Source organism: Martes martes (genome assembly GCF_963455335.1).
Source record: "Martes martes genome assembly, chromosome: 18".
NCBI classification, from domain to species: Eukaryota; Metazoa; Chordata; class Mammalia; order Carnivora; family Mustelidae; genus Martes; species Martes martes.
This window is the reverse complement of record NC_137906.1, coordinates 9,191,174-9,335,352: the sequence shown is the minus strand read 5'-3', so window position 1 is coordinate 9,335,352 and position 144,179 is coordinate 9,191,174. Positions and strand designations below refer to the sequence as shown.

Here is a 144,179-nt window from a genome sequence, read left to right as displayed (position 1 = left end):
CTTTGTCTCTTTCTCCCTTCCTTCCTCCTTTTACCCGTTCTTTTCTCTCAGGACCTCCTAATGCTCTCAACTCATTCAGTATCATGTTCCTTGCTAGGAAAAGATGCCCTCATTTGCTCAGCATCCCTGAGCTGTTTTCTTTTTGATATTTCCATTTCCCTAACAATCCTTTGGTTATATTCTGACCTCTCGGGGCCAGAAGCATGAGGTTGGAATTTGTCTGGTTTCCTTTGCAGTTTTCAGACTGCTATTCTTAGTTTTTCTTCAAAAATCTTCTCTTTACATCATGGGAAAGAAGGGCCAGTGATGTAGAAAAGCTCTTCCGAATATAAAAGATAAATATATAACTGTGGTTATTAAACAATTTGGCAGGTCCTGACATAGGAGCTAGATTAAAGAATGAGAGCCCAAACATAGAGGCAACTTTATACAGGGAAAAATAAAGCCTTCAACAAATGGTGTTGAGGGAAACTTGCTAGTAATTGGGAGTATGGAAGGCACAGATTTTTTAAAAAAGATTTTATTTATTTGAGGGAGCGAGAGAGAGAACGAGATAGAGCATGAGCGGGGGGAGAAGCAGAGGGAGAGGGAGAAGCAGATTCCCCACTGATCAGGAAGCCTAACAGGGTTTGATCCCAGGACCCCAGGATCAGGATCTGAGCCAAGGGCAGACACTTAATAGACTGAGCCACTCAGGTGCCCTTGGAAGGCATGGAGATTTAAAATAAAGAATAAATGAAGGGCGCCTGAGTGGCTCAGTCGCTCAAACATTTATCTTCCACTCAGGTCATGATCTCAGGTCCTGGGTTTGAGCCCGCCTTGGGCTCCCTGGTCAGCTGGAGTCTGCTTCTCCTTCTACCTCTGCCCCTTCCCCTTCAAGCCCCTCCCCCGCCCACCCCATCCCAGCCTAGTGTGTGTGTGCATGTACGCTCTCTCTCTTAAATAAATAAATAAAATCTTAAAAAAATAAAAAAAGGATGAATGAATTTGAATACATAAAACATACAATCTTTGGTCATGCATGAAGTTCATTAATAAAGACAAATGGAGGGTATCTGGGTGGCTCCGAGGGTTAAGCCTCTGCCTTCAGCTCAGGTCATGATCCCAGGCTCCTGGGATCAAGCCCTGCATTGGGCTCTCTGCTCAGCAGGGATCCTGCTTCCTCCTCTCCCTCTGCCTGCTTCTCTGCCTACTTGTGATCTCCATCTGTCAAATAAATAAGCAAAATCTTAATAAAAAAAGAAAGACAAATGGTGGGGGGCACCTGGATAGCACAGTTGGTTAAGCGTCTGGCTCTTGGTTTCAGGTCAGGTCATGATCTCAGGGTCCTGGGACTGAGTCCCGAGTTGGGCTCTGTGCTCAGTGTGGAGTCTGCTTGAGGATTCTCTCTGTCCCTCTCCCTTTGCCCTCTCCCTGTTTTATTTCTCTCTCTCTCTCTCAAATAATTAAATAAATCTTTAAAAAAAGACAAATAGGAAAATACTTGCAAGACATTTGGAAAAGGGCCAATTGTCTTAATGTCCAAAAAACACATATATCAATAAGAAAGAGATAAATAACCTACCAGAAACAGAGGGAAGGATAAACATAGCTAGTCCACAGAAAAAGAAATACAAGTAAATAATGTGGGCAGGAATAATGATTGACTTCCCTTATAATTAAGAAATGCAAGTAAAAATTGTGGCATCATTTATTTTCCTCATCAGATTGGCAAAGATGGAAAAGTTTAATAACATCCAGGGTTGATGAGATTGTGGAGAAGTAAATGTTCATCACCCATTGTCAATGAGAATGGAAATTTGTGCAGACTTCTTGCAGGAAAATTTGGCAGTAGCTGACAAAATTCCAAATGCATATAACTTTTAGACCCAGCAATACTATGTATGGAATTTATCCTTGGATAAAACCTGCAAGAATGTTTAACAATGTTCATCCTAGATTTCTGGTCAATCTTAATGCTGGCAACATCCTAAAAGTCTACCAAGGGTCTCCATAAGTCATGGCAAATCCATGCACTGGAACACTATGCATAAAATATGCATTTTATGATTAGTTTGTCTGTAACATTTCTGGAACCTGCTTCACGGCCTCATCCCAACCTCTGATTCCTCAGATGTTCCGTTCTTGTTGGTTTCCATCCCTCCTCTCTGCTCAGCTTAGACTCCTGGTCACTCAACACAAACTTTTCCCACCAGAGTCCTCATTTCCTCTACTCTGGGATTCTCTATGTCAAATCCCAACATTAGATCAATCCACCTGTTTATTTTAAGCAGTTTTGCCCCAGATTGCACAAATAATTGTGTGGCTTGATTCTATCACTTGTTTGGTTTCAATCTCACTTGGGTGTTCAGTGTTGCTTGACAATCTTTCCATTCACCTTACAATTTTTTCTTTTTTCTAAAAGATTTTATTTATTTGAGAGAGAGAGAGGAGGAGAGAGCACAAATGGGGGGAGGGCAGAGAAAGAGAGCACAAGCAGGGGGAGAGGGTGAGGGAGAGGGAGAAGCAGGCTCCCTGCTGAGCGGGGAGCCCCGTGTGGGGCTTGATCCCAAGACCCAGAGCGGAAGGCAAATGCTTAACCAACTGAGCCACCCAGGTGCCCCTACAGTTTTTTCTTACATTATTCCTCACAATAGATATATCAGTTTTTTACTTCATTATTTAAGCCTATCATTGTCCTGTGCATTCTCAGCAGGTAATATCACTGGGGAAAGAGGCTAAGAATGAACTCTTCAAACACCTCTGTAGAATGATTTTAAAACCATCTACTTCAGGGGTCAGCCAGCTACAGCCCTTGTGTCAAATCTAGCACTGGGTGTGAGCTAAACATGGCTTTGACATTTTTACAGGATTGCAAAAATGAAGAATATATGAAAATGCATCCAGCAAAACTTAGGATAGTTATTTCTGGCCTTTCGTGGAAAAAGTTTGCTGAGCCCTAACCTAGACCATCACTCTTTGAATCTTTTTGAATCTTTTCTTCCCATTTCCTCTCCAAAGCTGCCCTGGAAACCTGTGATCCGATCCAATCTCCTGCCTCTGCCAGAATGCTCTCTTCTCTGTGTCTTCTCCATGGCAAGCTGATGGAAGGTTTTTGATATCACTAGGAATAGGTCAGTTTTCCCACATAGTCTGAGCCAATCAGGCAGTTTCATTTGGCCCTGGATGTCAAGGTTGTCTAATAACTCTCAGATGTGAGTGCATGTTAGCAGATAGAGGCTATCCAACACTATTCCCAAGGTGGACTGATTATATAATTTGTAATATAAAAAAATCTGTGATCCTCTGAGCCCAGCTGGACTTGGTCCTGAATGCGTCATAAGGTATGGACCCAACATTATCTCTTTCCAGATAACCAACAAGTTGTTTGCTTTTTAAATGTTCATTCTTATCGATATATGTGTCTTTGGTCATTTACTAAATTATTTCACCTTCTCTCTCATCCTCCAGATCTAATCAATCCTCAAACCGTGGCAATGTTACTTCCCCAGTAAGTTTCCTATCGAATCACTCCTGGCAATTTCTGGCTTCAGGGACTGTCCCAGGTCTGTACCATCCTCTCTCTCCTGGACTGCTTCTTAAGCTTCTTTTTACGCGACAGTCAGCCGTCTCGTTTCTCCACCTCCCTCCTCTCTTGCTCGGTCTTTCTCAAAGGGTTCTCAGCAGCATCTTCGCAAAACGTGTCCCTTCCCGCTTTGAAACCTTTCCATGGCTCCCCATTGCCTTTAGCTCATCAACTGAAATACTAAGTTTAATCGTCTGCTCCAGCGGCCCGGGTGGTGTGGGAATGCAGTCAACCCCTCCCCACTCACTGGGGACACTCACCTCACTTTTTAAAAACTCACCCTTCAAATCTGAGTTGAGGTGCCCCTCCTCCAGGAAGTCCCTCCTCCCAACTACTTGGGGGGAGGCCCCTCTTATGCTGTAAGGGCCTATTTAGCCAGAGCAGCCCCACCCCGGTTGAACTGCCATTTTGTTGTAAAACTTAAATTGATCTTGCCCCCCACCCCCTCCGCCAACTTAATTAAAAGCAAGAAGTCCGGGAAACCACTTCCAGGTAACCGCCCAAAAACAAGGGTGAGTCAGGTCAGGCGGAGACATTCAATTAGTGGGGTCACATACTGTCTCCTAGCTACCAAGGTGATAGGCTAGTTTCCATAGCTACTATGGGGTGAATTGTAATTCAATTAGCCACCTGTGTGTGGCCAGGGCCAACCACATGGCCTTTGCTCTATAAAAGTTAGTCTGGAAAGCAGGGAGGGGTCGTCCTCTCTGTAAGGGGCAGCGGGACTGCTCTGTTTGACCCTCCGTCTGATTCTTGATGCTTGGCGCGAAATAAAGCTTTGTCTGACCTTTGCTTTGTATCAGTCTCGCTCCTTTGACCATGGACCCATTATTGGGGGACCCAACATTGGGGACCCAACAATGCGAACCTATAGAATTCGGTGCTTCCCTCCGTCACCCTCAGCCCCCTGCGCCTCGCACAAAGTACAAGAAGCAAGGAATAAGCACGTGTTGGCCCACAAAGCCTGCTGAAAGAGGCTTCATGTCCAGTAGTATGTCTGGAGGGATCTTCTCACGAAGGGAAAGCAGATGCAAAGGCGCGGAGGCGCCAAAAGACCTGACAACCGTGAGGACCTGAGCCTCTAGGGCACGAGTTAGCCTGGGAAGAGACGCTCAGTCTCCCGGGACAGGCACAGTGGACCGGCGACCATAGAGACTCCCCGACCTCCGGGAGTCCTAGAGAGGAAGCGGAAGGGGGCTCTTTCCTCACGCACCTGTCTGACAGCGTCTGCGGCCCACATCCGGTCCTCTGAGCGTTGGGGCCTGGCAGGCGTTGCTGAGGGGCTGCGGGTGAGTGTTGGGTTGGGGCGACGCGGGGCGGCGGGCGAAGGCGGCCGCGGCGGCAGTGCAGGGTTTTGGGGCCGCTGCGGGCCGAGGCGGCCGCGGGGCAGCGTTTTGGGGCCGAGGCAGCGGGCGGCGCGGCTCCCCGGAGCAACCTCCCGCGGCACGGAGGCCTTGGTGGGGCGGGACGCAGGGGCACAGGTGGGAGCGGACTCGGACCCGCCCGGCCAGGGTTACCTCAGCGCCCGGGGCGTCCGCGAACTCGAGACCTGGAACCAGCGCGGCCCTCTCAGAAAATTGAAAGTAGCCATTTTAGATCAAGACGTGGGACACTCACGTAAAGAATGGCTTCTCTTTTAAGCCAGGGATGTGAAGTGCCAGGGATGAAGGGTGAATAAGGACTTTGCGCGCCTTCAGGGAGTCTGGTAATCGGAGACACGCTGGTAAACATTTACCCTGTAGCGCCCTAAATTCAACAGGGGAGTGAATGGGAGTGAATACATGCAGTAGCTGAGAAGTCGCGAGAGAAATCTCTCTTGGTGCAGCAGAGAAAAATGAACGGACTGAAAATGAAAAATGGGTTTAAGAAGGGTGTATGAGTGCAGAGCACCCAATAGAATATTAAGTAGAAGTTTCGGAAGTACCTCCTGCCAGTTTAATTATTCTCTGTGGGTTAAGAGTGATCTTTCCCTTCTTAAAAACCGAGCCCCTTCCCCACTTTCGACTCCCAAGTCTGTCTCCCCAGCCTGGGTACCGTGCACCCCCAACCTGAACCCGTCGTGAAATTGAATAGTGCTCAAACAGTCTAGTGTAAGCCCCTTCTTTTTTCATGAGTACTTGAACCGACATTAACCTTTCTCTCCTTTTGGCTCCCCCTGTGGTTTATCTGTACCCTAACTTTTGGGAGGCAGACCTTGGCCATCTAACCTCTTAAAGCTCCAGTTTCTTCATTTGAAGAGTTAGGGGGAGTAATACTCCCTGTACAGAATGGTTATTAAGTATTGAATGAGAGTGTGTGCTCACAGGCTTTCTAACTGGTAGAGTCTACAGGAGTTAAAAATCTTAATTTTTTTTTTATTTTTAATTTGACAGAGAGAAAGCACGGGTTGGAGGGGCAGAGGGAGAGGGAGAGAATCCTAAAGCAGATCGTGTGCTGATCGAGGAACACAAAGCAGGGCTGGATCCCAGGACCCTGAAATCATGACCTGAGGGAAATCGAGAGTCTGCCCTTAACTGACTGAGCCACTGAGGCATCCCAGAAGTTAACAATCTTTTGATTAATTATAATGATATATATGGGTCACTCTGTTGTTTTCTTTAGGCTGAGCACACGGTCACATCCAAACCTCTGGCAAGTCTGTTGGTTTTACCTCCAGAATATGCCTTGACTGTTTGCTTTGTCACCATCCTGAGCTTCTCCTGCTTGGACCATTGTAAGTGCTGCTTCCCTTCTTGTCCCCTCTAAACTATAGTCCGTTGACATACCACGGGCAAAATAACCTTTCCTTTTTTTTTTTTTTTTTAAAGATTTTATTTATTTATTTGACAGAGAGAGAGCGTGCACAAGTAGGCAGAGCAGCAGGCAGAGCAGCAGGCAGAGGGAGAGGGAGAAGTAGGCTCTCTACTGAGCAGGGAGCGTGACATGGGGCTCGATCCCAGGACCCTGAGATCATGACCTGAGCTGAAGGTAGCCACTTAATTGACTGAGCCACCCAGGTGCCCCACAAAATGACCTTTATAAAACATGTGGCTCCCTGCTAAAGTAAGATTAATTCATAATTTTTTGTGTGTCCTAGTTCCTGGATAATCTGGTTCTGCCTGCCTCTGCCGCCTCTTCTCATGCAGGGCTGTCACTCATTTAACTCTGCAGAAGCTATACTGCACTTTGGCTTGTTCTCAGATATACAGAGTAATTTCTGGCCTCAGTCCTTGTGCCTGGAAAAATCTGAATGACTGATTCATTCTCATCCTTTGGGTCTCAGCCTACATGTCATTTTTTCAGGAAATTGTTCTTCAAGTTGTTCATCCTCCATTAACAGAGCACCGTACATATTTCCTTTCTAGAACTTATCTCCATTTATACTTTTAATTTATTTGCTTGTATATATTTTTTTCTCTCTGCTGTGCTAGTATATGAGTATCAAAGCATAAGTGCTTTGTCTTGTTCTATATATTTATATATATATGTGTGTGTATATATATGTTTATTTATTTATTTATTTAAGATTTTATTTATTTATTTGAGAGAGAGCAAGAGAGGGAGAGAGAGCACAGAGGGAGATGGAGAAACAGACTCCCTGTTGAGCAGAGAGCCTTATGTAGGGCTTGATCCCAGGACTCCAAGATCATGACTGGAGCTGGAGGCAGATGCTCAACCGACTGAGCCACCCAGGCACCCCATCTGTATTATATTTCTAGTTTTTGCAGGTTTGGCATATATATTTACTGAAAATGTATTACACCTTTGGAAGAGTAGGTCTATGTGACTGATCTAATTATAACCTATTTTATATTCTCTGATTTTAGTGTTATTTCCCTAATGAGATCCTGCAGTGTTTGTGGGCATAAAGTAAAGTCTCTGCATTTTTCTGCACATACTAGGTAGTTAGCATATACTTGCTGAATTGAATTGATGTAATTTTCTGGATATATGTTCAGTTTTTTGAAAGTAATTGTCATGTTCTCCAGCAGAAGAGCCACTGATGGTAGGCACAGAACTGGGATGGACTGACTTTTCCTTTGTCTCACTTATGCTTCCATTATTGTTTGTCTGGCCTTCCCAGCAGACACTCAGTCTTCTGGGAGGGTGTGAAGATGCTTAAGGAGCGTCCAGGGATGGCAGAAGACCCTCAGCAGCCGATGGGTGTTCCTGTGGTAAAGCTGGAGAAAGAGTTGCCATGGGGCAGGGGAAGGGAGGACCCTAGTCCGGAGACTTTTCGTCTGAGGTTTCGGCAGTTCCGCTACCAGGAGGCAGCTGGTCCCCAGGAAGCCCTCAGGGAACTCCAGGAACTCTGTCGCCAGTGGTTGAGGCCTGAGCTGCACACCAAGGAGCAGATCTTGGAGCTGCTGGTGCTGGAGCAGTTCCTGACCATCCTGCCTCGGGAGTTCTATGCCTGGATTCGGGAGCATGGCCTGGAGAGTGGCAAGGCTCTTGTGGCCATGGTGGAAGACTTCACAGAGAGAACATTGGAGGCCAAGGCGGTGGGTGAGAAGGGGGAATCTGGGTCTTGTTTCATTGGTGTGGGAAGGGGAGATTTAAAGGGTTGAAAGGTTTGAGGAAGCAGTGGGAGTCGATGAGGTATACAGTCTCCTTCCTCTGCTCCCAGACTCCCTGAAGTACTTTCTGGAGGGCAGTGGAGTTTTCAGCAAGAAAATCCATTCTCAGGGAAGGTGCAGGGCTTGTAGAAGGGCTGTTAGCTTCCTTTTTTGGTCATCAGGACAGAGGCCTGGCCATACTTCCCTTGTGAGCCTTAGGCCTAAAGAACCTTACTTTTAAGGTTCCCCGACTCATTCCTCTTTGGGCAGAATGCATGTGAGAATGCAGAGAATTCCAGTAGGGTGAATATTCTTACTAAGAAGCATGGTCTGCACAGTGCAGTTTCCACATCTGGGATATCAACTTAAGTGGCTCACATCAGCAGTTCTGTGGTGGTGTTCTGGTGACACCAGGCAACTGCATCTTAGATGCTTCCTTGGGACTTTGGCCGGTGTCTGTGACTCTTTGGTATAATCACCTGATTATTGTCCAGAAAAGAAGAGAGCAGGACTTAACATTACTGTTTTGCTTGCAAGTAACTCTCTTTCTTAACTTTATCTTTCCTTTCCTGCTGTAGTTACCCCAGACTTCCTCCATAATCCTAAGAATTATTTTTTTACTCCCAGCCCAGAAGCTTAAAAGTAGACCCAAAGGGGCCTGTTTTTGTGAGTGTATCTCAATGTGAGTTGTCCTGATTTTTCTTGCTATTTTTAGAGCTAGTTTTTCTCACTAGGTAATTCACTGTGGAATCAGGGCTTGTATTTTTTACTTTTAGCATTTGTAATTGGGGGATTTTTTTTTCCTAGTAGGGAGTGTTTTGGGCTAAAGTTCTCAACCAAACAATATTTAGCCTCTCTGTGACATTATGCATGGTGGAATTCTGTCAGGCCAGAGGGACCCTTGCCGAATGGCATGGACATATAACAGTTGCTCATAGCCTGATAAAGAGACGTTAGTCTCTTTTTCACCTTCTTACTGACATCCTGTGGAAGAACCTAGCCAGCTTTTTCTTCCCCTCCCTTGCAGCTGGAATGGTTCTTTTCTTGGTTTTCTTTTTAGGTTTTAATTCAGATCCCTCCCCCAGGCCTCATTCTAATAGGTGTTGGGGACTGTCCTTAGGTTCCATGCCACGTGCAGGGAGAGCAGCAGGAGACAGCACTTGGCAGAGGCCCTTGGGAACCAGGTGTGCACCTGGGGCCGGTGGAGATCAAGCCCGAGTGGGGGATGCCCCATGGGGAAGGAGTTCAAGGCCTAGACCAAGGCACTGAGGAGCAACTCAGTCAGGACCCTGGAGCTGGGACACAAGCATTCCAGGAGCAGGGTAAGATGCAAACAGTAAAGTAAGGACATAGAAAACCGTGCTTTGTGACCCTATCCTTTACAAGCCCAGCAGTTGTTAAATGAAGTGACCTGTGGGCTGTAATTCTTATTTTTCCTGGTTACTTCCTTGACTTTAGTAGGAAACAGATGAAGTGAAATTGCTTTCTGTATCTTGATTCTCTGATTTCTGCAGGGGGTACCTGGGATTGTGTTCTCTTACCATTTCTTTTCTTCTCTTTTCCCTCACATCCCTTTCTAGAAACCTCCTAGAAATATGCAGGTGACATGTAGGGATGTTTTTTTAAGTGGGCAGACAGACCATATCCCTGAAAGTAATGTGTGACTTCATTGTGTTAGTGAATCTCAAAGGGGCTTATTGCCAGAGTGTGACCAGGGAGCTTGGCTGGCCTTCAAGGGGCAGGGCATATTGGGTTGGGATTATCTTCCCAGTGGAGAGCAGGATAGGCTGTACCCGCACCCCAGCTTTAAGGTTCCTAGGGTTCTGTGTGTCAGGCAGTGGACACCTTTGAACAAGTTAACTGCAAGACAGCGCTAATCTTTCTTACGCTTTTTTCCCTTTGCTTAGCTCTGCCAGTTCTTCAGGCTGGTCCTGGCCTCCCTTCAGTGAACACCAGAGACCAAGAGATGGCAGCTGGGTTCCTTACAGCTGGATCCCAGGTGAGCTGTACCTCTCCCCTTCTGGGGACCATGACGTTGCTTTGAATGAGGTTCACTTTCCCTAAGGTTTCTCTGCACAACAAAGTGCTATCCACAAGTTGAATTATTTCACCTTTCTTGTTCTGATGGTTGTGACAGGTTTGTTTTCTCTACTTTATCATCCTCAGTTGTTAACTTGAGGTGAGCCTTATGCCTTAGGGTCCAGGCATAAGGCTCAATACACTCGCTTTTACGGCTCTGTGACTTTTTTTTTTTTTCCGATTGACTCAGGATTACTCTTTTAATCGTGTGAGGAGGAAGACCTTATGGATAGAAACCACTAGGCTTTAGATGAGGGGATAAATAGCAGCTCTGAGGCTGGAATGGAAGCATTTGAAAAATGGAAATTGGGTTCTGTGGTTGTGAGGGTATAAGCTTAGTGGCTGCAGCAGTGTAATAAAGTGGCTCAGACGAGTCCATTACTTCCCTGTCATTAAACTGTTGAGAGGTAGGCCCTTCTGCTCTCAAGACCACTAGTGACCCAGTTCCTTTGGTCTTCTTGCTCCATTCTTCCCTAGAGTGTTGTCCCCTGTGTTCTCTCCTGCTTTTAGACTCTTCCTACCTTGGGATTATTTCTCTATCCATAGCAGTCTCCTGTTGTTTCAGGGGTTGGGGACATTTAAAGATATGGCCTTGGCTTTCCCCGAGGAGGAATGGAGGCATGTGACCCCAGCCCAGATAGACTGCTTTGGGGAGTATGTGGAACCCCGAGACTGTGGGGTCTCAACTCCAGGTAAGACTGTTTCCGTTCCAAAGGTAAGAAACTGAGGAATTTTGAAAGCTACAGGTCAGGGTTCTTACCCTTGCCCTGGATGTTAGAACCTGGTACTACTGACAGAAGATGAGTAAATGGGTCCAAGGAAAGAGTATGGACCCAGGTTTAAGGAGCTGGCGACGTGTTTTCCTGTCAGGACAGGAGCAGTCAAGGTGGCAAGAAATCACAAGGTAGTTATTCTGGCTGTGATGAGTGTGGCTGGTCATTAGGACTCCTGGAGCACCTACTGTGTGACTGAAGAGTACCCAGGCTCGAGAGCAAAAGAGCAGCAAAAGATGATCCTCTGATCTTGTTTACTCGGTAGAGATTTATTGAGTGCCCCCCTGGGTGTTGGCCCCACCTTAGCAGCTTTGATTTGGGGCTGGACTAACGGCATGGAAGCCTTTGGAGCATGAGATGTGTGTACAGAGGATGGCAGGAGCATGGACAGAAGGATGTTAGAAACCAGAGAGGTCCATGTGGGCCCGTGTCACAGAGCGAGCAGAGTATCACTCTACTTCTTTAGCACATGTGAACCCATCCTGGCTCCATCACTTACTCAGGTGACCTTTTCAGGCCTCTGGTTTTTAGTCGCAAAATGGGAACATTTATAGAAATCTCACGGTGTTGTGAGGATTAATATTTGGTGAATATAATAGTGTCAGATATTTTTATTAGTTGTACAAATTTTTTTTATGAGTCAGCATTTATTTATTGGCTCAAAAATGTTTATTTGGCATTTTATGTGGTCAACTTTCTGCCTTAAAGGTGCTTGCCTCTGTGATCTTAGCAGTTCAGGTGAGGAGCCCAGGTGTATGTAATAATGGTCATTATGGAGTAGCGTAAGGGGCACTAGAGGAGGGACTTAGGAGACTTGGGTCCAGGACAGGGTTGTCACGCCATGGTAGTGATGTGAGTGGCCAAAGGCTACCAACATACATTACAAAGAGATGTAAGACTTCTGGAACAGCAGAGGATGTGGAAACCTCCATACATGACTGTGCAGTGCAGGAGCTCGTGCAGTGACCCAGATGGTGGTACTAGTATTTCAGCACCTTGATCCCCCCCTTGGGATGAAATTCTACCAGTGATGCTGCCATGTGCTGGAGGTATTCTGTTCTCCTATTCCCAGAGGGTTTTTATGTGTCCTTGGCCATTCTGATTGTTCTAGAGAGTCTGGCTGTATGCTTGTCCTCTTCCCATTGTTTCAAACAACCGAAGCACTTCCTTAAGTGTTTATGCTGAGTCTGGGTGGGCCAAGGTCCATTTCCCACCCATACTGTCTACTGGCTGTCTCCACCTTCAGATCGTCCTGAGATTTAGTTGCATTTACCTATGGCTCCTGCATTGACAGCTATGTAGGATTGGGCCTGAGAAATCAGAATTCCATGCTAGGTAATACCTAGCACATACTCGCATCTCCTCAGGGGCCCAGGTAAGGCTCGTGCTTTGCATTTAGTTTCAGTTTTATTATTCATAACACCTCAAAACTGGAAACTACCCAAATGAACATCAGCCAAGTTAATAAAGAGATTTCAATATATTCTTGACAGTGTAAAAGCATATACTACACCAACAACAACAACAAAATAGTGTAATTATAGCTATGTTCCACAATGTGGGTGAATCCTAAAAGCATAATAATGAGCAGAAGCAGCTAGAACAATGTGTGGATCCAATGCATAAAGTTCAAGACCAGGCAAAAGCACTTTATGGTGATCAATGTCCGGATAGCATGTTTGTCTGGGGGGCAGAATATAGTCACTGGAGGGTATGGGAGAGGGCTTTCTGGATGCTGGTAATGTTTCTTGAATTGGATGCTTTTTAAATGGTTATATTCATTATGAAAATTTGAACTCTACAGTTACGCAGTTGTATTCCCTGGAAAGTTTATGAAAGAATCCATCTGAGGTGAGAGCGGTGTCCTTCATCTTTGTTTAGGTCCGGAGGCATGCGATATTTTTCTTTCTGTGTTTTAACAGCCTCACCTGAAAGGACCCTTTCCATTCCTAAGTTCTGCTTGTTGTCTCTTTCTCTTTCTCTCTCTCTCTCTTTTTTTTTTTTTTAAGATTTTATTTATTTATTTGACAGAGATCACAAGTAGGCAGAGAGGCAGGCAGAGAGAGAGGAGGAAGCAGGCTCCCTGCTGAGCAGAGAGCCCGATGTGGGACTCCATCCCAGGACCCTGAGATCATGACCTGAGCTGAAGGCAGAGGCTTTAACCCACTGAGCCACCCAGGCGCCCCTCTTTCTCTTTTTAAAAAAATTTTACTTTTAAGTAATCTCTACACCCAGCGTGGGGCTCGAACTTATAACCCTGAGATTAAGAGTTGCACGCTCCATGGACTGAGCCAGCCAGGCGCCCCTCTTTCTCTTTTTAAAAAAATTTTACTTTTAAGTAATCTCTACACCCAGCGTGGGGCTCGAACTTATAACCCTGAGATTAAGAGTTGCACGCTCCATGGACTGAGCCAGCCAGGCGCCCCTTGTCTCTTTTTTTTTTTTTTGCTGTCTTGGCTACTTTGCTCCCTAGAGCCTTCCCTTTTTTTTTTTTTTTCATCTTCCTTCTTTTCTATAAATAATTGTTCTGTTTGAATTTAGGGAGAGTTAGAGAGGGATCAGAGGAAGGACGCTGAGAAGGGTTGAGGCATTGCAGTAGCATTCACAGGCATTTCAGTTTGGTAGAAGTCAGTGACAGAGTGGGTTCATTCATTCATCCAGTAGCCGGTAAGCCTGTGCCAGGCTCCTAGGAGACCTAGATTAGTAAGATCTGGTTAGGCAGAGGGAGCAGTGTGAGCAGGGACTACTTGCTGAGCAAGTATAGGGAGGATATGTAGAACTCCAAGTAGTTCATCCCTGGAATAGGTTTATAATCTTTGGGGAAGGCAGGACACCTTGATGAATGTAAAGTAGCATTTTCAGTAAGATTGTGTATAAATAAGTGTAGGATGGGGCGCCTGGATGGCTCAGTGGGTTGGGGCCTCTGCCTTCGGCTCGGGTCATGATCTTGGGATCGAGACCCGCATCTGGCTCTCTGTTCAGTGGCGAGCCTGCTTCCTCCTCTCTCCCTCTCTGCCTGCCTCTCTGCCTACTTGTGATCTCTGTCTGTCAAATAAATAAATAAAATCTTTAAAAATAAATAAATAAGTGTAGGATAAGTAAAATGCTTGATCAGTATATATTATATATATATTGGTATAGTATATATTGATCAGTGTGTATTAGCTGAAGAGAGCAAGCAGGGCATGTTTCTTCAAGGAAATCACTGAATTAGATTTAGAAGGAAATGAAAGTCCGAGTTAGTAGAAAGTTAAGTGAGTGGATGTTAAAGTTTGGCAGAGTATTCTGTAAAAAGGTACAGAGATTGTCTTGTCTTGGGTTGCTATAGTAGAATATTACAGACTGTGTGGCTTAAACAACAGACATTTATTTCTCAGCGTTCTGGCAGTTCAAGATCAAGGTTCCTATAGATTAAGTGTCTGGAGGGTGCCCTCTTCCTCGCTTGCAGCCAGCTGCCACCTCACTGTCTTCACAGGGCAGACAGTTGAGGGATCCGTCTTGTGACTCTGCCTCTTCACAAGGGCACTAATCCCACGAGGAATCGTGCTTACATAACCTCTGTGTAAAGCACTCTGGTTTCTCTTCCTTTTCTTTGAAGGACACTAATCCCATGGAGGGCTCCACCCTCATGACTGTACCCTATTACTTCTCAAACACCCCGTCTCCCGATAGCATCACATTGGGGTACAGGGGTTCAATCTATGAATTTGGGGGGTTAGGGACACACTCAGAAACAGATGGAGAAAAGTAGAGCAAAGTCTGGTTTTAGAGTCAATGAAAAGAAACTATTGAGGTTTTCAGTCAGAGGGAAGAAGAAGGAATTGTGGGGGGGACACCCTTTAGAGCCAGATTCTAACGTATAAATGTACTTTCCTAGTTCCTATAGAATCAGCCTGTATCTCCTTTGTCCTGTAGGCATTGGGAGCAAGGAAAAGGAGGCTAAAACCCAGCAGTCAGACCTCAAAGGGGCGCTTGCTCGGGTGACATCAGAGAGGTTTGGGGACGCCACTCTTCAGAGCCCTGAGCTTGGAAGAACCTGTGAGCAGGAGCCCAGTAGTTCTGTGGGAAACATGCCGGGGCCGCTGCCGCCTCAGCATGGCGTCATACCCCTTCCGGATGACCTCAAGACCCACAGCTCCTTCTGGAAGCCTTTTCAGTGCCCTGAGTGTGGAAAAGGCTTCAGTCGGAGCTCAAATCTTGTCAGACACCAGCGAACTCATGAAGAAGAGAAATCCTATGGGTGTGTCGAATGTGGGAAGGGGTTCACCTTGAGAGAGTACCTCATGAAGCACCAGAGAACACACCTGGGAAAGAGACCCTATGTGTGCAGTGAGTGCTGGAAAACCTTCAGCCAGAGGCACCATCTCGAGGTCCACCAGAGGAGTCACACGGGGGAGAAGCCCTACAAGTGTGGTGACTGCTGGAAAAGCTTCACCCGGAGACAGCATCTGCAGGTGCATCGGAGAACTCACACGGGGGAAAAGCCCTACACCTGTGAGTGCGGCAAGAGCTTCAGCAGGAATGCAAACCTGGCTGTGCACCGGCGAGCCCACACAGGCGAGAAGCCATACGGGTGCCAGGTGTGTGGGAAGCGGTTCAGTAAAGGGGAAAGGTTGGTCAGACACCAGAGGATCCACACTGGGGAGAAGCCCTACCACTGTCCTGCCTGCGGGAGGAGCTTCAACCAGAGGTCCATCCTTAATCGGCACCAGAAGACTCAGCATCGCCAGGAGACCCTGGCGCAGTAAGTGTGCCATGCTGAAATGCACCTTTTTTTGCCAATAGAATGTCCTGGAAAGTGCAGAATCTTTCAGGACCGCAACTGGAGGAAGATCTCATTGGAAGATGCATTTGTCCTTATTCACTGAAGGGCTTTGAGGTGGGGGCTGAAGAGTGATGGGGTGCAGAAAGGTACTTTGACCCATTTTCTTTCCATTTGTTGTTAAACAACCAGGGAAAAGCCTGATTTATTTTGAGTTTCCAGAGAGCACAGCTCCTCATGTCTCTTATCCAAGTGATGTGAACAGTTTCTTACCGTCTTTTGGAGAAAGGATATCCTGAATTTCAGAGCCTCCGTTGGTGGGATGTTCATATTTGCCTCTTGAGCAAGTCTGGTAGTAAAGGCAAAATTTTGTCCCATGTTGACAACTTAAGCCTCTTTTTTATGCGGGCTGTTTCTACCTGCAAGATCATTAGCTCAGACTCTTCCTTCTTTTCCATTTAACAAATATTTATTGAACAGCTACTATGTGCCTGGTGCTGGGAACACAGTGGTGAACAAGACACATGAGACCTGAGCCTGCCGGAGCTTGTGATTTAGCGGTGGAAACATACAGAAACATTAATAACTCCAGGCCTTCTAAGTTATGTTTGTGCTAAGTGCTGTATGAGAAGATAGTCTTCTGGTGCTTAGTCGTTCTGCCCTGCTGCTCAGGTGCTGGATCTTTCCCTTCCCTGTTGGGATCTCTCAGGCAGCTTTGTTTATTTTACTTTATTTGTAGCCCCCTTTGTCTCTGTACCATTGTACTCTCATCTGTAGAGTTTCCCCATTATTTCTTGTACTATAACAACAGTTCACAGATCCATTAGGAAGTTAATATTTTGTTACTGATCACTGAATAAACATGGAAGTATTTTAAAAAACAGTTCTATATGAAGATATAATTAAATGAATCTGAACAATGAACTGGTATTAATTAATACCCTCCATTTAATGTCACTGTAGCATGTAAGATGATTTTTTTTCTATTCTTACTTTATTCATTCTACACATTTATTGAGGCCCAACAGGAACTTAGCTAGGTGTTTCCTGTATATCAGTGAATAAAATAGGGGGAAAGGATCCTTGACCTTGAGCTTATGTTTTAGTGAATATATTTGCTCTTCAGAACCACCTAAGGTGGAACCCACTGATACTCCTGTAAACACTGTGGACCTGGGATCTGCACCTTTGTCCTTGGTCCTATCAGTGTCTTGCCTTGAAATGCGTTCGCCACCTACCTCTTGTTACTAAATAGTCTTGGTACATCTAGATCCTTGTCATCTGAGAGGCTCTTGGTCACCAACTGGGGATGATGAGGCGGTAGTGATCTGTTTTGCATGAGTGCCAATTCAGGAAAAATAAAAGATGTTTGTAGGCACTTAAAATTACATAATAACGAGAAGATAAAGTATTTGTAACTGTTTATGCTTTCTTATTTTGCCATCACTAAAGGGTTTCATTTCTGTATAAAATTCCAGAATATTCTGCTTAAAATTCTGTGTAATGAGCATGGACCACACTACGGTATTGTAATGCTGTGCCATTGAATGCTGGCTGTTGAGTGAGTGAGTCTGAGTACTATAATTACAAGGTGTGATTTGTCTTGTGGTGCCTTTTATTTTTATCTATTTATTTATTTTTTAAAAAGGTTTTATTTATTTATTTGACAGAGAGACAGCGAGAGAGGGAACACAGGCAGGGGGAGTGGGAGTGGGAGAGGGAGAAGCAGGCAACCTACTGAGCAGGGAACCCAATGCACGGCTTGATCCCAGGACCTTGGGATCACGACCTGAGCCGAAGGCAGATGCTTAATGTCTGAGCGACCCAGGCGCCCCATATTGATTTATTTTTTTTAAAGTTTATTTGAGAGAGCTCAAGAGCATGAGCAGGGGGGAAGGTCAGAGGGAGAGGGAGAAGAAGAGTCCCTGCTGATCAGGGGTTGGGATTGGGGGAGCCTGATGCTGGTTGATCCCAGAACCCCGGGGACCATGACCTGAGCCAAAAGTAGATGCCTGAGAGAGCCATCCAGGTGTCCCTTATGGTGCCTTTTTTTTTTTTTTTTAAAGATTTTGTTTATTTGTCAGATAGCCACAAATAGAGGGAGCAGCAGGCAGAGGGAGAAGGACACTCCCCGCTGAACAAGGAACCCCATGTGGGGACCTGATCCCAGGACCATGGGACCACGACCTGAGCTGAAGGCAGCCACTTAACTGATGACTCCTTATCCTTTGGGTGGTGAGAAAACCAGGTAACTTTCTGCCAAGGTCTGTCCTGGGGAGTTACCACATTAAACATTTGCTTTTCAAAATGTATGCCAGGAATGTTACCTGCAGCCTGATTAACTGTACTTCAGTATTTCCAGTTCGTCTTTTATCCCATCCAGCCTAGGGGCAAGTAGAAGAACCCTTGTTTCTTTTCTCTCTTTTTTTAAAAGATTTTATTTGACGAGGGGAGAGAGCGCTCACAAGAGTGCACAAGCAGGGGGAGCAGGAAAAGGAAAAACAGGCTCCCTGCTGACCTGGGGCTTGATCCCAGGACCCTAGGATCATGACCTGAGCTGAAGGCAGCTGCTTAACTGACTGAGCCACCTGGGTGCCCCCAGAACCCTTGTTTCTTAACAAGTAAGTTGGTTTCAAGTTCACCATGCAACACAAGCTGACTTCATCCACTTCTGAGATGAGGAAAGTAACCATCAGGAACATGTTGCTCTAGAGTTTACTTGCTCTTTTAAACTTAGCTAGTTTTTTGACTGCTGCACTATTGACGTTTTGTTCCAGATAGGTCTTTGTTTTGGAGGCTGTCCTGGGTGTTTTGTGCATCATAGGATGTGGAGAGGCATCCTTGGCCTCAACCTACTAGATGCCAGTAGCACCCCCCAACTGTAACAACTAAGGAGGTTTCCCACCATTGCCAAATGTCTCCTGGGTGGCAAAATTGACCCTTGGCTGAGAATCACTGCTTATAGTATTCAGGATAATAGCTGAAATGAATTAGATGGTTTAGTTATTAAAAGGACTGGCCTCCCAGGGACTAGAGCAATTTCCTGCTAAGTTTAATGCCCCAGGCTAACTTTATAGAAAACAAAGAAGTTTTATGAGAGAGCACATAGATTAATTGTAGTATTGCCGTGCAGAGCCAAGAGCTATTGAAATAGAATCTCAGGATAGGGGGCTGGAAATCTAAAACCCAGGTGCAGGCAGCCTGGCTTGTTGCTTTGAGTTCCTTTTAGGCAGGCATTTCCCATGGAGCCTCTACATCACAAAGAACTTGCCTGGGGCCTAGATTCATCTTCTCTGTAAATGCATGTGTGTTGTGGGGCCACTTAAACGTAGTGCAGCCAGGGGCAACCTTTTTTTCTCCCTAAGGTCTTCAAGGCACACAGTGGACAGTAAATATTCGAATGCATGAAAGTCCTGGATCTCTGCCTTTTTTCAGTAGCTAGAAGGATCGTCAGGATGCCTGAGGAAGAAACAAGACCGCGTGTAGCCTCTAGTGGCCCTCCTGATACGGCAGTCATCGCTAGCTATTGTGCCACCAATTACAGTCCTATTAAAATCACTTAGAAATTCTACAAGCCAAAGAAATTTACTGGGGCTTCCTACAATTTTGTATTCCTGTCTTACTTTTTTCTCCCTTTATTATCTCAGTTTCTGAAGGACACACTTGTAAAGATTTATTGTGTCCAAACTGTCCCTAGTATTGACACATTTTTTTTTGACACATTTTAATAAATTTCAGTTAAAATTTGTTTCAACAGGGAGGACAGTGTTCTCCCTTGTGTTTGTTGCTGGGAATTTAAACTGCCGGGAGAGAGGGAGTGGAAAGGGTTGGGTAATGCAGGTGTTGTACCTTGAAAAGCAGGACTTGGGAGAAGCAATTTCAGTTTTCTGGAAGAGCAGTTAGGCTCCAGCAAAAGGGCTGCTGCACTGCTACATGCTCTTGCCATAGCACTGTCGTCTGAGAGGCCAGAGACCAGGAAATGGCAGCAAACCCAGGAGCTCGTCTTACTTGTTTTTCCTTCCTTAGTAAAAACTGTAATTTCTGAAGAAGGTAGTAGATTAACCTTCAGATAGATTGGGAAAAAGAGGTGGTACAATTTATACCTCCTTGACGCCCGTCTCAGGGAGCTGTTTGCTTGTTATTTCTGTCTCTGAAACAGTTGAGGAAAACCTGATCTGTATCATCTAGAAATATCCTTGATTCCTGCAAAAGGACTCAGCATGTTGTATGAACAGGAAAAGTAGAATGGTAAGTAGTGTATCATTGAGAGCCAATCTTCTCACAAGGTTTCTCCAGCCTTTATTTCAAAGTGTTGCTGCTGCCTGAATTGAGGCACTAATGGAAGGAATGGGAAATAAGTGACGGGAAAAAACCCAGCAGGTAAAACTGTGGGATTTGTGTGTAAATAGAACAATGGGTTAGCAGGAAGGGTTGAGAAATAGCCCTCGGTCTGTACAGAAATCTAATATGTAATAAAGATGGACTCTCGGATCACTGGGCAGATTTATTAAAATTTTATTTATTTGAGAGAGAGGAGTAGGGGGAGGGGCCGAGGGAGAGGGAGAGGGAGAAGCAGACTCCCCGCTGAGCAGGGAGCCTGATGTGGGGCTCAGTCCCAGGACTCCAAGATATGACCTGAGCTGATGACAGGTGCTCAGTGGATTGAGCCACCCAGAGATTTATTTTTTTTAAAAGTCGTATTGGAATAATTGGACAGTGATTTGGGGAAAGATAAAAAATAGACCCATTTCTCACATCACATTTCAAGAATCAACTCCAGATGAACCAGGAATCCAAATATGAAAATGAAAGTATGCAAGTACCAGAAAACAATGTGGATGTGAATTCCTCTAAAACACGGGTTCAGGGAAAGACTTTCAATCTAGGCCTGAAAATCCAGAGGCATTAAAGAAAAGACTGATGCATTCCTACATAGAAATTTTGAGAACTTCCGGATGGCAGAAACAATAAGCAAAGACACACGATAGGTTGGGAGAAAGTAATTGCAACATAACACAAAATTCTAATATTTCTAATATATGAGCTTAAAAAAAAAGGGCAAAAAAGAAACCCCAAACCAATCCCATTGAAAAACTGACAAACGACTTCACCTTTTCTAAGGTGAGAAAATGGCTATTAGCCATATTCAAAGATGCTGAACTTCACTTAAAAGAAATTCCAATTAAAACTACACCGAGAGATTTTTTTTTTCCCCATCCGATTGGCCAAAATTCCAGAGCTTGACAGTTCATGCTGTTGATAGTTTGTGGGGCAACAGGAATTCTCACGTGTTGCTAATGGCATGCAAAACGGTGCAACCTTGTGCGGAGGAGAATTCCGCAGTATCTAACAAAATTATGGATGGGTTTAAAGAGATGCCTCTAATAACATGAAAATACATACTCACATTATTCATTACAGCCTAATTACTAACCACAAAAATATTGGGAGCTGCATAAATACCCAAGATAAGTAATTTAAAAAACCGTGGCACATCCACACCTTGTAGTGCTGTGCAGCGTTAAAAAACATTGTTGTTTCAGTTTTCACAATTGCAATATGGATCTAGATTAGATAAAATTATTGTATTGATGTTAAAAGTACTAGCATTGATAACTATGTTGTGCTTATGTAAGAGAGTATCTCTGTTCTTAGGAAATACACAGTGAGGTATTTAAGGATAGAGGACCATCATGTACACAAATATATACATAACATCTACATACAGAGGGGAGGTGGAGGCAGGGCAGAGGAGGAGGGAAGAAAAAGTAAAAGTGTTGATGATAAATGAATCCGGGTAAAGGATATATGGGTATTTTGCATTATTGTTTTTGCAACTTTTTCTGTAAACTTTAAATTATTTTATTATAAGAATTTAAAATGAGGGATGCCTGTGTGGCTCAGTCAGATAAGCCGCTGCCTTCAGCTCAGGTCATGATCCCAGAGTCCTTGGATCGAGTCCCGCATTGCGCTCCTTGCTTGGCAGGGGGCCTGCTTCTGCCTCTACCTGCTTGTGCACGCACACGCACGCGCGCTCTCTCTCTCTCTCTGACAAATAAATAAATAAATACAATCTTAAAAAAAAAAAAATTTAAAATGAAAAAAGAAAAAAAAAAAAAAGCCCTGACAGGATTTACTAGTTATGAGTGTGGGAGGAAAAGCGTAGCAAGTCCTTGTCCAATGATTATGGCCCTGAGTTGGGAGCAGGAGGGTGACGCAGCGTATAGCTAATAGATGCACTTAATTAACCATACCTCATCTTGGGCAAGAGATGCAGGTTCATTCTTGTGCTTTTTTCACTGTGCCTGTGTTTGGCTAAGGCTCCTTCATGCAGTGACTTGAAGGAAGACATTTCGTGTGGCAGCTTCCTTTATGGAAAGTCCCATTTTCAGTGACTTCATTGCTGGGCTTGGTTTTGTGTAGGTGTACTCACATCATACTTTCACCTCACCCTTTAGGCTGGTCATTTGCTCAAGGCCTTGATGGCCTCTCCAGGTGCTTTCAGGCACATTTTACGTTCTGCCCCAAGTGAGGGACCATTTTCCCCAAACCTGCTGGTTTTAACCCATTGCTTCAGGGAGTGTCTTTGGTAATTAATGCATGTTCTGGTTAATACAAATGTACAGGTATCCCTGTGGACATTTAGTCTCACAGCGTTTTGGAATTATTTCACAATTTGTAACTTACTTGGTGCTTATGACAGACCTCTATATCAGGGCAAAGTTGATGGTCAAATAAATGAAATCTGGAGGGTTAACTGGTTTGAGCAGCAGTGAGTTAAAAGGCAAAAAAATGAGTCTAATTTTAGAATTGTTGGATATGAAATAACAGAAGGGTTGTTAGATGTTGAGGACTGGTCTTCAGAAAGCCTCACTTTTTGGTGTTTTGTGTTTTAGATTTAACTGATATGCTGGGAATTAGGCACCCCATTCACTTGACACCTTTAATGTGTGATAGAGTTTATGTACCACCTGCTGACTATAGGTTTACATGTGAAAGCTCCCCTAACACCAGGCTCTAGCAAACCTCGGAGTACCTCAGCTCCAGCCCACAACAGTGTCTTCACGCACTCTTAGATCAGCAGGAGCTGTTACACCTAGAGACCTGCAACGTTCCAGTGTCCTTATCATTCCCTAGCTTCTCTGCCCTCCCCTACTCCAAAAATGATCCCCACTGCCATCTGGTAAATACCAGCTGGCCCTCATCATACCTCTACATTGAAGTACTCTATACTTCAGAAAGCTCAGGGGAGCAATGGGAGAGGTAACTAGATAGTATGGGGTTGGACTCTAGAAGATCATTTGCTCAGAGAATAATGGCATCTGACTCAAAAGATCCAGTGTAGCAGATCTAGAAGCAAGTGATCCAGTGCCACTGTCTTTGGACCTTTCCCTTGCTTTCCATGATCCTGCAGAGACAATTACTGCCTCTGGGTGGTAGTCAACAGCTCAGTAAAACCAGCTCCGTCAGTTTGCTGAGCTGTATTCACGCCTTTGCTGGTGGTAGAGTTGGCAAGTCCCTGACAAACTTAATACTCAAGGTGAAGACTATCCTTATGGTATTCCAGATTGAGGTTTTGTCCTTCATGCTGTTTAATTAATTAAACAAGGAGGCCATTAAATAGGTAGTTCTAATGCCTTGGCAGCTACATAAGCAACCCCATACCTAAGTCTGTCAGTGCCTTAAAGAAATTGAAGCATAAGGGCAAACAATCACAAATAGCCATAGGCTTTCCCCTGTAAAGCCAATCAGATAGTTGCTCTGCTTTGCTTCCTACGTTTATAAATATCTGGCCGCTACCTCCTATGGGTGGAGGGCTGCTAGCCACTTCTGGTTTGCTACTGTCTGATGGGAATTGATTTTTGCTCAAACTCTAAACATTTTTAATATACCTCAGTTTATCTTTTTTTTTTAAAGATTTTATTTATTTATTTGACAGAGATCACAAGTAGGCAGAGAGAGAGAGAGAGGAAGGGAAGCAGGCTCCATGCCGAGCAGAGAGCCCGATGTGGGGCTCGATTCCAGGACCCTGGGATCATGACCTGTGCCGAAGGCAGAGGCTTAACCCACTGAGTCAACCAGGTGTCCCTCAGATTATCTTTTAATAATGCTTTTCAACAGAGATTCTCACAGTATTATCTGAAGGCCACTTAGCAACAAAATCACCTGAGGAACTTGTTTAAAATGTATTTGTAGAAGGAGTGTTTGTCTGTGGAGAATCTTAATTTTACGCAGTCCTTCAGGTGATAATCACATAAAATTCAGGAATGATAGCTCCTTTGTGGGAAACATGTGGCTTTGCCAGAGTACCTATTCAAACATTGGAACAGACCCTGAAGTTTACCCCTACCAGCCCAAAGCAGATATGGCCCTAGGACAGCAAAGCATGACTTACAGCAACGTGTTATTTTACTCCTTTCACATTGTAGCCGTAACATGTGAATCTCTTCAACAATACAGGATACTTACATCCTGATCTCTCCCTAGAAAAATACTTTGATTCTGATTTATTTTGGTCAGAAATCCATTCACTACTCTGTCTCAGGGCTCACCATAATGTCCAGCTTAATAAATGTGCTTAAGAAAGATTTCTTCAATGAATCCGTGGTGGCCATCCCTCCCCAATTTTCTTGGATGCCATGGCTTTACTCCACTTTTATGTCCCCATAACGGGCAAGGAGGATGAAGCACTTTTCTTTGGCCATCCCAAGGGTGCAGCTCATTGGAAAAATGCTTGAATCCTGATGTAGATGAGGTTGTGCTTATCCCTGACTAGGTGCTGGACTGGATGTGGAGAGCGCAGCAAAGCAGCTGTGACAGCTGTGTGGCTGCACAACAGTGGGAATGTGTTTCATGCCACTGGCGTTATCAACTTAGAGAATCATTGGTGATAGTGGTGAGATCTGTTTCAATGGCATAGCAGGGGGTGGGGAAGCCACATCCCAGGGGGCTTTGAATTCCACTGTGAGTTCTAATTTATAGATAGACCTACCCACCTGAAGATCAAATAAGCATCTCAAACTTACCACAAAACCGAACTCTCTTTTTTCTCTCCACCATCCAAACCTCTTTTATTTTCCTTCTTCTTATCTTAGTGGATAGACTTTGCATTCCCTGAGTTGCTCAGGCCATAAAGCCTAGAGCCCTCTCTCTCATTCCCTGAATCCAAACCATCAGTAAATTCTACCAGTTCTATTTCAACCCACACAGAGCTAAGCAGCTTCTTACTACCTCCAGCACTTTCAGGTTCAAGTCACCATCTTCTCTCTTGGACTGCTTTATCAGGGAGCTGATGCTTTTCTTTCCACTCTCTAGTTTCTTCATCATAAAAGAACTTTAGAAGATATAAATAAGATCATCTCACATCTCTGCTCAGAACTTTTCAAAGGCTTCTCTTCTCGGAGTAAAAGTCAAAAACCTTACTTAGCTAACAGTTCTTACTGGAGCATGTTCGCCAGCATGCCAGGAACGCTCTTTCTTAGGGGCTGTGCTCTTGTTCCCTGTGTCTGGAACCCATTCTCTGAAGACCTTTTACAACTTTATCTCTCTCTTCATGTGAGTTTCTGTTTTGAGAGACCTTCCCTAACTACCTGTGATATTTTTAAAACGTGTCTCAAAATTCTTTGACATTCTTCCCATCAAGAGTTAAAGTCTAATTCCTTTTCCCTTGAATATTGTCTGGCCATAGTGACTCACTTTGAACAAATAAAATATGAAGGCAGGGATACTGTTACTCTTCAGGCTGGGTCGTGAAAAGTACTTGGAATGCTTGCCCCTGGGACAGAGCCATCATGCTGTGAGGAAGCCCATGTCACCCAGACAGACCACAGGTAGATATTCCAACAACAACAGCCCCAACTGTGGTCCTCGTTGACTGCCAGCAATGACCATTAGATACATAATCCTTCAGGATAACTCCCAGCCAAACCTCTTTGTCTGCAACCACATGACAAACCCTGAAGGAGCATTGCCTTGCCCAACACAGTCACTCCAGAAAGATGAAAGATAAATGATTGCTGGGATGCTCGGGTGGCTCAGTCGGTTAAGCATCTGGCTTCGGCTCAGGTCATGATCCGGTAGTCCTGGGACTGAGTACTACATCAGGCTCCTTGCTCAGCGAGGAGCCTGTTCTCCCTCTCTCACTCTGCTTGTGCTCTCTCTCTCTCCCTGACAAATGAATAAATAAAAATCTTAAAAAAATTAAAAAATTTAAGTGATCGCTGTTATTTTTAAAAAATTGTTAACTAATATTTATAGAGTGTCTCCAGCTGTTACAGGTATTTTATATATAAGAATTTGCTTGAACTCTGTAATAGCCCTGGTTAGGTAAGCATTATTTATTTTTTATTGTTTTATTATTACCTTTATTTTCACTCCTCACCCAACACAGAGCTTGACCTCGTGACTCTGAGATTAGGAGTCCCATGCTCCACCAACTGAGTTAGCCAGACGCCCCAATGATTGCTATTATTTTATGCCACTAAGTTTGGGTGGTTTGTTTTTCCACAACAGACCTTTGAAGCATGACTCTGCCACAGTTCCACAGTTACATTCCTTACCAATTACTACTCCCTGACCTAGATATATTTTTCTTTATAGCACTTATAGCACTTAGAGCTTTCTGACTATATATATATATATATAGAGAGAGAGAGAGAGAGAGAGAGTCTTTTTTTTCCCCCTCTTCTCCTCCCCATGTCTTGAAACATCAGCTCCATGAAATTAGAAACTTTGTTTTTTTGCTGATATATACCCAGTGCCCAGAATATAGTACCTGGTACGGAATTGTCACTTGAGTTCAAACTGTATGTGTTAACCAGATGTAGCCGTGGTCTGCTGGTGTGGAAAGGTGGTGTGGAATGAGAAGGTATTGGGATGAAAGGATTACATATGACTTGGAAAATGCTGGTGTGGAATGAGAAGGTATTGGGATGAAAGGATTATATGTGACTTGGAAAATGCCGTATAGGTGATATTTACTATTCTCATTATTCTTTATTATTATTATTATTATTCTCATTATTCTTGAAGATACTTCCACTTTATTACTAATGGTACTTAATAGTGCTATTTTAAAATGTGGATAATGAAACTATTTTTCTTCCTTTCTTGAATACATTTTTTAAAAAATTAAAATTAAAATTAATGTCCTGGTACATTCATGGGATCGGGTTTATGCAGCCAAGTCTGGGAGGGTGGTTGACGTCAACTTTTCTTCATATCTTTTTTATAGGTTTGAGGTGAGATTTTGTTGTTTATTGTTGTGGTTTTATGGTCAGAGTCCCAGGAAAGCCTATATCTTGCCCTGCCAATCATCCTAACTCCTGAGGTTCCCCAAGGAAACAATATGCTCAAAGAATAATAGCAAACTTTGAGCCAGAGTGCCACTTTGTGAGTGTCTGAGTTACAACCAGTAACCTCCATTGTGGACTCACTGGTCAAAGGTGAACTGGAAAATAGTCTGGGCCTACCCTCTTCCCACTCTGAGCCCCAAATCTGAATTCAGGATCTGCGTGCCTTAGCCCTGTTGTATTATAGAGAGAGGTGGCTGGGCCCAAAATGGGAATGCCAAGGAGACCATGAATAGAAGAGGACTAACCAGGGGCAGGCTGGAAGGAAGGGGGCTTCATCCCTGGATGAAGGGCACACTAACCTTCATAAAATATGCACCATTGAACTCTTTAGGTTCTGACCAGCTGGATTGGTAGCTTTTTCCTTGGAAGGGGAGATATAAAAGGTATTGGTTAAGAATAAATCATGGGGAGAGAGGACATAAGTGGTTTTTTTGTTTTGTTTTGTTTTGTTTTTGCAGTGTGTGCTGCCATTGTCATGGTCATCATTAGCATCTATTAACAGCGTACTTTTATTGAGTCCTTATTTTAAACCTGGCACTGTGATGGAGTCTTCTGAGGATGCTTTTCTTATGATGAACAGGACCTTTTATGAAATTTAAAAAGGACCCAACCATCCTGCTTGGAGTGGAGTTGTGGTGAACATGAATCATGAGGAGCCAGGTATGAAAAGTGTTGAACAGAATTAGAATTATATGGCATTCCAGGGGAGAGAAAATTCTCTCACCTGGGGAGACGTGAAGTGGCTTCATTAAGGGCATGGTATTTTATCTGAGCTGCCTGCATTCCTGATGCAAGTACCTAGAGTTTGGAACCCCACCTGGCAGCATCCAAGGCCAGGAGTGGGATGGCTTTGAGGACAATCAAGTCTGTCCCCAGAGCTAGATTCAACCCAGGATGTGGGGATGGTGGTTGAAGAAGAGGGTGTAGCAGAGGAGTTTAGAAATTGGGATGCATGAGGGTTAAGGATTTGAGGAACTGGGGGTGCATGGGGCTCTCAGAGGTCATCCCTTTGTCACAGGCTATCAACACAGGCCATAGATTCCTATGAGTTCACCTTTTCCTCTTGTACCTTCTCTAGAAGGTCTGCAGATAAAGCTAATTTGCATCTGCTTTTGCGATTCTGTCTTTAGGTGAGAGTTTATGCCCCTCAGCAGTCTGTGCAAGGGCCCAAGAAGGGACTTGCAAATTATTTATGGAGTAATGAGAAAACTTCCTGGCCATGGTAACCCAAGACAATGAGGTCTGTGTTCTTTAAGCCTTCTGTATGTAGAGCCTTCCCCTGGGTCATCCCATTCCCAGCACAAAGACCCTGAAAGGGGTCTTTGCTATCATAGCCCACAGGATAAAGCCTTCACTCCAAATAGTTTTCTTAGTGCTCCCTTCATGTCCTTGTTCCTCAGGCAGTAGATGAAGGGATTCAGCATGGGTGTGACCACCATATACATCACTGAAGCCAATGATTCCTTATCAGCTGAGTGGGAGGATGAGGGATTCAGGTAGACCCCTGTAATGGTTCCATAGAAGAGGAGGACTACAGTGAGGTGAGAGCCACAGGTGGAAAAGGCCTTTTGTTTGCCTCGGGCAGATGGGACCTTGAGCACAGCAGACACAATGTGGGTGTAGGACACAAGAATGCCAAGAAAGGGGATGAGGACAATCAAGCCCCCCACCAGCAGAATCATGAGCTGGTTGAGCTGGGTGTTAGAACAGGAGAGCTGGAGCAGGGGAATGAGGTCACAAAAGAAGTAAGGGATGGCGTTGCTGGCACAGAACTCCAGCCGAGCCATGAGGACAGTATGTAGCAGGGAGTGGAGGCTGGCAATGAGCCAGGAGCTCCCTAGCATCAGGGCACAGATTTGCAGGCTCATCATGGTGGAGTAGTGCAGGGGGTGACAGATGGCCACGTAGCGGTCATAAGCCATTGCCGTCAGGAGAAAGTTGTCCATGTTGGCAAGCAAAATGCAGAAGTAGATCTGAGTTAGGCAGCCGCCATAGGAAATGGACCGAGTCTGCGTCTGAATGTTCACAAGCATCTTGGGGACTGTGGCAGAGATGAAGCAGAAATCCACCAGGGAAAGGTTGCTGAGGAAGAAGTACATGGGCGTGTGGAGGTGGGAGTCTGAGCCAATGGCCAGGATGATGAGCAAGTTCCCAGCTGCCCCGACCAGGTACATGACAAGGAAGAGCCCAAAGATCAGCTCCTGCCTTTCAGGCTGGCTGGAGAGCCCTAGGAGGATGAACTCAGAGATGCCTGTGTGGTTTTCTCCCTTCATGATTGGCTGGTCCTGCTGGGAGATCCAGACCAGGCACAGGCTATAGGGAATAGGGGGTTGGACCCATGCCTCCCTTCTTCCCTCATACAGCCCCTCAACTCACATCTGGCTAACTCACATCTCTCTGTTCATTTGGTATGAACCCCAAAGAACGCCCTCCACCTACCAAAGGAAAAGCTTCAACCAGGGAGTCTTTAGGCCCCAACAGACCCTGAAGTCAGGGTTTTAATTATTTCACTGCCAAAATACTGCTGATCCTGAACTGGCAAAGCCCCATATGCTATCCCTCTAAGGAGAATCCTTGTGACATATGACCATGTACTCAGTGGTGCTAACAAACAAGGAGTACTTATGGTGTTTTGCCCACCCCCCCGCCCCCTGCGCAGACTCTATCGTACTCTCATTCTTTGATTTGAACAACTCATGTCTCACTATTAAGTAAAGAACTATAGAAATACAATTTCTTCTTACTCCCAGTAAGATTGCCATCTGAAGTCCCCCCCCCCTTTTTTTTTTGAAGTCCCTTTCTCTACAGAATTCTGGAACCACAGTGGCACATATATAGAACCAGAGGGTCTTATTTGTACATACCCTTCTTCCCCTCAAATACTTTGTCTTCCTTTGTTTTCCCCAGTCACATACAGCCCAGGGCTTAGCCCCGGCTGCCACTTGTCATAGGCTCTGGGTCATTTTGGTCCTGGTGATGATGATGTGAATGAAGTACGTCAGGACAAACCTGGACAGAAGAGCCTGCTGACTGGGACAGCACAGCCAGCCCTTCCGTCTGGGCTTATCCAGGAGGGGGATTTGCCCCTGGAGAGTAAGAGTTGCCCCTGCAGATAACAAAGAGAAACTACAAGTGTAAAATCGCTCAAAGGAATGGAGAGGGCAAAAAAGAAACAATAGGAACACATTAAACTGGAGTTCATAATAGTTCATTGTGAGCTCAGCTGAAGTTTCATTAGATATATCACTTATTTTCCACTGCTTCACAAGACATGGTAGATCACAAAGAAGGATGGGGGGAGAGGAAGAACTTGAGTCAGTGTGCTGACTGGGGATGGGGGAAGAGCTGATGGGGGAAATCAGTTTGGAAAAGCCATGGGGGCAGGGTTATGGCCCACCACAAACTGGGCAGGGAGTGACAAGGGGAAAACCGTTTTGGGATGTTGCCTTTCTCCACCCCACCATTTTGCTGAGGTGGAGCCTGCTTGGAGCTAAGGAACTTACCAGTGCAGGTGGGGAGGGTAAAGGAGGGATGGAGATTTTGACTCTGCTGTAGCGTTGTTTAGAGCTATTCCTTAGTGTGGAAGATAAATGTGCTCCTTCACTGCTTTGATTTTCTCCGAAAGACCGAAAAAGTGCTACCAGGTGAACTTAGCCTTGGGACATCTGTGTAAATGGGTCAGGCCTTCCTGGAGTGGCCAATGCTGGGGTAGGAGAAGGGGCATGTGGAGCAGGTGGAATGGGGCAGGGATATGGTGGGAGAGGATCACCTGTACTGGGAGAGAGACATTATGAGACTGGGAGCTGTGGTGTGTGTAGCAGCAAAAGCACTGTCCCTTCCTTGACTAGTACTCCTTTCAAACCAAAGTGACACCAGCCTCTTTTCCTTCCAATCCTCTACCTCTCCAGAGATGTGGGAGAAGAAAAATTTCTTGTTACTACTTCTCACTCATTAGGAAAGTACTCTTCCCAAGTATTCCCTGTTTGAAGAAAACCCAAGCTAAGATTGAGTCTAACTTAAAATGAAAAGGATTTTTCTCCTAGCTTCTGGATCATTCCTGTCAGCACACAGAAATCACTGAGTTTTAAAAATCCACCCTTGACCCACATTCCCCTCTGGTTGTTAGCTCACTTCTCTACTCTCCCTTTCCACAAAAGTCCTCAAACTGTGGGCAGTACACAAACCCCAGTTTCCTTCTTCCTGTTTTCTCTTGAAGCCCCCTTCTCAGGCTTCTCCCCAGTCCCTGAAACTTCTGTGGCCACCAATGCCGCATCTGAGGTTGGTTCTCAGGCTCCATCATACTAAAACCAACAAGGTGCAGTTAGTAGGGTTGGTCACTTCCACCTTTTGGAAACGCATTCCCAACTGGATTTTAAGCACAGTTTTCTTGTGGCACCTCTCCTGTCTTGCTGGTTTCTTGCTCTCAGTCCTCCTCATTCTTCTGACCTATCATATCATAAGCTCATGAGGGCAGGAGCTTTATTTTAATGTATTGCTATATCCCTAGTTTCTGGAATCATGCCTGGACTAAAGGAGACACTCAGTGTTTTTATGCTATTGTTGAGTGAAGGGATAATTGCTTTTCATATTCCCCTTTGTGGCCACACATCTTTGAGATTGGGTGAGACCTTAAAGATAGTCCTCCTTCACCTGATACCAACCTTGTGTCTCCCAAACATCACTCACATTTACTTATCATCTGTTTTATTGTTTCATTAACACTCTTATTTAACTCACTAATTTTGTTAATTGGAATGAATTTATTAAAAGTAAAAATTTGTACCCCACGATACTTAAGAAATTAAGAAATTAAGAATTTTAGCCAGATACCATTACCTGTAGGGAGTTCTGAGTCTGAAATCTACTTCTCCTTGGTTAAAAAAGGAGAGGGGTGCCTGGTTGACTCGGTTGGTTAAGCTGCTGCCTTTGGCTCAGGTCATGATCCCAGGGTCTTGGGATCAAGTCCCGCATCAGGCTCCTTGCTTGTCGGGGAGCCTGCTTCTCTCTCTGCCTCTGCCTACCACTCTGCCTGCTTGTGCGCTCTTTCTCTCTCTCTGACAAATAAATAAACAAATAAGTAAATAAAATCTCTAAATATCCTCACCAAAAAAAGAAAGAGAATGTAAAGTGCAAGGGAGGAGTTAGGGAAATAGCACCTGAGGATTTCTCTGAGAGGGGTCAGAAGAGTTGAGGGAGAACTCAAAATGCAATCGCTTTCTCACCATGTGATTTGATGCTACTTGTCTCCATCTTTGTAAACCACCTAATGTCATCACTCAGACCTCCATGGGTACGGGCTCCACGCTACATAACCCATACATACCTGGACCCAGGCACCTATTTGTTGGGGTCTGATCCTTGCGCAGCCAGCACACAGATTGGCCTTGTGTTCTGCTTCAGCGGCAGTCCTCCACCTTTCTCTGGTGATCACAACTCTGCCGTTTGTGTTGGCTTAAATATAGGACCTGTTTTGTGAGAGCCCAAGGGATGGAGAAAATGCTTGTCTTTGACTTTGGAGTCCTCATGTTTAGTTTTATTCAGTGACTGAGCCATAATGTGCTCTGCTTAAATAATTGAGAAGGGGAAACAAGTTAAAATATAGATATGGACTCTGAAAAACAACCTGAGGGTTTTGAAGGGTCTGGGGGGGGGTGGGAGGTTGGGGGAGCCAGGTGGTGGGTATTAGGGAGGGCACGTATTGCATGGAGCACTGGGTGTGGTGCAAAAACAATGAATACTGTTTCGCTGAAAATAAAAAAAAATATATAGATAATAAAGGAAAAACAAATGACCTAGAAGAAGAAAATTAATTTAAGCAGAAAATCTGATAATTGATTCTTTGAAAAAGAGTTAATAAGCAATTTTGATAAACAGATGAGAATGAAAATGAGATTGAGGCCAGGATTTGGAAAATTTAATAGCTAATACAAAAGATACAAATTTAAATTGACTATTATTTTCAACTAGAGGCTAATACATCTTATCAAATAAAATAGAGGACTACTCACAAATATGCTCAGTAGCCCCAAAGGTGCAAAAAGAATTAGAGAGCATGAATATAACACTCACAGAGAAAGAAATACAAACTTATAAAATAGTCTGACTCCAATGAAGAAAATATTTAAGCTTTCTAAGGACCAATTCAATAATAAAAAGTATAAAAACAAAGTTATGGTGTAATAATCTGTAAAGTAGATTAGTAATTTCTGTATACAGGGGTTGTTACAAACATTAAGTGAGGAAATACCCATTATGTGCATAAAACAGTGCCTTGCTAGCAGTTAGCACCCAGTTAACTTGGCTATTGTTATTCAGTCATTATTTGTCAATTCATTTTTAGAGGCAAATATGATTTCAAGCTCGAACTAAGCAAGATAATGAAAGGAATATTTTAGACCAATTTTGTTTGTAGACATAGATGCAAATGCCCCCAAGTAAAAAAAAAGGTGTGCAAGCCAAGGAAACTATGCATTAAAAGGATTCTCTATCAGATTCAAGGAAATCCATTAACCTAGTTTAACACAAAGAAACTACCAACTACTGTAATGAGATCCAGATAAATTTATCAAAACCTTATAGATTAAAACTCTGAAAACAGTGCTTTTTTCCTTAATATGATAAGTGGTGTATTTGAAAACAAGAGTCAACATCATGTTTATTGAAGACTTATACTTTTTCCCTAAAAAGAAGAACAAAATGTAGGTATTCTCTGTTTTCACTCCTTATTTAATATCTTGCTAGAAATGCTGGCCATGGCTATCTGAAAAGAAAAAAGAAATAAAAACATAACTTTTTGCAAAATATCTATTTATAGCTAAGCTATTAAAAGAAATGAAGTCACTGCTAAAAATAAAGTTAATGAGCAGAGTTTTAAACTGTAATATCACACAAAAATTAGTAAATTGCTTACTGATAGATCAACTGTAAATAACTATCAAAAAAAAGGAATTAAAATGGTGTTTTCATTTCCAATAATGATGAAATTGAATATTTGGATTTTAATTCAACTTGGAAAATGAAATATTTGTTCAAAGGAAATTATAATGGGTAAAGTAAAGGAATATATATAATAGAAGTATATTCTAATTGGAAGGTTTTAATTAATTCAGATGATCATACTTCCAAGTATATAGATATATTATCAATAATAAGTAAATATATACCCTACAGCAGGCACTGTACCAAGTACTTAAACATTAATTTTAAAATTTTCTCCCAGGATCTATATCTTTGCAATGATGATGTAGTGATGTAATAGAATATTATACAGATATTAAAAATGAAAAAAATGTTGATTTCTGGATATTTGTCTATGACATAGACTTTAAAAGCAGAACATAAGGTAGCAGATATATACAGATAATATCTATGTACGTCTGACAACAAAAATATGTTAATTTGGAGGGTAATGGGAACAGTTCAATGTTTAATTTCTGCTAGTTTTTTTCCCTGCTAAGTTGCTTCCATTAAACAAGAAATACGGAATTAGTTGGGGAGATGGAGAGAAGGGAGTTGAGGGAAATTGGAAGGGGAGGTGAACCATGAGAGACTATGGACTCTGAAAAACAACCTGAGGGTTTTGAAGGGGCGGGGGTGGGAGGTTGGGGGAACCAGGTGGTGGGTATTAAGGAGGGCACGGATTGCCTGGAGCACTGGGTGTGGTGCAAAAGCAATGAATACTGTTATGCTGAAAAGAAATAAAAAAAAAAAGAAATACGAATTAGGCTATTGTAGTCAGTCACTTGCTCTGCTTCTGAGCATGTCTGAGCAACAGCAAACATTTTCAGATGTCTCTGCCAAGGATAAGCATTAGAAGGTGTTGGAATTACTGGATAGGCCCTCATAGTCGGGAATGAAGGTGAGGCTGAGAGAAATTGTCCCGACATCTAGTCCTATGTGAGTTTAGGAAGTTTGTAAAGTGTTGGGGTTGGATCCCTGTGTGGTTTCCAAAGTCCCCTAAAGGTCTCTGATTCTGCTTGTCTTTGAGAAGTGGAGGAGTAGATGTCTTTAGGCTTACACATTTGGGGGTCATTGAGAGAGGAGTGTCTTCTTCTGTCCCTACCTTACCACTGACCTGTTCAGTTGTTCTGATTTCTGCCAAACCCACCCAAGGATGCTGCCTTCTCCTGAGTTACTCCTCCTTGCTAAGGAGGAGCAGATGGCTCACAAGCATCCTGGAGCTGGAGACTCAAGCCTGGGCCCCATTGGAAGCAAAATGCAGAGCAAGTGTGTGGATGGAAGGCAGGGTGAGCAAGGAGGCGGAGACCTGGGGTCATTCCCTGATTTTTGGGCCAAGGAGAGATGTGTGGGGCTCACACTTGAATTATTTTCAGGTCTGCTCTTGGCCTCTAGGGAGCCATACTCAGTGGGCATTGTTAAAAATAAATGTGCAGTAATTGTCTTGGGTCTGGCTGGGCCCAATTCTCCTGGACTCCAGACACATCATCCCCTTAGGGTTTTTCTACTGGAAAGTTATTACTTCCAGTGGTGTAATTTGTTACTTTTGTCTACAGGGAAAGTCTTAACATTTTCTTACTTTTTATCTTCCGTACAGGGAATTCATGTTGTTTGTTCAGTCAGATCGGAACTCAGCATTCATTAAAAAAATTGTGATGAAATGCACATAATATCAAATTTACCATCTTAACCATTGTTTAGTGTACATTTCAGTAGTGTTAAGTACATTCATATCATGTGTAACTACTCTCCAGAATTCTTTTCATCTTCCCAAACTGAAACCCTGTACCCACGAAACAATTCCCCATTCCTCCCTCTCCCAGCTCCCTGGCAACCACCACTGTACTTTCTGTTTCTATGAGTTAGCCTACTCTAGGTACCTCATATAAGTAGAATCATATAGTATGTGTCCTTTTGTGACGGGGTTATTTTACTTTGCATAATCTCCCCAAGGTTCATCAGTGTTGCCACTGTCAGGATTTCCTTCCTTTTTAAGGCTGAATAATATTCCACCACAGAGTTATAGTCCATTTTCTTTTTTTATCTGTTGATGAGACACTTGGGTTGCTTCTACCTTTTGTTTACTGTGAATAATACTGCTACGAGCATGGGTGTACACGTGTCTTCTTAAGATTCTGCTTTCAGTTGTTTTGGGTAGATTCCCAGAAATGGAATTTCTAGATCATGGGGTAGTTAAAGTCTTACTTTTTTTTTTTTTTTAAATCTCCAATGCTGTTCTCCACAGCAGATGCACCATTTCACATTCCCAGCAGTGCACAAAGATTCCCACTTTTTTTTTGGTCTTTTTAAAATTAACATATAATGCATTATTTGCTTCAGGGGTACAGGTCTGTGAATCATCAGTCTTACACATTTCACAGCACTCAGCAGAACACATACCCTCCCAATGTCCATAACCCAGCTACCCTATCCCTCCCCTTCACTCCCCAGCAACCCTCAGTTTATTTCCTGAGATTAAGTCTCTTACGGTTTGTCTCCCTCCCTGGTCCCATCTTGTTTCATTTTTCCCTCCCTTCCCTCATGAACCCCTGTCCTGCCTCTCAAATTCCTCATATCATAGAGATCATATGATAATCGTCTTTCTCTGATTGACTTATTTTGCTTAGCATAATACCCTCTAGTTCCATCATGTCGTTCTTTTTTGATGGCTGCGTAGTATTCCATTGAATATGTATACCACATCTTCTTTATCCATTTATCTATTGATGGACATGTAGGCTCTTTCCATAGTTTGGCTATTGTGGACATTGCTGCTATAAACATTCAGGTGCACGTGCCCCTTCGGATCACTACATATGTAAAAGGTTCCCACTTTCTTCTCATTGACACTTATTTTCTGTTTTTTTCTTACTAAAGTTTACTAGGAACAAAGAAGAATCTGTAGAGGGAACATCAATAAATATAAAATACATGTGAAACATTTAGGGAATCACAGACAACACTGTTAGCAACTAACTATATGTGAGCGTGGGAGGGGTGCTGTGACTTGGACCCTTCTATGAATTTATGGTCAAGGGGCTAAAATTTTGTCTTGCACCAGCAAAAGGTGGAATTGCTTTTGTCTTCTAAGAGCCTCCTTACCATGATAATTGAAACTTTTGTCATTTTGTATGACTGGGAGGGAGGTAGAGTGGATACTGTTATATATATACACACACGTGTGTGTGTATATATATCCACACACACACACACACACACACACACATATATATATAATAGTAGACAGTCTAATGGATATGAGGTTTTGATTTGCACTTCCTGAATATTAGTGCTATGAACATTTTTACGTGTGATTGTTGGTCATTTGTATATCTTTGGAGAAATGTCTATTCACATCCTTTGCCATTTTAAAAAAATTTTCAGTTCACCATCATATGGTACATCATATAGTACATTGTTGCTCTTTGATGTAGTGTTCAGCGATTCATTATTTATGTATAACACCTAGTGCTCATCACATCACTTGCCCTCTTTAATGCCCATCACTCAGTTACCCTATCCCTCAACCCCCCCTCCCTTCTATAACCCTCAGTTTGTTTCCCGGAGTTCAGTCTCTCATGGTTTCTCTCCCTCTTTGATTTCTTCCCATTCAGTTTTCCCTCCCTTCTTCTGTGTTCCTCCACACTATTCCTTATATTCCACATATGAGTGAAACCATATGATAATTGTCTTTCTTTTCTTGACTTATTTCACTTAACATAATCCCCTCCATTTCCATCCATGTCAAAGCAAATGGTGGGTATTCCTCCTTTCTGATGGCTGAGTAATATTTCATTGTATATATGTACTACATCTTCTCTATCCATTCATCTCTTGAAGGGCATCTCGGCTCCTTCTACAGTTTGGCTAATGTGGACATTGTTTCTATGAACGTTGGGGTATATGTACCCCTTCTTTTTACTACATCTGTATCTTTGGGGTAAATACCTAGTAGTGTAATCTCTGATCATAGGGTAATTCTATTTTTAACATCTTGAGGAACCTTCATACTGTTTTCCAGAATTCCTTTGCCAATTTTTTGATGAGGTCTTTTAAAATTATTAAGTTGTAGGAGTTCTTTATATATTTGGGATATTAAATCCTTATCAACTATATGATATATAAATATTTTGTCCCATTCCATAAGTTACTTTTCACTCTGTTCATTGTGTCATTTGATATACAAAAGTTTTAAATTTTGGTATTATCTCATCTATTTTTTCTTTTGTTCCATTTTTTTTTTCATTTCATTTTGTTCTTGGTGTCATATGCAAGAAATCACTGCCAAATCCAGTCATATGCAGGGAATCACCGTCAAATCCAATAGCATGAAGGTTTTACCCTATGTTTTTTTCTAAGAGTTTTATTTTTTAATTATTTTTAAAAATTTATTTATTTTAGACTGGAGGAGAGAGGCAGAAGAGGAAGGAGAGGGACGAGCAGATTCTGCCCTGAGTGCAGAGCCAAGCACAGCTCGATCCCACAACCCAGAGATCATGACCTGAGCTGAAATAAAGAGTTGGATGCTTAACCAACTGAGCCACCCAGGTGCCCCTAGTGTTAGTGTATTCTGAATTTGACTGTATACTTTCCTTTAACAGTGAGTTTTAACCTTCGTATGTTTTCCTGTTACTAACTGCATCCTTTCATTTTGGCTTAAAGAACTCTTTAGATTTCCCTAAGGAGGTCTAGTGGTGATGAATTCCCTCAGCTTTTATTTGGGAAAGTCTTCATGTTTTCCTGTTTTCTGAAGGACAGCTCTGCCAGGTGAGGCATTCTTTTTAAAGGTTTTATTTATTTATTTGAGAGAGAGCGAGAGAGAGCACGAGCAGGAGTGGGGGCAGAGGGAAAGGGAAAAGCAGACTTTCCACTGAGCAGGGAGCCTGATGTGGGGCTCGATCCCAGGAATCTGAGATCATGACCTGAGCTGAAGGCAGAGGCTTAACCTTGACTGAGCTACCCAGGCACCCTAACAATTTTCTTCTTTCAGCACTCTTTATATATTATCTCACTGTCTTTTGGCCTGCAAGATTTCTGCTGAGAAAGCAGCTGATAGTAGCATGGGGGTTCCTTTGTATGAGATGAGATTCTTTTCTCTTGCTGCTTTCAAAATTCTTTGCTTTTTTTGATTTCTGGCAATTTTATTATAATGTGTTTCAGTGAAGTCCTCTGGGTTGAATGTGTTGTGCCCTATGAGCTTCATGTATCTGGATGTCTACATTTTCCCCCAGATTTGGGAAGTTTTCAGCTATTGTTTCTTTAAATAAGCTTTCTTCCCCCTTTTCCCTCTTGTCTTTTGGGACTCCCTTTATGTGAGTATGGTTTTGCTTGGTAGTGTCTCATAATTTCTGTAGGCTTTCTTCACTCTTCTTCATTCTTTTTTCTTTTTAAATCTTTTTTTAAAAGGTTTTATTCATTTATCTGACAGACAGAGCTCACAAGTAGGCAGAGAGGCAGGCAGAGAGAGAGGAGGGAGCAGGCTCCCTGCCGAGCAGAGAGCCTAATGTGGGGCTCGATCCCAGGACCCTGGGATCATGATCTGAGCCGAAGGCAGAGGCTTTAACCCACTGAGCCACCCAGGTGCCCCTCTTTTTTCTTTTTTATCCTGAGTAATTTCAAATGGTTTGTTTTTGAGTTTTTTTAATATTTTATTTTATTTAAATTCAATTAAAAAACATGTAGTGTATTAATAGTTTCAGAGGTAGAGTTGAGTAATTCAATTGTGTATAATACTCAGTGCTCATTATATCATGTGCCCTCCTTAATGCCCATCACTCAGTTACCCTATCCCCCTACCCCTTTCCGCTATAACAACCCTCACAGATTTTTCCACTTGGTCATGTCTGCTCGCCTTTTCAGTTTTCATTTCAGTCATTGTATTCTTCACCTTGAGCATTTCCATTTGGTTCTTTTTTTTTTTTTAATGATTCATCTCTTGATTTGTCTCATTTGTTCATGTACTGTTTAAGAGGTTTCATCAAATTGTGATGCATCTGTGTTCTCTTGATGTTACTTGTGTTGTCTTATAGCTTGCTAGTAATTATTTTAAATTCTGTGTCTGGCAATTCATAGATATCAATTTCTTTGGGGTCAGTTACAGGGAAATTATTGTGTTCCTTTGGTGCTATCATGTTTCCTTGATTTTTTCTTTGCTTGTTTCTTGTAGCCGTGCACTGATATCTGTGCATTTGATAGAGTAGTCAACTGTAACAGATTTTAGAAACTGGTTTTGGTGGGGAATACCTTTACCTAAAGGTAGGTGTGAGGGTGTTTGCTGGGCAGGATGTGGCAATTCCAGCTCCAGAGAAGGCCCAGCAGCATAATCTTTGTGCAGCTCCATTAGCTGCGGTGAAGGTTTGTGAAGACAGAAAGGGGCTCTCAGTGGTCAAGACTGTAAATATCTACAGGAACTCTTGGGGTCTTCAGCTACCTGGAACCTCCTGATCTTTTTTTCTCCTAGGGTTTTTTTCTTCTAAGGGTTGTCATGGCTGGAAGGACCCCTCTTGGCACTGTATCCAGCTTGTGGGTGCCCTTGCAGTAGTGGTGATATTGTATCTAAAGTTCAGATGACCATGTGCGCATCATGGTGCAGGGGACTGGAATGCAGTAGGACAGTGGCTCCAGGGTCAGGGACACTGAAGAGTCCACAGTGGGGATGGCTCTGTTGCCCAGATGCTGGCACTTGCTGAGCAGAACAGAGCCAGAGTCTGGAGTGCAGGTGCTCACAGAGTGACAGTGGCTGTGGAATCCTGGCATTGGATAGCCTACAATGACAATGGCTCTGTTGCTGGAGATGTGAGTGCATACCAGTGGCCTCAGAGGCAGGGTCTAGAGCATGGGTGTGTGTGTGTAGCGATAGTGGCTCTGGGGTCTGGGGTGCTGGCTAGCCCATAGCAGTGGTGTCTCTGGTACCTGAGATAGGGATGTATATGGAGCAGCCATGGATCTGGGATTTGGAGTGAGAGCGCATGTAGAGTGGCTATGGAATCAGGGTCTGAAGTGTGGGCACAGGCAGAGCAGCCAGGGCTCTGGAGTCTGGGGCATCCATGAGGTTAAGGGAGGCTGGCAGCCCTGGTCCTAAGGTGGCGTAATAGTAGCTCCTTCTAGGGGATGTGCAGCAGCATATCCCTTTTTTTTTTGCGGGGGGGGGGGTCTTCTGTTTCCATGGCCATTAGTTACCACAGTGTCAAAAGCTTCCTGTGTCTCCTGCAAAGCAGGTCACTGGGGTCTGTGGCAATGAACACTATGGAATCCTCCCCTAAGAAAGCTGTGGGGAGTCTGCAGTTTTTGAATTACAGTCTCTTTTGTCTGATATTAGTATAGCCACCCCTGTTCTCTTTGGTTATCATTTTCATGGAATATCTTTTACATCCTTTAACTTTTAACCTTTGCATGTCATTAGATCCAAAGCGAATCTCTTGGGGGAGGGGCAGCTGGGTGGCACAGTTGGTTAAGTGTCTGACTCTTCATCTTACTTAGCTCAGGTGGTGATCTTAAGGTTGTGGGTTCAAGCCCCATATTGGTCTGCATGCTGGGTGTGGAGCCTACGTAAAAAAAGTGAATCTCTTGGGGCATCTGACTAGCTCAGTTGGTAGAGGATGTGATTCTTGATCTCAGAGTCATGAGTTTGAGACCCAAGTTGGTTGTAGAAGTTATTTTAAAAAATAAACTTAAAAAAGAGGCATGTGGGTGGCTCAATGGGTTGGGCCTTTGCCTTTGGCTCAGGTCAGGATCCCAGGGTCCTGGGATCGAGTCCCGAATCGGGCTCTCTGCTCAGCAGGGAGCCTGCTTCCCCCGCCCCCCTCTGCCGCCTCTCTGCCTGCCTCTCTGCCTACTTGTGATCTCTGTCAAATAAATAAATAAAATCTTAAAAAAAAACTTAAAAAAAAGAATCTTTTTTTAAAGAGAGGGTTAGTCTTTTTTTAATTTAAAAAATTTTAAAATTTATTTATTTATTTTTTAAATTTAAAAAAATTTTTTTTATTTTTTTAACCTCATTTCAGTGTACCAGAATTCATTGTTTATGTACCACACCCAGTGCTCCATGCAATACGTGCCCTCGATAATACCCACCACCAGGCTTACCCAACTTCCCACCCCCTGCCCCTTCAAAACCCTCAGATTGTTTTTCAGAGTCCATAGTCTCTCATGGTTCATCTCTCCTTCCAATTTGCCTCAACTCCCTTCTCCGGAGAGAGAGAATCTTAAGCAGGCTCCATGCTAAGCATGGAGCCCAATGCAGGGCTCGATCTCACAACCCTGAGATCATGTCCTGAGCCGAAATCAAGAGTTGGACAATTAACTGACTGAGCCACCCAGGCACCTCTAAAGTGAATCTTTTATAGACACAGTATAGTTGGATTCTATTTCTGACAATCTCTGCCTTTTGACTGGGTAGTTTAATTTATATTTTTATTTAAAGTAATTACTGATAGGGAAGGACTCACTATTATCATTTTGATATTTATTTTCTGCATGTCATATAGCCTTTTTGTCCCACTTTTCCTACCTTACTACCTTCCTTTGTATTTGGTTGGCTTTTTGTAGTGACATGTTTTGATTCCCTTTGCATTTGCTATTGTGTATATTCTATAGATATTTTCTTTGTGTTTACCCTGTGGATTATATAAGACACCCTGAAATTATAACAATCTGTTTTAAACTTAGCTTCAATCACATAGGAACTCTACTCCTTTACAGCTCTCCACTTGCCACCCCCATTTTATTTTATTGATGTCATAAATTATATCTTTAAATATTGTGTACCCATTTTTATGCTTTTGTCTTTTAAATACTATAATACAATAAAAAGTGGAGTTACAAGCCAAAATGACCATAATACATATTTTTATATTTGTTCATATATTTATCCTTACTGGAGAACTATATAGTTTGTATGGTTTTTAAGTTACTGAGATCTAAAAAAGAAAAGATAGAATCCATTTCTACTAGCCTATCAGAATTCTAAAGAAACATTACACAGTCCCTGTCTCCTTCTTAAGAAGTATTTGAAAAATTCTGGCTTCTGTCATTGCTAAAGTAATTTCATTAGCATTGCGATTTGTTGATTTAAGCCCCCCAGTCACCCAGATAATTTAATGGGTATGAACCTATTATGTTTCAGTCAACTTCCATAGGGCTTTTCCTTGGTGAATATAATTCCTGGTCATGCACGTAATACCCTTTAAGTTCTATTTTAATGTATATATTTTGAGAGAATTGAAACTGTCAAAGAAATCTTGACTTCAAGTGTCAGGCTAGAACTGTTTCATCATAGTGTGTTTCCCTGGTGAGCCGAGTTCATATTCTCAACCTGCTTGTACTAGTCTGGTTATAATCTGAACTTCCTAAGGTTCATTTGCCAAGTTGAGGTCATTGTTTAATATTCAACCAGGATTATGCCAGCAAAGCAGTGCTTGGGAAAACATCAGATGTGTGTTGTAATTGGTGACTTGATTTGAGTTGCAACATATTCTCTCTGGTTATTGATCTCAGCCACCACTTCTGCCTTCTATCTCTGTTTTCTAGGTCTGTAACCTTGGAAGTTTAAAACTTAGTTATAGAATCCTAGCACCTGGGCATTGAGTACATTTAGTATAACCTCCTTACATGTGGACAAGGAGTGGAGAGTGGAAGGGTCTTGCCCACAGTCAAATGAATGAATAACAGATTGGAGTGAGACCCTTGGGTCTAAACTCCTGCGACTTCTCCCCAACAATACTGTTCCAACTGTCCCTTCATTTCCTCCATAATGTCACATCTGGTCTGATCTGGCCATTTCCCGATTTCCACTCTCTGCCTGCTTCACCGCCTCTGTTTGTAGGTCACTTTGTGACCCAGAGAACTTCTGTGGCCCTTGACTACATTCTTGGAAGGAATGCTAAATCACAATTTACAAAGCTGATCTGGGTAAATTTGATGGGAGACCTGAGCCTTGTCCTCTTGGCATCATTGTCTTCTGACATCTGTTTTCTGCCTCCATAGGTAGCTCGCATTTGAAAAGAGCCATTCCAGGAGGTCAGACATGACTCTTTGGCTGATCTTGGAGTGCTCACTCAAGATGCAGCCCAGTTTCTTCCTTCCTATCCTTTTCTCATCCTTTAGATATGTCCTCTGTTCCAACACAGCAATTCTGTGTATTTTCTCCCTGTGAGGACTTTGCTTTCTAGGACTATGCTAGACTCCATGGAGAGAGCTACAAGCCCATGGGAGTGGCCAGTAGAGGCTCTGGAACTGGAGGTGAGGGCAGCATTAGCAGTTGGCCAGCTAGGAGAGAATGGCTGAGCACAAAAAGGCTCTCACTGTCATCCATGGATAAGCATGTCTTCCTAAGCTCTCTCACTGGGCATGGTACTTAATGATGGAGAAATAAAAACAATTTAACTTTTTTTCAAAGATTTTGTTTATTTATTAGAGAGAGGGGGGAAGACCACAAGCAGAGGGGAAGGGCAGAGGGAGAGGGAGAAGCAGACTCCTCACTGAGCAGGGAGCCTGACCCTGGGCTCAATCCCAAGACCCTGAGATCATGACCTGAGCTGAAGGCAGACACTCAACTGGCTGAGCCTCCCAGTCGCCCAAGACAATTTCACTTCTATCAAGATTTCCAACCTACCAGTTATTAATCTCATTCCTCTGAAAACTGTGGTATATGCTCCAGACAAAAAGGAAAAGGAAAAGGAAAACTAACACCCAATTTATTTATTTATTTATTTATTTATTATTATTATTATTATTATTATTATTTTTTTTTTGCATTTTTTTTTTAATTTTTTATTTATTTTCAGCGTAACAGTATTCATTGTTTTTTCACCACACCCAGTGCTCCATGCAATCTGTGCCCTCCCTAATACCCACCACCTGGTTCCCCCACCCTCCCACCCCGCCCCTTCAAAACCCTCAGGTTGTTTTTCAGAGTCCATAGTCTCTCATGGTTCACCTCCCCTTCCAATTTCCCTCAACTCCCTTCTCCTCTCCATCTACCCTTGTCCTCTATATTATTTGTCATGCTCCACCAATAAGTGAAACCATATGATACTTGACTTTCTCTGCTTGACTTATTTCACTCAACATAATCTCTTCCAGTCCTGTCCATGTTGCTACAAAAGTTGGGTATTCGTCCTTTCTGATGGAGGCATAATACTCCATAGTGTATATGGACCACATCTTCCTTATCCATTCATCCGTTGAAGGGCATCTTGGTTCTTTCCACAGTGTGGCGACCGTGGCCATTGCTGCTATAAACATTGGGGTACAGATGGCCCTTCTTTTCACTCCATCTGTATCTTTGGGGTAAATACCCAGCAGTGCAATTGCAGGGTCATAGGGAAGCTCTATTTTTAATTTCCTGAGGAATCTCCACACTGTTCTCCAAAGTGGCTGCACCAGTTTGCATTCCCACCAACAGTGGAAGAGGGTTCCCCTTTCTCCACATCCTCTCCAACAGCTAGTGACCTCATTTAACTTTCATTTTCATCTTAAAGGCCATGTCTCCAACTGCAGTCACATTTTGAATTGCTGGGAGTTAGGACATCAACATACTGATTTGGAGGGGGTACAGTTCAGTCTACACCAGGACCTGTGGAGAGAGCCTGTTGGCCAACATATGGGTGTCACCAGAAGGCTAGGGGACCCATAGCAGTGAACGTACACTCTCAGCAAAGCTGGGTGGAAGGTGGGGCTGGGTCCCAGGTGCTAGTGAGAGGGACCCAGGTCAAGCAGGGGTTACTTCCAGCTACCAGACCATCATGGACCCTCTGTAGAACCAGGGCAGAGAGCAAGTATCACCTATAAGGTCCAGGGAAGAGAGACATCTAAGGCCCACTTTCCCAGATCAGAAGTCACACCCCAAACATCCTGAGCTCATTCCGGGAAGAGCAAGGAAAGAGCAGAAAAGTGGGGGGTGATGATGATCTCATTTTGAAAAGTTAAAAAGCTCTATTTTCTTTGAGAATTTGTGTGTTTTCAGCAGCATTGTGTCTCTTATTTCTGCAAATGGTGCCATAACACGGGTGATTGTTCAGCACAGGTGAAAGAATCAGAGAGCTGAAAAGAGATTTGCTGTTTGAGTCTGAGGCTTTAATTTTACACACTTTTCATTTAATCCTCCTAACAGCCCTCTAAGCAAACTGAGGCACAGAAAGGTTAATGACTTGCTTATGGTGAGAGAGTAGAAAAGGCAGAGCCTTCCAGACCCGTGGCCGCACTCATTATGCTGACAAACTCTTTAGTCCCAGTGCTAGGCTGGAGTCCAAGGGCCCCTGGCAGACAGGGATGACTTTGAGGCTATCGTTGGCCTTGCTGATGTCTTCTCAGAGCCCAGCTGAGAACACACTAGGCCTTCAGTAAAAACGTCTTTTTTGTGTGTGTTTTGTGACTGTTTGTGAAACATATATTGGAAATAGCATGTGGACTTCTACCAGTATCATTCATGGCTTTGTTTGGACGTTTTCCAACGCGTGCTATCAGGAGGTTCATCTGAACCTCAAACATGCTTAGAAAGTTAGCAGGAAGGTTCTTGTCCTGACTTTTGTTTAGGCCCACAAACATTTCCTGAGCACCACTCTGGGTCACGCGAGAGATGCCTTTGGTGGGGAAAGTTCAGACCCATGAACAAACTGATTCAATATGGTGGAAGGTCAACCTCGGTGCTTTGAGAACACACAGAAGGCACACTTGACCCCAAAGAGGGCTAGGAGGAGCTGATACTTGGTTTGAGGCTTCTAAAAATTTATTTTAACAAATCAAATGTATAGGTGGACATACTTTAAAAAGTTGAACAGTACAGTGGTTATAACAAAGCTAGTGGTGCCTTGCTTCACCTGATCTCTGTTCCCATTTTTCCCTCCAGAGTCCATTTTCAACCAGTTTAGTAGTTTCTTCTGGCATTCACTACTGTGTCATTAAATGGCATGCTCCTACTGCTATTTATTGATTACTTGGAAGCTGAAAGTTTAGGTTGCTAATATCCTCTTGCCTCATACTCACTTCCCACCCTCCTAAAGCAGGGGTGGGATTTAATTCCTATTCAGAGCTGCATCAATATGATTTAATTCCTTTCTATTCACAGTTGAGCCACTCACATGTCTATGCTCCTGATTCTGTTCTCTTGACAACTTTTAATATTACTTGGAATCAATATTTCCTTTTTGTAAAATTTGATTTTTCTATGCCCCATCTTCCATTTTCCACCAGAAGCATCACTCCCCCCTGCATGGCCAGACCCTCCTGTGGCTCTCTCCCTGCTTTGGTCTAGTCTGCTTGCTCCCTGCAGCTTGTGCAGGGCCGCCATCCTGGGCCTTTCCCTCCCCTTTCTGTTCTTGTGGCTCCTCTTTCTTGGTTTTCTCCCTCATTTTGTAGCTTTCATTAGAATGATGCAGAAGAGTAAGTTTTTGTTTGTTCTTTTTCAAGAATGTGCATGTCTGAATATACCTATTTTCTACCCTCATGCTTGATTGATGGTTTGGACATGGAATTCTAGGCAGGCTAGAATTTTCTCTCTGAATTTCAAGACACAGAGTCATGTTTATTTGTTTGTTTCCTTCCTCTCCCATCCCTGACCACTTGCCTTGAAGACACAGGGTGTTGCTTTGAGAACTTGAATGCCCTCTGATGTCTGAGCCTTTGTATGTGACCTGTTTCTTGCACCATCCCAGCGACACCCCATTTCTGGAAGCTTGAGGGAATCTTCTTTTTGTCCCTGGTGTTCTGAACGCTCACGAAGGTGTGCCTTCATCCATTTTGCCAGGCAGAGGTGTCCAAGAGGCCTTTCTGCAATGATGCAAATGTTCTGTGTCTGTGTTATTCTATGGTTGCCTCCAGCCACATGAGGCGATTGCACACTTGAAGTGTGGCCAGGGGGCGCCTGGGTGGCTCAATGGGTTAAGCCTCTGCCTTTGGCTTAGGTCATGATCTCAGGGTCCTGGGATCTAGCCCCACATCGGGCTCTCCACTCAGCAGGGAGCCTGCTTCCTCCTCTCTCTCTGCCTGCTTTTCTGCCTACTTGTGATCTCTCTCTCTCTATCAAATAAATAAAATCTTAAAAAAAAAAGAAATGTGGTCAGTGTGGCTGAGGAACTGCATTTCTGATTTCACCTATTTTTAATAGATTTATATTACAATGTCACTAGCCACATGTCCCAGGGGCTACCGTATCAAGCCGTACTATATTGGCCTTTCAATCTAGAGACCCTTGTGCTTCAGTTCTGGGGACATGTCTTGAATTATTTTTTTCATTTTTTCCTATTCTCTGCTCTGAAACCCCAGGTTGGTTCATGATAGAACTCATGCAGTGATTCTTAAGTTTTCTTCTCTCCCATTTTCCTTCTCTTTGTCTTAGTTTTCTTTCCAAGTGAATACCCTAATTTTACCTTCCTACCTTTCTATGGAATGTTACGTGTTCTATTACACTTTTTATTTATAAGATTCTTTTAAACTGTCTTCTCTGATATCATCTGATTACAGCTTTCAGGCTACTGCAGCTGTTTTCAAAGCTCCCTTCCTTCCCTTCTTTGCTTCTTTTTCTTAGAGCTCCTTTTCCTTTTTGTGTTGATCTTTCCCTTGAATGCCAGCCTGTCCCTGCCTGTCTTGCTCATATCTGGGCGTGTATGGGATTTGGCTTCAGCGAAGAACCATCTGGCTGGAGACTCCCTAAATATCAGGATTAGTAGATCTGTAGGGCTACTCTGTTTCCCAAGAAGGGATTTTCTGGTCTTCTGCCTGGGAGGCAGAAGTGTGGCCTGCTTGCTGGGTGGCAGAGGGAGATGGAAATCTTCTGGATCCTCTTGCTTTCAGTCCCATGGTCTGTCCTCCTCTCTGCCTGGGGTCTCAAGTCCAGAGTTTATCAGCATGTGCAGAGAATAGTCTCTCGGTCTTCTGCAGGGCAGACTAGGGGTAGCCGTAATGAAGCACCACAAACTGGGCGGCTTAAAACAACAGACATGTATTCTCTCATAGTTCTGGAGGCCAAAAAGTCTGAGATCAGAGTGTGGGCATGGTTGATTCTTCTTGGAGCCTCTGGAGGAGAGTCTGCTCCATGGCCCTTCCTAGTTTCTGGTGGTTGCTGGCAGTCCTTGGTGTTCCTGAGCTCATGGTAGCATCATTCAATCTCTGCCTCCTTCTTCACACAGCTGCCTTCCCTCTCTGTGTCCCTGTGTCTCTTCTTAGAAGAATACCTGTCATTGCAGTGGGGCTACTCTATTCCACTGTGACCTCCTCTTAACTAAATACATTTGCGAAGACCCTACTTCCAAATAACGCCACATCCTCAGTTTGCTGGCAGACATGATGTTTCAGGGGATCACTGTCCAACTCAGTACAGCAGGGAATCTGGAAGTCTGTCTCTTTATTATACAGACTCTTTTCAGCCTCACTCACACTTCCTGATTTCAGAGGTACGGGGTACATTCAGTTCCTAAGTCTTCCTGGTTCTCTTTCTTTCTGGTCTCCCTAGTGCTGCAGGCCCCAGCTTTGTCTGCTATGCCAAGTGACCTCTCATGCCAGACATACAATGGTCTTAGCATAGACCGTGGGGCCACACCACCTGGGTTTACATCCTGGCCCTGTAGCTGTATGACCTTGCCCAAGTGACTTAACCTCTATGTGCCTATAAAAGGGGGTTGATGATATGAGTGACTACTGCTGGGGCACCTGGGTGTCTCAGTGGGTTGGTTAAGCCTCTGCCTTCAGCTTAGGTCATGATCTCACGGTCCTGGGATTGAGCCCCACATCATGCTGTCTGCTTGGCAGGGAGCCTGCTTCCCCCCGACCCCTCTGCCTGCCTCTCTGCCTACGTGTGATCTCTGTCTCTCTGTCAAATAAATAAATAAAATCTTTAAAAAAAGTGCCTACTGCATATGGTTTTTCTGAAGACTAAAGAGAGTGCTAAGGAGGATACCTGGTGTGAAGAGCTCCTGGTGACTCTTGGCTATGTGTACTTGCTAGTTTCAAACATTTGGTGCTCTTTTCTCCTGTCTGATTGTCTTGGTCCTTGTAAATTAATGCCTTTTAAGAAAGCCTTTTAATGCCTTTTACTTTACTTTTACGTTTATTTTAATGCTTCAGGAGGCTTCAGAGGTAAATACTGTGTTTAACCCACCATGTTTAAGTTCCAGGAGGAATCTTAAATGTGTGGAGGCATTCAGGGGAGAATAAGGCAGTTGGCACAGCATGAGCAAAGGCACAGAAGTATAGAGGTAGCACAGGGTGTGCAGGGACCTGCAAAGACTCCAGTGTGAAGCATGGAGTCTGAAGAGGGGTGCTGGGAATGCAGCTGGGGCAGTCACTTCTCATCTGGATCAGGCACAGGCAGCACCTGACTGTGGGGGTATCAAATTGGGAGCCCAGATTAGATGAGCAAAGGTTGCCTTCCGTAAGGAGATCAGGCTGTGGTTACTGTCAGGGAGAGGCGAGAGTCTGACTAGGGCTGGGGAGTGAGGAAATACTAATAATAATTTCTTTTTTTGTAAGATTTTATTTATTTATTTGACAGAGAGAGATCACAAGTAGGCAGCGAGGCAGGCAGAGAGAGAGGGGGAAGCAGGCTCCCCGCTGAGCAGAGAGCCTGATGCGGGGCTCGATCCCAGGACTCTGGGATCATGACCTGAGCTGAAGGCAGAGGCTTAACCCACTGAGCCACCCAGGCACTCCGAAATACTAATAATAATTTCTTTACCAATTTTTATAATGACAGTTTTAAATATAGAAAATTTGAAAAGAAAGATGGAAAAATTATAAATACTTGTGTCTTCACCACCTGGATAGAACAATTAGCATTTTGCTTTATTTGCTTTATCATCTGTCAGTCTATCCCTCTATACATCTGTCAATGCATTTTACTTTTTGATGCATCTGGTATAAGTTGCATATGGACCCTGGTGTGTAGATAAAATTAACCTATTGATCCTGTCTTTATTTAAATTTTTGATATTTTGTCACTCATTGATTTTTTTGCATTAATACTGATTTTTTAAAGTAAGTGCTCACCCCTTGGAGCCCAGTTCAGGGCTTGAACTCACAACCCTGAGATTAAGACTTGAGCTGAGATGAAGAGTCAGACACTCAATTGATTGAGCCACCCAGGTGCCCCTGACTTTTTAAAAAGTATTGCATTAGAGTATAATCTTACTGCATTAGAATATTTATTTGATTACTAAGATTTTTGGCAATTTTGGGCTCAATGGAATGCCTCACTCCCCTCACTCTAGTCCCAGCCCTGCCTTCAAGTCCTGACTGAATTTTATAAACACACTGTGTTGGTAAGGAGAGAATGAGCTCTCCTTACTCCTATTTTTTGATTCCTTTGTGATTTACCTTTTCTTAGCCTACTATGTATTCAACTTAGAAAACTGTTTAGAGAAAAATTCTGCCTAGACCAGGAAAAGAGGAGGAAAGTGATCTCAACCAAATGGGTCTTTAGATACTACTGGAGTAGGGAAAAGTGAGGTGTGGTGGTCCTGCTCCCTGCCCTGTGTTTACACAACTGGACAAACATCGCAGGCTCCAATTAGAACCCAGGAAACAAAGTCTCTAAGCATTTATGATCTCAGCGGCTCCTCACAGAACGGGCAGTAAAAAGAGCCATTTAAACATAATCAATAAGAAGGAAGAAGATAAACAGTCTGCATGTGGTAAACTCCGAACTTTTTTTTTTTTTTAAAGATTTTATTTATTTATTTGACAGAGAGAGACACAGTGAGAGAGGGAACAGAAGCCGGGGTAGTGGGAGAAGCAGGCTTCCCGCTGAGCAGGGAGCCAGATGTGGGGCTCCAACCCAGGACCCTGGCTGGGATCATGACCTGAGCTGAAGGCAGAGGCTTAACTGACTGAGCCACCCAGGCGCCCAACTCTGAACTTTTTAATCATTTTGTTAATTAAACCTTAACGCTCACATTTCCTCCTCTTGTTCAAAGAAAACATATTACCCAATTTGAGGTTACTCTATAACTCTTGCCCTCTCTCAGCCTCATGTTGACCTGTTTATGAGCTCATACTGAGTGAACGTTTGCTTGAGGGTCAGATACCTAGCTGGCCACATGTTCTCTTAAGTCAAAGCCACCATGAGCCCGACTTGCAGATCAGGCCCCATGGTCCTGCAGGACATGCCCAGGGTCTGGTCTGGTCCTCCTTTTGGAAGGGAAGGCTTAATTGTCAACAGGAGAGGCAGCTGAGGCTTGAGGGTGTTTAAATAACTCCCACAGGGCCTGCGTGTCAGTCAGTTCTGCAGATCGCTATTTGCTGACCGTCTATACAATAGAGAGCATGGATATTTCTGGAGTCTACAGAAAGCTCAGGGGCTACCTGGGCCAGGTTCCAATCACACTCTTCCTTGTCCCTCTCTATCTCTGTCATGTTCTCTCAGATTCTTTTTTTTTTTAATTCAAGTTAGTTAAGATACAGTGTAGTATTAATTTCAGGTATACAATTTAGTGATTCAGCACTTACATACACCAGCAGGTACTTATCACAAGTGCCCTCCTTAATCCTCATTACCTATTTCATCCGTTTCCCCACACACCTCCCCTCTAGTAACCTTCAGTTTCTTCTCTGTAGTTAAGAGTCCGTTTTTTGGGGGCACCTGGGTGGCTCAGTGGGTTAAAGCCTCTGCCTTCGGCTCAGGTCATGATCCCAGGCTCCTGGGATCGAGCCCTGCATCGGGCTCTCTGCTCATCGGGGAGCCTGCTTCTTCCTCTCTCTCTGCCTGCCTCTCTGCCTACTTGTGATCTCTGTCTGTCAAATAAATAAATAAAATCTTAAAAAAAAAAAAGAGCCCGTTTTTTGGTTTGCCTCTTTTTCCCCTATGATCATTTGTTTTGTGTCTTAAATTTCACATATGAATGAAATCATGATACCTGTCTTTCCCTGACTGACTTATTTCATTTTGTATAATACTCTCTAGCTTCATTCATGTTGCAAGTGGCAAGAATTCATTATTTTTTATGGCTGAGTAACATTCCATTGTGTATATATACACCCAATGGAATGTTATCCTTATCCTTATCTTTATCCATTCATCAGTCCATGGACATTTGAGCTCTTTCCATAACTCAGCTATTATAAATAATGCTGCTATAAATATAGGGATGCATGTATCCCTTTGGATTAATATTTTTGTATTCTTTGGGTAAATACTTAGTAGTGTAATTGCTAGATCCTAGGATAGTTCTATTTTTAACTTTTTGAGGAACCTCCATACCATTTTCCAGAGTGGCTGCACCAGTTTGCATTCCCACCAACAGCGCATGAAGGTTCCCCTTTCTCCACATCCTGGCCAAGATCTGTTGTTTCTTGTGTTGTTAATTATAGCCATTCTGACAGGTGTGAGGTGAAACCTTATTGTAGTTTTGATTTGTATGTCCCTGATGAGGAGTGATGTTGAACATCTTTTCACACGTCTATTGGCCATCTGTAGGTCTTCTTTGGAAAAGTATCTGTTCATGTCTTCTGTCCATTTTTTATTTAAGATTTTTTTCAAAGATTCATTTATTTGTCAGAAAGAGAGAGAGAGAGTGAGCAAGCACAAGTAGGGGGAGTGGCAGGCAGAGGGAGAACCAGGCTCTGTGCCAAGCAAGGAGCCTGATGCCCTACCCGATCCCAGGACTCAGGGATCATGACGTGAGCCGAAGGCAGATGACTAACTGACTGAGCCACCAAGTCATCCCTTCTGCCCATTTCTTAATAGCATTTCTTTTTTTAGGTGTTGAGTTTTAAAAGTTCTTTATAGATGTTGGATATGGTCCTTCAGATTCTTAACCATTTTGGTTGCACAGAATTAAAAAGCCCAGAAATCTTATTACTTCATAACCACACAGATATCTATAAAAATATAAAAAGGAAAATAGCAAGTATTGGGGGGGTGTGGAGAAATTGGAACCCCCATACATTTTTGGTGACAATGTAAAATGCTGCAGCCACTGTGGAAAACAGTTTGGCAGTTCCTCAAAATGTTAATCATAGAACTACCATAGACCCACCAGCTCCACTTGTAGTTAAATACCTAAGAAAACTGACAAATTTCTCAAAGAGATACATCTGCCTGCATATCCATAGCAGGACCATTCACAATAGCCAAAATGTGGAAACAATGGAAATTAATGGATGGATGTGATGTAGGCTGGTTGGGTCTAAGGACCCAGAGTTGGGGGGGGGTCCCACAAGACAAGCTAAGGGGGGTCCTTGGCTTTGCACAGGATAGAAATAGAACACAAGCCAACAGGAAAATAGAGCAGAGTTTATTCAAGATATGTAGAGTGTAGATATGGACAGAGTGTCTGGGAAACTCAGAAAGGAAAGAAGAGTGAATTTCATCATTGCTTGGGGCCCAGGTTTTTACTGAGGATGATGGTCTGGTGCACAGTGTCTTCTCAGTAATCCAGGGACAAAGATGAATGTTTAGTTGTTCTCCATAAGTCACTTATGCCCTGGAACCAGGATGTCGTGTTAAGTCAGTGGTCTTGGTAAACATTCATGATGATCCACACAGTTACTCTTTAGGTGTTATTTGTTGTGCTAGAAAACCTCAAAGAAATCATTAACTCCTTGACCTTTACAAGAAGGACGTACATTATCTGTTCAATAAAGCGTATGTAAGATGTGGTGTCAGTCCTAGTGAGAATAGAAGTAAGAACAGGAGCCAAGAAGCAGATTTTCATGATGTCCCTTTAGTTTCCCTGTCTCAAATGGACAAACAATTGTGATATATATGACGAAAAATTGTCATGACTGGAGTCAGTTGAAAATAGAGCTGGGACAATTTTTCATGTGTTTGTAAGCCATTTGTACGTCTTCTTTGGAGAAATGTCTGTTTGTCTTCTGCCCATTTCTTGACTGGATTATTCGTTTTTTGGGTGTTGAATTTGGTAAGCTCTTTATAGATCTTGCACTACTAGGTATTTATCCAAAAAATATACTCTTAAATTCCTGTCCCACCTCCTTCTACCAGTGTTTGTAGCAGCAATGTCCACAATAGCCAAACTATGAAAAGAGCCCAGATATCCATTGACAGATGAATGGATAAAGAAGATGTGGTATATATACACAGTGGAATAGTACTCAGTCATCAAAAAATGAAGTCTTACCATTTGCAACGATGTGGGTGGAACTAGAAGGTATTATGCTAAGTGAAATAAGTTAATCAGAGAAAGCGAATTATATGATTTCACTCATATGTGGAATTCAAGAAACAAAACAGAGGATCATAGGGGAAGGGAAGGAAAAATAAAATAAGATGAAATCAGAGAGGGAGAGAAACCCTAAGAGACTCTTAACTATAGGTAACAAACAGGGTTGCTGGAGGGGAGGGAAGGGGGAGTGGGGTGATGGGTGGTGAGGAGGGTATGTGATGTAATGAGCACTGGTTATTGTATGCAACTGATGAATCACTGAACCCTACTTCTGAAACTAATAATATATGTTAATTAGCAGAATTTAAATAAAATAAAAAAATTAAAAAAAATAGAGCTAGAGCAGGCACTATGGAGAAACTATCTTACTAGCCTAGCTTGAACTGGCCAAAACCTTTGGACTAGGCAAAATGGCAGTTGCTTTAAGCTATTGCTTGAGAAGTCAGGGGGATCATAAGACTGGTAGTTTCAGACTTTCTGAAAATAAAACCAGTAGTCAGAGTAGCTTAGCTTGTAAAAACTCCATAGAAAACTTTGTTTTCCTATTCTTGAACTCATGTCATTGCCCCCTCCCCTTGTCTCTTAAACCCCTGCTTTCATACTGAAGTGGAACCGTGTTTGGGTTTCTACCTGAATCTCCACCCCTTGGGTTGCAGTTTCTTGATCGCAAATAAACCCTGGTTTGCCTCTCATTGTGGCTTTTTATTTTCAGGTCGACAGTACATATCATAGGATGCTATTGAACCATGAGAGGAATGAAATACTGATACATGCCAGAACAGGAATCAACCTTGAAAACATTATCCTAAGTGGAGGAAGTGTTCAAAAGAAAAAAGCCCCAGATGGAGTCACTTATGTTAAGCCCCACCAATACTTAATAACTAACCCAACTGCAGTTTCTGCCTCTCCCAGGCAATCTGGAATTTCCTGATCAGCACCAGTGAGAACATCTGCAAGATAAAACCCTTTTAAGGAAGGCAATTTTGCCTGGGATAATACATTCTTCCCCCCACCCCGAAATAATATACTCTTAAATTCCTGTCCCACCTCCTTCTATCTGTAAAATCCTTCCATTTCATATAGTTCCTGGGAACTCACTTCTGTTTACTAGACGGGATGCTGCTTATTCATGAATTGTTGAATAAAGCCAATTAGATCTTTAAATTTAAATTAATAGGGGCCAGACACTAGAGATCACATATTCCAGGACTCCATTTACATGAAACATCTAGAGTGGGTAAATCCTTAAAGACAGAATGTAGATCAGTGATTTCTAGGGGCTGGGGAAAGGAGAGAGTGGGGAGAACCTGCTTAATGGGCACAGGATTTTATTTTGGAGTAATGGAAATTTTTTTTGAGGTGTATTATCTTTATTTTTTATATTAATCATTTGCATATTTAGCATTTTATTTTATTTTTTTAATTTTACTTTATTTTTTCAGCTTTCCAAGATCCATTTTTAAAATTTTTTTTTTATTTTCAGCGTAACAGTATTCATTGTTTTTTCACCACACCCAGTGCTCCATGCAATCTGTGCCCTCCCTAATACCCACCACCTGGTTCCCCCAATCTCCCACCCCCCGCCCCTTCAAAACCCTCAGGTTGTTTTTCAGAGTCCATAGTATCTCATGGTACCTCCCCTTCCAATTACCAAATAGAGGTAGTGGCTGTACAACATTGTGGATGTATTATTAAAAATGAAGTTGAGATGAGTAAATTTGAAGATCTCTTTGGCTTTATGAAGCAATTCACGAATCTTCAGGCTACACCCTCTCTAGCAAGTAGGTGCTTTGAGGAGTTGTACAAAATGGAAGATTTTTATAGGCAGGAGGGTGGAGAAAGGAAGTTATTAGCAAAAGGAAAGATTATTTCAACAAGGTCATCCTCCCTAGGGGGAAGGGCAGGGATCTTATTAGGTGGTATACCTCCTCTTCCCTCTGGAGGTTGGAGAAGGGCCCATGTGACAGGTTACCTCATTGTCACTGACTGGAAGATTCCTGACTGACTGGTTAAGACAACGTTTCTGGGAGAGGTTGAAATTGCGAGTAGATTAGGTACTAAGTCCCGGTTTGGTGGCTTGGCCTAGCATAAGTGACTCCATCTTGGGATTGTGGTTTTTCCCTTGAACAGTACTAAGTAACACTGAATCATTCACTTTAAAATGGTTAGTTTTGCTGCTGTAAATGTTGTTTTTTATAGTAGCAATGTCCACAGTAGCCAAACTATGGAAAGAGCCCATATGTCAATAGACAAATGAATGGATAAAGATGTGAATGTATGTATAATGGAATATTATACAGTCATTAAAAATGAAATCTTGTCTTTTGCAATGACATGGATGGAAATAGACGATATTATTCTCAGCAAAATAAGTCAATCAGAGAAAGTCAGCTATATGATTTCACTCATATGTGGAATCTAAGAAACAAGACAGGATCATAGGGGAAGGGAGGGAAATATAAAACTAGATGAAATTAGAGAGGAAGACAAACCATGAGAGACTCTTAATGACAGAAAACAAACAGGGTTGCTGGAGGGGAGGTGGGTGGGGAGATGGGGTAACTGGATGACAGGCATTAAGGAGGGCTTGTGATGTAGTGAGCGCTGGGTGTTATATAAGACTGATGAGGGGCGCCTGGGTGGCTCAGTGGGTTAAAGCCGCTGCCTTCGGCTCAGGTCATGATCTCAGGGTCGTGGGATCGAGCCCCGCATTGGGCTCTCTGCTCAGCAGGGAGCCTGCTTCCTCCTCTCTCTCTGCCTCTCTGCCTACTTGTGATCTCTGTTAAATAAATAAATAAAATACTTTTAAGACTGATGAATCACTGACCTCTACCTCTGAAACTAATTATACACTATATGTTAATTATTTGAATTTAAATAAAATAAAAAATTTAAAAAATGGTTAATTTTATGTTATGTGACTTTTACCTCAATAAATGTTTTAAAATCCAGAAATTACCCTGGCAGGTGTAAAGACAGGTCACTGTAGTTGCTTTTTCCAGAGGCCCTGCCCTGTCTCCAGTTCCCTGCTGACCAGTGTAGGCCTTAGCCTTGGCCTAGAAGTGGAGGATCCTTACCTGGGGCTGTGATCTGATTACTTCCTTATTAGCATCAATAAAAATCAGCTTGACTTAGATAATGTACTTTGCAACCAAGAAATTATAAACATACTCACCAATGATAATGATGGTAAACTGGCCGTTCTCACAGCCCCAAATGCCCTCTCTCCTTCTCTCTTCTGGTCAAATACTCCTCTGTCCATGGTACAACCTGTGTCACCCTCCTATGGGAAATACCCTCTCCCTACCCCCTGCAGGGTGGCTCCCCGTCCCACATTTCTCTGCCTTCCCCCAAGCTCCCAATACTTTTGGGGGTATCTGCATACAGTGGAGCACCCCACCTAGGTCCTCTATGTAAGTGCCTTTTGTAATAGTCTTTTCTTTTCTTCATTAAATGGGTTCCATGTTCAACTTGGAACCCGTCATGGGGCTTGAACTCACATCCCTGAGATCAAGACCTGAGCTGAGATCCAGAGCCAGATGTTTCACCGACTCAGCCACCAGGAGCCCCTCCCTTGGTCATAATCTTGTTCACACTTTGCCTCCAGGGTGTGTCCTAGTACTGGGCACAGTGAAGACTGATTCAGATGGATAGAGAGGTCCCCATGGTCCAGGAAATAAACATGTAACCAAGCAGAATCTCCTGCTGGAACTCAGAAGTAGGCCGCAGTTGGCAAGGCATGTTGTCTGGAAAAAATCAGTGGGCTGGGCAGCTACCACTGTGCCATGTCTCTTTGGGAATCCCTTGGAACTGTGTGCAAAAATGTTTGATGAGTGTTTGTGTATTTTCTAGGGAGAGATTGATTTCTTTCATCTGATTATCAAAGAAGGCTGTGTTCTAACTAAAGGTCAGGAAGTCCAGCTTGTGAATGTAGATAATCTTGGCCAAATGAACCCTCTGGCCTTCTCCTTTCCCCTCTGTCCCTTGCTGAACAGTTCAGGAAGTTTTTGTTGTTGTTGTTGTTTTTAAAGATTTTATTTACTTGTTTGACAGAGAGAGAGATCACAAGTAGGCAGAGAGGCAGCAGAGAGAGGGGGAAGCAGGCTCCCTGCTGAGCAGAGAGCCTGATGCGGGGCTTGATTCCAGGACTCTGGGATCATGACCTGAGCTGAAGGCAGAGGCTCAACCCACTGAGCCACCCAGGTACCCCAGGAAGTTTTTCAAGGTAGAAAAATATGTAATTTTTTTCAGTGATTTTTGAACTTTTTATCCTGGGAGCCCCAAGCTGGGTTCCTGACAAAAACAAGTAGTGATGTTCTTCTCAAATACAGCAAAAAGTTAATTGAAGAGATTTTATTATTTAAAAGAAGTTACTACTTTTGAAAGGCTATATGTTTATAAGGTAAAACATTGAAGTGGTATAAGAGGAAAGTACTTTTATACTATGAAGAATGATATTTCCTTTAGGTTTTTTGGTAGATCCTTTCATCATGTTAAGAAAATTCCCTATTAGTACTTTAAGACTTTTATGTCATAAATGGGAATTGAATATTATCAAATGCTTTTTCTAAAAATATTTTGATGATAGGACTTTTCTTAATCAGTTAATGTGATAACTGATATTTCTATTTTTCTCATTCACCACCCTTGAGTTCCAGAGTCAAATCCAACTTGATCAGAGTGTGTTATCATAGCTGCATTAGGTGTGCCAGCCGAGGGCCAAGCAAAACATACTAGGAGTTCAACAATTAGAGACAACTGCTTGTTGACCCATGAATTGGTCCAGGCAATTGGAGATGACTTGCCCTCTCCTCTGTCCTTGGAATGTGTGTTTTGCTGCCTTCCCCATCCCAGAAATTGCCCCAAAGACACAGCTTCAACATAGTGATGTGGTGTTGAGATGTTCTGGATAGTGCAAATGACTGAAACAAGATAAGGCCTCTCTAAACTATTAAGATATGGCATTTGGCTGTGCTGATCTGGGGTGGTATTCTATTACTCAGATGTCTTCCTGCCTTTTTGCCTACAGGAGCCAGTTTCAGATTACACCTGAGTAGGTTTTGAACTCAATCTTCCTTGAATGTTATTTGAGATTCAACTTGACCAATATCTAAGGAAACAGAGAAAGCTGATAAGCTGTTCCCTGTTGAAAAGAATGCATGGTTACTTTTTTCTTGGCTGTACTAAAATTGTCTGTTAGTTTTCTCTGCTACAACTGAATGATGTCTGGGTCCTAGTTATATTTCTACCCCATGCATTGGAGCAGAGTATGGAAAGTACATGATGAACATAGTGCAGGAAGGAGTAGATGAGAGCCATGGGGTATGTGCGGTGTTCTTCCAACACACATGTCTTCCTTCACACCCTCTGTGCAACTCTGAGGATGTGAGTCTCCTTGGGTGAGGTGTTCCTCCTGGAGAAGGATGGGGTGCAAAGCTCATGCCTCTATTATTTCACCCTTGCAGACAAGGCCATTTGCATTGGGCCAGTGCTGGATGCATTTCAGTCCCCAGCAATGACTAGCCTATCGCTGTGGGGATGGATTCCATGCAGCTGGGGCAGGCACTGAGGTGAAAAGGGCAGGTGGATGCTCAAATTAGGCTCAGTTACGAGTCATTCCAGCCAAGCCTGGGATTTGGAGAAGGTTGAAACCAAGTCTCTGTGGGTAAAATAAAGTAAAATAAGAGAGGCTTTGTGTTTAGGTGAGAGAATTAATTGTCCAGATTATCAGATGACTGGAATCTTTCCTTGTTTTTGTGTGCTCTCTGTAGTTCTCTGCTGGGGAACACGGGGGTGGGGAGATCCCACCCAAGAATATACTTACTTGCCATCTTGCATGTGTCTTCCTTGCTGAGATGAGGCAGAGTCCTTTGTTCTGGAAGACCCCCAAAGAAGTTGCTGTGTGGGTCACCATGGAGTTAGGGACAGAATTTTAGCCAGTTTGCTGTTGCAGCCTGGGTTTCCCTATTTCCTGTAGTGACCCTTATCAGGGAAGGGCAAGCACTGAATACCGATATTTCAGAACACAGACTTTTCAGTCTCTCTTCATGTTTACTTATTTACAATTTGTTCTTGTTATCAGTGGCTGTTGGAAACCCAATGCAGTCAGTGAGTTTCAGTCTCTGTATCTGTAAACAGGGATAATAGCATGACCTCTGGAATGGTGCCCAGTGAAGGCACCAAAAGGGGGCAGAAATATTTCAGAATTAAAAAATGGGCAGAAGATATGAACAGACACTTCTCCAATGAAGACATACAAATGGCTACCAGACACATGAAAAAATGTTCATCATCACTAGCCATCAGGGAGATTCAAATCAAAACCACATTGAGATACCACCTTACACCAGTTAGAATGGCCAAAATTAGCAAGACAGGAAACAACGTGTGTTGGAGAGGATGTGGAGAAAGGGGAACCCTCTTACACTGTTGGTGGGAATGCAAACTGGTGCAGCCACTTTGGAGAACAGTGTGGAGATTCCTCAGGAAATTAAAAATAGAGCTTCCCTATGACCCTGCAATTGCACTACTGGGTATTTACCCCAAAGATACAGATGTAGTGAAAAGAAGAGCCATCTGTACCCCAATGTTTATAGCAGCAATGGCCACGGTCGCCACACTGTGGAAAGAACCAAGATGCCCTTCGACGGATGAATGGATAAGGAAGATGTGGTCCATATACACTATGGAGTATTATGCCTCCATCAGAAAGGATGAATACCCAACTTTTGTAGCAACATGGACAGGACTGGAAGAGATTATGCTGAGTGAAATAAGTCAAGCAGAGAGAGTCAAGTATCATATGGTTTCACTTATTTGTGGAGCATAACAAATAATATAGAGGACAAGGGTAGATGGAGAGGAGAAGGGAGTTGAGGGAAATTGGAAGGGTAAGTGAACCATGAGAGACTATGGACTCTGAAAAACAACCTGAGGGTTTTGAAGGGGCGGGGGGTGGGAGGTTGGGGGAACCAGGTGGTGGGTATTAGGGAGGGCACAGATTGCATGGAGCACTGGGTGTGGTGAAAAAACAATGAATACTGTTACGCTGAAAATAAATAAAAAATTTAATAAAAAAAGAGAAATATTTCAGAATTCCTAGGACTCTCTGGGGATCATCTTCCAGCTTCCTATGTCTGTCCCTTGTTGCTATTCAAGATTGCAGCCACTTCTTTCTTAATTATCTCTTTGCAGGGCTCCATTGTCCCAGAGGTTCCTGAGGTATGCCACATAATCCAGTTTCTCAGGCCATGCAGACACAGAACATGGGTCAGAGTGGTATTAATGAGCAGTGTAATTTCCAGGTTTGTTCTTAGATCTCACAGCAGGTATGTGACCTGGTCACCAACAATCCACCCAGAAAGGACACACAGGAAGCCCCGCAATTTTACCTTTAACAACTTAACTCCACCAATCTTTCTGGATGCTCCTCTGAGCATATAGGGCTTGGCTGGGGACTAGGGACATAATGTTGACAAGTACTCAGACTGCAACCTTGAGAAGCTCTCTATTTGTAAGGCAAAGAGGTGTGAGGACCAACTATGGGACTGGAGGGTAGAAAGGACGATAATAGAACTGGGGCTGGGGGACAGAAATTTCCCAGGGGATGAAGTGGTTATATCTGTTCAAGGATATTGAGGAGGAAAGACTCTAACAGAGGGGATTCTGTTGGATCTAGGTTTGAAGGATGAGTAAGGATCCTTGTAGGGGGTATAGGGGCATTTCTAGGCAGAGAAAACTACATCAGTAAAGATATGTAGATCTACACTTTCTTGCAGAGTTTCAAGTATTTAGAGGTGCAGGGAGCCATGCTGACAAGGACAGGTTAGAGATTTAAGGACAGTAATTTTAATGAGTTTCTGTAAGTTTTGAGATTACCGGTAACACTGAGTTGTTTATTGATTTTCCACAGAATATGAACTCATAGAAGGTCAAATTTGGAGTGTCCAGGATGCTTTGTCAGCACTCATGGCTGGGGAGCACCTGTGGGTGGAGCTCGGGTGGCCCGTGCTACTGGCTGTTGCTCCAGCCCCACCCCCTTTTCAGTATATACATCCCAGCCTCACTGAATCACCGCTGGTGAGAGGGGAAGCTCCGCACCCACAAGCCAACAAGGACTAGCAGACACTGCTGAACGGAAGCAGAGAGAATTCACAGAGGAAAACTGGCCATGGACCTGATCCCAAGCTTTTCCATGGAAACCTGGCTTCTCCTGGCTACGAGCCTGGTCCTCCTCTATCTGTGAGTAACTGTCCAGGCTCATTGCCTCCGGAACCCTGGACTTGGGTTGCTAATCAGCATCTACCCTATTTTCTTTGTCTGATTTGAGGATCAAAAGAGTTAACAAAGGGGAAGTTGCTGAAGTGTTGGGTACCTCAAACATGCTAGGAACACATAAGGGGTTATTATTGACCTCACCAGATCTGAAGAAGGAGTGGCCCCCACCTCAACTCCAATTGCTGTAGCCAGGAGGTAGAGTGACATTGTTTGCTCCTAGGGATGAGCTTCTGATTGACTACCAGCTGGGACCTAGACTAATCAAGCTACATTCAGGAGAGGCAGAAAAATCACCAGGTCTGGTGCTCTGGGGTCCTCACCCTTTTCCCAAGCTGTGGGAATGCTGGAGGCAGAGGGACTGGGCTGGATTTTTGTCTCATTATCTTGACCTCCTTGGTCTCTTTCCACTACAGGAAACATGTAGAAGGATTGGACCTTTGTCACTCAGAGGGTTCTGCTCCCCTTTCTCCACCACCAGACATCATGTACACAAGGCACCTGGTTCACCCAGACTTCCAAGGGGGCTGGAGATGCCTCACTTTCTCTTCTGACTAGGCTCTTACCTCTTTTCTATGCCTCTCTCCTAACCGTCCCCAGGCCCTGTAATATGCAGAGCTCTTAAACTCTAAATGAGCATCTTTAGAGCTGAGGAGACTTGGCCGATTCCTTAAAATTTTATTCATTTCGCCTTTTCTTTACAGTGTCTTGGAGGGTTAGCATCAGTATAAAGATTCCACCCCCCACCCCATGAAATCTGCCAACAGCCACAAAGACAGATCCTGAAAGCCAATTTGAATTTTATTTTATTTTTAATTTTTAAAGGATTTTATTTATTTATTTCTCAGAGAGAGAGCGAGCGAGCGCACAAATGGGGGAGTGGCAGGAGAGGGAGAAGCAGACTCCCCACTGAGCAGGGAGCCTGATGCGAAGCTTGATCCCGGGACCCTGGGATCATGACCTGAGCTGAAGGCAGATGCTTAATTGACTGAGCCACCCAGGCCCCTCCCCGATTTGGATTTTTAAAAAAAATTTTGTTTTATTTTTTCAGCGTTCCAAGATTCATTGTTTATGTACCACACCCAGTGCTCCATGCAATACATGCGCTCCTTAATACCCACCACCAGATTCACCCATCCCCCCACCCCCCCCAAAACCCTCAGTTTATTTCTCAGAGTTCACAGTCTCTCATGCTTCGTCTCCCCCTCTGATTTCCCCCAATTCACTTTTCCTTTCCTTCTCCTAATATCCTCCATGTTATTCCTTATGATCCACAAGTAAGTGAAATCATATGATAATTGACTTTCTCTCCTTGATTTATTTCACTGAACATAATCTCCTCTAGTCCTGTCCATGTTGATACAAAAGTTGGATATTCATCCTTTCTGATGGAGGTGTAATACTCCATTGTATATATGGACCATATCTTCTATATCCATTCTTCTGTTGAAGGGCATCTTGGCTCTTTCCAGTTTGGCCATTGTGGCCATTGCTGATATGAACATTGGGGTATAGATGGGCCTTCATTTCACTACATCTGTATCTTTGGGGTAAATACCCAGCAGTGCAATTGTAGGGTCATAATGTAGCTCTATTTTTAATTTCTTAAGGAATCTCCACACTGTTTTCCAAAGTGGCTGCACCAACTTGTATTCCCACCACAGTATAAGAGTGTTCCCCTTTCTCCACATCCTCACCAACACTTGTTGTTTACTGTCTTGTTGATTTTGGCCATTCTTCTTTTTTTTTTTTTTAAGATTTTATGTATTTATTTGACAGAGAGAGATCACAAGTAGGCAGAGAGGCAGGCAGAGAGACGGGGGAAGCAGGCTCCCTGCCGAGCAGAGAGCCCGATGTGGGGCTCGATCCCAGGACCCTGGGATCATGACCTGAGCCAAAGGCAGAGGCTTTAACCCACTGAGCCACCCAGGTGCCCCCTTATGGAATATTTAAATGAGCAGAAGTTCTTACCAATCTTGTCCCTTTATAACTAGTTGCTTTCTGTGTTCTATCAATAAACTTTAGGTTGTCCCTAGGTAATAAAGATATTTTACTTTGCTTTCTCCCCAAAAATAAAAAAAATAAAAATTAAAAAATTAAAAATATATGTGCACCTGCTGTGCACATTTATTTAAATGTGCACATTTAAATGTCAAATAAATAAATAAAATCTTCAAAAAAAGGTTCCATAAGGAGAGTGGGAAGATGAGCTACAGAGTGGGTGAAGGTATTTATAATACATACATCCAATACAGAACTCCTACCCACAATGTAGAAATAACTTCTACAAATCAATAAGAAAAAAAAATGAACAGCCCAACAGAAAAATGGGAAAGTCACTTCCTAAAAGAGGATACCCAAATTCTTCTTTTTATTATGTTATGTTAGTCACCGTATCATACATCATTAGTTTTTGATGTAGTGTTCCATGATTCATTGTTTGCATATAATACTCAGTGCTACATGCAATATGTGCCCTCCTTAATACCCATCACTGGGCTAACCCATCCCCCCACTCCTCTCCCCTCAGAAACCCTCAGATGTTTCCCAGAGTCTGTAGTCTCTTACGGTTCATCTCCCCCTCCGATTTCTCCCCCTTCATTTTCCCCTTCCTTCTCCTAATGTCCTCCATGTTATTCCTTGTGTTCAAAATAAGTGAAACCATATGATAATTGTCTTTCTGTGCTTGATTAACTTCACTTAGCATAATCTCCTCCAGTTCCATCCATGTCATAGCAAATGGTGGGTATTCATCCTTTCTGATGGCCAAGTAATATTCCGTTGTATATATGGACCACATCTTCTTTATCCATTTATCTGTTAAAGGGCATCTTGGCTCCTTCTACAGTTTGGCTATTGTGGACATTACTGCTATGAACATTGGGGTATATGTGCCCCTTCTTTTCACTACAACTGTATTTTTGGGGTAAATACCCAGTAGTGCAATTGCTGGGTCATAGGGTAGCTCTATTTTTAACATTTTGAGGAAACTCCACATAGTTTTCCAAAGTGGCTGTACCAATTGCATTCCCACCAAGAGTGTAAGAGGGTTCCCCTTTCTCCACATCATCTCCAACACACGTTGTTTCCTGTCTTGCTGATTTTGGCCATTCTAACTGGTGTAAGGTGGTATCTCAATATGGTTTTAATTTGAACCTCCCTGATGGCTAGTGATGATGAACATTTTTTCTTGTGTCTGGTAGCCATTTGTATGTCTTCACTGGAGAAGTGTCTGTTCGTATCTTCTGCCCATTTTTTAATATGATTGTCTGTTTTGTGTGTGCTGAGTTTGAGGAGTTCTTTATAGATCCTGGATATCAACCTTTTGTCTGTACTGTCATTTGCAAATATCCTCTCCCATTCCGTGGGTTGCCTCTTTGTTTTGATGACTGTTTCTTTTGCTATGCAGAAGCTTTTGATCCTCCAGAGAACAAAAACCTGAAAAAACTGTTTTTCTCAGAGCCCACCCCCTTGAGGGGGTCGGGAGGACTTAACTCAGGGAACATCATTGACTGAAAACCCACGTGGCAGTCCCCTCCCCCAGAAAACAAATCAGGAAAGAAAAAAAAAAAAAAGACTACAAGAGAACAACCACCACTACTTCATAGATACAACTTTTATTTTTAATTCTTTCCCACTATTCTGGTTCATTTTTTTTTCTTTTTTTATATAGATAATTTTTTAACCTATTTACCATCACAGTGAGATGTCCAGTACATCAAATTCCATGATAAACTTCTAACCTGAATTTTTTGATACATACACATGTGTTTTTCTTTTGCTTTTCTATTTTCTTAATTTTTAAAAAAATTTTTAATTTAGTTTAGTCCAGTTTATTCCCTTTTTATTTTTATTTTCTAATATTCATATAGAGTTAAACTTCAAGGTAACCCCCTTTCTCCAAGCAATGCTACCCTTATAGGTGAACCAATTTTTAATCCCCCTTTTTCTTAGGAAAGTTGAGTCCTTTAACAAAGATATCAAGATACATCCAGGAAGAATCAAAATAACCTTCCTCGCCCACACCGAGAATCTATAACTATGCTCCCATCTTTTTCTTCTGCCAGTGTCTCTGTGTATTTATGTTTGTCCTGATAGTATATAAATCTTATACTTGGGGTTCTTCTTGACAAGGCTCCTCCTTTTTTTGCATATATATATATATATATATATATTTTTTTTTTTTTTTCTCTCATCATATACTTTTATCAGTCTTTTTGTTTGTCTGTTTTTGTTTGTATACGTCATAAATCTTACCCTGGGGCCCATTTGGGCTGAACCTTCTCTTTTATCTTCCCTCTTTTTCCTGTCTCTCTCTCTCCCTCTTTTTTCTTTTTCTTTTCTTTTTTCTCTCATTTGGGTGGGGAATCCTGAGTGCTCAGAAGCGTTCCAGGGTGCACCTTGACTGCACCACGGTTGATACATCCAGCTACATCTGTCCAGTCATCTCTCACCAAAATGACTAGGAGGAGGAATCCCCAACAGAAGAAAAATACAGAGGATGGGCCTTCTGCAACAGAGCTAACGGCTATCAACATAGACAATATGTCAGAAAGAGAATTCAGGCTAACAATTATCCAGGCAATAGCTAGGTTGGAGAAAGCCATGGATGACCAAACGGAATTGATTAGGGCAGAATTGAAAGCGACCAGGGAGGATGTTCATAATGTTAGGGCAGAGCTGAAGGCCACCAGGGATGAGGTTCACAATGCTCTCAATGAGTTCCAATCTAATCTAAATTCTCTAAAAGCTAGGGTAACTGAGACAGAAGATAGAATTAGTGATCTGGAGGACAAACAGATAGAGAGAAAGGATCAGGAGGAAGCCTGGAACAAACAGCTTAGAAGCCACGAAAACAGAATCAGGGAAATAAATGATGCCATGAAACGTTCCAACGTCAGAATTATTGGAATCCCTGAAGGGGAGGAGAAAGAAAGAAGTCTAGAAGATATAGTGGAACAAGTTTTTCATGAAAATTTTCCCAATCTTGCGAATGGAACAAGTGTTCATGTACTAGAAGTAGAAAGGTCCCCCCCCCCAAGATTATAAATTCAAAAAAAAATCCAGGCACCTCATAGTAAAATTGAGGAATCATAATTGTAGATACAATCTCTTGAAAGCCGCTAGGACAAAGAAGCTCCTTACATACAGAGGAAAGCCCATCAGAATAACGTCAGACCTGTCCACAGAGACCTGGCAAGCCAGAAAGGGCTGGCAAGATATATTCAGGGCACTAAATGAGAAGAACATGCAGCCAAGAATACTTTATCCAGCAAGACTGACATTCAAAATGGATGGAGAGATAAAGAGTTTCCAAGACCGGCAAGGCTTGAAAGACTATGCAACCACCAAGCCGACACTGCAGGAAATATTAAGGGGGGTTCTATAAAAGAGGAAAAATCCTAAGAATAGCATTGAATAGAAATATAGAGACAATCGACAGAAAGAAAGACTTCAAAGATAACACAATGTCAATAAAAACGTATCTCTCAATAATCTCTCTCAATGTGAATGGCCTAAATGCACCCATAAAACGACACAGGGTTGCAGATTGGATAAAACGACAGGACCCATCCATATGTTGTCTACAAGAGACCCATTTTGAACCTAAAGATACACCCAGACTGAAAGTGAAGGGATGGAGAAGCATCTTTCACGCCAATGGGCCTCAAAAGAAGGCCGGGGTAGCGATTCTCATACCAGATAAATTAGATTTTAAACTAAAGACGGTAGTCAGAGATACAGAAGGACACTACATCATTCTTAAAGGGACTATCCACCAAGATGATCTAACAATTGTACTGTCTTTTAAAAAATTTTTTATTTCTTTTCAGTGTAACAGTATTCATTGTTTTTTCACCACACCTAGTGCTCCATGCAATCTGTGCCCTCCCTAATACCCACCACCTGGTTCCCCCAACCTCCCACCCCCCGCCCCTTCAAAACCTTCAGGTTGTTTTTCAGAGTCCATAGTCTCTCATGGTTCACCTCCCCTTCCAATTTCCCTCAACTCCCTTCTCCTCTCCATCTACCCTTGTCCTCTATATTATTTGTTATGCTCCACCAATAAGTGAAACCATATGATACTTGACTCTCTCTGCTTGACTTATTTCACTCAGCATAATCTCTTCCAGTCCTGTCCATGTTGCTACAAAAGTTGGGTATTTGTCCTTTCTGATGGAGGCATGATACTCCCTAGTGTATATGGACCACATCTTCCTTATCCATTCATCCGTTGAAGGGCATCTTGGTTCTTTCCACAGTGTGGCGACCGTGGCCATTGCTGCTATAAACATTGGGGTACAGATGGCCCTTCTTTTCACTCCATCTGTATCTTTGGGGTAAATACCCAGTAGTGCAATTGCAGGGTCATAGGGAAGCTCTATTTTTAATTTCCTGAGGAATCTCCACACTGTTCTCCAAAGTGGCTGCACCAGTTTGCATTCCCACCAACAGTGTAAGAGGGTTCCCCTTTCTCCACATCCTCTCCAACACACGTTGTTTCCTGTCTTGCTAATTTTGGCCATTCTAACTGGTGTAAGGTGGTATCTCAATGTGGTTTTGATTTGAATCTCCCTGATGGCTAGTGATGATGAACATTTTTTCATGTGTCTGATAGCCAGTTGTATGTCTTCATTGGAGAAGTGTCTGTTCATATCTTCTGCCCATTTTTTAATATGATTGTCTGTTTTGTGTGTGTTGAGTTTGAGGAGTTCTTTATAGATCCTGGATATCAACCTTTTATCTGTACTGTCATTTGCAAATATCTTCTCCCATTCCGTGGGTTGCCTCTTTGTTTTGATGACTGTTTCTTTTGCTGTGCAGAAGCTTTTGATCTTGATGAAGTCCCAAAAGTTCATTTTTGCCTTTGTTTCCTTTGCCTTTGGAGACATATCTTGAAAGAAGTTGCTGTGGCTGATATCAAAGAGGTTACTGCCATGTTCTCCTTGAGGATTCTGATGGATTCCTGTCTCACGTTGAGGTCTTTTATCCATTTCGAGTTTATCTTTGTGTACGGTGTAAGAGAATGGTCGAGTTTCATTTTTCTACATATAGCTGTCCAGTTTTCCCAGCACCATTTATTGAAGAGACTGTATTCTTTCCACTGGATATTTTTTCCTGTTTTGTCGAAGATGATTTGGCCATAGAGTTGAGGGTCCATATCTGGGCTCTCTACTCTGTTCCACTGGTCCATGTGTCTGTTTTTATGCCAGTACCATGCTGTCTTGGTGATCACAGCTTTGTAGTAAAGCTTGAAATCAGGTAACGTGATGCCGCCAGTTTTATTTTTGTTTTTCAACATTTCCTTAGCAATTCGGGGTCTCTTCTGATTCCATACAAATTTTAGGATTATTTGCCCAGCTCTTTGAAAAATACCAGTGGAATTTTGATCAGAATGTCATTAAAAGTATAGATTGCTCTGGGCAGTATAGACATTTTAACAATGTTTATTCTTCTGATCCAAGAGCATGGAATGGTCTTCCATCTTTTTGTGTCTTCTTCAATTTCTTTTAGGAGTGTTCTGTAGTTCCTCAAGTACAGATCCTTAACCTCTTTGGTTAGGTTTATTCCAAGGTATCTTGAGGTTCTTGGTGCTATAGTAAATGGAATCGATTCTCTAATTTGTCTTTCTGTATTTTCATTGTTAGTGTATAAGAAAACCACTGATTTCTGTACATTGACTTTGTATCCTGCTACGTTCCTGAATTGCTGTATAAGTTTTAGAAGTTTGGGGGTGGAGCCTTTCGGGTTTTCCATATAAAGAATCATGTCATCTGTGAAGAGAGAGAGTTTGACTTCTTCATGGCCAATTTGGATATCTTTTATTTCTCTTTGTTGTCTGATTGCTGTTGCTAGGACTTCTAATACTATGTTGAACAAGAGTGGTGAGAGTGGGCATCCTTGTTGCGTTCCTGATCTCAACGGGAAGGCTGCAAGCTTTTTCCCATTGAGGATGATATTTGCTGCGGGTCTTTCATAGATAGATTTGATGAAGTTCAGGAATGTTCCCTCTATCCCTATACTTTGAAGCGTTTTAATCAGGAACGGATGCTGGATTTTGTCAAAAGCTTTTTCTGCATCAATGGAGAGGACCATGTGGTTCTTCTCTCTTCTCTTATTGATTTGTTCTATCACATTGATTGATTTGCGAATGTTGAACCATCCTTGTAACCCAGGGATGAATCCTACCTGGTCATGGTGGATAATCTTTTTAATGTGCTGTTGGATCCTGTTTGCTAGGATCTTGTTGAGAATCTTAGCATCCATATTCATCAGTGATATCGGTCTGAAATTCTCCTTTTTGGTAGGGTCTTTGCCTGGTTTGGGGATCAGGGTAATGCTGGCTTCATAAAAAGAGTCTGGAAGTTTTCCTTCTGCTTCAATTTTTTGAAACAGCTTCAGGAGAATAGGTATTATTTCTTCTTTGAAAGTTTGATAGAATTCCCCAGGGAATCCGTCAGGTCCTGGGCTCTTGTTTTTTGGGAGGTTTTTGATCACTGCTTCAATCTCGTTACTAGATATCGGTCTATTCAGGTTGTCAATTTCTTCCTGGTTCAATTTTGGGAGTTTATAGTTTTCCAGGAATGCATCCATTTCATCTAGGTTGCTTAGCTTATTGGCATATAACTGTTGATAATAGCTTCTGATGATTGTTTCTACTTCTTTGGTGTTAGTTGTGATCTCTCCCTTTTCATTCATAATTTTATTAATTTGGGCTTTCTCTCTTTTCTTTTGGATTAGTGTGGCCAATGGTTTATCGATCTTATTGATTCTTTCAAAAAACCAGCTTCTAGTTTCGTTGATACGTTCTACTGTATCTCTGGTTTCTACCTCGTTGATCTCTGCTCTAATCTTGATTATTTCCCTTCTTACGTGTGGAGTTGGTTTGATTTGTTGTTGATTCTCCAGTTCTTTAAGGTGTAGAGACAGCTGGTGTATTCTGGATTTTTCAATTTTTTTGAGGGAGGCTTGGATGGCTATGAATTTCCCCCTTAGGACCGCCTTTGCTGTATCCCATAGGTTTTGGAGTGAAGTGTCTTCGTTCTCATTGGTTTCCATAAATTGTTTAAGTTCTTCTTTGATCTCCTGGTTGATCCAAGCATTCTTAAGCAAGGTGGTCTTTAGCTTCCAGGTATTTGAGTTCCTTCTGAACTTTTCCTTGTGATTGAGCTCCAGTTTCAAAGCATTGTGATCTGAGAATATGCAGGGAATCATCTCAGTCTTTTGGTATCGGTTGAGCCCTGATTTGTGACCCAGTATGTGGTCTATTCTGGAGAAGGTTCCATGTGCACTTGAGAAGAATGAGTATTCTGTTGTTTTAGGGTGGAATGTTCTGTATATATCTATGAGGTCCATCTGGTCCAATGTATCATTCAATGCTCTTATTTCTTTATTGATTTTCTGCTTCGATGATCTGTCTATTTCTGAGAGAGGCGTGTTAAGATCTCCTACTATTAATGTATTCATATCAATATGACTCTTTATCTTGATTAATAGTTTTTTTATGTAATTGGCTGCTCCCATATTGGGGGCATAGATATTTACAATTGTTAGATCATCTTGGTGGATAGTCCCTTTAAGAATGATGTAGTGTCCTTCTGTATCCCTGACTACCATCTTTAGTTTAAAATCTAATTTATCTGATATGAGAATCGCTACCCCGGCCTTCTTTTGAGGCCCATTGGCGTGAAAGATGCTTCTCCATCCCTTCACTTTCAGTCTGGGTGTATCTTTAGGTTCAAAATGGGTCTCTTGTAGACAACATATGGATGGGTCCTGTCGTTTTATCCAATCTGCAACCCTGTGTCGTTTTATGGGTGCATTTAGGCCATTCACATTGAGAGAGATTATTGAGAGATACGTTTTTATTGACATTGTGTTATCTTTGAAGTCTTTCTTTCTGTCGATTGTCTCTATATTTCTGTTCAATGCTATTCTTAGGATTTTTCCTCTTTTATAGAACCCCCCCTAATATTTCCTGCAGTGTCGGCTTGGTGGTTGCATTGTCTTTCAAGCCTTGCCGGTCTTGGAAACTCTTTATCTCTCCATCCATTTTGAATGTCAGTCTTGCTGGATAAAGTATTCTTGGCTGCATGTTCTTCTCATTTAGTGCCCTGAATATATCTTGCCAGCCCTTTCTGGCTTGCCAGGTCTCTGTGGACAGGTCTGACGTTATTCTGATGGGCTTTCCTCTGTATGTAAGGAGCTTCTTTGTCCTAGCGGCTTTCAAGAGATTGTATCTACAATTATGATTCCTCAATTTTACTATGAGGTGCCTGGATTTTTTTTTGAATTTATAATCTTGGGGGGGGGGGCCTTTCTACTTCTAGTACATGAACACTTGTTCCATTCGCAAGATTGGGAAAATTTTCATGAAAAACTTGTTCCACTATATCTTCTAGACTTCTTTCTTTCTCCTCCCCTTCAGGGATTCCAATAATTCTGACGTTGGAACGTTTCATGGCATCATTTATTTCCCTGATTCTGTTTTCGTGGCTTCTAAGCTGTTTGTTCCAGGCTTCCTCCTGATCCTTTCTCTCTATCTGTTTGTCCTCCAGATCACTAATTCTATCTTCTGTCTCAGTTACCCTAGCTTTTAGAGAATTTAGATTAGATTGGAACTCATTGAGAGCATTGTGAACCTCATCCCTGGTGGCCTTCAGCTCTGCCCTAACATTATGAACCTCCTCTCTGGTCGCTTTCAATTCTGCCCTAATCAATTCCGTTTGGTCATCCATGGCTTTCTCCAACCTAGCTATTGCCTGGATAATTGTTAGCCTGAATTCTCTTTCTGACATATTGTCTATGTTGATAGCCGTTAGCTCTGTTGCAGAAGGCCCATCCTCTGTATTTTTCTTCTGTTGGGGATTCCTCCTCCTAGTCATTTTGGTGAGAGATGACTGGACAGATGTAGCTGGATGTATCAACCGTGGTGCAGTCAAGGTGCACCCTGGAACGCTTCTGAGCACTCAGGATTCCCCACCCAAATGAGAGAAAAAAGAAAAGAAAAAGAAAAAAGAGGGAGAGAGAGAGACAGGAAAAAGAGGGAAGATAAAAGTGAAGGTTCAGCCCAAATGGGCCCCAGGGTAAGGTTTATGACGTATATAAACAAAAACAGACAAACAAAAAGACTGATAAAAGTATATGACGAGAGAAAAAATATATATATATATAAGCAAAAAAAAGGGAGGAGCCTCGTCAAGAAGAACCCCAAGTATAAGATTTATATACTATCCGGACAAACATAAATACACAGAGACACTGGCAGAAGAAAAAGATGGGAGCATGGTTATAGATTCTCGGTGTGGGCGAGGAAGGTTATTTTGATTCTTCCTGGATGTATCTTGATATCTTTGTTAAAAGACTCAACTTTCCTAAGAAAAAGGGGGATTAAAAATTGGTTCACCTATAGGGGTAGCATTGCTTGGAGAAAGGGGGTTACCTTGAATTTTAACTCTATATGAATATTAGAATATAAAAATAAAAAAGGAATAAACTGGACTAAACTAAATTAAAATTTTTTTTTAAAAATTAAGAAAATAGAAAAGCAAAAGAAAAACACATGTGTATGTATCAAAAAATTCAGGTTAGAAGTTTATCATGGAATTTGATGTACTGGACATCTCACTGTGATGGTAAATAGGTTAAAAAATTATCTATATAAAAAAAGAAAAAAAATGAACCAGAATAGTGGGAAAGAATTAAAAATAAAAGTTGTATCTATGAAGTAGTGGTGGTTGTTCTCTTGTAGTCTTTTTTTTTTTTTTCCTGATTTGTTTTCTGGGGGAGGGGGCTGCCACGTGGGTTTTCAGTCCATGATGTTCCCTGAGTTAAGTCCTCCCGACCCCCTCAAGGGGGTGGGCTCTGAGAAAAACGTTTTTTTTCAGGTTTTTGTTCTCTGGAGGTTTTTATGTTTGTTCACTTCTTTTCTCTCGCCTTGACAGCTTTTGATGGTTTTTGGAGGTTTAGAGGAAAGAAAACTGCACCCCAACCTCCCTCTCAGAGAGAAGCCTCAGTCTGCTCCCCTGCAGGTGCTGCAGCCGCTGGGCCGCTGGCAGAGCAGGTTCTGAGTCACGGTCCCTGGGGACGCAGGATCTCCTGCTTGTACGCAAAACCAAGGCAGCTGTGGCTGTCTGGGCAGCTCCAGACCGCCAGAGAGGTTCCAAGCAGCAATCGCACACTGAGATTTTCCCGCTGGCTGGGGCTGAGAGCTCAGTGCTTGCGCGCACCTCTCCCAGGGGATGGTTTGGGGGGCGGCGCCTCCAGCTCTATCGGCTCTATCGCCACGTGGGTGTATCGCCGCGTGGGTCCCAGAACACCAGGCTGGGCGTTCGTGCACCTCTCTCAGGGGAGGTTGAGGCACGCGTGCATCTCCAGTAAGGTGCGCGTTCTGCCGTCTGGTGTGGCTCCCAGCCCCTCACGGGAGCCGGACTCCACCCGTTCTCGGGCGCACTGGCGGCTCCGGGACAAAGACCAGGTTTCTCCGCCGCACTCTCTGGCTCAGCGCCAGGGGAAGCTGCCCTGGGTCTGGGGACTTAAGCCCCTATCCCTATCCGCCCCGATTCCCACAATTTCCCCGCTCGAGTCTTTGCTCTTTTGAGTGCTTTCAACAAGACTCCAAGTTAATGCTGGTCCCCAGATGCCGGGCACTCTCGTATTGGGGTATTATTTTCCAGTCGGTCGCCTCTGGTGGCTCCCTCCCCCTTTTGTTTATCTTCCGATATCAGTCCGACGTTCCCACTCCACTTTACCTGCCCACTGGCGTCTTCTGGCCCCCGTAGAGATCCAGACGTGTATAATTCTGATCTCAGGCTGATTTCATGGGTGATCGGAGTTCTTTGGTAGGTAATCAGCTCACTTTAGGGTGCAGGTTGAAAAGGCGCCTCCTCCTACTTCCCCGCCATCTTGTCTCTCAGGGAAGATCTATTTTTAATTTCCTGAGGAATCTCCACACTGTTCTCCAAAGTGGCTGCACCAGTTTGCATTCCCACCAACAGTGTAAGAGGGTTCCCCTTTCTCCACATCCTCTCCAACACACGTTGTTTCCTGTCTTGCTAATTTTGGCCATTCTACCTGGTGTAAGGTGGTATCTCAATATGGTTTTAATTTGAACCTCCCTGATGGCTAGTGATGATGAACATTTTTTCATGTGTCTGGTAGCCATTTGTATGTCTTCATTGGAGAAGTGTCTGTTCATGTCTTCTGCCCATTTTTTAATATGATTGTCTGTTTTGTGTGTGTTGAGTTTGAGGAGTTCTTTATAGATCCTGGATATCAACCTTTTGTCTGTACTGTCATTTGCAAATATCTTCTCCCATTCCGTGGGTTGCCTCTTTGTTTTGTTGACTGTTTCCTTTGCTGTGCAGAAGCTTTTGATCAAAAGCCTCCCAAAAAACAAGAGCCCAGGACCTGACGGATTCCCTGGGGAATTCTATCAAACTTTCAAAGAAGAAATAACACCTATTCTCCTGAAGCTGTTTCAAAAAATTGAAGCAGAAGGAAAACTTCCAGACTCTTTTTATGAAGCCAGCATTACCCTGATCCCCAAACCAGGCAAAGACCCTACCAAAAAGGAGGATTTCAGACCAATATCACTGATGAATATGGATGCTAGGATTCTCAGCAAGATCCTAGCAAACAGGATCCAACAGCACATTAAAAAGATAATCCACCATGACCAGGTGGGATTCATCCCTGGGTTACAAGGATGGTTCAACATTCGCAAATCAATCAATGTGATAGAACAAATCAATAAGAGAAGAGAGAAGAACCACATGGTCTTCTCAATCGATGCAGAAAAAGCTTTTGACAAAATCCAGCATCTGTTCCTGATTAAAACGCTTCAAAGTATAGGGATAGAGGGAAGATTCCTGAACTTCATCAAATCTATCTATGAAAGACCCACAGCAAATATCATCCTCAATGGGAAAAAACTTGCAGCCTTCCTGTTGAGATCAGGAACACGACAAGGATGCCCACTCTCACCACTCTTGTTCAACATAGTATTAGAAGTCCTAGCAACAGCAATCAGACAACAAAGAGAAATAAAAGGTATCCAAATTGGCAAGGAAGAAGTCAAACTCTCTCTCTTCGCAGATGACATGTACTGTCTTTTTAAAAAAACATTTTATTTATTTATTTGACAGAGATCACAAGTAGGCAAAGAGGCAGGCAGAGAGAGAGAGAGGAGGAAACAGGCTCCCCGCTGAGCAGAAAGCCTGATGCGGGGCTTGATCCCAGGACCCCGAGATCATGACCTGAGCCAAAGGCAGAGGCTTAACCCACTGAGCCACCCAGGTGCCCCAGAAATTGTACTGTCTTAAAGGCTACACTCCAGAGATGAGGAGACAAGGTCTTCATTCCATTCTATAGAACATTTCGTCATTACTCATGTTGCATAACATGTATTCTGCTGTCAATTGGAGGTATCTGGACTTTGGAAGGCCCCCTATCTGTTAGCTGAAAGACTTGTGGGGCATGTAACCATTTCTATCTAGCATCCTTTCCCACCATACTGTCCTCATTTGCCACTATGGGGTTAGCCTTGTAGGCTTAGCAAGTCATGATTAAAATGGTTGCTGGAGCCTCTTTCCTCATCCTTTTTACTCTACTCTGCCATCTGTCAGCAATGCGTAAGTGGAAGGTTTGCAAGGATGCAGTTGTGGGTTTCCACACATGACAAATGAAAGATGATTACAGGCAGGCCTGCCTTAGGGAACACCATCCATAATGGGTTTCTGAGACAGCTGATGCGCAGAGTTGATAAACTAACTGCTTTGTCAGCAACCATCTTGAAAAAAATAAGAGTGTATTTGGTAGTGTGCTGAGCCGGTGAGTATCTCAGGTTGGAGGATCAGATGACATGAGGGGAAAAATGGTCTGGAAATGGGTTGTTTCCTTACTGATTCTTTTATGTGGTATCATTTAGGGCACATATGGGTCATTCTTCCTCCTCTGCAGCTCAAGAGAACCAGAGTGCCTGACAACAGAATAGGATGGTGCTGAAAGCATCTCACTTTTCTTTTCTTTTCTTTCTTTGTTTTTTCTTTTTTTTTGCATCTCATTTTTCAATGAGGCCAGTGGAGCCTTGGACACAGTTTTCATTGTATATCAATGAGAATACTGTCTTGCTCAAACCCTCCCTATGAAGACAGATATAAGAAGGACCCTTTCCCACAAAGAACAGGATTCATAAGGAAGCAAAAACACAAAAGTCTCTGAGCAAACTGTATGAACATATTCATTCTAAGCTCTCAGTAACCCTCAGCTCTTAAGTGGATGCAATTAAATAAAATCTCCTCATCAGAAGAGAGAAACAGTCTTTCCTCTTTCCACCTAGAATGAGAATCTCCAAAATCATGGAAGAGTCATTTACTGAATAAGCGTGAGTGAATTTCCTGGAAGAAATCAGCATGAACCTTTCAGGAGTTCTCAAGTGTGGAAACACTTATCTAGTCTTCACTTTAGGGTTGGCACGGTGAAGATTTCAGCTGCTCTTAGCTAATCATCCTTACTTTTTGTGAGGCCTAGTGGAGGTGGAAAAGCTTTTTTTTTTTCCATTCATTATATGAATGAATATAATTATTGCCTTTGGAATTGCTGTTATTATTTCTTGCCTGTATGTTACCTCTCCTCTTACCTGTTCGTTTTGTGTCAGTGACTGACCAGCCCCAGTGCTTATTACACCATCCCTGTGACCTGGCCTTCTCTTTCACTTTATAGATGTGGGACCTCCACACATGGACTTTTTAAGAAGCTGGGAATTCCTGGGCCAAAACCTCTGCCTTTTGTGGGAACTGCTCTGGCCTACCGTAAGGTGAGTGTTGTTTGAGCTCCCTCTTCTGCTTCTTATGGTTGCAAATCCCAGCTTAGTTTCATTGTAAAAATGCTCCTCCTCAGGAGAAGTGCTTCGGTTTCATACTTCCCAGAAGTGGTGTCATAGGCTCCGCCCAGCACATGGCCAGGTCTACCCCAGGGCTCTATTCTCTGCTGTTAGGAATCTCAGAGTTTGCCTCAGTGGGCAGCCCAGCTCTCTGGCTGCTTCAACCCAGGGCTTACTGTTGTAGCTTGTGAGCATTGAGAAGAAGCTTTTATCCAGCAGGTGCAGATTCCCAGGAAGGCACCACCATACTTGGTAGGAAGAGAAAAGTATCAAGGGGGGTCCATGCTAGTAGTCCATTAAGCTGTGTATGCTAGAGTCAGACTTTTCTGTTCATTGTACAAGCTCTGGGCCACCTTTTGTTTTGCTGAATAGGTCTGGAACTTCGTTTTATTGGGCAGCCCAAATTCACCTTTGGGGATGTGCACACACTTGAACCGTCTCAAGAATTGCCAGCCCCCCACAGTTATTTCTAAGCTCTAACTCACCCATTGCTAATGGTGACATCTGTGGGGATTTGAGAGGTTGACCCAGAGCTCTCTGCTTTACTTCTCTACCTTCACTGTGGGCCCCTTCCGGGTGAGTTGAGCAGAGAGGGAGGATGGTGCTTGTCTACTGACTTCAGATTTTAACGTTTGATTGAGTTGTGTGTATGTGTGTGTTATTTTCACCCAAACGTAGACTGTTCATACAAAATCACTAGAAAAGAGATGCTCTGAAAAAATTACTAAGAAATTACTGTACTGAATGGGATATACTAACAGATACACAGGCTGATGTTGGTGGAGCCATTGTGACTCATCTAGCTTCTATGCCTTGTCCAAGGCCTGGCCCCTGAACAGAAGTTTAGGAGCTCATATCTTAGGGCGAGCTGGCAGTCTCACATGTAGGCTGCTCTCTGCGGTGGAGTTCCTTTTCCCCAGACCTGAGGCTTGTTTCTCAGATCCCACTTCTCCCCACTGAGACCCTCAGTGCCCAGTTATCATCTAATAACTTCCTGGACTTTTTCTCTCCGAAAAAGTAGTAATTAATTCCTTTTCACTTTTCTCAGATCAACTCCTTAGTACCAGCACCCCAAGATCAACTCCTTAGTACCAGCACCGGAAGGTCCAAATTTCTGGGACCCTGTTTTGTATGATTAGAACATCAAAATCATAGCTGAAACTTAGGGACAGGAAGTTTTATTGTTTTTTCTTAAGTGACAAAACTGAAAACTCCTATCAAGTGTTCTAATTTGTTCCCCCCCTTGTGGAGTGGTGGCCTGGTCCCCTCTTTCTGTGTGGAGCTGGATGAGTGAAAGGTGAGGCTGCCTTATCATTCATTCACTCATCTCTCACTTTCTCACTCAACAAACATGTTTAGAGTTATGTAAATTTGCTAGACGAAAAGAGGTCACTGGTGTCTTAATTTCCTAAATCCATTGGAATTTAAGTTGTGCTCTTGAGATCAATGAACAGGATGCTGACTGGGGGTTCAGAGTGTGCAGGCCACGCTGATGTTCCTTCAGCTTTTGTTTTCCCATGTCACCCTGAGGTAATAATTCAGAGGGTTCTGGGACGCCTGGGTGGCTCAGTTGGTTAAGCGGCTGCCTTCGGCTCGGGTCATGATCCCAGCGTCCTGGGATCGAGTCCCACATCGGGCTCCTTGCTCAGCAGGGAGCCTGCTTCTCCCTCTGCCTCTGCCTGCCTCTCTGTCTGCCTGTGCTCACTCTCTCTGACAAATAAATAAATAAAATCTTTAAAAAAAATAATTCAGAGGGTTCTGAGATTTAGAGACAACACATGTACAAGCCAAACACGCCAGAAATACAGAGGTTCTATAGCCTTGACAGACAGGGTGAGTTGTTCAGTATCTTCAATACTTGGAGGGGATTCAAGAGGGACTTGAATTTATCCATTTCAATATCCTCTTGTTTTCTCTCCTTTCCAGTAAGACATCTGTGAATAAGAGCTTCGCATGGAGCACTGGGTGTGGTGAAAAAACAATGAATACTGTTACGCTGAAAATAAATAAAAAATTTATTTAAAAAAATTAAAAAAAATTAAAAAAACAAAACAAAACAACAACAACAACAGCAAAAAAGAGCTTCCTTCTCACTGCCAGTGAGAGGTAGTAAGCTGCATTTCATGCGGTCTGGGTCATTTTTGTCCCTGTTGGAGGTAGGACTCAGTACATTTAGTTTAGTAATATGTTTCATTTCTTCTTGCAGGGTGTTTCTGTTTTTGACATGGAATGTTTCAGAAAGTATGGAAGAACATGGGGGTGAGTATTCTGGAAACTTCCATTGGATAGGCTCATTATGATGAAGCCCCCATGGTGTTAACAGTCTCAGTCAAGAGCCCTTTGGGATGAAGCCTGCTGTAGTAAAGCTTCTGGAACCTCTGATTCCTGGGATCCCAAGTGTCACCAGGTGTGCAGGTCTAAGTAGGAATCGGATCTGGAGAGGTATACGTGGTGCTGGGCTGCTCACAGCCAGTGTTGTACCCCTCCATACCTCCTTATCTTCTCTGGTCACATCCTCAGAAGCCATAGGACTCTGATGAGTTGCTTTAGCCCCTAAGCAATGTGGTGGCATAGAAAGAACCCAGATCTCTGGATAACCAGTGGTTCAGCTCCACTGCCCCTTCCCACATTTAGTCCTGGTCAGCTCTGGATGGAGCCAGTCTTATGTCGTGGGCTTCAGTTCTGCCCTTAGTACATGGTTCTCATGGTTGGCTGTGGATAAGAACCACCTGGGAGAGCTTGGAAAATGCAGATTCTTTAGCCCCATCCCCCAGGAACACTGAATCTGGAGGATGTAGGGGTGGGTCCCAGGAATCTCAATTGAATGAGTAGTGGAAGCAATATTAAGGCCATGTGAGATCATGAATATATATGGTAACACAAAAGCACTGTCCTTTGTCCACCCTTGATTTTTTAACAAATAGGATGGGACAAGGGGAATCATCCAAGAAATATGATCAGGCTGCTGGGAGAGCAAACCCCAGTGCCACCTCATTAACTTCTATCACTGCTTCAACGCTAAGTGTACATGACTCCCGCTGAAAGCTTTTGCATTTTAGAATACTTTCTGGAGATGGGTAGGGTTTCATTCATCCATTTTTAGATGTGATTGCAGAATCATTTGATATTTCTCTGTGATGTCAAAAAAAAAAAAGAGGCCTTTTGGGAAATCTTTCATTTTGTTCTAGTAAATGCAAATGATTTATTATGGAAAACAAGATGCCAAATGGTGGTGTAATTAAGCTTAAAGTAGACCTCATGCTGGTGACAGATTCTCATTAACAGGCCATACTAATAGTCATGAGGTCAGGCTGATAAGGATGGATCACACATGAAGAGTCAGCTTTGTATGAGATGTGTGCAAAAGTGGGCATGCTCTGCTGCTTAGGAATGTCACCTACACGAAGCCCAAGAAACTCAACTTAGGACCCACATATAAGAATAAATATATATAATAGAAAATATGTCTAAATGAATTATACATGCTCCTCTGTACGTCTTTATTTTTTCTCTCTCTCTCTCTCTCTTTTTTTTTTTTTTGTTTCAAAGTTTTCTGACCTAATGCTATCAAGGACCTCTATAATATTTAAAATAATATTTCTTTTAGAGTGTAACTAGGAAATTTATTTTAGTAAATAGGGCAAAGAAATAATTGATAATTTTGCCACCACTTTTTAAGCATTCCAAGTCTTTGTTTGCATATTTCTGATCACTGTGTCTATAATTTTCATCTAATATTCTCTCCTATGCATTTCATGTGTTTGATATATCTTCAAAATTATAATTTGTAGTGACTGGGTGGGCAGACTCTCCATTATTGTTTTGTTCTTAGGTAAGTTACTTGCCTTCTGTTATTTACCAACCTAACTTCCTTTTTTTTTGTAATTTTATTTTATGATTTTTTTCAGTGTTCCAAGATTTATTGTTTATGCACCACACCCAGTGCTCTATGCAATATGTGCCCTCCTTACTACCCACCACCAGGCTCATCCAACCCCCCACCTCCCTCCCTTCCAAAACCCTGTTTGTTTCTCAGAGTCCACAGTCTCTTATGCTTCGTCTCCCCCTCCGATTTCCCCCAACTTACTTCTCCTCTCCATCTCCCCGTGTCCTCCGTGTTATTCCTTATGCTCCACAAGTAAGTGAAATCATATGATAATTGACTCTCTCTGCTTGACTTATTTCACTCAGCATAATCTCGTCCAGTTCCACCCATGTTGATACAAAAGTTGGGTATTCATCTTTTCTGAGGGAGGTGTAATACTCCATTGTGTATATGGACCATATCTTCTTTATCCATCTTCTGTTGAAGGGCATCTTGGCTCTTTCCAGTTTGGTGACTGTGGCCATTGCTGCTATGAACATTGGGGTACAGATGGCCCTTCTTTTCACTACATCTGTATCTTTGGGGTAAATACCCAGTAGTGCAATTGCAGGGTCATAGGGAAGCTCTATTTTTAACTTCTTGAGGAATCTCCACACTGTTCTCCAAAGTGGCTGCACCAGTTTGCATTCCCACCAACAGTGGAAGAGGGTTCCCCTTTCTCCACATCCTCTCCAACACACGTTGTTTCCTGTCTTGCTAATTTTGGCCATTCTAACTGGTGTAAGGTGGTAACTCAATGTGGTTTTAATTTGAATCTACCTGATGGCTAGTGATGATGAACATTTTTTCATGTGTCTGATAGCCATTTGTATGTCTTCATTGGAGAAGTGTCTGTTCATGTCTTCTGCCCATTTTTTTATATGATTGTCTGTTTTGTGTGTGTTGAGTTTGAGGAGTTCTTTATAGATCCTGGATATCAACCTTTTGTCTGTACTGTCATTTGCAAATATCTTTTCCCATTCCGTGGGTTGCCTCTTTGTTTTGTTGACTGTTTCCTTTGCTGTGCAGAAGCTTTTGATCTTGATGAAGTCCCAAAAGTTCATTTTCGCTTTTGTTTCCTTTGCCTTTGGACACGTGTCTTGAAAGAAGTTGCTGTGGTCGATGTTGAAGAGATTACTGCCTATGTTCTCCTATAGATTCTGATGGATTCCTGTCTCATGTTGAGGTCTTTTATCAATTTTGAGTTTATCTTTGTGTATGGTGTAAGAGAATGGTCAAGTTTCATTCTTCTACATATATCTGTCCAATTTTCCCAGCACCATTTATTGAAGAGACTGTCTTTTGTCCACTGGATTTTTTTTTCCTGCTTTTTTTTTAAAAAAGATTTTATTTATTTACTTGACAGACAGAAATCACAAGTAGGCAGAGAGGCAGGCAGAGAGAGAGGAAGGGAAGCAGGTTCCCTGCTGAGCAGAGAGCCCGATGCGGGGCTCGATCCCAGGACCCTGAGATCATGACCTGAGCTGAAGGCAGAGGCTTTAACCCACTGAGCCACCCAGGCGCCCCTTTTTCCTGCTTTGATAAGGATTATTTGACCATAGAGTTGTAGGTCCATATCTGGGCTCTCTGCTCTTTTCCACTTGTCTATATGTCTGTTTTTGTGCCAGAACCATGCTGTCTTGGTGATCACAGCTTTGTAGTAAAGCTTGAAATCAGGTAACGTGATGCCCCCAGTTTTGTTTTTCTTTTTCAACATTTCCTTAGCAATTCAGTCTCTTCTGATTCCATACAAATTTTAGGATTGCTTGTCCCAGCTTTTTGAAAAATGCTGGTGGAATTTTGATCAGGATGGCATTGAAAGTATAGATTGCTCTAGGCAGTATAGACATTTTAACAATGTTTATTCTTCGGATACACGAGCATGGGATGCTTTTCCATCTTTTTGTGTCTTCTTCAATTTCTTTCATGAATGTTCTGTAGCTCCTCAAGTACAGATCATTTACCTCTTTGGTTAAGTTTATTCCTGGGTATCTTATGGTTCTTGGTGCTGTAGTAAATGGAATTGATTCTCTAATTTCCCTTTCTATATTTTCATTGTTAGTGTATAAGAAAGCAACTGGTTTCTGCACACTGATTTTGTATCCTGCCACATTACTGAATTGCTGTATGAGTTCTAGTAGTTTCGGGGTGGAGTCTTTTGGGTTTTCCATATAAAATATGATGTCATCTGCAAAGAGAGAGAGTTTGACTACTTTTTTGCCAATTTGAATACCTTTTATTTATTTATTTTTGTTGTTTTCTGTTTGCTGTTGCTAGGACTTCTAGTACTATGCCAACCTAACTTACTTTTTGATAATGTATGTAAATTGTTTGCAATGTTTGAAATACTTTTAAAATATTTGATGAATTTTAAACATATAAAAATTATGGAAAATGGATTAGGAAATACCCATGTACACATCTAAACTTAATAACTGTTGTAATGGTATTTCTAACCATGATCTCAGAGAATGGATTAGGTACCATTGGGATAAAAGTCTGGACTTCCAGGCATGGCTGCAGCTGTAAAAACTGTCATGTTAAGTGTAATCAGGTCTATTTCCTCCCCCTCGCCACAGGATTTATGATGGGCGACAGCCTGTGTTGGCTATCACGGATCCGGACATGATCAAAACAGTACTAGTGAAAGAATGCTACTCTGTCTTCACAAACCGGCGGGTAAGCATGGATTTATTTTAAATTTACATATTTATTTATTTATAAAACATTTTTTTTAAAAATAAGAAGAGATTCACAAGAAGTTGTAACAGGAGGTCCTGTGTCTTGTAACCTTCAAGCTGTTTCCTCCAAGGTAATACCTTGCTTAACGTTGTCCAAGTACAGTGTCCAAGCAGAGTTTGACATTGGTTCTAGTCACAGAACTTAGATTTCAACCTTTAAAAAAAAGATATTTATTTATTTATTTGACAGAGAGACAGTGAGAAACAGAACACAAACAGGGGGAGTGGGAGAGGGAGAAGCAGGCTTCCCACCAAGGAGGGAGCCCAATGCAGGACTTGATCCCAGGACACTGGGATCATGACCTGAGCCAAAGGCAGACACTTAACGACTAAGCCACCCTGGTGCCCCCAGATCTCAACAGTTTTATATGCACTTGTGTGTGTGTGTGTTTGTGTGTGTTGTTCTCTGAACATTTATCTTACATGTAGATTATGTAGATTTGTGTATCTAGCAACCCAATGATGTTATGGAGCTGTTCCATTACCAAAAAGTCTTAGTATTCTTTTATAGGCATGGTGTGTAGCTTCTCTCTTCCTTGTCTCAGGATCTTCAGCAGAGCAAACATTTTTTTTTTTAATTTTGATAAGACCAGGTTATCCTTTTATCCTTTTATGGATTGTGACTTTGGCATCAAGTTTGAAAAATCTTTACCTAACCTTAAGTCCCAAGGATTTTCTCCAAGTAGTTATTTTTTTGTTTTACATTTAAGTAGTTATAATGTACATATTACATAGTTATAAATTTGACATTTAAGTTTGTGATCCATTTTGTGTTAATTTTAAGTGTTAATTGTGAGGTATGAAGTTTAAGTGAAAGATCTTCGTGTTTGGCCTATGGATGTCTAATTGCTCCAGCACCATTTGTGAAAATACTGTATTTCCTCCATTGAATTGCTTTTGTACCAGTATCAAAATTAAGTTGGGCATATGTGTGTGTGTGTGTGTGTGTGTGTGTCTATTTCTCATTCTCTGTTCTGTTCATTGATCTCTGTATCTCTCTCTCCATCAATGCCAGGCTCTCTTGATTACTGTGGCCATACAGTAAGTCAGCATCATGAACAATGATTCCTCCCATTTTATTTTTTTGTTGAAATTGTTTTAGGTATTTTAACTCCTTTGCCTTTCCATACAAATTTAGAATTAGCTTATCTATGTTTACATAATATTTGTGAGGATTTTTAAAGACATGATTTAAACCTATCGATCAGTATGCAGAAAATCTCTACTAAGTCACGTCTTTCAGTGTATGAATGCAATATGTGTTTATTTAGGTTTTCTTTGATTCTTTTCACCAACATTTAGTTCTCAGCACAGGAAAACTGTATATGTTTTGTTAAATATACATCTAAAGTATTTCACCTTCTTTTTGTGATTATAATTATTATGGTGTTTTTAATGTGTTTTGACATATTCTTATTATATAGAAATGTGGTTGATTTTTGGTGTTGATCTTATTTCCTGTAACCTAGCTTAGCTCATTTATTAGATGCAGAAGTGTTCTTTTTATGTTCCTCAAGATTTTCTACATTGACAATTATATCACCTGAAATAGGGACGCTCCTATTTTTATCTTCCCAATCTTATGACTTTATTTCTTTGTTTTATATTATTGCACTAGCTAGGATTTCTAGTAAGATGTTAAATAAGAGTGGTGAGAATACACATTTTGTCTTGTTCCTGATGTTAGGGTCAAGCATTCAGTCTTTCACCATTTAAATATTTATACATACATTTTTTTATAATGAAAACTGTATATATTTAAGTGTGATGTTTTGATTTATGTATACATTGTGAAGTGATTATGACAAATGAATTAACATATCTATACTCACCCAGAGTTTCTTTGTGTATGTGTGTGTGTTTTTGTTAAGAACAATGAATTATAGAACACTACATCAAAAATTAATGAAGTACTGTATGGTGACTAACATAATGTAAAAAAAAAAAAAGAACGTGTAAGATCTACTTTTAAAGCAAATCTCAAATGTATAGTATAGTATTAATAATTATAATCACCATACAGTATATTCAGTCTCCAGAACTTTTTCATCTCATTAACAAAAGTTTGTACCATTTGATTTCTACCTTTCTTTTGCTCCTGATAACTACCATTCCACTATTTGTTACTGTGCTTGACTTTGTTTTTCTAGATTCCACTTCTAATTGAGATCTTGCAAATCCTGTCCTTCTGTATCTGGTTTAGTGCCCTTAGCGTGTTGTCCCTGTTGTCCAGGTTCATCCATGCTTGGAAATGGCAGGATTTCCTTCCTTTTTAAGGCCAAGTAATATTTTATTGTCTTTATCCATTCATCATTCCCTTTACATTTAAAGTAATTATCATTATTATTATTTTGAAAGTGAATTTTTTTAAATTAACATATAATGTACTATTAGCCCCAGGGGTACAGGTCTGTGAATCGCCAGGTTTACACACTTCACAGCACTCACCATAGCACATACCCTCCCCAATGTCCATACCCCAACCACCCTCTCCCTACCCCCTCTCCCCCGGCAACCCCGTTTGTTTTGTGAGATTGAGTCTCTTATGGTTTGTCTCCCTCTCAATCCCATTTGTTTCATTTATTCTTTTCCTACCCCCCAAACCTCCCAAGTTGCTTCTCAACTTCCTCATATCAGGGAGATCATATGATAGTTGTCTTTCTCCAATTGACTTATTTCACAAAGCATAATACCCTCTAGTTCTATCCACGTCATCGCAAATGGCAAGATTTCATTTCTTTTGATGGCTGCATAGTATTCCATTGCATATATATACCACATCTTCTTTATCCATTCATCTGTTTTATTTATTTATTTTTAATTTCTTTTCAGTGTGACAGTATTCATTGTTTTTGCACCACACCCAGTGCTCCATGCAATACGTGCCCTCCCCAATACCTACCACCTGGTTCCCCCAACCTCCCACCCCCTGCCCCTTCAAAACCCTCAGGTTGTTTTTCAGAGTCCATAGTCTCTCATGGTTCTCCTCCCCTTCCAATTTCCCTCAACTCCCTTCTCCTCTCCATCTCCCCATGTCCTCCATGTTATTTGTTATGCTCCACAAATAAGTGAAACCATATGATAGTTGACTCTCTCTGCTTGACTTATTTCACTCAGCATAATTATTGATAAGGATTTACTATTGTCATTTGTTAGTCCAGGTGTTTCATAGATCAATTATTCCTGGTACATATCTTTCTTTTTTACTTTCATGTTTTTTTTTTTTAACAGTGGTATGCTTTGATTGTTTTTTTTTCTCTTTATCTTTTCTGTATCTACTCTATGTTTTTGTTTTGCAGTTACCAGGAGGTTTACATAAAATATCTTCTAGATATAGTAGTCTGTTTTAAATGGATAAGAACTTAACGTTTATTTCCAAACTCAATGCTTTTATTCCTCCCCCACAAATTTTATGTTTTTGATGTCACAATTTACATATCTTATATCGTGTATTTAACAAATTCTTTTAACTGTAGTTTTAAAAATTATTTGTGTTTTAAACTTTCACTAGAGTTATAAGTAATTTGTATATCACCAGTACAATACCACTATATTCTGAATTTATGCATTTATATTTACCAGAGAGATTTATACTTTCATGTGATTTCATGTTACTAGTAACTGCCCTTTTGTTTTTCAGCTTGAAGGACTCCCTTTAGTATTTCTTGTAAGGCAGGCTTAGTGGTAATGAATTCTGTCCACTTTTGTTTGTCTGGAAATGTCTTTATCTCTCTCACATTTCTGAAAGTCTTGTTTCTCTGGGTAAGGTATTCTTAGTTGGGATTTTTTTCAGCATTTCAAATAAATCATCCACTGTCTTCTGCCTTTCATGATTTCCACTGGGGATTTCACTGATAGTCCCATGGTGTTCCCTTGTATGTGATGAGATTCTTTTCTCTTGCTGCTTTCAAGACTTTTTCTTTGGGTTTAATTTTTGATAGATTTATTATAATGTCTCTTGGAGAAGTCCTTTTCAGATTCAGTCTTTTTTTTCTGATTAAATAGATTTAAAAATTTTTTTTTATTTATTTTCAGCATAACAGTATTCATTGTTTTTTCACCACACCCAGTGCTCCATGCAATCTGTGCCCTCCCTAATACCCACCACCTGGTTCCCCCAACTTATTGGGGACTTTAAGCCTCATGACCCAAGATTTCCATACATTTCTCTAGGTTTGAGAAGTTTTCAGCCATTGTTTCTTTCAGTAGGATTTCCCTACTGGGGGAAGTCCCTACTGGGACTCCCATAATATGAATGTTGTTTCACTGATGGTGTCCTATAAGTCCTGTAGACTTTTCCCCCAATTCTTTTCATTTTTGTTCCCCACTCTTACTGGATAATTTAAAATAATCCAGGAGGGCATGGTTGGTTCATGCATTTGGGGGCCACACCTTGAGCAACTGCATGATCCTTGGCAGCAAGAACAGAGGAGGGTTCGTTGTGGCTGTGGTGGCAGTTGGGGTCTTCAGCACCACCCCCAGATCCAGCACCAGGAGACTGGGGAAGGAGAATGGTGGCCAGAGTTGGTGCTATGCATACACTCATTGGGAGGCCTGAAAGCAGGCTCATGCCCCAAACAGAGCTAGTGCCAGTGGTGGGGGCTGTACCAACTGTGGGCACACAGGTAGCTTTGAGTTTCTGAGCTGTCTGTGTGTACTCACGTGGCTTCAGGGCTAGCCAATACTGTGTGCATAGCAGTGGGGCTCGTAACTAGAGGTCAGGTTGGCAGTGTGTAGGTGTGTATCTTCAAAGTTTAGCTGTGGTCTCAAGTGTCAGTGCAGTCCAGTGACAGGAGTCAGGCCTGGCCTCAGGCCCAGAAACTGCTGGAGCTTTGGCTGGTGTTGTCCATATGCCCAATCATAGAGGCCAAGACTGGCTGGTGGTGTAGACTTGGGGCTCACAGTGTTGGTGGTGGCACTGGCTGAGGCAGATCATGTGAGTGCAGATGGGCCACAGCAGGACTCTGGCACCTTGAGTCTGCAAGTGTGAAAACCTCTGGGACTATCAGCAGCAAAATCTTAGAGGGTACACAGTGCTGGGCCGACTTCATCTCAGCAGCAAAGCATGCCGGAGACTTCTGCAGAGCAGGACACAGAGAAGCATGGTCACTCCTTCCACTTGACCAATACTGGTAGTCCTGCCCTTCTTTGTTCCTAGCTGTGACCAGCTGTGTCAGCCATGCCAGTCTCTGGGAGGTTTGAAACCAAAACAGGTCATTTGTGCCACGCCCTGAAAGGCTGGGGCTAATGGTCGCTCACCCTTCTGCTGCTCCCCAGGAAGGGGAACTATCTCATGTCAGAGGGGGTCCTCTTGGTGCTGAGCAGTGCTGGCCTGGGTCACGGGGTGATGCAGGCAAAATGAAGCTCTTCTCCCTACTTTTCTTGTACAGTTATTCTCAGGAGTTTTGCTCCACTGTGTTGTTGAAGCTTCTTAAATGGATTCCTAAGCCCTGGAGCCTATTTTTGTTTCTGGATAGCTGTCTGATTATTGTTCTTTGTGGGATGACAGAGGCTGAAGTGTCCTGTTTCATCATCTTAGTGATATAACATCAGTTTTTCCTCACTGAGGTGATGTTAGCTGTAAGGTTTTTAGATGCTTGTTACTAAGTTGAGGAACTTTCTGTTTCTTCTTAGTTTGTGAGTTTTTATCATGAAATAGTGTTAGAAGTATCCATTTTATTTTTTATTTTTATTTTATTTTCATTAAAAATTTTTTAAAAATTTAAATTCAATTAATTAACATATACTGTATTATTAGTTTCAGAGGTAGAATTCAGCGATTCATCAGTTGCATACAACACCTAGTGCTCATTACTTCATTACTTAATGCCCATCATCTAGTTGCCCCATCCCCTGACCCCCCTCCCCACCAGCAACTTCCAGTTTGTTCCCTATAGTTAAAGAGTGTCTTATGGTTTGCCTCCCTCTCTGTTTTTATCTTATTGTATTTTTACTTCCCTTCTATGTTCATCTGTTTTGTTTCTTAAATTCCACATATGAGTGAAATCACATAATGGGCTTTCTCTGATTAACTTATTTACCTTAGCATAATGCCCTCCAGTTCCATCTATGTTGTTGCAAATGACACAATATTATTCCTTTTGATGGCTAAATAATATTCCATGTGTATAAGATATAGATATATACACACACATTCCATGTCTTCGTTATCCATTCCACTGTCAATGGACATCTGGGCTCTTTCTGTATTTTGGCAATTGTGCACATTGCTGCTATAATCATTGGGGTGCATGTGTTCCTTCAAATCTATGTTTGTATCCTTCTGATAAATACCTAGTAGTCCAATTGCAGGGTCATAGGATAGCTCTATTTTTAAGTTTTTGAGGAACCTCCATACTGTTTTCCAGAGTGGTGCACCAGTCTGCGTTTCTACCAATAGTGTAAGAGTGTTCCCTTTCTCTGTATCCTTGCCAACACTTGTTTTCCCTGAGTTGTTACTGTTAGCCATGGAGATATCTATTTAAAAACAAAATATAGTTTTAGAAAATAGAAGAAATATTCAAACTGATTGGCTTGCTAGACCAATCCCAAGATGAGAAATAGAGTCATTTCTCTCTTTTTCCTTATGTTCATTTGGGGAAAATACAGGGGGAAGAGATTTCCATGTTACTGTACCATTTCTTCACAAAAGCAAACAGATTCCTAATCTTTTTAGTGTTAACTACAATGCTTTTTTTTTTAATCACCATATCAAGACATCCAGTTTTTGAGTTTCATTTGCTGTGGATATATGAAAAAGGTAGAACTGGTCTGAGGCAACATACAGTTTGCCAGGCTATTTGGCTGCCTTCCACCAATGCAATCTACTCTGCACAGTTTAAGAGAATGTACTAGGTGGTAATCCTGTGTATTCCCCTGGAGGAGTAGTTTCCCTGCCAAATTCTCTCATACAACATATACACTGAAATGAAGATGGAATATAAAGTCTGGAAAGCCCAGCAGGTGGCTGGATGTGTCCTCAGCCTTGCAAAAATTAGGCATTTGGGATAAGTATCTGTTGATCACCTACCATAGGGCCTACAACGAAGTTGATGATCACGAAATATTTGTTGAATAATTTCTGCCTGTTTAACAAATTTTTCACAACCTTTGAGACCTCCAAAACATATGTAGGGCAAATTGTGTTTTTCTTTGACTCTAGGCTCTTGGTCCAGTGGGATTTATGAAAAGTGCAATCTCTTTGTCTGAGGATGAAGAATGGAAGAGGATGCGAACATTGCTATCCCCTACTTTCACTAGCGGAAAGCTCAAGGAGGTAAGAAAAGAAGATGTTCAATTAGAAAGTTAAGGAATACATCTGGGAGCAGGTAGGAAATACGATCATAGTCCATCTCTAAGGGGAAGTCTGCGGAATTTGGGCTTCATGAAAATGGTCTTTTTATGTCCTATAAGAGACACGATAAGATTTGTTATTACAAATCACTGCTCCATGCTTGTGAAAGCCACATCATTCTAGGACTTGATTCTCAGGTTTAACTTCAGGTGGTATTGTGTTTTGTGTGTAGATGTTCTCCATCATTGGCCAATATGGAGATGTGCTGGTGAAGAACATGAGGAAGGAGGCTGAGAAAGGCAAGCCTATCACCTTGAAAGAGTAAGTAGGAGTGCAGCTGCTGGGATTCCAGCTCTGTCATGACATTTTCCAGCTGCTGCCACAGAGCCAAATTGCCACTGTTGAGTGACTCCAGTGAAGCAGCTGAAGTATGTGTGTGGTGTCACAACTCCAGTGGGCCAGCCAGGAAGAGATAGCTCACCTAAAAAGTCAGGAAAGTCAGAAGAGAAAGGGTCTCTTTTAGTGTATATGAGGCAGGATTAATTTCTCTGCTTAACTGTCACCTTGGATATTCTGGAAGACAACAATACATGATTGGAAAAAAAATGATTGTACCAAATCTTTGAGTGTAGAGGGTATGGTATGGTGGGAGGGGAAGGCACTTGGTACATATTGATGGGCACTGGGTGGAGCAAGAACATTAATATGTGGAACTTGGAACAACTTAAGACCCTTCTTGATTTTGTTGAGGATATTAGCAAAACACTAAATATTAATTCTCGTGACCAGCTGTCCTTCTTTCAATCTTGAAAAAGAGAAGGCACTGCTCGTTTAATGGGAGGGTGACACTGTATGTATGTGTGTGTATATGTGCGTGTGTGTGTGTGTGTGTGTATATACACGCGCATACACATAAAATAAAAAATATTTGTTTTCCCTCAACTTGGGATATTTTAAATTATGCAGGATGAACAGATGTACATTGGGATTGTCCTAGGAAAACTATTGGCATGTGGTCACTTAGCTATGGAATCCCCCAAATCAATTTTGGTGTGACTTAATATGTATTTTTAAAGTATAAACATTCTTAGTTCTTACATTTTCCAAAAATGAATGAGTCCTAGGGCACCTGGGTGGCTCAGTGGGTTAAGCCTCTGACTTCGGCTCAGGTCATGATCTCAGGTTTCTGGGATCAAGCTCCACATCGGGCTCTCTGCTCGGCAGGGAGCCTGCTTCCCTTCCTCTCTCTCTGCCTGCTTCTCTGCCTGCTTGTGATCTCTGTCTGTCAAATAAATAAATAAAACCTTTAAAAAAATGAATGAGTCCTCAGGACAATCTCAGATCGATGAAGATGAGACAGAGTGGGTCTTTCAGGACACTTAGCCAGGGTGTAGAGAAGGGTTGGTGTTCCTGGCAGCACAGAACAGGATGTTGGTGTTCTTTAATGTGCTGAAGAGGAGTCAGCTCTGAGCAGAGATACTGTGGTAAGAGAAGATCCAGATCAGTTTCACAGTTCATGACTCCATGAGGACGAGTTAATTATCCCACCACTTGTCCTGCTCAGACACAGTGCTTATCCACCTTCTGCTGCCAATACTCAAAACACATTACTGTAATTTGTCCAACTTTGGGTCTCTATCCCTCCATGACTGAGCTCCTTGAGCTCAGAGGTGTGTCTAAGATGTCACAGTGTCCCCATCACCCCTAGCACAAGGACAGCTACATCCTTGGCACCTCACGAGCACTCATGAGTGAGTGTGATGGCGTCTAGACTCTTCAGATGATGCAGCAGTTGGTTCTGAATGTGTGGTTTTTGTCTTGTCTGGACATTGGAATCTACGTGCAATTTTTGCTGCATGTGTTGGATTAAGATAGTAAAGAGGTGGTGATTTTAATTACACATGTGTTTTCTTTCTCTCACAGCATCTTTGGGGCCTACAGCATGGATGTGATTACCAGCACATCGTTTGGAGTGAACATTGATTCTCTCAACAACCCACAAGATCCCTTCGTGGAAAATACTAAGAAGCTCTTAAAATTTGATTTCCTTGATCCATTATTCTTCTCAATAAGTATGTTCAGTACTAGTTTTCTTTTTTCCTTCCTTCTTCTTTTTCCCTTTCTTCCTTCCTCCTTCACTTCTTATCTTCCTACCTTTCTACACCAATTTTACTGAGATATAACTTCATCTAACATATATGTCCCCCTTTTTAAAATGTACAGTTCAGTTTTACAGCCTGAGTGTTCATCATCCAAGGAACGGATAATGAAAATGTGGTATGTATAGACCATGGAATCTTATTCATCCATAAAAATGGAAAGACATTCTGTATTTGGACAACATGGATGGATCCCAAGGGCATTATGATAAATGAAATGAGTCAGAGAAAGACAAATACTGTATGACCTCAATTACATGTGGAATAAAAAAAAACAGTACAAGAAACCAGTCCTACAAAAAGGAGATCAGATTTGTGGTTATCAGAGGCAGGGGTCGTGGGGTGGTACTTGAATGAAGGTGACCAAAGTTGCACACTTTCAGTTATAAGATAGATGAGTACTGGACTGTAAACACAATGTGGTGACTATAGTTAGCTCTGCTGTCTGATGTGTTTGTAGATTGCCAAGAGGTAGACTGTAGAAGTTCTCATCATAATGGCAGAAAATTTTGTTTTTATAACTATATGAGATGGATGTTAACTAATCTTATTGTAATCATTTTTATATATGCATGTCAAGTGTATGCAGTACACCTTATCATCAACAGTGCTATATGTCTGTTACGATTCAAGGAATCTGAAAATTCTGCTTAGTGCATTCAAAGATACGAGCAACTTTTACTGCAGTCAGTGGTTGGAATATTGTTGTCAACACAGAAATTCTGTACTTTATTGTTTTACTATCACTACCCACTTCTCTTAGCCCTAAGCAACCACTAATCTACTTTTTGTCTTGATAGATTAACCTCTTCTGGACTCTTCATACAGATAGAATCATATAACGTATGATCTTTCTGCCTGCCTTCCTTCATTAGCATAATGTTTTCAAGGTTCATCCATGTTGCTCCATCCATCAGAACTTTCTTCTTATGACAGAACAATATTCCATTGTATGGACATACTGCATTTTATTTGTCCTTTTATCATTTCATGGACGTTTGGGTTGTTTCCAACTCTTGGCTATTGTGAACAGTGGTGCTATCCACATTCATGCACAGGTTTTTGCTTGAATACCTGTTTTCAACTCTTTTGGGTGTGTGTTTGGAGGTGGACTTGTAAAAGTAACTTTGCTATGTTTGTACAATGCTTTGCTTTATAACTTGCTGTGTTGCGAAAGTCTAGTGTTTTTAATTTAATAAGTAACTGCCAAACTGTTTTCCACAATAATGACACCATTTTACATTCCCACCTGTAAAATGTGAAGGTTCCAGTTTCTACCCATCCTTTTTTTAAAATATTTTTTTATAGTCACCATACAGTACCTCATAAGTTCCTGATGTAGTGTTCCACAATTCATTGTTTGTGTATAACAGCCAGTGCTCCATGCAATATGTGCCCTCCTTAATACCTATCCAACCTCACCCATCCCCCAAACCCCTCCCCTTTAAAACTCTCAGAGTCCAGAGTCTCTCATGGTTTGTCTCCCTCTCTGATTTCTTCACATTCAATTTTCCCTCCCTTCCTCTGTGATCTTCCACGCTATTCCTTATGTTCTACATATGAGTGAAACCATATGATAATTGTCTTTCTCTGCTTGACTTATTTCATTCAGCATAATCCCCTCCAGTTCCATCCATGTTGATTCAAATGGTGGGTATTGATCCTTTTTGATGGCTGAATAACATTCCATTGTGTGTATGTATGTATGTGTATGTTTGTGTGTGTGTATATATATATATATATAATCTCACATGTTCTTTATCCATTTGTCTGTTGAAGGGCATCTCAGCTCTTTCCACAGTTTGGCTGTTGTGGACATTGCTGCTGTGAACTTTGGGGTGCATGTTCCCCTTCTTTTCACTACATCTGTATCTTCAGGGTAAATACTCAGTAGTGCAATGGCTGGGTCATGGGGTAGCTCTATTTTTAACTTTTTGAGGAACCCTGTACTGTTTTCCAGAGTGGCTATACTAGCTTGCATTCCCACCAACAGTGTAGGAGGAGGGCTACCCTTTCTCTACATCCTAACTAACATTTATTGTTTCCTGCCTGGTTAATTTTTGCTATTCTAACTGGTGTAACATGGTATCTCATTGTTTTTTGGGTGTTGAGTTTGAGAAGATCTTTTTATTTTTTATTTTTTTTAAATTTTATTTATTTATTTGAGAGAGAATGAGTGAGAGAGAGCATGAGAGAGGAGAAGATCAGAGGGAGAAGCAGACTCCCAAAGAGCTGGGAGCCCGATGCGGGACTCGATCCTGGAAGTCCGGGATCATGACCTGAGCCGAAGGCAGTTGCTTAACCAACTGAGCCACCCAGGCACCCCGAGAAGTTCTTTTTAAACATTTTATTTATTTATTTGACACAGAGAGAGAGAGAGAGAGAGAGAGAGAGAGCTTACAAGCAGGGGGAGCAGGAGAGGGAGAAGCAGGCTCCCCTGCTGAGCAGGGAGCCCAAGGCTGGGCTCCATCCTAGGATCCTGGGATCATGACCTGAGTGGAAGGCAGATTCTTCATCTATTGAGCCACCCAGGTGCCCAAGTTTGAGAAGTTTTTTTTTCTTTTAAAGATTTTATTTATGAGAGAGAGGGAGAGTGAGTGTAAGAGGAGGGTGGGTCAGAGGGAGAAGTAGACTGCCTGCTGAGCAGGGAGCCTGATACAGGACTCAATCCTAGGACTCCAGGATCATGACCTAAGTTGAAGGCAGTCACTTAACCAACTGAGCCAACACCGAGGAGCCAGAGAAGTTTTTTTATAGGTCTTAGATACCAGCTATTTATCTGTAATGTCATTTGCAAATATCTTCTTCACATAAATGTATATTCAAATTCTTGCCCATTTATAGTTCAGTTATTCATCTGTTTTTGAGTTGTAAGTGTTATCTGTATCTTCTAGATAAAAGACCCTTATCAGATATGTAATTTGCAGATTTTTTCTCCCATTTCTGTAGGTGTCTTTTCACTTTCTTCATAATGTGCTTTGTAGCACAAAATTTTTAATATTTATGATGTACAGTTTGTGTATTTTTCCTTTTATCATCTGTAATTTTAATGTTATATTTAAGAATTTATTATAAAATCTGAGGTCATGTGACATGTCCCAGTACCAATTATTGAAGACTATTTATTTCATTGATTGGTATTGGAAACCTTATCAAAATTCAGTTGACCATAAATACATGGATATAATTTTGGATTCCAAATTAAATTCCATTGATCTCCTTATGCCTGGACCACACTGTCTTGATCTTACCACTGTGTGGTAAGATTTGAAGCTGGAAGTTGTAGCTCTACAATTTTATTCCTTTTTGTTCAAGATTGTTTTGGCCATTCTGGGTCCCTTACATTCCATATGAATTTTTATTTGAGTATGTCAGTTTCTACAAAGAAGCCAGCTAGGATTCTTTTAGGGGATACATTAACCTGTAGATCAGTTTAAGGAGTATTGCCATCTTGACAATATTAGTTCTAATCCATGATCATTGGATGTTTTTCCATTTATATGTGAATTAAAATGAATCTTCTTTAATTTATTTAAACAATATTTGTGGGTTTCAGAGTGTACACACTTCTTTTGTTAAAGCTATTCCTAAGTATTCTGTTCTTCTTAATGTTATTGTAAAGGAGTTATATTCCTAATTTCATTTTTAGATTTTTTATTTCAGTGTATGAAATAGAATTGATTTTTAAATTATTATATAAGTATTATTTGCCCCAGGTTTTACAGGTATGTGAATCATCAGGCTTACACATTTCACAGCACTCACCATAGCAAGTACCCTCCCCAATATCCATTACCCAGCCACCCTATCTCTACCCCCCACCCCCCAGGAACCCTCAGTTAGTTTTGTGAGATCAAGAGTCTCTTATGGTTTGTCTCCCTCCTGATCCCCTCTTGTTTCATTTTTTTCCCTCCCTACCCCCCATGACCCCCTGCCCTGCCTCTCAAATTCCTCATATTAGAGAGATCATATAATTGTCTTTTTGATTGGCTTATTGTGCTTAGCATAATACCCTCTAGTTCCATCCCCGTCATTGCAAATGGCAAGATTTCGTTTCTCTTGTTGGCTGCATAATACATATTCCACATCTTCTTTATCCATTCATCTGTTGATGGACATCTAGGTTTTTTCCATAGTTTGGCTATTGTGGACATTGGTGCTATAAACATTTGGATGCATGTGCCCCCTTGGATAACTACATGTATATCTTTGGGGTAAATACCCAGTAGTGCAATTGCTGGGTCATAGGGTAGCTCTATTTTCAACTTTTTGAAGAACCTCCATACTCTTTTCCAAAGTAGCTGCACCAACTTCCATTCCAACCAACAGTGTAAGAAGGTTCCCCTTTCTCTGCATCCTTGCCAACATCTGTCATTTCCTGCCTTGTTAATTTTAGCCATTCTGATGGGTGTGAGGTGGTATCTCACTGTGGTTTTGATTTGTATTTCCCTGATGCTGAGTGATGTTAAGCACTTTTTCATATATTTGTTGGCCATTTGGATGTCTTCTTTGCAGAAATGTCTGTTCATGTCTTCTGCCAATTTCTTAATTGGATTATTTGTTCTTTGGGTGTTGAGTTTGATAAGTTCTTTAGGGATTTTGGATACTAGGCCTTTATCTGATATGTCATGTGAATATCTTCTCCCATTCTGTCAGTTGTCTTTTGGTTTTGTTGACTGTTTCCTTAGCTGTGCAAAAGCTTTTGATCTTGAAGAAGTCCCAATAGCTCATTTTTGCCCTTGCTTCCCTTGTCTTTGGTGATGTTTCTAGGAAGAAGTTGCTGTGGCTGAGGTTGAAGAGGTTGCTACCTGTGTTCTCCTCAAGGATTTTGATGGATTCCTGTCTCACTCTGAGGTCTTTCATCCATTTTGAGTCTATTTTTGTGTGTGGTGTAAGGAAATAGTCCAGTTTCGTTCTTCTGTGTGTGGCTGTCCAATTTTCCCAACACCATTTGTTGAAGAGACTGTCTTTTTTCCACTGGACATTCTTTCCTGCTTTGTCAAAGATTAGTTGGCTATAGAGTTGAGGGTCCATTTCTGGGCTCTCTAGTCTGTTCTACCGATATATGTATCTGTTTTTGTGCCAGTACCATACTATCTTGATGATTACAGCTTTGTAATAGAGCTTGAAGTCTGGAATTGTGATGCCACCAACTTTGGTTTTCTTTTTCAAGAAGGAAATTTCCTCTGGCTACTCAGGGTCTTTTCTGGTTCTGTATACATTTTAGGATTATTTGTTCCATTTCTTTGAAAAAATGGGTGGGATTTTGATAGGGATTGCATTAAATGTGTGGATTGATTTGGATACCATAGTCATTTTCACAATGTTTGTTCTTCCAATCCATGAGCATGGAACATTTTTCCATTTATTTGTGTCTTCCTCAATTTCTTTCATGAGTACTTTATAGTTTTCTGAGTCCAGATTCTTTGCCTCTTTGGTTAGGTTTATTCCTAGGTATCTTATGGTTTTTGGTGCAATTGTAAATGAGATCTATTCCTTAATTTCTCTTTCTTCTGTCTTGTTGTTGGTGTATAGAAATGCAACTGATTTCTTTGCATTGATTTTATATCCTGACACTTGACTGAATTCCTGTACAAGTTCTAGCAATTTTGGAGTGGAGTCTTTTGGGTTTTCCACATAAAGTATCATATCCTCTGTGAAGAGTGAGGGTTTGATTTCTTCTTTGCCAATTCAGATGCCTATTATCTTTTTGTTGTCTGGTTGCTGAGGCTAGGACTTCTAGTACTAGGTTGAATAGCAGTGGTGGTAATAGACAGCCTTGCCAAGTTCCTGACCTTAGGGGAAAGGCTCTTAGTTTTTCCCTGTCAAGAATGATATTCACTGTGGATTTTTCATAGATGGCTTTGATGATATCGAGATATGTACCCTCTATGCCTACACTGTGAAGAGTTTTGTTCAAGAAAGGATGTTGTACTTTGTCAAATGCTTTTTCAGTATCGAGAGTATGATATGTTTCTTGTTCTTTTATTAATGCAGCCCAGGAATAAATCCCACTTGGTCATGATGAATAATCCTTTTAATGTAGTGTTGGATCCTATTGGCTAGTATTTTGGTGAGAATTTTTGCATCCATGTTCATGAAGGATATTGGTCTGTAATTCTTCTTTTTGATGGGGTCTTTGTCTGGTTTTGGGATCAAGGTAATGCTGGCCTCATAAAATGAGTTTAGAAGTTTTCCTTCCATTTCTATTTTTTCGAATAGTTTCAGGAGAATAGGTATTAATTCTTCTTTAAATGTTTGGTAGAATTCCCCTGGGAAGCCGTCTGGCCCTGGGCTCTTGTTTGTTGGCAGATTTTTGATGACTGTTTCAATCTCCTTACTGGTTATGGGTCTGTTCAGGTTTTCTGTTTCTTCCTGGTTCAGTTTTTTTTTTTTAATTTTTTATTTATTTTCAGCGTAACAGTATTCATTGTTTTTTCACCACACCCAGTGCTCCATGCAATCTGTGCCCTCCCTAATACCCACCACCTGGTTCCCCCACCCTCCCACCCCGCCCCTTCAAAACCCTCAGGTTGTTTTTCAGAGTCCATAGTCTCTCATGGTTCACCTCCCCTTCCAATTTCCCTCAACTCCCTTCTCCTCTCCATCTACCCTTGTCCTCTATATTATTTGTTATGCTCCACCAATAAGTGAAACCATATGATACTTGACTTTCTCTGTTTGACTTATTTCACTCAGCATAATCTCTTCCAGTCCTGTCCATGTTGCTACAAAAGTTGGGTATTCGTCCTTTCTGATGGAGGCATAATACTCCATAGTGTATATGGACCACATCTTCCTTATCCATTCATCCGTTGAAGGGCATCTTGGTTCTTTCCACAGTTTGGCGACCGTGGCCATTGCTGCTATAAACATTGGGGTACAGATGGCCCTTCTTTTCACTCCATCTGTATCTTTGGGGTAAATACCCAGCAGTGCAATTGCAGGGTCATAGGGAAGATCTATTTTTAATTTCCTGAGGAATCTCCACACTGTTCTCCAAAGTGGCTGCACCAGTTTGCATTCCCACCAACAGTGGAAGAGGGTTACCCTTTCTCCACATCCTCTCCAACACACGTTGTTTCCTGTCTTGCTAATTTTGGCCATTCTAACTGGTGTAAGGTGGTATCTCAATGTGGTTTTGATTTGAATCTCCCTGATGGCTAGTGATGATGAACATTTTTTCACGTGTCTGGTAGCCATTTGTATGTCTTCCTTGGAGAAGTGTCTGTTCATATCTTCTGCCCATTTTTTAATATGATTATCTGTTTTGTGTGTGTTGAGTTTGAGGAGTTCTTTATAGATCCTGGATATCAACCTTTTATCTGTACTGTCATTTGCAAATATCTTCTCCCATTCCGTGGGTTGCCTCTTTGTTTTGATGATTGTTTCTTTTGCTGTGCAGAAGCTTTTTATCTTGATGAAGTCCCAGAAGTTCATCTTTGCCTTTGTTTCCTTCGCCTTTGGAGACATATCTTGAAAGAAGTTGCTGTGGCTGATATCAAAGAGGTTACTCCCTATGTTCTCCTCGAGGATTCTGATGGATTCCTGTCTCACGTTGAGGTCTTTTATCCATTTCGAGTTTATCTTTGTGTACGGTGTAAGAGAATGGTCAAGTTTCATTCTTCTACATATAGCTGTCCAGTTTTCCCAGCACCATTTATTGAAGAGACTGTCTTTTTTCCACTGGATATTTTTTCCTGTTTTGTCAAAGATTATTTGACCATAGAGTTGAGGGTCCATATCTGGGCTCTCTACTCTGTTCCACTGGTCCATGTGTCTGTTTTATTCCTGGTTCAGTTTTGATAATTTACATGTCTCTGGGAATGCATCCATTTCTTCCAGATTGTCAAATTTTCTGGCATATAGTTGCTCATAAGTTATAATAATTGTTTGTGTATTTTTGGTGTTGGTTGTGATCTCTTCTCTTTCAGTCATGATTTTACTTATCCAAATAAAATCCTTTTTCTTTTCTTTTTTTTTTTTAAAGACTTGCTGACTTTTTTTTTTTAAAGATTTTATTTATTTATTTGACAGAGAGAGAGATCACAAGTAGGCAGAGAGGCAGGGAGAGAGAGAGGAGGAAGCAGGCTCCCTGCTGAGCAGAGAGCATGATGCGGGGCTCAATCCCAGGACCCTGGGATCATGACCTGAGCTGAAGGCAGAGGCTTTATCCCACTGAGCCACCCAGGCACCCCTTTCTTTTCTTTTTGTTAAGTCTGACCAGGGATTTATCAATCTTATTAATTCTTTCAAAGAACCAGCTCCTAGTTTTGTTGATTTGTTCTGCTGTTGTTTTGGTTTCTATTTCATTAATTTCTGCTCTGATCTTTACTATTTTTCTTCTCCTGCTGGGTTTAGGCTTTCTTCGTTGTTCTTTCTCCAGCTCCTTTAGGTGTAGGGTTAGGGTGTGTACTTGAGACCTTTCTTGTTTCTTGAGAAAGGCTTGTATTGCTATATACTTTCCTCTCAGGACCGCCTTTGCTGTGTCCCAAAGATTTTGAACAGTTATGTTTTCATTTTTGTTTGTTTCCATGAATTTTTTAAATTTTTTCTTTAATTTCCTGGTTGACCCATTTATTCTTTAGTAGGATGCTCTTTAGCCTCCATGTATTTGAGGTCTTTCCAACTTTCTTCTTGTGACTGAGCTCTAGTTTCAGAGCATTGTGGTCTGAAAATATGCAGGGAATGATCCCAGTCTTTTGGTACCAGTTGAGACCTGATTTGTGACCCAGGATGTGATATATTCTGGAGAATGTTCCATGGGCTCTAGAGAAGAATGTGTATTCTATTGCTTTGGGATGGAATGTTCTGAATATATATGTGATGCCCATCTGGTCCGGTGTGTCATTTAAAGCCTTTATTTCCTTATTGATCTTTTGCTTAGATGATCTGTCCATTTCAGTGAGGGGGTGTTTAAAGTCCCCTACTATTATTGTGTTATTGTTGATGTGTTTCTTTGATTTGTTATTAATTGGTTTATATAATTGGCTGCTCCCAGGTTAGGGGCATAGATATTTAAAATTGTTAGATCTTCTTGTTGGACTGCCCTTTAAGTATGATATAGTGTCCTTCCTCATCTCTTGGCTTAAAATCTAATTTATCTGATATAAGGATAACCATCCCAGCTTTCTTCTGATGTCCATTAGCGTGGTAACTTGTTTTCCCCCCACTCATTTTAAATATGGATGTGTCTTTGGGTCTAAAATGAGTTTCTTGTAGACAGCATATCAATGGGTCTTTTTTTAATCCATTCTGATAATCTTTGTCTTTTGATTGGGGCATTTAGCCCATTTACATTCAGGGTAACTATTGAAAGATATGAATTTAATGCATCTGTGGTGTAAAAAAAAAAAAAAGAAAGATATGAATTTAGTGCTATTGCATTGCCTGTAAGGTGACTGTTAGTGTATATTGTCTCTGTTCCTTTCTGGTCTATGTTACTTTTAGGGTCTCTCTTTGCTCAGAGGACCCCTTTCAGTATTTCCTGTAGGGTGGTTTGGTGTTTGCAAATTCTTTTATTTTTTGTTTGTCCTGGAAGTGTTTTATCTCTCCTATTTTCATGACAGCCTAGCTGGATATAGTATTCTTGGCTGCATATTTTTCTCATTTAGTGCTCTGAATGTATCATGCCAGTCCTTTCTGGCCTGCCAGGTCTCTGTGGATAAATCTGCTGCCAATCTAATATTTCTACCATTGTATGTTATAGACCTCTTGTCCCAAGCTTCTTTCAGGATTTTCTCTTTGTCACTAAGACTTGTAAGTTTTACTATTACATGATGGGATGTGGATCTATTTTTATTGATTTTGAGGGGGGTTCTCTGTGTCTCTTGGATTTTGATGCTTGTTCCCTTCGCCAAATTAGGGAAATTCTCTGCTATAATTTGCTCCGATATACCTTCTGCCCCACTCTCCCTTTTTTCTTCTTCTGGGATCCCAATTATTCTAACATTGTTTCATCTTATGGTATCACTTATCTTTCAAATTCTCCCCTCATAGTCCAGTAGTTGTTTGTCTCTTTTGCTCAGATTCTTTATTCTCCATCATTTGGTCTTCTATATCACTAATTCTCTCTTCTGTCTCATTTATCCTAGCAGTAAGAGCCTCCATTTTTTAAAATTTCTTTTCAGTGTAACACTATTCATTGTTTTTGCACCACACCCAGTGCTCCATGCAATACGTGCCCTCCTTAATACCCACCACCTGGCTCCCCCAACCTCCCACCCCCCGCCCCTTCAAAACCCTCAGGTTGTTTTTCAAAGTCCATAGTCTCTCACGGTTCACCTCCCCTTCCAATTTCCCTCAACTCCCTTCTCCTTTCCATCTCCCCATGTCCTCCATGTTATTTGTTATGAAGAGCCTCCATTTTTGATTGTACCTCCTTAATAGCAATTTTTATTTCAACTTGATTACATTTTAGTTCTTTTATTTCTCTGGAAAGGGATATTATTTCTCCTGAAAGGGCTTCTCTAATATCTTCCATGCTTTTTTTTTGGAGCCCAGCTAGCACCTTGAGAATCATCATTCTGAACTCTAGTTCTGACATATTACTAATGTCTGTATTGATTAGGTCCCTAGCTATTGGTGTTGCCTCTTGTTCTTTTTTTTTTTTTTGTGGTGAGTTTTTCCACCTTGTCATTTTATCCAGATAAGAATAGATGCATGAGAGAACAAAATACTAAATACTAAAAGGATAGCTACAACCCCAGAAAAATATACACAACCAAGTTAGAAGAGACCTGAAACTAGGGTCTCTAGGGGGAGAAGAAAGGGGAAAAAAGGTTATATATACTAGACTGGTGAATAGAACAGAGCCACACACTTGATTTTGGGTGTATTTTGGTCTGTTAGAAGAAACTACCTCTCAAAATTGTAAAGAAAGAAAAACTTACATAGATACAAACATAAGGGCAAACACAATGAAGGGATGGAATATGACTGTAAAGATGAAAATTAAAAAAGATTCTAAAAAAGGAATTGATAAGATAAGAAGTTAGTTGAAAAAAGAAAAAAAAAGAGGAAAGAATGTGATCAGGCTGGAGACTAGAACAAAGCCATGTGCTAGATCTGGTGTATATTTTGATCCATTAGAAGAAATTGTATGCCAAAATTTTAAAGGAAAAAGAAACTGTATATGTATACAAAAAATAAGGTTAAATACAATGAAGGGATAAAATATGACTGTAACAATGAAAATTAAAGAAGATTTTTAAAAAGGTATTGATAAGATAGTTAAAAAACGTTAAAATAAGAAAGGAAAAATTTAAAAAATAGAATAAGAAAAAAATAAAATTTAAAAAATTTATCTTTGAAAGACTAAAGGATCATGGGAAAAAAGCCATGAATTCTTTTTTTTTAAAATTAAATTTAATTTTTTTTCAGTGTTCCAAAATTCATTGTTTATGCACCACACCCAGTGTTCCATGCAGTGTTGCTTTCCCCTAGCTCTGGAGTTCCGCAGTTCTCATTGATCAGAGAACTTGATCTTGGCTGAATATTCTTGCTGATCTTCTGGGGGAGGATCCTGTTGCAGTGATTCTCATATGTCTTTGCTCGAGGTGGAATTGCACTGCCCTTGCCAGAGGCCAGGATAAGTAATCTGCTTGGGTTCGCTCTCAGAACTTTTGTTCCCTTAACACTTTCTGTAGAGCTTTGGAGGATGGGAATGAAGATGGTGGCCTCCCAATCTCCCGCTCCATAGTGTCCAAGAGCTTGGGGCCCCACTCCTCAATGCACCCTCAGAGAAAAGCAGTCAGTCCCTCCCGTCTCCCTGGTCTCCAGCTGTGCTCCGTGCTTACCCGGCCTGTGACTGAGTGTTTCTCTCTCTGGCGCACGGCCCCCTTTGGTGTCTCCAAACCCAGCAGATTCCTGCAGTGTGCTCCTGCTTCCTCTGGAAGGAGGTGGTGGGGAGTCTCTCCGGATCTGTCACTTGTGGGGTTCCTGCTCGAAGAGCAGTGGTATGACTGTGCCTTGGATCACGGTTTAAGGTAATCCCAAGCTGAGAGCCCAGTTCTTGGCTCTGTCTCTGCAGCCAGCTTCCCTGCTCCAATACCTGGGAGTTCTGCCACCCTCAGACACCCCTGGTCTTTTTGTGTCCCTGTGGGTCCTGAGACCACACTGTCCCTGCAAGAGCTCCACCCTGTGCTTAGCCTCTGGAGCCACATTCCTCAGTGGAGCAGACTTCTAAAAGTTCCGATCTTGTGCTCACCTGCTCTCTCACTTTCTGGGAGCCAGCCCCTCCCCCTGAGGTCTATCTCCCTGTCACTTAGGATTCACTTCTCTGCATGTCCTACCTTCTAGAAAGTGGTCAATTTTCTGTTTTTAAAATTGTTGCTCTTCTATCTCCCCCTTAGCTTTGAGTGTTCAGCAATTGATGGTTTCCTGGTGGTCCTTGGCACAGGAGCAACCTCCAAAGTGCTGGGGTGATGAGTTGTGGGCCCCTGTTACTCCCAAGTCAAAAACCTTGCCGAGGGACAGAAAAGCCCCGCAGAAGCATACGTCTCACCACAGCCATGAAATAGAATTGATTTTTATATTAATCTTGTATCCTGAAGCCCTGCTAAACTGGTTTATTAGTTCCAGTAGACTTTTATTGTATTCCTTCAGAGTTTCTATGTACAATATTATGTTGTCTAATAAGAGATGCTTTTATTCTTTATTTCCTTTATGAGTAACTTTTTTCTTTTTTTTCTTTCTTTCTCTCTCCCTTTTCTTTTCTTTTCTTTTCCATTTATCCCTTACTCCCTTCCTCCCTTCCTTCCTTCCCTCACTCCCCACCTCTATTTTTTCCTTCTTTCCTTTCTTTCTCTTCCTGGCTAGAACTTCTGGTACAATTTGAATACAAGTGGTGAGAGAGACAACCTTGTTTTGTTTAATCTTAAGGGAAAGTGTCCAGTCTATATCCATTAAGTGTGACATTAGGTATGAGTTTTTCATAGATGCCTTTTATCAGGTTGAGGACATTCCTTTCTGCTCCTAGTTTGTTGAGTGTTTTTATTACCAAATAGTGTTAGATTTTTGTCAAATACTTTCTCTGGCTGAATTGAGATAACTGTGTGGTTTTTATTTTTATTTCATTTTTTTAAAATGATTTTATTTATTTATTTGATGGAGGGAGAGAGATCACAAGTAGGCAGAGCAGCAGGCAGAGAGAGGGGGGAAGCAGCCTCCCTGCTGAGCAGAGAGCCTGATGAGAGCCTTGATCCCAGGACCCTGAGATTATGACCTGGGCTGAAGGCAGAGGCTTAACCCACTGAGCCATCCAGGTGCCCCACTGTGTGGTTTTTAAAACATTTTGTTATTATATTGTATTAAATAACCTGGAATTGCTGGGATAAACCCCTCTTGGTTGTGGTATATCCTTCTTTTGATATGTTGCTGGGTTCAGTTTTCTAATATTTTGTTAAGGATTTGTGCTTCTGTGTTCTAAGATATATTGGTCTGTAGTTCTCTTGTATTGTGATATTATTGTTTGGTTTTAGAACCAGGGTAAAACTGGCTAGGCAGAATGAGTTTGAAAATCTTCCTACCTCTTCTATTTTTTGAAGAATTTGTGCAAAATTGATGTTGATTGAACTTTAAATATTTGCTAGAGCTCACCTGAGAAACCGCCTGGAGCTGAGCTACCTTTTTGTCAGTAGTTTCTTCACTACTAACTCAGTCTTTTTATTTGTCTTTCAGATTGCCTGTGTGTGTGTGTGTGTGTCTATGTGATTTTATGTCACTTTCTAGTGTATCTTTTTCTAGGAATTTTTCCATTTCATCTAATTTATTGGCATTCAGTTTCATAGTATTCCCTGTAGTCCTTTTTTTAAAAAGATTATTTATTTATTTATTTGACAGACAGAGATCACAAGGAGGCAGAGAGGCAGGCAGAGAGAGAGGAGGAAGCAGGCTCCCTGCTAAGCAGAGAGCCTGATGTGGGGTCGATCCCTGGGAACAGGAAGAGTCAAAGGCAGAGGCTTTAACCCACTGAGCCACCCAGGTGCTCCACCCCTTTAGTCCTTTTTATTTTTGTAATGTCAGCAGCAATCTCCCTTTTCACTTCTGATGACAGTAATTGGAATCTCTTCTCCTTTTCCCTCGGTTGTCTGGCTTAAGGTCTTTTGAAAGAATCAGCTTTGTTTTCTTTGAATTTTCTCTTGTTTTTTAGTCTTGATTTCTTAAGTTTCTGCTCTTGTCTATATTATATGCTTCCTTCTGCTTGCTTTTAGTTTAGTGTGCTCTTGTATTTTTGGGATGTTTTTGACAGAAATCTGGGTCATTGATTTGAAATCTTGGTTCTTTTTAAAGGTAGGCATATATAATGATAAATTTCTTTCTGGTCATTGCTTTTGCTACATCCCATGAATTTTGGTGTTTGGTTTCCTCATGCATATATTCTCCAAGTAATTCTAAAATGCCCCTTATATTTTTTGTTTGCTGACTGGCTGTATAAGAGTGTACTGTGTAATTTCCACAGATTTGTGGGTTTTCCATGTAGTTTTTGTTTTTTTTTTTAAGGTTTTTATTTATTTATTTGACAGACAGAGATCACAAGCAGGCAGAGCGGTGGGGAAGCAGGCCCCCTGCCAAGCAGGGAGTCCAATGCGGGGCTCGATCCCAGGACCCCGGGATCACGACCCGAGCCGAAGGCAGAGGCTTTAACCCACTGAGCCACCCAGGCGCCCCTAGTTTATGTTTTTGTTTTCTAGTTTTACTCTGTTGTTGTTGAAGGGCATACTATGTATTATTCTATCCTGACACAATTTCTTAAATTGTGTGATATATTAAAGTAACATATTATGGTCTTGTGTTTCCTAATATGCTCTAGTCTAAAAATAAAAGGATAAGAGATTCAAGAATGTAATCCTGTTCCTTTGGTAACTCCATAGATGTGGCAGGAGACACTGATCTGACTGCTCTAATGGTGGCCTGTGTGTGTGACTTGCTGTGGCTTAGCCATTAGCTTGAAAGTTTGAATAAATGTCATAGAGGTAATAACTCCTGATATGAATGAATCCTGGTGTCTTTTAATCCTCAGGTTGGTAGACCAAATTATAATTGCTTCAGGGAAATTTTGCATTTTCATTGATTTTTCCTTTTTTTTTCTTATAGTACTGTTTCCATTCCTTACCCCAGTTTTTGAAATGTTAAATATTTGGCTATTTCCAAAAAGAGTTACTGATTTTTTTAAGAAATCTGTAGAAAGGATGAAGGAAAGTCGTCTCAAAGATAAACAAAAGGTAAATCCAGTGGTGGTTCCATGTGCATGTTCACTTTTGATCTTTTATTGAGCTGTATACATCTGATGTGCACACTGCTAAGTATGTTTTTATGCTTAACAGAGAACTCTAGAGTTTAGGGCAAGAGACTTCTAACATTTTAGAGAGAATGAAGAAGGTGGAGGTCAGGAGAGGAGATAAGAAGATGAGTCAGAAAGTGTTTAAAATTTAAGAATAAGCATGCCAATGAGTATGTTAGTGCATAAACTTTGGTGAGAGAAAAGCTACCACTTCCCTTCAATAAATGGTCAAAACGTAAAAATTACTGTGTAAAATCTTTTTCCTGGTAGTATAATTTTACCATATCTTACATTGGCAAAGGATCCCTTCAATTCTAAGTGTTTTCTTACACATTTTCTGGTGGAAGGTCCCCTCAGGTGCCTGGTTATGTTAAATTTGAGGCTGTCATAGTCCGGAATGAGCAGGTGTTTTCTTTGGGCACTGAGGCTGCAAGCTGGCCAAGTAGGGTTTGCCTTTCTTAGGCCTGGCAGCCGGAACTAGGGTATATATAGGACAGAGAGATAGGACTGGTACCCCAGGATCTCTCTGTAGATTGTGCAGAGTTCTGAGAGGGTGGGGCATTGGAAGACGCTGACACAGAAGCTTCCTGTGGACTCTGGGTGTAAAGGAGCCATATTCTCAGGAGAAAGTTAGGTTCTGCACCCCTGTTTATTTCTGACTTCACAAGTGACTTTTTGTCATTGAAATGTCTCTTTCTGTGTCCAGCACCGAGTGGACTTTCTTCAGCTGATGATTAACTCCCAGAATTCCAAAGAAATGGACACCCATAAAGGTAAGCCAGGAGAGCTTCAGAGCACTCTTGATGGGGCAGCTCAGAGACAGGAGACTGTTCTGAGATACGGAGGAAGAGTTTTAGCAGATGGAATATCAGAAAATTGAAGCAAGACGCATGTTCAGATGCAAATGGTAGCCAGAGCATTTTCCAGAAGAACACAGCCACAGTTTGTTCAAAGCTCGAAGGGCGATGATAGACAAAGCCATCAGTGGTCTGCCACATGGGAGCTTGTTTGCAATGGCAATCCTCCAGCCTATTCCAGGCCCACTGAATCAGAACCTCTGCCTGGAAATTCACATCAAGGCTTCCTCACATCAGGAGGCACCTGGCCGCAGTATTGGTGACCTTCACTTGGAACACTTGGTTAAACTTGTGTTCACTGGCTTAATCTACTGCAAGTTTTTCTTTTCCTTTTGTAATTAAGAAGTAACTGGTGCAGGATGCCTTTGTGACTGTGTACACATGGTGTTTCTCTTTAAACCATCACCTACTACTTTTATCATCCATGGATGGTATTTGACAAAAACCATTAATACTATGATGGTTGGAAATGATGACTTTCTACTTCTACCATTTCTTCTACATTTGGAGTGATAGTCCATTGTTAGGGTGAGCTTTCCATTCATCATCATTATTGTATTTGCTTATTTATTTTTTATTTTTATTTTTTATTATGTCCAATTAGCCAGCATAGAGTATATCATGAGTTTTTATGTACCGTTCAACAATTCACTAGTTGTGTATAATATTTAGTATTCTGTATTTGTCTATTTATATATGTCAGTATGATCTCATATATTACTTAGTCTCTTATATCATTTTTTATTTAGATTGTTAATTTTCTCAGATTTGTCTCTGTAAGCCCTTTCATTTGGGCTCCTGTGTCCTTTTTTTCTTTCAACTTCTTTTTTTATGTTTTCAGTAGACTTTATTTATTTTAAAAGATTTAATTTATTTATTTGTTAGCAAGAGAGATAACACAGGAGAGGGAGAGGAAGACAGAAAGAGAAGCAGGTGAGCTTCTGAGCAAGAAGACCAATATAGGACTTGATCCTAGGACCCTGGGATCATGACCTGAGCGGAAGGCAGACACTTAACCGACTGAGCCACACAGGCATCCCAATAGACTTTATGTATTATTATTATTATTTTTTCCTTAATGCTGTTTTATTTTTGTTTCCACTTTCTACAGTTTGTCTTGGCAGGGTAATTTTTTTAAAAATTTCTTTTCAGTGTAACAGTATTCATTGTTTTTGCACTACACCCAGTGCTCCATGCAATATGTGCCCTCCTTAATACCCACCACATGGCTCCCCCAACCTCCCATCCCCTGCCCCTTCAAAACCCTCAGGTTGTTTATGTATTTTTTTAAAAGATTTTATTTATTTATTTGAGAGAGAGAGTGAGAGAGAGATTGAGAGGATAGATGGTCAGATAGAAGCAGACTCCCCATGGAGCTTGGAGCCCAATGTGGGACTTGATCCCAGGACTCCGGGTTCATGACCTGAGCCAAAGGCAGTTGCTTAGCCAACTGAGCCATCCAGGAGGCCCTAGACTTTAATTTTTATAGCAGTTTTAGGTTCACTGCAAAATTGAGTGAAAGACACAGTGATTTATCCCATATTCCCCCTACCCCACTTATATGCAGCACCCCCCCCAACAAAATCACCCATGATGTGGTAATTTTGTTGTAGTCAATGTCCATACAGTGACACCTTATTACCACCCAAAATCCATAGTTTACATTACAGTTCACCCTTGGTGTTGTTTATGCTATGGGTTTAGACCTATGTATAGTGATGTATATCTACCACTATGGCACACAGAGTATTCTGTATCCTTTTGCCATATTATTTCCTGACCATTTCCTTGCATTCTGATGTGGGACATTCCAGTTTCTCTTCTGTTTCCCTTGGTGAGCCTTGGAATCGGCAATTTTCTCCAGGAAGCTCTGTTTCCTTTTAGTGAGAATGATATTTAGAAACCAGAATCTAGGATCTAGGAGTACTTGTTGCTATGAGGGTTTCTTTGCTTCTATTTCCTCTCAGTGGGTCAAGCCCAGAATATCAACCATATTTACACAGGACTAGTCAATATAAATATTTCTTTTTTTTCCTTTTTAAAAAATATTTTATTTATTTATTTGACAGAGATCACAAGTAGGCAGAGAGGCAGGCAGAGATGGGGCGGGGGAAGCAGGCTCCCTGCTGAGCAGAGACCTGATGTGGGGCTCAATCCTAGGACCCTGAGACCATGACCTGAGCCAAAGGCAGAGGCTTAACCCACTGAGCCTCCCAGGGGCCCAATATAAATATTTCTATATTCATAACCAGTGATCTAATTATGGTCTCTGCATCTGAAAGAGAAAAGGAGGCTTGGTGTATTGTGGTTTCCATGACAGAAATTGTGGTTAATTTCAAAATTGTGGCTAATTTCAAGCTATGTATGGTTTGACAACCATCTAACAAAATTCTTGACTATATAAGCGTTTATTCTAGAGAAAAATGATGGACTTACTCTTTTAGATCACTAATATCTGTATATGTGTATCTATTACTATGTCTACTTCTATTCTTTTAAATTTAAAAAATGTTTTATTTATTTATCTGACATGGAGAGAAAGACAGCGAGAGAGAGAACACAAGCAGGGGGAATGGGAGAGGGAGAAACAGACTTCCCACTGAGCAGGGAGGCTGATGTGGGGCTCGATCTCAGCACCCTGGATAATGATCTGAACCAAGGCAGACTGAGCCACCCATGTGCCCCTGTATTGTTCTATTCTCTCTCTCTCTCTCTCTCTCTCTCTCTCTCTCTAGTTCTACTACTTTCTATGATGAAGGAAATACTCTATATATGCTTGGTTCTGTATACAACCACTACACACATGTGATTTTTGAGCACTTGACATGTGGCTAGTGTCAATGAAGATCTGAATCTTATATTGGATTTAGTATAACTAAGTAAAATTTAAATAAAAATAGCCACATCTGGCAAGTGGCTACCTTATTGGACAGCACAGCTCTAAACTTTGATTATCATGGAATTATCAAGAATTTGATAGTTGAATTTATCCAAAGCATCATCACAGAAGTGTGACTGGGAAATCAGAACTCTATAGACCTTTTATACACTCTTTGTATTACTTTTGGTTATGAATTCCATATTTATGGTAGAATTGCCATTCCAGTGCTCTAAGTATCTAAATATCCTGATACAGTTCTGATGAAAGAAATTAGAGCATGACCATGCTGAGTTCCTGCCAGGAGAAAATCAAGGGAGATGCCAACTTATATTCAGAGTGGGGTCATTCCATAAGGAAGGTGACATCCAGGCCATGATTGAATAGGCATCACTAATTCCATTCACTGGATACAGTTTGTCTGTTTCTCGCTAGCTAGTACCCTGCTATTGACACCTTCTTTCCTCTGCTCCTTTAATGGTACGAATTATCCTAGTTTAGTCATCACTCTTCTCATTTGGTCTGTGTCATATTTTCTGTACATACTGGAGAAGTTGTGTGCCAGGTCTTCTATTAGCTGAGACTTCGGAAAGTTATACGCTGTGCTTCTCAAGATAAGTTGTGCACACAGATCACCACATCTCATGAAAGGTCAGATTTTGATTTGATTGTTCTAGGGTGACGTTTGGGATTCTGCATTTCTAGTAAGCTCCCAGATGCTGCAGATCCCACATTTGGAGCAGCAAGATTTTATCTGTAGCCCAATTATGTTCTCTTAAAGTTCCCACAAATATGTTTAGATGAAATATCATTCATTTTTCCTGACAATGCCTTCCTGACTAAACCTTAACATTGCAGGGGCGCCTGGGTGGCTCAGTGGGTTAAACCCTCTGCCTTCGGCTCAGGTCATGATCCCAAGGTCCTGGGATCGAGCCCCACATTGGGCTCTCTGCTCAGCGGGGAGCCTGCTTCCTCCTCTCTCTCTGCCTGCCTCTCTGCCTACTTGTGATCTCTGTCTGTCAAATAAATAAATAAAATCTTTAAAAAACAAACAAACAAACAAAAAAAACCTTAACATTGCAAACTCTCTCCCATCCAAGTACTAACCAGGCCCGACCCTGCTTAGCTTCCGAGATCAGACGAGATCGGGCACGTTCAGGGTGGTATGGCCATAGACACATTGCAAACTCTCTAAAGAAATATATATTCTGTTTTAGCTGGAAGGACTTAAGTTTTCCTGGGGGAGAATGCTATCCCATGTGACTTAGGACTGAAGTCCTGTTGGGATTCTCCAAAGGACATACTGATAACTCTGTGTACATTAGACAAAATGCCATTTCCTGAAATCACCTATCTGTGTTGGTGGGAAAGGTGGTATGAGAGGAGTGGATGGTCAAGAATAGTATAGACCACGGGAATAACCAGGTCAAGAAAACTTCTGGCTCTTCTGGCTCTGTAAGATAGACATCAGGGTGTAAACCACTGTGAGTTTGATTCTGGATTGCTTTTAAATTTTCCCCCAAGGGAATTGTGAGTTTCAAATAGATTGCTCATCACCTGTAATGTGGTATATTATATTCATCTGTTTTAGTTCAAATGTCTCCCTTCTCTTTTAGCTATGTCTGATCTGGAACTCGTGGCCCAATCTATTATCTTTATTTTTGCTGGCTACGAGACCACTAGCACTTCTCTTTCCTTCCTTGTGTATGAATTGGCCACTCACCCTGATGTCCAGCAGAAACTGCAGGAGGAGATTGATGCGACTTTCCCCAAGAAGGTGAGTGGGTCCTACTGAGGAGGGAGTCAGAATAGGCTTGGTTATATCTCAGTAACAGATTAGCTCTCAAATCCAGTGGGTTTTTAAAAAAATTTCTTTTTAGTGTAACACTATTCATTGTTTTCTTTAATGTTTTATTTCTTTTCAGCGTAACAGTATTCATTGTTTTTTCACCACACCCAGTGCTCCATGCAATCCGTGCCCTCCCTAGTACCCACCATCTGGTTCCCCCACCCTCCCACCCCCCGCCCCTTCAAAACCCTCAGGTTGTTTTTCAGAGTCCATAGTCTCTCATGGTTCACCTCCCCTTCCAATTTCCCTCAACTCCCTTCTCCTCTCCATCTACCCTTGTCCTCCATATTGTTTGTTATGCTCCACAAATAAGTGAAACCATATGATACTTGACTCTCTCTGCTTGACTTTTTTCACTCAGCACAATCTCTTCCAGTCCCATCCACGTTGCTACAAAAGTTGGGTATTTGTCCTTTCTGATGGAGGCATGATACTCCATAGTGTATATGGACCACATCTTCCTTATCCATTCGTCTGTTGAAGGGCATCTTGGTTCTTTCCACAGTTTGGCGACCGTGGCCATTGCTGCTATAAACATTGGGGTACAGATGGCCCTTCTTTTCACTCCATCTGTATCTTTGGGGTAAATACCCAGTAAAGCAATTGCAGGGTCATAGGGAAGCTCTATTTTTAATTTCTTGAGGAATCTCCACACTGTTCTCCAAAGTGGCTGCACCAACTTGCATTCCCACCAACAGTGAAAGAGGGTTCCCCTTTCTCTACATCCTCTCCAACACACGTTGTTTCCTGTCTTGCTAATTTTGGCCATTCTACCTGGTGTAAGGTGATATCTCAATGTGGTTTTAATTTGAATCTCCCTGATGGCTAGTGATGATGAACATTTTTTCATGTGTCTGATAGCCATTTGTATGTCTTCATTGGAGAAGTGTCTGTTCATATCTTCTGCCCATTTTTTAATATGATTGTCTGTTTTGTGTGTGTTGAGTTTGAGGAGTTCTTTAGAGATCCTGGATATCAACCTTTTGTCTGTACTGTCATTTGCAAATATCTTCTCCCATTCCGTGGGTTGCCTCTTTGTTTTGTTGACTGTTTCTTTCACTGTGCAGAAACTTTTGATCTTGATGAATTCCCAAAAGTTCATTTTCACTTTTGTTTCCTTTGCCTTTGGAGACATATCTTGAAAGAAGTTGCTGTGGCTGATATCGAAGAGGTTACTGCCTATGTTCTCCTCTAGGATTCTGATGGATTCCTGTCTCACGTTGAGATCTTTTATCCATTTTGAGTTTATCTTTGTGTACAGTGTAAGAGAATGGTCAAGTTTAATTCTTCTACATATATCTGTCCAATTCTCCCATCACCATTTATTGAAGAGACTGTCTTTTTTCCACTGTATATCAAATCCAGTGGGTTTTCATAAAAAGATTTACTTCTAACTCACGTTTGCATGTCCAGCATGGGAGTCAGCCTCTGCTTCATATAGTTATTTGGTGGTACTGGGGAAAGAGGCTCCACTTTCTTATACCTGTATTGTCTGGAACTTGGGGACTAATTGTTGGCTGCGGAACAAGGAACTAAACTCCCAGCTTAGGAAGGAACTACAGGAACTTATAAAGGAACAAGAAACTCAACTCACAGTTTATGAAGAGACCTGGCCTGGGCAAAGCGTGAAACCTCAGACCAACAATGAGGAGACCTTTCCAGTCATAGAGGTTGGGGCTAAGATCTGATCCCCTTCCCAATATTCCCTAGGACTGAAATTGTGTTTCCACAGTCGGTGCATCCAGTCCTACCCCTCTCTTGCCCTATTTGTGTTGAAAGGAACTAGTGTCTCCCCCAATTATAGTTTTTATGTAATACAGTGTTTCTCTCTAAATACTGTAAATATAATTGAAAAGATAGGAAGCAGGATATTTCTACTAGAAGAGTTTGTGTGGAAGAGGAGATATTTTCTGTTGTATGTTCTTCTTCTATGGTGTGGGTGTGTGACCTCTGTTTTGAAAGGAAATGGTGACTTCAACATATTTCACTGATGACTAAGGGTCATAGGGAAGGAGAAATAAAATGAGATAAAAATAGGGAGGGAGACAAACTATAACTCTTGAGTATAGGAAACAAACTGGGGTTTTCTGGAGGGGAGTGAATGGGAGGATGGGGTAAGTGGGTGATGGGCATTAAGGGGGACACCTGATGTAATGAGCACTGGGTGTTATATGCAACTAATGAATTATTTAATTCTACACCTGAAACTCATAATACACTATATGTTAACTAAATTGAACTTAAATAAAAAACTAAAAAAAACCATTAAGTGTCATAGTCTTAGTCTCTTTTGTTCACATGAGGAAGAAGAATCACTACCTAGGAAGGATTTCAGACCCTGTTTAGGGGATTGTCCCAGCAGTATCCCCTTGTCATTACTATTGTACACATGTCAGTGGGCCACTGAGCAGGTCAAAGGACATGGTAGATATGAAAATGTCCATAAAAGTCCTTTACCAAAATACATGATTCTTAGTTGTTCCTAACACTTCAGGAATAATGTGTAGAGTGAGTTGTATGTTGATTCCAAATCTCAATGTATCAAAATCTGTTTGTTTCCTTCCAGGCACCACCCACTTATGATGGTCTTGTACAGATGGAGTATCTGGACATGGTGTTGAATGAAACTCTGAGATTATACCCAATCGGTGGTAGACTTGAGAGAGTCTGTAAGAAAGATGTGGAAATCAGTGGTGTGTTTATTCCCAAAGGGACAGTGGTGATGGTGCCAGTCTTTACTCTTCACCGAGACCAGGATCTCTGGCCAGAGCCTGAGGAGTTCCGCCCTGAAAGGTACAGGAAACCCTAGAATGGGGAACCCACTCTCATTTTGGAGGATATTCTGATATTTCCTTTGTATAGATGAGAAGCATGTGGTTGACAATTATTTATTTGTACATCTTTTTATTTTTAGAAGTATTTTTTATTACAAGATGATCATTGTCAAAATTTTGGAAACTCTAGTTGAGAAAAAAGATTAATGTCATCACCAGTCACATACATCATTATTAATCATATGATATATGTCCTGTGGATATTTTTCTATGCATATAAATTAATAAAAGTTAGTTTGGCAATATATATATGTATGTGTGTATATATATGTATGTATATATGTGTGTGTGTATATATATACACACACATACATATATATATATATATACTTTTTTAAAATTTAGATTTTTTTTTTTAGTGTTCCAAGATTCATTGTTTATGCACCACAACAGTGCTCCATGCAATACGTGTCCTCCTTAATACCCACCACCAGGCTCACCTAACCCCCCACCCCTGTCCCCTCTAAAACTCTGTTTGTTTCTCAGAGTCCACAGTCTCTCATGGTTCATCTCCCCCTCAGATTTTCCCAATTCACTTTTACTAATGTCCTCCATCCTATTCCTTATGCTCCGCAAGTAAGTGAAACCATATAATTGACTCTCTCTGCTTGACTTATTTCACTCAGCATAATCTCCTCCAGTCCTGTCCATGTTGATACAAAAGTTGGGTATTCATCCTTTCTGATGGAGGCATAATATTCCATTGTGTATAGGGACCATATCTTCATAAAATCTTTTTTATGAAGATATGGTCCCTACATACAATGGCATTAGATATATTTTTGAACTACTTACTTAATGTAACAGTAAGCTATAAACAACATACCATATTTGTGTTTGTGATTACGCATATACTATAATATACATTACCGTTATCCTTTTTAAGACAATGGGACTATTTTTCCTTGAAGTTTTTCTGCTCTCTCTAGCTGTCTGAATTTACCCCTCACACTCTCACATTCCATCTTTGCAACCCTGGGCCACCGTTTCTGCTAGCTGTAGTGGGAGAGCAGTGGCTGTGGAGCTGAGTTCATGTCCCTGACAGGAGGAACAGTCTCAGGAGGACATAGGCACACAGGCCTGTGCCGATGGCTGTGGTCCTGTGCCAGCTCCCACCTCTCTCAGCATCTGGGTTCATCCAGAGCAAGCTCATTTGCTCTGTAGCTGACTGAGACATCCTCCTTGGAGGGGTCTTGAGCTTTCTCTTCTGATGATTCAGAGCAGAGTCTGGATTTGGGCGCAGCCCGAATTCTGCTACAGTCCGTGCTTTCCTGTTTTTCATATTGGTGAGCAAAATTTGGATGAACGTTTTAGTGATTTAGATGTTTAGCCCCTGCCTCTAAGCTCCTCGATGGCAGAGCCCTTGTTCTGTTGCATGGCATCCCTAGTGCTTGCAATGCATCTACACATACTTGCTGAAAGATCTCAAAATGACCAAGTCATCTGCATTCTGTACCAGGAGACCTGATGGTTCCCAGAAGCTCAGCAGTTCCCTCTCCTGTAGCTTCTCTAATGGAAACCAGGGAGCACTCCTGGTACTTGTCTGTGATTCATTCAGTCACGAGAGGAAGTGCTCATCTGTGTATGTCAGGGACTGTGCCAGGCAGTATGAAATCCATGCATTAAAAATCCCTTTATAGATAATTTTATTAAAGATTTAATTTATTTGATGGGCACCTGGGTGGCTCAGTCATTAAGTGGCTGCCTTCAGCTCAGGTCATGATCTTAGGGTCCTGGGATTGAGCCTCACATTGGGCTCCCTGCTCAGCAAGAGGCCTGCTTCTCTGTCTCTTGCTCCCCCTGCTTGTGTTCCCTCTCTCACTGTGCCTCTTTCTCTGTCCAATAAATAAATAAAATCTTTAAAAGAAGATTTTATTTATTTGCGTGAGAGAGAGGGTGAAAGAGCACAAGTGGGGGAAGGGGTAGAGGGAGAGGGAGAAGCAGGCTCCCCACTGAGCAGTGAGCCATGGGGCTTGATCCCAGGACCCTGGGATTATGACCTGAGCTGAAGGCAGACACTTAACAAACTGACCCACCCAGGTGCCCCTATTGTGGAGAATTTTGACACATGCACAAACATATTCTATAGACACAAGTCTATGAAATACTTTACATGAATCTATATGTGCCCATCACCTGCCCAACAAACACTAACCCGTATCAGCTGCCCCATCCATGCACTTATAATTCCTTATCTGCTTTCCGTATTACATTAAAGCATATCATCAGTTAACATTCTAGTATCTTCTCTATAATATAGTTAGTTTTAAATAGTACCTCACCACAATGCCATTATCACTTTTCATTGATATAAATATGGAGGAATAAATTTTGAATAAATTGTAGGTCTAACCTTTTTTTTTTATTAAATTTTTTATTTATTTTCAGCATAACAGTATTCATTGTTTTTTCACCACACCCCGTGCTCCATGCAATCTGTGCCCTCCCTAATACCCACCACCTGGTTCCCCCAACCTCCCACCCCCCGCCCCTTCAAAAACCCTCAGGTTGTTTTTCAGAGTCCATAGTCTCTCATGGTTCACCTCCCCTTCCAATTTCCCTCAACTCCCTTCTCCTCTCCATCTACCTTGTCCTCTATATTATTTGTTATGCTCCACAAATAAGTGAAACCATATGATACTTGACTCTCTCTGCTTGACTTATTTCACTCAGCACAATCTCTTCCAGTCCCGTCCATGTTGGTACAAAAGTTGGGTATTCGTCCTTTCTGATGGAGGCATAATACTCCATAGTGTATATGGACCACATCTTCCTTATCCTTTCATCCGTTCAAGGGCATCTTGGTTCTTTCCACAGTTTGGCGACCGTGGCCATTGCTGCTATAAACATTGGGGTACAGATGGCCCTTCTTTTCACTCCATCTGTATCTTTGGGGTAAATACCCAGTAAAGCAATTGCAGGGTCATAGGGAAGCTCTATTTTTAATTTCTTGAGGAATCTCCACACTGTTCTCCAAAGTGGCTGCACCAGTTTGCATTCCCACCAACAGTGTAAGAGGGTTCCCCTTTCTCCACATCCTTTCCAACACACGTTGTTTCCTGTCTTGCTAATTTTGGCCATACCTTTTAGGAGTTTATAGCTTTGTGGGGCAGATAGACCAAAACTCAGTAATTTGAGTGATTATTCATAATTGTGAATATGATTATAGTGGAGCTGCCTATGTAAATCATCTGAAAATCACATGCCTATGTAAATCATCTGAAAATCGGTTGTGGTGGTCCTAGCAGGAAGGTAAGGAGGTAAAGGGAAAAAATAACAATGTAAACCATGGGAGGCATTTGTCCTGCTTCCTTTTCCCATGAATATATGACCAACATCAGTCAGTGGAGGCAAGATCCTACATTTTCTTCATCAGGTTCATTTTTTGCTTGCCTTTCAGCTGGTGAACATCTCACTACCCTGAATATAATTCTAGTGTTTAAGATAAATCTTTTCAAAGGCATTCATCCCATCTCTTCAGAAAGACTGAATGCCCCTATAGAGGAAGGGGTATGCAACAACCTGTAGCTTATAATTGTCACAGCAGAGTAGCATAGCAGGATTTCTGTAACCAGCGCATCAAATTTCCTATGTACCCCTGGTTGAGAAGCTCGAATATGTAGCTCTTGTGGTTTTTATGTTTCCTAACTTGTTTCCAACTTGTATTGTGGAACCAGGTTCAGTAAGAAGAACAAGGACAGCATAAATCCTTATACATATCTGCCTTTTGGAACTGGACCCCGAAACTGCATTGGGATGAGGTTTGCGATCATGAACATGAAACTTGCCCTTGTCAGAGTCCTGCAGAACTTCTCCTTCAAACCTTGTAAAGAAACACAGGTCAGAGAGAGCACATTCTGCGAAAAGAATGTTTTATTGTTTTTTTTTTTTTTTTTGGTAACTAAGAGATATGGAATAAGGCTGTGTGTGTGTGTGTGTGTGTGTGTGTGTGTGTGTGTGTGTGTGTATGGACTCATTTATGCCTAGTAATTTGTTCTATCAGCCAGAGGATCTATTTGAAGCCATCTGTGACATTCAAGGGCCCTTCAGTTCCTGAGTGCCATATCTGTGGTTTATGACCACCCAACCATAAGGGTCACATGGTCAGTACAGTTCATGTGACATCATTTTACACAGACTGATGACCTTGAGCAGTATTTTAAATTTCTTTTAAGTCCACAGAAAGGAAGGAACCAAGTTGTGCACAGTCATGACTTGCAGTGATAACCACGATGTGACTTTTGAACAATGCTCTTCTCCACCACAACTTATAGACACTCTGGTGACCGAGGTTCTCAAACCATCATTGTATGTGGGAATCAGTGGGGTTGTGAAAAATCCTGATGCCCAGGTCATCTCAGAAACTCTAATCTAATTCACCCAGAGTGTGGCTTTAAAGGAACCCTTGTGATTCTCAAGGGCAAGCAAGGTTGAGAATCTGGTGTGAAGCATGTCTGCCTGATGTGAAGGACTCCCAGGGTCCAGGCCATCCTGGGTACATGGCCCCACCTTCTGCAAGCCTGGCTCCTGTCAGGCTGTGCTTCCTTTCCATCCCAGTCTGTCACCATGAATGGATGTTTCCATGAGAGAGGTGACAGCGTGTTTAGCAATGTGGACGTCCATACAACAAAATGTGGAATAAACACTCAGGAGCCAACATATAGAAAATTAACTCAGACACTTTTCAAAATTGTTTGCCACAATGGCTAATAATCTGTTTTAAATGTTAAAGACTCATCCTTTTTCCTAAAAATTGAGATAAAAGAAGAACACCAGCTAACATGAATGTGTCTCCAGCCTGGTGCAGAGTAACAATAGATCATCTGTTGAATGAGTGAAAGATGGATGCTTCCGTGCTTCACTCTTGATAGCTTACAGAGTAATTTTAAAGAATCAGAGATAGATGAATCTAATAATAGTATTTATATGTTTGTAATGCATCATTGTCCTTCATGTACCTTGCCTTCTTTGCTTCTGTTGTTGGCAGGGTTTCATTTGTTGGTTCTCATATGCTTGTTTAACTGTTGCAGATCCCCATGAAATTAAATGTTCAAGGGTTAATTCAACCAGAAAAACCCATTGTTCTCAAGGTTGAGCCAAGAGATGGAAGTGTGAGTGGAGCCTGACTTTCCCTATGGACTTCCTCTTTGTTCTTCAAGAAGCCGTATCCCAGATCACCAGAGACCTCAATTTCCTTTGTGAGTAAAACCCAGAAATGAAGATGGCCTGCATCTACTGCCCATGACAGATGACTAGGTCTTCCATACCTTCATTTTGCCTTTTTGGTGTCTGTGTGGAGCATTTTGTATTGTGGAGAGTGAAGGAGGTGACCAAAATGTGCCAGAGATATAGACTCAGCCTGTCTGGTTCACACAGACTACCCCCAGTTAATACCATCTGTTCCCCTGATCAAAAATAAAACTTTCTCAACAATTTTATCAATCTACTTTAATGAAAATAAGACTTATTGTCATGACTGTGGTAGTGATATTTCTATCACATGTCTTATTTTGAATATGCTACATTAAATATCACACTGAGCAAGTCAACCAACATCACTTTCAAAAGTCTGAACTGATAGATTTGTGCACATTAACATTAAAGGGGGATCCATAGAACAATGAGTGAGAGCCAGTGACTGAATGTTTTGACCATCACAGTCGCTGGGTGAGTGGAGCTCATTCAGAACTCCAATGTGATATATTAAGATAAGTGAGAGTTAATCCACTGTGACTTCATTGGTCAGAAAGTATATTCACAATTTAATTCTACAGGTTGTGGAGCACATGTTTTTTCTAACTCTCAAATTGAGGCACTCAGTATTATATGATTAGTTTTTGTCTCATCTGCCCTGCTGTTCTGGTAGGCAGAGGACGTGCTTTTTCTTTGTGTTCTAGCCTCAGCTCGCAACTGTCCTGACAGAATGAACATTGAATCAGAGGTGGTTGATTGGCCAGTTGACTTGGCAGGAAGGCTAAAAGCATTTGTCCATTTCAGTTGGTATGAAGAGCTGCATGGAATTCTTCCTATTTCTCCCCTACCCTCCAGCCCCTTCTGTCTCATCTCCTGGCCTCTTCCTTTGCCTTTGTTTTCTGGATAATTAGTCCTAATGCCATCAGTGGGGCACATCCAGGTGGGCAGCCCCACACTGGAGAGTCACAGTGACTCCAAGTTAGAGACCGAGTGGTGGGGAGGGTGTACACATGGAAAATCAGGCTGGCATGGGTGTGGGAGCCCACGCTAGATGAGAAGGGCACCCACACAAAGGGTTGGTCTGAAGGAGCCCTCGGAGCCCAAGTACAGTATGGAGAACCCAAGTAGCATGGTGGGGGTGATACATGAGTGTTAAGGGATGGAATGAGGGTTAGTTACATAAAGGGGGATTGATCAAATAAGTAAATCTATTACCACTAAATGGTTTCAGGAGTTTCTCACTGTTGGAGAAGGGAGTCACTGATTTGGAAAGGAAGAAAGCCAAATGAAGCCTGTGTATTCGGAGACTGGAAGTGAGTGTGTCAATGTAATGTTGTGCTATCCTATGGATAGATGATAGATTGGTAGAGAGATAGAAATGTGTGTGTGTGTCTCTGTGTGTGCAAGAACACATATTCCCCACCTCTCTCCATGGACAGTTCTTAGAAACAGTCACTCGGTAAGGGCAAAGAGCATACCTACTGCCCAGATCTTGGCTCACAAATGTCATTTTCCACTGAAGGGAACTAGGGCTTTTCAGAGAAATGACTGATTCCAGACTGGCAGAGAACATGATGAGCTAGGAGCATGTTGTGCTCCACAATGATGGGGACATGTCCATAGGACACAGAGCTAACATGCGGGGTCTCATCCACCCCTCAGGCATGATTTGGGCATCATAATAACTAACGATAGGAAGAGATTATAGCCCATTGAATAAAACTGGACACTCGAGTACACACAGGTGGAGAGAAATGTAGGAACAGATTACAATCGATGTGGACACTCACACAGTTTCAAAGTACTACAGCTCAGACACCCATGAGTTCCTGAAGGAAGAGCAGCTCACAGAGCAGAGACCCAGCAGACCAGTGAGCATCATCAGGAACAGGAGGAAGGGGTGGAGCATCACCGGAAAGGATGCAGTGAGAGGAACCCAGTATCCCCTCTGGGATATTCTTGCCAAGGAGGCAAACCTGAAAAGAAATCCCCCAAATTGTGAGACAGACCTGAATGAAGGAATATCTACCTCTAATTTGTAACTGGTATGTAATCTTCTACAACATCACAGCCCTGAAAACAAAAAAAAAAAAAACAAAAAACAAAAAAAAAAAGAAAACACAAGCCAGTATTGGAGTCACTGGCCCCCAACTCCACCTCACAACAAACAACTATGGATCAACCTATCCCAGGAAGGGGACCATTCAAGAGTCTGTCTGAAATTTCCTGATGTGCACTAGTGAGTCATCTTCAAGTCCATTCCCCAGAATGAAGGTGTCCTGTCCTGAAGCAATGCTTCCTTTTCCTTCTGTGCTCTTCCTGCCCCACTCTCCTCCCTAGAAAACCGTGCATTTGTACACCTTCTGGGAGCATCTGTCGAGTTGGCAGGTGGGATGGTGCCAGTGCATGAATTGCTTAATAAAGCCGATTAGATGTTCAACTTGCTTGCTGGATTTTTTTTACCACCAAAACCAGAGACAAAGTAGGAAGTGTTCCAGACTGAACAAAAGAGACTAAAGAGGGGTGACATGTAACCTCAGTGTGTGAGCAGGGTGCTTCTGCTATGAAGGACATTGTGGGGCTGTTAGGGAAATGGAAGTATCTGACTGTTATTTGCAAAATTTGTCAGCTTCCAATTCCTGACTTTGACAGATTACAGGGGATTATGAAATACTGGGTCAGCATTTACTCTGAGATGTGTCAGGAACTTAGTTCTTGGAAGAGACTCTTCTGGAAGGGTGATTGTTTTCAGGAGGAGAGGGTCACAAAAGCAGCTTGAGACTACACAGATATCTCCATCCTTTGTCTTTGTCTGACTTTTATTATTTAATACACACAGTGATTGAGAGATGGGGAACTCTGAGGCTGGACCTCCTGGGGTTTGAATCCCAGCTCAGTCCAGGGCTGAGTCTAGACAAATCAGTGGCCTTGGGTAAATGAAGAAAAGGTACCTCCTTTGCATAGCTGGGCCCACAAGGTTTGGACCACATTTCACCACCTGTGTGCCCCTTAGCTGAATGCCACTGTACACAAGTTAGCTTGGGCTTTGTCGTTGTCTCAGATCAGGTCTCTAAAAGTAGAGCCTGAGGTGGGGGTTCTAGAGCAAATGGTCTACTAAGGCAGTGCTCTCAGGAGAAAGGATTGAGGGGAGCTGGGTAGGGCAGGGCATGGAGAGCTCTGAAGTCAAAATTATGTAATTACAGAGTCAATATCACTGTGAGGCAGTCACTGGCATTTTGTACCCCATCAGTGGGTCATAGACTGCCCTCCTGCCCCCAGGAGGCATGAACTCCTTGGTGAAGTGGGTTCAATTTGGCCAAGGGCGATTCTCCAGAGAGTGGGGCAACTGTGAGCTCATAAGAGAGAATACTGCCAGCAACTGAGGGATGAGTATGCTGCCCAGCAACAGGAGTCTGGTACCCTCCTCCTCTATAGACACTTTTACGGGGAACCTGGAGTTAATTAGTTAACACCTTCCTGCCTTGGTACTTAGTGCCTCAGATTGTGTAAAATAGGGACAAAATACCAGTGTCTATCTGACATGATGATGAAACCAGATGATGTGTATGAGGTGTTTGGGACACAGACCACAGAGCATGCAGCAAGCTCATAATCAATGTTGGTTATTATTCTCATAGCTGTATTATCCTCAGTCCTCTAGAGGCCATGTTCATTTGGACATTTGGTCTCCATCCCTGTCAAGTCCAGCTTCAATCCGCCATTTGAGAAAGTAATTGCAGACATCTTTCACAAAGGTTTAACTATGAAGATATTAATGTCTCAGCTGGTCTTGTCCAGGAATTTCCCAAAGAACAACATAAACATCCCCCTTCTAGAAGTGCCTTTGTCAGATGATAATATGTGAACCTCACTGAGATGGAGTGGGGTTTCAGCAGGGGCACCCTCATGCCCTAGCACCCAGACCCAGCAAGAAGTGATGGACTTGACCTTGCTCTATCTTACTATCCCAGCTGGAGGAAGAAGGGCTCTCCTTGTCACCACAACCACCAACTCTTCTGCCCCACAAGAGCTCTGGCAATGAGAAGCCTCCACACTTCAAACTCCTGGGTTACTCCAATGGACTTCAGTTTATAACAGCCTTCCCCACCTCCCCTTTCCTCCTGAGAAGGTATACCTCCCTTTCATTCTTCAGACTTGGCTATAGTTGCTGCAGCTTGTTTGTTCTGGATTGCAATTCTCATTTCTTCCTGATTAACTCCCTTTGTGCTATTAAAACAACTGGCAGGTTTTAGTTTTAAGGTTAACAGTCTGTACTGTCATTTGCAAATATCTTCTCCCATTCCGTGGGTTGCCTCTTTGTTTTGTTGACTGTTTCCTTTGCTGTGCAGAAGCTTTTGATCTTGATGAAGTCCCAAAAGTTCATTTTTGCCTTTGTTTCCTTTGCCTTTGGAGACATATCTTGAAAGAAGTTGCTGTGGCTGATATCAAAGAGGTTACTGCCATGTTCTCCTTGAGGATTCTGATGGATTCCTGTCTCACGTTGAGGTCTTTTATCCATTTCGAGTTTATCTTTGTGTACGGTGTAAGAGAATGGTCGAGTTTCATTTTTCTACATATAGCTGTCCAGTTTTCCCAGCACCATTTATTGAAGAGACTGTATTCTTTCCACTGGATATTTTTTCCTGTTTTGTCGAAGATGATTTGGCCATAGAGTTGAGGGTCCATATCTGGGCTCTCTACTCTGTTCCACTGGTCCATGTGTCTGTTTTTATGCCAGTACCATGCTGTCTTGGTGATCACAGCTTTGTAGTAAAGCTTGAAATCAGGTAACGTGATGCCGCCAGTTTTATTTTTGTTTTTCAACATTTCCTTAGCAATTCGGGGTCTCTTCTGATTCCATACAAATTTTAGGATTATTTGCCCAGCTCTTTGAAAAATACCAGTGGAATTTTGATCAGAATGTCATTAAAAGTATAGATTGCTCTGGGCAGTATAGACATTTTAACAATGTTTATTCTTCTGATCCAAGAGCATGGAATGGTCTTCCATCTTTTTGTGTCTTCTTCAATTTCTTTTAGGAGTGTTCTGTAGTTCCTCAAGTACAGATCCTTAACCTCTTTGGTTAGGTTTATTCCAAGGTATCTTGAGGTTCTTGGTGCTATAGTAAATGGAATCGATTCTCTAATTTGTCTTTCTGTATTTTCATTGTTAGTGTATAAGAAAACCACTGATTTCTGTACATTGACTTTGTATCCTGCTACGTTCCTGAATTGCTGTATAAGTTTTAGAAGTTTGGGGGTGGAGCCTTTCGGGTTTTCCATATAAAGAATCATGTCATCTGTGAAGAGAGAGAGTTTGACTTCTTCATGGCCAATTTGGATATCTTTTATTTCTCTTTGTTGTCTGATTGCTGTTGCTAGGACTTCTAATACTATGTTGAACAAGAGTGGTGAGAGTGGGCATCCTTGTTGCGTTCCTGATCTCAACGGGAAGGCTGCAAGCTTTTTCCCATTGAGGATGATATTTGCTGCGGGTCTTTCATAGATAGATTTGATGAAGTTCAGGAATCTTCCCTCTATCCCTATACTTTGAAGCGTTTTAATCAGGAACGGATGCTGGATTTTGTCAAATGCTTTTTCTGCATCAATTGAGAGGACCATGTGGTTCTTCTCTCTTCTCTTATTGATTTGTTCTATCACATTGATTGTTTTGCGAATGTTGAACCATCCTTGTAACCCAGGGATGAATCCCACCTGGTCATGGTGGATAATCTTTTTAATGTGCTGTTGGATCCTGTTTGCTAGGATCTTGTTGAGAATCTTAGCATCCATATTCATCAGTGATATTGGTCTGAAATTCTCCTTTTTGGTGGGGTCTTTGCCTGGTTTGGGGATCAGGGTAATGCTGGCTTCATAAAAAGAGTCTGGAAGTTTTCCTTGTGCTTCAATTTTTTGAAACAGCTTCAGGAGAATAGGTGTTATTTCTTCTTTGAAAGTTTGATAGAATTCCCCAGGGAATCCGTCAGGTCCTGGGCTCTTGTTTTTTGGGAGGCTTTGATCACTGCTTCAATCTCGTTACTAGATATCAGTCTATTCAGGTTGTCAATTTCTTCCTGGTTCAATTTTGGGAGTTTATAGTTTTCCAGGAATGCATCCATTTCATCTAGGTTGCTTAGCTTATTGGCATATAACTGTTGATAATAACTTCTGATGATTTAGTTTCTACTTCCTTGGTGTTAGTTGTGATCTCTCCCTTTTCATTCATAATTTTTTTTTTAATTTGGGCTTTCTCTCTTTTCTTTTGGATTAGTGTGGCCAATGGTTTATCGATCTTATTGATTCTTTCAAAAAACCATCTTCTAGTTTCATTGATACATTCTACTGTGTCTCTGGTTTCTACCTCATTGATCTCTGCTCTAATCTTGATTATTTCCCTTCTTATGTGTGGAGTTCGTTTTATTTGTTGTTGATTCTCCAGTTCTTTAAGGTGTAGAGATAGCTGGTGTATTCTGGATTTTTCAATTTTTTTGAGGGAGGCTTGGATGGCTATGTATTTCCCCCTTAGGACCGACTTTGCTGTATCCCATACGTTTTGGAGTGAGGTGTCTGCATTCTCATTGGTTTCCATGAATTGTTTAAGTTCTTCTTTGATCTCCTGGTTGATCCAAGAATTCTTTTTTTTTTTTTTTAAAGGTTTTATTTATTTGTCAGAGAGCGAGCACGAGCACAGGCAGACAGAGTGGCAGGCAGAGACAGAGAGAGAAGCAGGCTCCCTGCCAAGCAAGGAGCCCGATGCGGGACTCGATCCCAGGATGCTTGGACCATGACCTGAGCCGAAGGCAGCTGCTTAACCAACTGAGCCACCCAGGCGTCCCAGATCCAAGCATTCTTAAGCAAGGTGGTCTTTAGCTTCCAGGTGTTTGAATTCCTTCCGAACTTTTTCTTGTGGTTGAGCTCCAGTTTCAAAGCATTGTGATCTGAGAATATGCAGGGAATAATCTCAGTCTTTTGGTATTGGTTGAGCCCTGATTTGTGACCCAGTATGTGGTCTATTCTGGAGAAGGTTCCATGTGCACTCGAGAAGAATGAGTACTCTGTTGTTTTAGGGTGGAATGTTCTGTATATATCTATGAGGTCCATCTGGTCCAATGTGTCATTCAATGCTCTTGTTTCTTTATTGATTTTCTGCTTCGATGATCTGTCTATTTCTGAGAGAGGCATGTTAAGATCTCCTACTATTAATGTATTCATATCAATATGACTCTTTATCTTGATTAATAGTTTTCTTATGTAGTTGGCTGCTCCCATATTGGGGGCATAGATATTTACAACTATTAGATCATCTTGGTGGATAGTCCCTTTAAGAATTATGTAGTGTCCTTCTGTTTTTCTGACTACCGTCTTTAGTTTAAAATCTAATTTATCTGATATGAGAATCGCTACCCCGGCCTTCTTTTGAGGCCCATTGGCATTAAAAGCATAGGTATGGAAAATGAGAAGTCACTAGTCTAAACAAATAAAGTATTACCTCGAGTAGCTACATTCATTTCAGACAAAGCCAACTTCAGAACTAGGAAAATGATCAGTGATAAATAGAGGCATTATCTAAAGCAGAGGAGATCCATTCTCTAATAAAACATAATTAATGCCGGGGTGCTTGAGTGGCTTAGTCGGTCAAGTGTGAGACTCTTGGTTTTGGGTTGGCACATGATCTCAGGGTTTGTGTGATCCAACCTCCAATGGAGTTCTGTGCCCAGCAGGGGTTCATTTTGATATGATATTCCCTCTCTCCCTCACCCTCTATCCCTTATCTCTCTCTCTCTCATCTCCATCGCCTCCCAGTCTCAAATGAGCAAACCTTCATATAAGTAATAATTCAGCAATCCTTCACATACATGCATGTGACAACACATCATCAAAATCTGTGACACAAAAACATTTGAAGATGGGTACAAAAAATGGACAAATCCACTCTCTTGGTGGATAGACATTCATATATTCAAATCCACCATTATGGCATGAAACCCTGCTCTTTCAGTAATTGATACATTCATGATGCATAAAATCAATCCAGGCAAACTCAACAGTACCTCCGATCCACTGATCTGTATGGCAGTTATGAAATATCATATCTAGTAACAGCAAAAAACACACAGTTTTTTGAAGCTCGCACAGAGCATTCACCAGAATAACCATGTTCTGTGCGTGTGTGGGGGTGGGGGGGAGATTCATGAAGTTTGAGACAGCAGGACTCTTACAAACTGTGTTCTCAGGCCCCCCAGAATATGAAAATAAAAAGTTAAAACAGAAAGATAATGGGAGGTAGGAGAAAAGATGGCAGAGGAAAAGGGGACCCTAATTCAACTGGTCCCCTGAATTGAGCTGGATATCTACCAGACCATTCTGAACACCCACAAAATCATCCTGAGATGTAAGAAGATACATCTGGATCTCTACAAACAGAATATATGTCTGGCGGTTGGTCTCAAGGTATGAAGCGAGGGCCATGATTCTGCGGGCAGATATCGGAAGATGTACGGAAGGGGGAGGGGCCTCTGGGTACCTGCACCACTGGATGCACAGAAGCCTCCAGCACTGTGGACTGGGCACAGACTAACAGAGCAATAGGGTCAGGGAAGTGACTTCGGGGCAGCCCCCTGACTGAAACCTGGGGCTGCAGGGGTACACAGATGAACCGCGGGTGGTTTGAGGTTTTGGAAGCACAAAGTCCAGAGATGTTCCTGGGCCTGGAAGCAAGGGCTGGGAGTACTGATGTGGGGTGCACAGCCCAGGAAGCTGTGGTTCTTAGCAACACAGACAGAAACGGAGGCAGTGCAGCCTGGAGAGTTCAGTGAAGAGTTGATTGCAATCTCTCTGTTCTGAAACCGAGGTTTAGATGCAGTGAATTCTACTCTGACTGTCAGAAGATACATGGAATGCCCCCAGGGAAAGCACCCAGAGAACAAAAGTCCCCAAAAATGGTTTTCACTGAGCCCATCCGCCCCTCCACAGGTGGCAGGGCAGCTCTGCCCAAACAGGGTTGCCTGAGTAACAGCACAACAGGCCCCGCCCCTAGAAGACAGGCTGGAAGAACAAGAGGCTGACAGTGCTAAGGTCCCTAGAAAACACGTGTATCTTGCTTGGGTTATGGTCAATAACTTGGACTCTCTACATTCTCTCAAACACCCCACAGCAGAATGACTAAGAGGAGGAACCCCCAACAAAGGAAAGGTTCAGAGATGGTGGCCACTGCCACAGAACTAATGGATATGGATAAAACTAATGGATATGGATAAAAGGCCCAGAAATTGACTTCAGAGTAACAATTATCAAGGTGATATCCAGGCTTGAGAAAAATATTAATGACAGTATAGAATCTCCAAGGGCAGAAATGAGATCTAATCAGACTGAACTTAAAAATGCTATGATTGAAACGCAGTCTGAACTAGATACACTGAGTGTCAGGGTAAACAAGGCAGAAGAACGAATTAGTGAGGCATATGATAAAATGATAGGGAAGAAGGAAATTGAGGTGTAATATGAAAAACTAATTAAAACCCAAGGAATCAAACTGAGACAGATTAGTGCCCAAATGAAATGTTCCAGTATCAGAATTATTGGATTACCTCATGGGGTTGAGAGAGAAAGGAGACTTGAAGGTATATTTGAGCAAATCCTAGCTGAGAACTTCCCTAATTTGAGCAAGGAAACAAACCTTCATGTTCAAGAGGCAGAGAGGACCCCTCCCAAGGTCAATGAGAACAGACTTGATGCCATGATTTTTAATGGTACAATTTGCAAATCTTAGATCCAAGGAAACAATCTTGAGAGCACTGAGGGAGAAGACATTTCTTCTGTGCAGAGAGCAGAACATCGAACAACAGCAGACCTCTCCACAGACATCTCTCAAGGCAGGAAGCGCTGACAAGATATATTCAGGGGACCAGATGAGAAGAACATACAGCCAAGGATACGTTATCCAGAAAGGCTGTCATTCAGAATGGATGGAGAGACAAGGAGCTTCCAAGACCAGCAGAAACTGAAAGAATATGTGACCACAGAGCTGGCCCTGCAAGAAATGTTAAGGAGGGGCTCCATAAAAGGAGAAAGATCCCAAGAGTGATACAGAAAAGAAATTGGCAGAGACAATCTATAGAAACAAGGACTTCACAGGCAACATGATGACAATAAAATCACATCTGTCAATAATCACTCTCTGTGTGAACAGCCTAAATGCTCCCGTGAAGTGGCACAGAGTTGCAGATTGGATAAAAAGACAGGACCCATCCATATGCTGTCTACAAGAGACACATTTTGAACCTAAGGATACACCCAGATTGAAAGTGAGAGCGTGGGGTACCATTGTTCATGCCAATGGACCAGAAAAGAAAGCTGGGTTAGTAATTCTCATATCAGACAAATTAGACTTTAAGCTAACGACTGTAGTTAGAGATACAGATGGACACTGCATCATTCTTTTTTTCTTACTATTTATTTTTTTAATTTCCTTTCAGTGTTCCAGAATTCATTGTTTATACACCGCACCCAGTGCTCCATGCAATATGACACTACATCCTTCTTAATGGGTCTATCCAACAAGAAGATCTAACAATTGTAAATATCTACACCGCCCCCCCCCCCACACACGGGGGAGCACCCAACAACATATGCCCACTGTTAACCCAAAGAAAGAGACATATTGAGGAGGGAGGAGCAAGATGGCAGAGGAGTAGCAGACCTAAATTGTGTCTGGTCCCAGGAATTGAGCTAGAGAGTCATCAAACCATACCGAATACCTACAAACTCTCCAACCAGGAGATGGAAGAAAAGAAGAGCAGCAATTCTACAAACAGAAAAGCAACCACTTTCTGGGAGGTAGGACGTGCAGAGAAGTGAATCTGAGTGAATATTGTTGGATAGAACCTTTTAGAATGGTATAGTGTCCTTCTGTATTTCTAACTACAGTCGTTAGCTTAAAATCTAATTTTTCTGCTCTGAGAATTGCTACCTTAGCTTTCTTTTGAGGTCTGTTGGCATGAAAGATTGTTCTCCATGTCTTCGCTTTCAGTCTGGATGTAGCTGTAGGTTCAAAATGAGTCTTTTGTAGACAGCACATGGGTGGACCCTGTCTTTTAATGCAATCTGCAACCCTGTGCTGTTTTAGGGGACCATTTAGGCTGTTCACCTTGAGAGTGACTATTGACTGATGAGATTTTATTGTCATCGTGTTGCCTGGGAAGTCCTTTTTTCTTTGGATTATCTCTATATATCCCTGTTCTGTATCACTCTTGGGGTCTTTCTGCTCTTATAGAATGCCCCCCTTCATATTTCTTGCAGGGCCAGCTTAGTCATCACAGATTCCTTCAGTCTCTGCCATCCTGGAAGCTTCTTATTTCTCCATCTGTTCTGGATGACAGCCTTGCCGGATAAAGAATTCTTGACTGTATATTCTTCTCAATTAGTACCCTGAATATGTCTTGCCAGCCATTTCTGGCTGTGGCCAGGTCTGACGTTAATGTGGTGTTCCTCCCCCTGTACATAAGGAATCTCTTCCCCCTAACTGCCCTTAAAGTGGTTTCCTTCATTTTAAGGTTTGCAAGTTTTATTATTACATGCCTGGGCAATGGTCTGTCTTCACTGATCTTGGGGAGTGTCCTCTCTGCTTCTAGGACAGGATTCCTTGTTTTGTTCCCCAGATCAGGGACGTTCTTGACTATGACTTAGTCAAATATGTCTTCTAGTCCTCTCTTTGTCTACACAACCGCCCCTCCAGGGATCGCAATCATTCTGACACTGGAAGATTTCATGGCCTCATTCATTTCTCTAGTTCTGTTTTCATGGATTCTAAGCTGTTTGTTCCAGACCTCCTCCTGCTCCTTCTTTCCTATCAGTTTGTCTTCAAGATCCCTGATTCATTCTTCTACCTCAGTAACCACCAGTTTGTTCTCTATGACAATTAGCCTTATGAAACACTGCATTCTTTGAACTTTTCACTATGTGTCATAGGTTCCCTTCTGGAATCCACTCCCACCACAAGGAGGACTCAGTGCAGTGCCTATGCAATGGAATCTGCATTCTGAGTTTTGTTTCTGGCATTCCGGAAGATCCAATACTTCATGATTGCCCAGGATCTATGTCTTAATATTATTGTCTCAAAAACTGATGCTTTGAAACACCATTTGTTCTGGACATGCTTTCAGCACATCATTACCTGGGCTGTCTTATATTTCATGTCATCTTTGTGGGTAAGACCATAAGAAATTTTGGTCTAATTTCATGTTCAAAGCATCAATCTCTCCACTCAAAACCTCTCATACCCACTGGTATGTTGTTGTTGTTGTTGCTCTTGCTATTGTTGTTGTTGGTTTTGTTCGGTTTGGTTTGATTTTCTTTGGTTTGGTTTGGTTTTCTTAGTCTGTTTGGTTACCTGAGCTACCTTCTGCCCGAGTTATGATTCTCTTCTGAAAATATGAAAAAGTTTTTCAGTTTAGATGCTCTTTTTTTTCTTTGAAATCGAAACATGGGAATCCTCCTGATTATTTCAATGGGTCTTGTATTTAGAATGCTCACTAATAGAATTAATCTGGTTGTTCATTGGCCATAGTTCAGAGGCCTCAATGTGAGGGGACAACATCCGATACTACATACTGGGGTTTGCTTTCTGTTACAATGAGGCAAAATCACTGTCACAGCTTTCCTGAAAGTTGACAGACAATGTAGGTCACCGTTTAAAGTGTGCAGTTTCAGGTTTGTTGTTTGTAAGGTTTTTATTAGCATATTCACAGAATTGTGCAACAGCATGACAATGCCTTCCACAGGTTGTACATTATCCCTGCACAAGAAATCCCTTACTGCTTCACAGAGAATCCTCATTTCCCCTAACCTCTAAGGCCCAGGGAAACAGGAATGTACTTTGCCTTTCCAAGGATTTGCTTCTTTGTGACCCTTTGGTATAAAAGGAATAATGCAGTGTGTGACCTTTTGTGCCTGCCTTCTTTATTTAGCAAATGTTTTCAAGGTCCATCAATGTTGTAGCATGAATGGGTTCATCGTGTCTTTTGTTTGGCTATTCAGCGTTCCACTGTATAAATACTGCACAGTTTGTTCCTCAGTGGAAGAACACGTGGGTTGATTTCACTTTGGGATGATTATGAATAATGCTGCTAGGAACATTCATGCATAAGATTTTGGGCGGCCATATGCTTTCAGTTCTTATAGGTATATCCCTAGGAGGGGAGCTGTTGGGTCATGTGGTACCTGGGTTGTACTATTTGAATTCCTGCAAGACTCTTTCCCAAATTACTGTACCCTTTTCCATTCCTGTCAGCAGTGCATGAGGGCTCCAATTTCTCCACATCCTTGCCAATGCTTATCTGTCTTTTGGATGAGGGATGTCCTGCGGATATGAAAGGACAGGTAACCCAGACTGGGCTGTGCATTTCCTTCATGGCTGACTGTTTTTTACTTCTGTTCATGTGCTTCATGGTCTTTGGAAAAGGCTTAGAAAAGTGAAACACATAATTGCAATTTAGTGGGACCTCAAGCAGGCAGGCGGCCATGTGACTCTATCATTAAAATCAGCAGGCATTCTGGAATTTGCCCCTTTTTAGATTGGCTATTTCTCATTGATTAGATTTCCTCACGTTAAAATTATAAGATTATGTTTCTATTACTTACCTGCTGCTTTCCTTTGCCTTCCTTTGTTCAGCAGGGATGTGGTGGTAGCTGCTCAGTCCACATTATTATCATGCTCAGACTCTTCAGGGCGTTGTTGTACCCTGTGGGACAAACGCAAATGTTGGAACCTGAGAGGGAAAGTTGCCCCCGTGTGCTCCCTTCCCCGCTCTCCCAAATGAGAATGGAAATGGGCCCTTGTGACATAAACTACTCAGCATCCCCAGCCAGGACAGCAACTGCATCCATGAATCCAAAACACTGAGATTCCTGTGTCCAAATACATAGAAACCCAAGTCAATTAGAATGTAGGAAGAGTCTACATGGGTTCTCTTCCATTGAATCATGTTTGCTGCTAGTTCCATTATGCTGCCCACTTTAAGAAGAAAGCATTTCTCTGAGAGAGATTTATGAATTTAGATTTGAGAGAAGAAAGATACATGAACTTGTGCCTGGAGATGGCGTTATGTTTCTTCAGTATGACCCATCACCCTTCAGGTGCGCAAAGAGCTGGAAGGAACCAAATTAAGTTTGACCTTGTTCACCACTAAGCTCCAAGGCTAAAGGGGAAAGTGATCTCCAGACACCCTGTTCACAAATCCATTAGTAGAGACAAGCACGTGTACTGTTTTATGGAAAAAGTGCAGAAGTCTCTAGGGGTATCCCAGTCATGCACCTTAATGTATGAGTGGGATGAGATTCCTTGATGGAGCAACATTTAAGGTAGATGCTGAGTTTCACCGTCTTGTCATCATTCTCTAAGGCCTGCTAAACCTGTGTACTCTTCAGGCACCACATACTGATGGAGGCAGGAGGTCAACCTATGTTGACTTGCCTTGGCCCTTTCTGGAGAGATATGTCATGTATCACAGATTTTGGAGTGGTAAATCTGCAAGTGGCAATGTTTTGAACTGCAATATGCATGTGGAAATTTTAAAACCTTGTTGCCATTTCTTTCCCATTTCTTCCATTGGTGGGAGGTTGATTACATATACTCCAGTGTAACAAAAAAGTCAGTGGTCCTTTCAACCCTTTCAGCCTACCACAATTTTTTTTTTCAGTTTAGGAAAGACCTAAATTATTATTTTTTTTCTTACTCACCCTACAACATATCATTAGTTTTTTTTTAATTAAATTTTTTATTTATTTTCAGTGTAACAGTATTCATTGTTTTTTCACCACACCCAGTGCTCCATGCAATCCGTGCCCTCCCTAGTACCCACCATCTGGTTCCCCCAACCTCCCACCCCCCGCCCCTTCAAAACCCTCAGGTTGTTTTTCAGAGTCCATAGTCTCTCATGGTTCACCTCCCCTTCCAATTTCCCTCAACTCCCTTCTCCTCTCCATCTACCTTTGTCCTCTATATTATTTGTTATGCTCCACAAATCAGTGAAACCATATGATACTTGACTCTCTCTGTTTGACTTATTTCACTCAGCATAATCTCTTCCAGTCCTGTCCATATTGCTACAAAAGTTGGGTATTCATGCTTTCTGATGGAGGCATAATACTCCATAGTGTATTTGGACCACATCTTCCTTATCCATTCATCCGTTGAAGGGCATCTTGGTTCTTTCCACAGTTTGGCGACCATGGCCATTGCTGCTATAAACATTGGGGTACAGATGGCCCTTCTTTTCACTCCATCTGTATCTTTGGGGTAAATACCCAGTAGTACAATTGCAGGGTCATAGGGAAGCTCTATTTTTAATTTCCTGAGGAATCTCCACACTGTTCTCCAAAGTGGCTGCACCAGTTTGCATTCCCACCAACAGTGGAAGAGGGTTCCCCTTTCTCCACATCCTCTCCAACACACGTTGTTTCCTGTCTTGCTAATTTTGGCCATTCTACCTGGTGTAAGGTGGTATCTCAATGTGGTTTTGATTTGAATCTCCCTGAAGTCAATGTCCAGAAATAAGTGGCTTTCTTATACACTAATAATGAAAATACAGAAAGGCAAATTAGAGAATCGATTCCATTTACTATAGCACCAAGAACCACAAGATACCTCGGAATAAACCTAACCAAAGAGGTTAAAGATCTGTACTCGAGGAACTACAGAACACTCCTAAAAGAAATTGAAGAAGACACAAAAAGATGGAAGACCATTCCATGCTCTTGGATCGGAAGAATAAACATCATTAAAATGTCTATACTGCCCAGAGCAATCTATACTTTTAATGCCATTCCAATCAAAGTTCAAAGTATTTTTCAAAGAGCTGGAGCAAATAATCCTAAAATTTGTATGGAATCAGAAGAGACCCCGAATTGCTAAGGAAATGTTGAAAAACAAAAATAAAACTGGCGGCATCACGTTACCTGATTTCAAGCTTTACTACAAAGCTGTGATCACCAAGACAGCATGGTACTGGCATAAAAACAGACACGTGGACCAGTGGAACAGAGTAGAGAGCCCAGATATGGACCCTCAACTCTATGGTCAAATAATCTTCGACAAAACAGGAAAAAATATCCAGTGGAAAAAATACAGTCTCTTCAATAAATGGTGCTGGGAAAACTGGACAGCTATATGTAGAAGAATGAAACTCGACCATTCTCTTACACCGTACACAAAGATAAACTCGAAATGGATAAAAGACCTCAACGTGAGACAGGAATCCATCAGAATCCTCGAGGAGAACATGGCAGTAACCTCTTCGATATCAGCCACAGCAACTTCTTTCAAGATATGTCTCCAAAGGCGAAGGAAACAAAAGTGAAAATGAACTTTTGGGACTTCATCAAGATCAAAAGCTTCTGCACAGCAAAAGAAACAGTCAACAAAACAAAGAGGCAACCCACGGAATGGGAGAAGATATTTGCAAATGACAGTACAGACAAAAGGTTGATATCCAGGATCTCTAAAGAACTCCTCAAACTCAACACACACAAAACAGACAATCATATTAAAAAATGGGCAGAAGATATGAACAGACACTTCTCCAATGAAGACATACAAATGGCTACCAGACACATATCATTAGTTTTTGATATAGTGTTCCATGATTCATTGTCTGTGTATAACACCCAGTGTTCCATGAAATATGTGCTCTTCCTAATACCCATCACCAGGCTCACCCATACACCCACTTCCTCCCCTCTAAAACCCACAGATTATTTCCCACAGTCCATAGTCTCTCATGGTTCGTCTCCCCCACCCCCTGATTTCTCCCTTGTCATTTTTCTCTTCCTTCTCCTAATGTCCTCCATCCTATTCCTTATGTTCCACAAGTAAGTGAAACCATGTGATGATTGTCTTTCTGTGCTTGACTTACTTCATTTAACATAATCTTCTCCAGTTCCATCCATGTTGATGCAAGTGTCGGGTATTCATCTTTTCTGATGGCTGAGTAGTATTCCATTGTATATATGGACCACATCTTCTGTATGCATTCTTTTCTTGAAGGGCATCTCAGCTCCTTCCACTGTTTGGATCTCATAGACATTGCGGCTCTGAGCATTGCGGTGCATGTGGCCCTTCTTTTCACTACATCGGTATCTTTGGTGTAAATACCCAGTAGGGCAACTGCTGGGTCATAGGGGAGCTCTGGTTGTAACTTTATGAGGAACCTGCATAATGTTTTCCAAAGTGGTTCTGCCACCTCCCATTCGCACCAACAGCATAAGAGGGTTCCCCTCTCCACAACCTAGCTTTCTTTCCATTGAGAAATGTGGTTTAAATTGGCAAAACTCTCTTCCTTATAGGATCATGTTCACTTGCAATTTGGTTGGGGGCTGGGCACATGACTTCCATGGCAAGTTCTCATAGCCACAGAATCAGAATGGGTGTGATTAAGTTTGGGATTAGGAGCCAGAGCACGCATATAATCCCAGAGTGTTGCTTATCTGAAATATGTTTAGGAACGCACCGATTATGTGTTTTCACCCAGCCTGCTGGTGAACACATATTCTATTGTCTTTCTTACTCAGAGAATAACCATTCTTCCATATGCAGAGAGACAAGGGAAGATGTTCAGGGAATTCACACAAACGAGCTAACCTAGAGCATAGATTTGCTGTGTATGGGGGCGGGGGGGATATACATCACCCAGAGAGCAAGACAATCTATATAATTCAAAAAACTGTATACTGAGACCAAGAAAATATGACATTTAAAATTCAATATTCTGCTATTGCTTATTTCTTCCTCTGGGAGTAATTTTCATTATTTGTTCTAGAAATGTCTGGTAGCTCAGAAATAGGGGTAATGCGTGAGATGGTGTTTTAGACCAAGAATGAATCTTCTCTTTTTTTTCTCCACATGCCAGCTTTATTCCCTGAATCACACTGAAATTTTCTCTGTCAACTCTATTTGGCTTGCACGATATTCCCTCTCACAGAACGTGTTAAGCAGAATAACGATGTGTGGGCCTGGGATCAGTGTGCAAAACAAATCTGTCCTCCTAGGGCCACACATGCCTATGTAGACAGACACTGGTCTCCAGCACAGTACATGGAGCCTACTGTGTACAGGCACAATCACTCTGAAAGGTCACAATGACCCGTCACCATGGGGATGTGATGAAGTATCCTGCCCCCTACATTTCAACTGTCACTCTCTGTGGTGAGAGCTAGTGAAGAGGGAAGAGTTGCAGAGTCTCCCAAGATGGGAAGTTTGAATTCTTGTTGTACGGGTATGTACATATTCATGTTCTAAGGGCTGTTCTGTCAAAGGGACTAGGTAACTCTCAATAAGTTATACTTAACTTTGCTTTTTTAAATTTGTGCCCTCCCAGTGGTCTATGGGGTTATCTAAATGTATCTTGTAATTTTCGTACTACTGTACATTTGTCATTCTTCTATCAAGCTGAATGCTTGTCCTATCTTCTGATATTTAGGAAAATGTTCTATTTCCAAATGCCAGTGTTGTACACATTCTTACAGAGAAAACACACAGAAACACACCACACTGCCTTCAATGGATCAGGAGACTGTTGCCCCTGCAGAAATAGTCATTACTTTTGGAGAATTAGCGGAGAATTACCAGTCAAGTCTTCCTCAATGTACATGTCAGAATCTGAGGGCAATTATTAGCAGTCTAAACACAGAGGATTTTATAAGGAATGAAACTGGAAATTCTTATGGGAGTTTGTGGGTTACTGTGGACACATTCATTGGCTGTTTGAGGGATGCTGGGGACTGTGGGTGAGAAGGGACAGTGTCATTGCCCTGGTGGAATGAGTATTTTGCAACTGACTGATGGAGTGTTTGCCCGATGGCCTCAAAGAGAGTCCAGGGGTGGGATCTCCAGGCTGTGCCCATAGAGGCAATCTCCTAAGAGGAGGCAGGAGCTTGTTCCTTGCCACTGTGCGATCTGGAGAGGATGAGCAATACTGAGACTCAGGACAGGATGTGTAGGAGGATAGAAGGAGCAGGTAGGTACACACTGAGCTAGGGTAGCCAGGCCCGCTCTTGGCCAGGCCTTAGTCCAAGGCCCTCACACCTTTGCCAGATCAAAAGGAAGTCGTTGAGAATCACAGATTTAATCTGTTACACCATTCTGGAGTCAGGGACTGATTCATAGAGTTATAAGGCTGAGTTAAGATTTGGATTTTTCTCTGGTCAGACGCTTCATCCGGGGAACCCACCCTACACCCTACACCATAGAAAGTGTGGGGCAAGGTGCTTGGAGAAACTGCGGAGAGTCATGGTACAAGGGTCTAGGGCATTTTCACAAGGGCCCCAGGTGGGTCTCAGAAGGTCAGGGATACCCATGCCCTTGATCTAAACACATTCCTGCTCTAGACCCATCATTCATCACTGTGGCTACTCTGGGCAAATTTCTTCTGCTCCTTACATTTTAAGTTCCCTAGTTTTCAATAATTCTGATGGTTTTTCCAGCAGCTTCACTGTAAAATACGGGCGAGGATCCCCGCTTGCCCCCATGTCAAGAATGCTGGTGTGGGATCACAGCAGAGGATAATACATAATCCCCGTGAGCTGTGACATATCTGTCCCATGTAAAGGCTAAGGACTAAGCTTCCATCCTCCCTTGCTGTGGAGCCACCCACCCCCCATCTCGGGTTTTACCCACTACCAACTGTCCATCTCATTCTCTAGTGATTCAATCATTGAACACTTACAGAACAATGGTCAAGCACTGGTCCTTTCCTTTCCTTATGGCTTTACATGGGGGCAAATAAGTCGTTGCCTCATTTCCACATCCTAGATGAGGGAACTAAGCTAAGGTACACGGGTGTCCCCATAATCTCTGGGGGACATGGTCCTCTGAAGTGGGATGTGAACCTAGGCAACCACATATGCTCACTGTGCTGTGTGGCATTTCTCTAGTGT

General features: G+C 41.9%; 3 protein-coding genes and 1 long non-coding RNA gene across 8 annotated transcripts; 3 read left to right on the top strand and 1 right to left on the bottom strand.

Annotated features, from left to right (window-relative positions):
• The first annotated feature begins 4,794 nt into the window (after positions 1–4,794).
• Positions 4,795–17,332, top strand: ZSCAN25 (zinc finger and SCAN domain containing 25). Of its 4 annotated transcripts, none has more exons than XM_080829935.1 (7): positions 4,795–4,854; positions 6,167–6,278; positions 7,632–8,050; positions 9,221–9,422; positions 10,008–10,099; positions 10,745–10,871; positions 14,868–17,332. In XM_080829935.1, exons 3-7 carry the CDS (start codon positions 7,955–7,957, stop codon positions 15,698–15,700), a joined length of 1,350 nt encoding a protein of 449 aa, XP_080686061.1. In that variant the 5' UTR covers positions 4,795–4,854; positions 6,167–6,278; positions 7,632–7,954; the 3' UTR covers positions 15,701–17,332. The 4 variants fall into 4 exon arrangements, with proteins under 4 accessions (XP_080686061.1, XP_080686059.1, XP_080686058.1 ...); XM_080829933.1 differs by having other exon boundaries at positions 4,797–4,854; positions 7,632–8,046; XM_080829932.1 differs by having other exon boundaries at positions 4,798–4,854; positions 7,629–8,046.
• An 11,064-nt stretch (positions 17,333–28,396) lies between these two features.
• LOC308359181 (putative olfactory receptor 1F12P) lies at positions 28,397–29,380 on the bottom strand (the record flags this gene model as incomplete). The annotated part of the gene is made up of 1 exon (XM_080829959.1): positions 28,397–29,380. The coding sequence occupies exon 1, from the start codon at positions 29,339–29,341 to the stop codon at positions 28,397–28,399; it is 945 nt and encodes a 314-aa protein (XP_080686085.1). The 5' UTR covers positions 29,342–29,380.
• Positions 29,381–40,732: 11,352 nt separating this feature from the next.
• LOC308359175 (cytochrome P450 3A12) lies at positions 40,733–124,504 on the top strand. Of its 2 annotated transcripts, XM_080829947.1 has the most exons (15): positions 40,733–40,820; positions 62,336–62,362; positions 63,054–63,382; positions 79,139–79,232; positions 81,505–81,557; positions 85,743–85,842; positions 93,067–93,180; positions 93,431–93,519; positions 95,122–95,270; positions 110,454–110,581; positions 111,347–111,413; positions 115,992–116,152; positions 118,791–119,017; positions 122,736–122,898; positions 124,089–124,504. In XM_080829947.1, the coding sequence occupies exons 3-15, from the start codon at positions 63,312–63,314 to the stop codon at positions 124,182–124,184; spliced, it is 1,512 nt and encodes a 503-aa protein (XP_080686073.1). In that variant the 5' UTR covers positions 40,733–40,820; positions 62,336–62,362; positions 63,054–63,311; the 3' UTR covers positions 124,185–124,504. The 2 variants fall into 2 exon arrangements, with proteins under 2 accessions (XP_080686073.1, XP_080686074.1); XM_080829948.1 differs by lacking the exon at positions 62,336–62,362.
• Positions 124,505–124,955: 451 nt separating this feature from the next.
• Positions 124,956–126,409, top strand: LOC308359184. The gene is made up of 2 exons (XR_013968387.1): positions 124,956–125,058; positions 125,483–126,409. It is a non-coding gene; the product is annotated as an uncharacterized lncRNA (long non-coding RNA).
• The last annotated feature ends 17,770 nt before the right edge of the window (positions 126,410–144,179 follow it).

Excerpts from the sequence above, each read along its gene's own strand:
- ZSCAN25 (XM_080829933.1), top strand. The coding sequence starts at position 7,660 with ATGCTTAAGGAGCGTCCAGGGATGGCAGAAGACCCTCAGCAGCCGATG. Across the intron at positions 9,423-10,007 it reads ACAAGCATTCCAGGAGCAGG|CTCTGCCAGTTCTTCAGGCT; the intron begins GTAAGATGCAAA and ends CCCTTTGCTTAG. Across the intron at positions 10,872-14,867 it reads CTGTGGGGTCTCAACTCCAG|GCATTGGGAGCAAGGAAAAG; the intron begins GTAAGACTGTTT and ends TTTGTCCTGTAG.
- LOC308359175 (XM_080829948.1), top strand. The coding sequence starts at position 63,312 with ATGGACCTGATCCCAAGCTTTTCCATGGAAACCTGGCTTCTCCTGGCT. Across the intron at positions 79,233-81,504 it reads CTGCTCTGGCCTACCGTAAG|GGTGTTTCTGTTTTTGACAT; the intron begins GTGAGTGTTGTT and ends TTCTTCTTGCAG. Across the intron at positions 111,414-115,991 it reads AGAAATGGACACCCATAAAG|CTATGTCTGATCTGGAACTC; the intron begins GTAAGCCAGGAG and ends CTTCTCTTTTAG.